The 144,179-nt window shown below is 31.2% G+C and overlaps 12 protein-coding genes, 1 long non-coding RNA gene and 1 other non-coding gene across 30 annotated transcripts in view; 5 read left to right on the forward strand and 9 right to left on the reverse strand.

The window, feature by feature from the left end:
* LOC114166574 (phospholipase D gamma 1-like) overlaps positions 1-3,684 on the forward strand; it is a 9,504-nt gene extending 5,820 nt beyond the window's left edge. Inside the window, exons 4-10 of the mRNA XM_028051322.1 lie at positions 1-17; positions 131-199; positions 323-470; positions 1,136-1,284; positions 1,868-2,047; positions 2,282-2,479; positions 3,203-3,684. The exon at positions 1-17 is cut by the window's left edge and continues 235 nt beyond it. Of these exons, the coding sequence (XP_027907123.1) occupies positions 1-17; positions 131-199; positions 323-470; positions 1,136-1,284; positions 1,868-2,047; positions 2,282-2,479; positions 3,203-3,496 (1,055 nt within the window). The 3' untranslated portion in view covers positions 3,497-3,684. The remainder of the gene's footprint in view (positions 18-130; positions 200-322; positions 471-1,135; positions 1,285-1,867; positions 2,048-2,281; positions 2,480-3,202) is intronic.
* Positions 3,685-27,358: 23,674 nt separating this feature from the next.
* Positions 27,359-28,759, reverse strand: LOC114165107 (transcription factor TCP9-like). The gene has a single exon (XM_028049762.1). The coding sequence runs from the start codon at positions 28,641-28,643 to the stop codon at positions 27,657-27,659; it is 987 nt and encodes a 328-aa protein (XP_027905563.1). The 5' UTR covers positions 28,644-28,759; the 3' UTR covers positions 27,359-27,656.
* Positions 28,760-35,690: 6,931 nt separating this feature from the next.
* Positions 35,691-38,944, reverse strand: LOC114167187 (peroxisome biogenesis protein 16). 2 transcript variants are annotated; one of them, XM_028052185.1, is made up of 8 exons: positions 38,690-38,944; positions 38,140-38,197; positions 37,550-37,766; positions 37,136-37,428; positions 36,783-37,051; positions 36,553-36,620; positions 36,365-36,426; positions 35,691-36,261 (listed from the first exon to the last, which is right to left on the reverse strand). In XM_028052185.1, exons 1-8 carry the CDS (start codon positions 38,756-38,758, stop codon positions 36,200-36,202), a joined length of 1,098 nt encoding a protein of 365 aa, XP_027907986.1. In that variant the 5' UTR covers positions 38,759-38,944; the 3' UTR covers positions 35,691-36,199. The 2 variants fall into 2 exon arrangements, with proteins under 2 accessions (XP_027907986.1, XP_027907987.1); XM_028052186.1 differs by lacking the exon at positions 38,140-38,197 and having other exon boundaries at positions 38,690-38,917.
* A 158-nt stretch (positions 38,945-39,102) lies between these two features.
* Positions 39,103-40,755, forward strand: LOC114167188 (ubiquitin-related modifier 1 homolog 2-like). The gene is made up of 4 exons (XM_028052187.1): positions 39,103-39,260; positions 39,796-39,871; positions 39,959-40,041; positions 40,401-40,755. The coding sequence occupies exons 1-4, from the start codon at positions 39,238-39,240 to the stop codon at positions 40,516-40,518; spliced, it is 300 nt and encodes a 99-aa protein (XP_027907988.1). The 5' UTR covers positions 39,103-39,237; the 3' UTR covers positions 40,519-40,755.
* Positions 40,756-41,882: 1,127 nt separating this feature from the next.
* TRNAL-AAG lies at positions 41,883-41,963 on the reverse strand. The gene has a single exon. It is a non-coding gene; the product is annotated as a tRNA-Leu (tRNA).
* Positions 41,964-44,221: 2,258 nt separating this feature from the next.
* On the reverse strand, positions 44,222-51,954 carry LOC114167166 (ATPase ARSA2). Its single transcript, XM_028052156.1, has 7 exons — positions 51,492-51,954; positions 51,259-51,383; positions 49,307-49,457; positions 47,536-47,646; positions 44,964-45,102; positions 44,750-44,865; positions 44,222-44,663 (listed from the first exon to the last, which is right to left on the reverse strand). Exons 1-7 carry the CDS (start codon positions 51,741-51,743, stop codon positions 44,493-44,495), a joined length of 1,065 nt encoding a protein of 354 aa, XP_027907957.1. The 5' UTR covers positions 51,744-51,954; the 3' UTR covers positions 44,222-44,492.
* A 4,050-nt stretch (positions 51,955-56,004) lies between these two features.
* LOC114167635 lies at positions 56,005-56,826 on the reverse strand. The gene has a single exon (XM_028052750.1). The coding sequence runs from the start codon at positions 56,461-56,463 to the stop codon at positions 56,125-56,127; it is 339 nt and encodes a 112-aa protein (XP_027908551.1). The 5' UTR covers positions 56,464-56,826; the 3' UTR covers positions 56,005-56,124.
* Positions 56,827-59,252: 2,426 nt separating this feature from the next.
* LOC114166198 (UDP-galactose/UDP-glucose transporter 2-like) lies at positions 59,253-61,740 on the reverse strand. Of its 2 annotated transcripts, none has more exons than XM_028050885.1 (7): positions 61,494-61,740; positions 61,097-61,125; positions 60,806-60,935; positions 60,444-60,686; positions 60,218-60,319; positions 60,002-60,109; positions 59,253-59,712 (listed from the first exon to the last, which is right to left on the reverse strand). In XM_028050885.1, exons 1-7 carry the CDS (start codon positions 61,617-61,619, stop codon positions 59,455-59,457), a joined length of 996 nt encoding a protein of 331 aa, XP_027906686.1. In that variant the 5' UTR covers positions 61,620-61,740; the 3' UTR covers positions 59,253-59,454. The 2 variants fall into 2 exon arrangements, with proteins under 2 accessions (XP_027906686.1, XP_027906685.1); XM_028050884.1 differs by having other exon boundaries at positions 60,806-61,007; positions 61,494-61,739.
* Positions 61,741-68,677: 6,937 nt separating this feature from the next.
* Positions 68,678-71,470, reverse strand: LOC114167160. The gene is made up of 3 exons (XM_028052147.1): positions 70,610-71,470; positions 69,897-69,999; positions 68,678-69,796 (listed from the first exon to the last, which is right to left on the reverse strand). The coding sequence occupies exons 1-3, from the start codon at positions 71,234-71,236 to the stop codon at positions 69,288-69,290; spliced, it is 1,239 nt and encodes a 412-aa protein (XP_027907948.1). The 5' UTR covers positions 71,237-71,470; the 3' UTR covers positions 68,678-69,287.
* Positions 71,471-76,722: 5,252 nt separating this feature from the next.
* LOC114165931 lies at positions 76,723-90,377 on the forward strand. Of its 6 annotated transcripts, none has more exons than XM_028050560.1 (10): positions 76,723-76,970; positions 80,007-80,173; positions 82,798-82,938; positions 83,014-84,184; positions 85,306-85,455; positions 87,235-87,401; positions 88,553-88,924; positions 89,014-89,087; positions 89,476-90,071; positions 90,161-90,377. In XM_028050560.1, coding segments are annotated over exons 6-10 (1,182 nt in total). In that variant the 5' UTR covers positions 76,723-76,970; positions 80,007-80,173; positions 82,798-82,938; positions 83,014-84,184; positions 85,306-85,455; positions 87,235-87,262; the 3' UTR covers positions 90,162-90,377. The 6 variants fall into 6 exon arrangements, with proteins under 6 accessions (XP_027906361.1, XP_027906362.1, XP_027906363.1 ...); XM_028050561.1 differs by having other exon boundaries at positions 82,809-82,938; XM_028050562.1 differs by lacking the exon at positions 83,014-84,184.
* Positions 90,378-91,402: 1,025 nt separating this feature from the next.
* On the reverse strand, positions 91,403-96,656 carry LOC114165934 (protein-ribulosamine 3-kinase, chloroplastic-like). Of its 4 annotated transcripts, none has more exons than XM_028050570.1 (9): positions 96,532-96,656; positions 96,030-96,189; positions 95,749-95,839; positions 95,573-95,647; positions 95,414-95,502; positions 95,173-95,291; positions 92,613-92,753; positions 91,997-92,063; positions 91,403-91,667 (listed from the first exon to the last, which is right to left on the reverse strand). In XM_028050570.1, the coding sequence occupies exons 1-9, from the start codon at positions 96,617-96,619 to the stop codon at positions 91,664-91,666; spliced, it is 834 nt and encodes a 277-aa protein (XP_027906371.1). In that variant the 5' UTR covers positions 96,620-96,656; the 3' UTR covers positions 91,403-91,663. The 4 variants fall into 4 exon arrangements, with proteins under 4 accessions (XP_027906371.1, XP_027906370.1, XP_027906372.1 ...); XM_028050569.1 differs by having other exon boundaries at positions 91,997-92,073; XM_028050571.1 differs by having other exon boundaries at positions 91,997-92,073; positions 96,030-96,200; positions 96,532-96,630.
* Positions 96,657-101,531: 4,875 nt separating this feature from the next.
* LOC114165935 lies at positions 101,532-105,304 on the forward strand. Its single transcript, XR_003599821.1, has 2 exons — positions 101,532-103,769; positions 103,854-105,304. It is a non-coding gene; the product is annotated as an uncharacterized LOC114165935 (long non-coding RNA).
* A 1,650-nt stretch (positions 105,305-106,954) lies between these two features.
* LOC114165929 lies at positions 106,955-127,917 on the forward strand. Of its 5 annotated transcripts, none has more exons than XM_028050559.1 (12): positions 106,955-107,057; positions 111,786-111,944; positions 113,731-113,900; positions 119,495-119,641; positions 119,739-121,172; positions 121,986-122,135; positions 124,708-124,874; positions 126,101-126,454; positions 126,544-126,617; positions 126,924-127,352; positions 127,418-127,584; positions 127,674-127,917. In XM_028050559.1, coding segments are annotated over exons 7-12 (1,164 nt in total). In that variant the 5' UTR covers positions 106,955-107,057; positions 111,786-111,944; positions 113,731-113,900; positions 119,495-119,641; positions 119,739-121,172; positions 121,986-122,135; positions 124,708-124,735; the 3' UTR covers positions 127,675-127,917. The 5 variants fall into 5 exon arrangements, with proteins under 5 accessions (XP_027906360.1, XP_027906359.1, XP_027906356.1 ...); XM_028050558.1 differs by having other exon boundaries at positions 126,924-127,322; positions 127,388-127,584; XM_028050555.1 differs by having other exon boundaries at positions 126,924-127,584.
* Positions 127,918-128,855: 938 nt separating this feature from the next.
* LOC114165933 (protein-ribulosamine 3-kinase, chloroplastic-like) lies at positions 128,856-133,920 on the reverse strand. 3 transcript variants are annotated; one of them, XM_028050566.1, is made up of 9 exons: positions 133,717-133,920; positions 133,226-133,385; positions 132,943-133,033; positions 132,767-132,841; positions 132,609-132,697; positions 132,365-132,483; positions 130,304-130,444; positions 129,684-129,760; positions 128,856-129,112 (listed from the first exon to the last, which is right to left on the reverse strand). In XM_028050566.1, exons 1-9 carry the CDS (start codon positions 133,802-133,804, stop codon positions 128,966-128,968), a joined length of 987 nt encoding a protein of 328 aa, XP_027906367.1. In that variant the 5' UTR covers positions 133,805-133,920; the 3' UTR covers positions 128,856-128,965. The 3 variants fall into 3 exon arrangements, with proteins under 3 accessions (XP_027906367.1, XP_027906368.1, XP_027906369.1); XM_028050567.1 differs by having other exon boundaries at positions 133,226-133,396; positions 133,717-133,826; XM_028050568.1 differs by having other exon boundaries at positions 133,226-133,378; positions 133,717-133,825.
* Positions 133,921-144,179: the final 10,259 nt, after the last annotated feature.

The following is a 144,179-nucleotide window of genomic DNA, read 5'->3' on the forward strand; positions in this document are numbered from 1 at the left end:
CATCATGGCATGTTCAGGTGCTCAGTTGATTAGCGCTGAATGGAGATTTAGAATTTCTAGAAGCAGTTTATTTTTTTCTTATTTTCACTAGTTAAAGGAAATCATTAATATACATGCTTTTGGAATACAGATATTCCGTTCAATTGATTCAAATTCTGTCAAGGGATTTCCGAAGGTTTCAAGAAATGCATCAAGCGCAGTAAGTGAAAGGTTTTAATGTTTCTAAAGTTTCTTTCTCATGCTAGATTTCAATTCATCAGACTTGAGTCACCTTATGTTATGTGTGATGAAAGGATAGTTAAATATTATTGTGTTCATGCAGAATCTGGTATGTGGGAAGAATGTACTGATTGACATGAGTATACATACAGCATATATAAAGGCTATTCGCGCTGCACAACATTACATTTATATTGAGAATCAATATTTCATTGGGTCTTCATATAATTGGAGTCAATATAGAGACCTTGGTATGAAACTCTTATTTTTCATGTTTGCCTTTTTTTCCAGAATTCCTTCTTTTACTGTGCTGAAAATTTTGAAGGCATAAACTGTTATATTATCTTAGTTTTTATAAGGATCAAGCATCCTATGGGAAAATTCATTATGCAGAATTTTTATTTTACTAATTAAACTGAATGATCTACAAATTATCTAAAAGAAGAAAGACCACTTCCTTTCAAATCCATGTTATTTTGCAGCATTTTATATAGATCAAAGGCTCTGGAAATTACACGAGTATATAATAGCAGACAGTCTGGTACATTTTTTATATATCATTAAATTGTTTGTAGCCAAAGCTCTCTAAAATATACAGCAAACCTTTATGGTTTCCTTTGAAGGTTAATAATTGAATATTTAACTTGTTCTAACAGTATTTTCAAGGTGTTATCAAATGTTTAGTTCCTTGTATACATTCATGACATGTCAACTTTATCTTTTAGTTGCTCTTTTCCTTTGGCTACATAGGCAAGGAGGTTTGACCCTACAACCTCTAGCAAAATACTTGAACTTCTCACCACTAGACACTCCTGGTGGATTTTCTCTATCACAGACTGGGTGAAGAGGAATAACAAGGTTGATTAGATTGTTTCAAATATGTCCTTTTGACATTAAAACTTCCGTGTTTTTGCAGGTGCTAATAATTTAATTCCAATGGAAATTGCACTGAAGATTGCTGCAAAGATAAGAGCAAATGAGAGATTTGCAGTGTACATTGTTATTCCAATGTGGCCGGAGGGTGTTCCAACAGGTGCTGCCACTCAAAGGATTCTATTTTGGCAGGTATACTTCAATTCACAAGATATTTTTGTCTTACAAGGGTTTTGATTGAACTTTCATATTGTCAACCTGGAATCCTGCTCTATGAATCGTGATTTTTAACAAACATGACAAACATTATGAAGCTGGAACAACCTTTAAGTTGATAGTAGTTATGCAATTTCTAGCCCCAGAATATACTCTAAAAGAATCCTGGCTTCGTCACTAGTCTGAATGTTTTAATAAAAAGTGTAAAAATGCTTTAAAAAAATCTAGTATTAATTATTTATAGTTTATAGTTTAATAGAAATGAAAGGGGCTATGAGAAATATTCTTTTCAGTTGCCTTCTATTCTGGCTTTCCTTTTATGAAATGTTTGAAATCAAGTCATTGAGATTTTTAATTTTTGACCCTGGCATTTAGTTGCATATAAGCTCTATTTTAATCATAGACCAGTACTACATTTTATTCTTCTATTCTTTCTGCTTTTGAGCAGGTAGCTGCTTTATCCAACTACTGAGCCTTTTCTTGTTACATTGAAGCAGCTGCTTAAAGGACTTGGTTCTTGCATTTCTTACTCTCTTCTCTTTTTCATTAATAATTTCAGCATAAAACAATGCAAATGATGTATGAAACAATTTACAAGGCTTTGGTTGAAGTTGGGCTTGAAGCAGCATTCTCTCCACAAGACTATTTGAACTTCTTCTGTCTTGGCAATAGGGAGGCAGTAGATGTGTATGAGAATGTTACTGTGTCTGGAAATCCTCCACCAGCGAATAGTCCACAAGTATGAATTCTATGTTTTCCCTTCTCAATTACATTTTTCTATTTGCACAGTGCCATGAATCTTTGAGTTTGTGTAAAGCTATATTAATCTAGTACCAATGAATAAAAGAAAAGTTTGTTCCAGATATTTTGATTTGACTATCATTATAAGCATCTTAAAGGGTCTGTTTTGTGGCATGCAATCACTTTCTAATGAATGTAACTGTAAATTTGTGTGGTGGTTCTCTTTTTCCAGGCAATTAGTAGAAACAATCGACGATTCATGATTTATGTTCATTCAAAAGGTATGATAGTTGATGATGAATATGTGATAGTGGGGTCTGCCAACATCAACCAGCGCTCTATGGAAGGAACAAGGGACACTGAGATTGCAATGGGTGCCTACCAACCTTATCATACTTGGGCAAGAAGACAGTTTTATCCACTTGGGCAGGTAAGCTTTTTTGAAGTCAGTACATTGTTAAATGTGTTTTCTGTTCCAAAGTTATTATGAAAAACTGTGTTTAGGCCCTAAACTATATTATAGAGTATTTAGTCCCTGTACTTTATGAAATTGAATGTAAACATCTTTTCCAACAAACAACATGTGGACAGTTTCTCATGTGACTCCACATGCCATTTGTTGGGAAATATGTTTTACATTGACTTTCATAAATATAGAGACTAAATACTGTATAGTTTAGTCCAGGGACTAAACACAATTTTTTATAGTAGTTTGGGACTAAAATTATATTTAACCTTTTTCTCAAGTCTTTATGGCAACCATTGAATGAAAAATCAATAGCTGAAGTTGTGATACATTATGTACTGGTATAACAATTTCTAATTCCATACACTAGCTTCTAAACTGCACATCTCACTCTTGGGGAGTTAAATCCAAGCAACCAGCCAACCTGGCCCTTGTCATCAGGCCAAAAAACCAGCATCTTTGGCTTCTTCAATTCCGCTACAAAATATGCATTTATGAATATAACTTTTGAAGGAACTCTATGTAACTTCTAATATGTTATGTTAAGCATGAAGTGAAAGAATATGGGTTGTGAATAGCTAGAATAGTAGAATAGTGTTATCACCAGAGTATGTTACTTTTACATTTATGTGACATTAACACATTTCCTGAACTGACTGTAATTCTTTGTGAAACTATACCATGAAGATCCATGGATATAGAATGTCACTTTGGGCAGAACATACAGGTACTATTGAAGACTGTTTTTCAGAACCAGAAAGCCTTGAATGTGTTAGGAGGATTAGAACAATGGGTGAACTGAACTGGAAACAATATGCATCAAATGATGCAACAGAGATGAAAGGGCATCTTCTCAAGTACCCTGTAGAAGTTGATAGAAAGGGTAAGGTAAGATCCCTTCCTGGTCAGGATGAGTTCCCTGATGTGGGTGGAAAGATTATAGGATCGTTTATTGCCATTCAGGAAAATCTAACCATTTGATCATTTTTTATGTTCACATTGTTGGTCATTAGGATGTACGATGAATGTAAATTAGAGACAATTTTGAAATGCAATGTAGTTGAAGGAACACCTGTGCAGTGTATATAGTGATAAAATCTTTTCCACTCATTTTCCTTGTATACTCACAAACCACTTGCTAAATATTATCACTCCCTCCTTTTCTATCAGTCTCGCTTACTGCTATAAACATGTTTTGCTAATTGTGACTAAGAAAACTACAGCTAAGAGGAACACTGAATCAATGATAATCTTGGCATACTTCTTTGCAAATCATCAGTAACATCTGAATCTCTTCACAATTTTTCTGAATGGTTTAGATTGTTGGCTTTGAAATTATGATTTTCTTACAACACGCATTGTCTATCTGTAGTGATTTATATGGGGAAGAAATTGTGATTTTCTTAAGCTTTCTAAGGAATTTAAGATTCCCAACAGAATATGCAGTTACTATCATACAAGTCACAAGCAACAGTTACTATCATCACCAATTAAAAACTGTCATTGAATTTTGATTCATAAATTGAAAACCCAACTGCAAATGATATTGTGTTGCAGAATTGAAATGTCATTACTAAAACAAAACAAAACAATAATTAATACACATGGTTGCAATTCTCTGGTTGTGCATGGAAAAGACTTTGTTGAAACAGACAGAACTCACTTTGCTAATTTCTTCATTTTCAGAGATTAACTTGGTCACTTTCACAAAGGGATATATCTTACTACCAAGAAAAAAAAGAAATTGCATTGTTTCACACTGGTTGCATAAACACCTTCTCTCATTAAACAATCACATTTTCTCGTAAAATATCAATTTTAAGGGACCGTTTCTTACATTGAAGAATAAGAAAGTTGCATTTTCATGAGTTTCACTGGTTGTTTATATGTTGAAACTTTATTGTCAAGGTAGGAGTTGACATTAGGCATGCCACCAAAAAAGGGTAAGACACAATAACGTGACATAAATGGATTATCTAAGTGTCATTCCTTCCATTTTGGTTAAATGCAATTAGGTTGAGAGCTTTGCATGAATTGAATAGAAAGGTGGTAAATCAAACACAATGAAAACCAAAGCATCATACAATACAACTACATTTCTAAAGGTGAAAATATGAACAAGTTGTAACTTTTACAAAAAGCACCTATTCGGTAAGAAACAATCCATTGCCCTTTCTTCAAATCTTTTTAGTTTTCCTTAAAAGTTTAAACACAGTTAAGAGTTTCCTGTTTCTGGTACGTTGTTAAAAAATGCCATTTATAACAAGCATTTAAGTAAAAGTAGAATGTTTGTCACTGTTTTTTCCACTTTGCAAATTTTCCTACATGTTGTAGACTTTAAAAGTATTGGACCCTTGGTTATAGAGATTGGTTTCTCCTTCCTGCACCCCCATAATTTCTGACCACACCTCCTTAAAATAACTTTGTAAAAGTAACTCCTGAATTATCTGTTCTGGAAATTTTCTAGAACAAGCTTTCCTTCTGGAATTTTCAGAACATGACTTCCATAACAGAACTTTTGAAACTAAATTTCTAGAACACATGAAATGCATTTTGAAACCAAAATAGAATTTCAAGAATGAACTTTCCAAAATATAAGAGATACATTCAAAAATAGGATTTTTGGAACAAAATTTCCAAAACAAACTTCTTAGATAAATATATGATACCTTTCAGAAGGAGTTTTTCAAAACATGCTTCTCTTCTTCCTCCTCTCAAAGAGTGCAGTTGGAGCTGGTGGTGACAATAGCGACAATGGCACATGGTTTGGTACAGTAAGAAGGGTATTCAAGTCTTTTTTAATTAGTAAGGGGTGTATATAGTAATTATGGGAGTACAAGAAGAAAAAATTATTGCCATGTATCTGGTGGACCCAAAGTTCATTCACCAAGTTGGGCCACACCATAAGAAAACCAAAACCATAACCAAAGTGGCACAAAGTTCATCCATCCTCAGAAAATAGGAAAGACACAAGACACCAATTAAGCTCCAACTCAAAACTTGTGTAACTTTATGATGAAGATAACTGAAGCAATCTGGTGGCAGCAATTTTTCCAGCATATTCTCTGCTATCACACATGGGCCATCCTGTCAAATTTGTGTGAAACAAAACAACCCAATTGCAAAACCAATCTTCAAAGCCAAGAGTTCTTCCTCCATGGTTTCAAGGACTGTCTGTGTCAGAAGGTGAGAGCATCTCATGCCACAAAATTTTATTTAGCTAGAATTTCCCTATTTGTTCCACTAACAAAGGATCCTTCAAGTGGCATCTTATCACTGACAGACCTACATGTACATGTCTGGTTTTGTTAAAATTATTATTAAGTATCCGAAAAAAAAATTTATTTTGTATTCCTAATCTTATATGTTTGAACTCGCTGACCATTGTTTAGTTGAAAGTATACAAATATGCCACTTGATTTGTTCCATCGACTTAAGTTTTAGATCCGTCGGTGGTATTTACTACTCAGATAACCATAATAATTCTAGAGCTAATACGTGCAACAAATCTCGACTTCTAGAAAGAATGTATTTATTAGATAAAAGGTCAACGCAGGCTTTGTCTGTTGTCTTGATGCATCTTATCACCACTTTTATTGCACCCTTGCTATGTTTGCCATTCAAAGACATCCCAGTTCAGCTTATATGCTCACTGCTAAAGTTGTGTTGAACATAAACTCTGGCTGTGAATCAAAGTATAGTATAGGATGATGTCTGCATGTGATGTGTTAGCCACTAGCCTTACAGGGTATTCTCAAAATTGTTCTTATACCTAAATATATTCAGTACTTTCAGTGTACTCTACATGTTTGAACACTTGCCAACATGATGTACATATATAGTATAATTAGCAATAATCATGTTTTTCTAAGCATGATCCTTGAATTTGTATGTATGGAATAACATGTGTTCAAAGAATTTTAGTATTTCAAAGATTATCTTCTAACTCTATATATCAGCATATACCTTGAGTTCAGTGAAAGAAAATACAGAATGATTAATTAAGTTGGTACATGTTCATTAAGTGGCTACTTTGCTACTTATGAAACAAATTTCTATTCCACTTTTTTCCACATTGAAAATATTTTTTTATTATTTATATTTTACAGTTTTCCATGTGACATCTATGTTAGAAATGGTAAATAAATATATTCTCATGAATATTATTCAAAATTATAGCATTTCTATGTTGATAGGATACAAGAATGGATATATCCAGTGTTGTATTTAATTCGGCATGAGAACGAGAATGCATATATGTATTACCTGATTAGGTAACAATAAAATTTATTTTTTCTATTATATTTGTTCATCTTTTATTTTATTTGAAGAATTTTTTTCTACACAATTTTTCATCCTATCTCAATTGTACAATTCATTCAACATAATTAAGTTCACTTAAGTGTTCAAAGTATTTTCTCTTTCGTTATAATCTCAATTACACATTTTTTTTTTCTATTTTGTGGGTATGTATGTGTATGTGTTTTTTTTTTCAATTTTGTATTGTAAAAAATGTAAATCTTAATTTTATCGAATCAAATTATTAAATGGTGTAAACCATTCATCAGTTTTATTTGTAACATAAAAAATTTATCTTTTTTTTCTAGGATTTTTGGTTTCTGTTTATTTTAAGGACTCTTCTATTTTCTCTTGTAAATCATTTCATATCTACAAAATTTACTCAAATCTATCACATATTTTTTCTCTTTAAAATTTGTGAAAATAGTAGATATTACAATTGTTATAAAATTTTGATTAAGTGTAATTATTATTTAATAATATTTTTTTATTGTGACTTTATTGTTTAAAAAAAATTCAATTAATAGTCAGAACAATGTAAGCGTAAGTATTGATATGGTAGAGATACACCTACTACTTTTACACTGAATAATGAAAATAAAGACGAATATGGATTTCAAAATTTTGAAAATAAGAATAATTATAATCAAAATTTTCTAAAAATCCACACAAGTCAATATATTAATATACCGTTTACTAAAAGAAAATACAAATATTATCTAGATTTTAATCAATAACTCTATCAATGTAAAAGATAGATATATTCATTAATTGTTTATATTTCCACTATGAAGACAAAAAAAAATAGTTAAAACTTAATTTACAGGAACAGAAAAACGAATAGGTCTTGATTGAAGATCTCATCGGAAGAATCACTTACAAATAAAAAAGAAAAATCTTGATAAAAAAGTTAGAGAACTCTAGAAAAAAATTATAGAAATATCATATAATTTAAAATAATAAAGTTTATTTATAATAATTATATTTATATTAAAACCTTTTAATATTAAAATAATTAAATTTTATTATTTTTAAATCATTATCATTTTAAAAATTCTATTTTCTAAGATATTGCGATTAATATTTAAACAATATAAAAGAGTGAGTTAACGGATACAGATACATTTCTTATTCAATTATAAGAAGACATATATTTTATACATTGAAAAACCAGAGAGATAAACATCAATTTTAAATTAAAAAATAATTATAACTATAATAAAATCCGCATTCGTTTTCCTGCGATGAAATTTTGTAGTGTAGTGTTCCAAAATTTTCTTCCAAAAAGTTTGTATTTTGTGAAGCTGTTGTAGCCAATCACAGAGTTAGGCTCCAAATTCATGTATTCTGCAAAATTCTTCGGGTAGCAGTTGCAGATCAGAGCCGTACTAAAACAAAATTTAAGTATGTTCTGTTATTCCAAACTCATCGATGTTTCTTTTCAAAACATAACAATCATAACACAACATTACGAGGATCAGAGACAACTTTCTCCCTCATAATGCTCCTTTTACTTCAATTCAAATTAGGCCAATTTTCAATATAATATCCTCTCATATTATGTGTGCTTCTAAACTAATCCGCGTATACAGAGAGGAGACAAATGCATTGAATATAATGGGTAATTTTTATTGGAAAAATGATTTCTTCACTATTAAATTTTGAATTTTTTTTTTTAATAATTTTAAGTGACATTTTTTAAATAGTTTTTCATTTTTTTATTTTTTCATTCTCAATGTTTCAAAAACCATTTAAAAAATGACATATTTACTGTAAGAGAAAATTGTCAAAATTTAGTAATCAAAATATCATTGTCTTTTTTATTAATGTAATTTTTGAAACATAAAATGTACCGAAAGCTTTTATATTTTTTAATTTTAATTTTAATTTTTTATTATTTGATTGATGTTGCTATTGTTTTATCATGTAATCTTATTTATTTATCTAAAAATGTTAAGAAATGTAAAGTTTTATAATTAATATAAAATGATATAAACGTTGATATAAAATTGACATGTTTTTTATTTTTTTATTGAAAATATGTTAGATAATGAGTTTGACAAATTCTTGGATAACTTTGATGTCATTGCTTATAGTAAAATATTATTGTAATCACAATCATTGATGTTAGTATTATACACTAGTCTTCATCCATCGTTAACAATTTTTTTTTATGTGGAAGTTAATCAAAATTCAAATACTTATTTGTGAAGTATGATGAGTTGTTCGTGAAGAGCTTAAAATTTAACTTGATGTACTCGATATTGGTTTCACGAGAGTTCTAGATTTTTATTGAATTTTCCTTACATGCTAGTTACCCGTTATATTTTAGAGATTCTCCTCATTTTTATGGGTCTATCTCAAGATTCCACGATAATGGTGTAATAATTCCACTTTTTGTAAGTACTATAAGACTTATAGTCTAAGAATAATTTTACTAAAGCCTTGAACGTCACATTCTTATTGAATATGAGAGTAATTTTTTTAAAGTGAAAAAAGTGATATTCGTGAGTAGTCAAGTTTGTACGAGAATTGATCGTCGAGTTGTTAATGAATATCAACTACAAGTAGAAAATTCGTCGAAGTTCAAGTCAATAAAAAATACAAAAATTATAGAATATATTAATTCAAAATCAAAAATAAAATTGAGTGAATAACATATGAAATCGATATGAATTTATGTATTTTTGAACTTAGTTAATGTCAGCATAGACTCATGTTTTAGGTCCATTTACATGTGACTTCTAGGATTAGTTTTGTGTATATATAAACACACTTTGTAACATTTTATTACACAACCAATACTATACAATCCTCTTTTTCATATCTTTCTTTGTTCTTTGTTTTATACATGGTGTCAACACCGACGGACCTTCTTATAGATATAGGAGAGTCATGACTCCCCCAAATTTTTTTAATTAATTTTTTATATACATTTTTTAAAATTATATATATATATATATTATTTATATTAATTTTTAATTTTTTTTTCTTAAAATCTCATCCATAATCTTTTATCTTTAACTTTTTTCTTTTGTATCTCCACCTCTTTCTCACCTCTCCTTTTTTATATCAATCTTCACCCTCAATTTCTCATATTTTTAAAATAAAAAGACATCATGGTAAAATTAAGGAGTTAAGTAATATTTTGAATCAATCAATTTTTTCTTTTGAATAAGTTCATTTTGTAGCTTTTTTTAAAACAATCTATTTTCCTTTTACATGTGATAGATTTGTCTACTGTGTACCACAAGGCGGTGATAAAATTTATTTTTTCTTAATAGGCGAGATGAGACAAATTTATATTAGAAAAATTACGATGAAGAGTAAAATAATTAATTTTTTTTCAAAAGAAATGTTTGTGATGAAGATGAAAAAAATGCATCAACATCAATTAAATTTGAGAAATTTCATGAGAACCCAAAAATTAAAGACAATGATAAAACAATTATTTAAAGTTCTTAAAGTTATATATAATGAATTTAAAAAAATCTAATTTGACATCCTTAAATATTTTGTCAAAGTTCACTACTGGATGTCAAGATCCCAAAATGAATCATGATTGATAATAAATTATTACAATAATTAATTCTTCCTAAATCCTATACTCTAAGCCGATTTCGATACATCTAAATAATATATTTGACTACTAAATATTTATTATTTAATCAATTAAAAAAATTCGAGTTATATGCACTATTCCAATTTGTTTAAATTTCATATTATTTTGTTAAATGCATCTTAGTACTAGAAGTAGAAGTGGTTAAGTTGAATCATTTATAATTATAAAATGAATCAGATTTTGAGGTAACATTATTTAATAAAAAAAATTTAATAATATAAATTTGTGATAGAAAATTTTGATTCTTATTCAATGACTAAAACTGATTTAATAAATACCTGTAACATCCCGTTTTCATAGTTTTCAAACTATTAAACAAAACATTTAAATTTTTAATAATTCAGAAGCAGATGATGATGTGGGTCAGAAAATATGCTACAGTCATCCTCAAAATAACCATACATACAGGTTTCACTACTCTTATGATCACTGAAGACCTGAAATTGTGCACCGTACAAATAGTGTCTCCAGATCTTTAGTGCAAACACCACTGCTGCTAACTCCAAGTCGTGCGTGGGGTAGTTCTTCTCATGATTCTTCAACTGCCGTGAGGCGTAGGCCACCACTCTCCGTTCTTGCATCAGAACACATCCCAATCCTTGATGAGAAGCATCACAGTAAACTTCAAAGGGTTTACCAGTATCAGGAATCACCAACACTGGAGCGCTAGTCAACTTTTGCTTTAGCTTTAAGAAGCTCTCTTCACACCGGTCGGTCCAAGCAAACGGTTGATCCTTGCGGGTCAACTGGGTTAAGGGTGCTGCTATCCTGGAGAATCCTTCAATGAATCTCCTATAGTAACCTACCAACCCCACAAAGCTCCTCACTTCAGTTACTGACCCAGGGCGTTCCCAACTTAGCACAGCTTCTACTTTAGACGGATCTACTGCTATGCCCTGAGCCGATATCATGTGCCCCAAGAACTGAACCGAGGTCATCCAAAACTCACATTTTGACCGCTTCGCATACAACTGCTTCTCCCTCAGTATGCTCAGAATTATCTTCAGGTGTTCTGCATGTTCTTTTGGAGTCTGCGAGTAGATCAAGATGTCGTCTATGAAAACCACCACGAACTTGTCTAGGAATGGCCTGAAGATTCGGTTCATGTAGTCCATGAACAAAGCGGGGGCGTTAGTGACACCAAACGGCATCACCACATACTCGTAGTGTCCGTACCTAGACTTGAAAGCGGTCTTCTGTACATCATCTGACTTGACTCGAATCTGATGGTATCCTGATCTCAGATCAATCTTAGAGAACACAGCAGCCCCGTGCAACTGATCCATCAAGTCGTCAATTCTTGGCAGAGGGTACTTGTTCTTGATGGTTAACTTATTCAGCTGCCTGTAATCCACACAGAGTCTGGAACTACCATCCTTCTTTTTAACCAGTAACACCGGCGCTCCCCAAGGCGATACACTCGGCCTGATAAACTGTTTTTCTAGTAGCTCTTCAATTTGTTTCTTCAACTCCACCAGCTCAGCAGGAGCCATTCTGTAGGGTGCGATAGACACTGGTCCTGCCCCTGGCACCAGGTCAATGGAGAACTCTATCTCCCTAGTAGGGGGTAGGCCAGGCACTTCCTCAGGAAACACATCTGAGAAATCCTCCACTACAGGCGCCTCCAAGGGTCCAGCCTCATTCTCCACGGATAGCTGAGTCAGAATCAAGAAGCATTGAGATCCTTCCTTCATGGCCTTGTCCACCTGCTGTGAGGACACCAACAGGTCTTCATCTTCTAAGCTAGGAAACAACACTTTCCTTTCGTTGCAATCAATGAGAATGTGATTGGCAGATAGCCAATCCATCCCCAAGATGACATCTAGCCCCACCAAGGTTAAGCAGATGAGGTTTACCCTGTACTTACGCCCCTCAACCTCGATCTTGCACCTAGCACACATGGTCGAGGTTCTGACCAACCCAGAAGCAGGTGTGGACACCAACAGGTCATACTGGAGCTCCTTCACCGGAAGACCCAACTCTACTACTCTCGATTCCGACACAAAAGAATGTGTCGCCCCTGAATCAAACAGAACATGCAAGCTCCTACCAGCTATCACACAAGACCCGATGATAAGGTTACCTGATCCAGCTGCCTCTGCACCCGTCACAGCATACACCCTGCCCACTGCCTGTGGTCTCGCACCTCCCCTCGACGGTTGTGACTGAGGCTGTGATGAAGGCCTCGACACTGTGCTCCTATCAACTGGGCAATCCTTGATGAAGTGGCCCACCTGACCGCATCTATGGCATGTCCTCCTATCAGGAAGTTGGGGGCAGGCACTCCTCAGATGGGGCCCCCTACAGTGGAAGCACTGTGGCCTGAAAGGCTGTGACTGCTGGGGCTGATGTGAGAACCTCCTGGGCCCCTGAAGCTGAGGCCTAGAGTATAGCTTCCTTCGATCGTCATGTCTGCTCGTGGACCCAGATGGTCCTCCCACCTTCGGCTGAGACTTCTGCTGATCTTCAACTTCAGCCTTAAGCTTCTCCATCACTCTTGCCTTTTCTACCAAGGCAGGGAATTCCTTGATAGAAAGCGGAGCCACCATGAGCTTGAGGTCACCTCTCAACCCATTCTCAAATTTTCTACACTGCCAGTCCTCTGCCATCTTCAGGGTGTGAAATCTACCCAAGTGTTTGAACTTCTCAGCGTACTCCGATACTGATATATCTCCTTGCATCAGCTGCAAGAACTCAACCTCTTTCGCATACCTCACACTATCTGGGAAGAACTCAGCATAGAACTTTTTTTTAAACAGTTCCCAGGTGATGGTCTCACGGCTGTCCTCCAACATCATCTTCATGTTGGACCACCAATGCACGGCCTCTCCAGCAAGAAGGTACTCGGTGTAAGCAAGCCTATTCTCTGCAGGACATCTCTTAGCATCAAAGATTCGTTCCATGTCCCGCATCCACTGATCAGCTCCATCTGGGCTAACCTTGCCATCAAAGCGGGATGGATGGTGTTGTAGAAAATCCTCCAAACTCCACTCTTGCACTCGAGGCAGTGAAGCTTGGGAAGAGCCAGCGGCTGAACGGTTTTCCCCTATCTGATGCAGAGCTTCCAAGTGTCTCTGCTGAGCCGCCTCTGCTGCTAGTCTTGCAGACTCCATCTGTTGCAAAGCTAGATTTTGCTGATTCACCATGTTAGCATTCTGCTGCTGCATGGCTGCTATCATCGCCTCGATTGCTCCCACCCAATGAGGATTATCTGGGTTTGGAACAGGAGGTGGAGGAGGTCTAGGTGCCATAGCTCTGATCACACAAAGAAGGAACCATCAGATTAGTCGACCGGTACAACAACTCATCACAAACACGCTACGGGGAACACACAACAGAAGCTAAGCAAGCTCACACCTACAGATCCTAGAGGAATCACTGCTCTGATACCAAAAATGTAACATCCCGTTTTCATAGTTTTCAAACTATTAAACAAAACATTTAAATTTTTAATAATTCAGAAGCAGATGATGATGTGGGTCAAAAAATATGATACAGTCATCCTCAAAATAACCATACATACAGGTTTCACTAAACAAGGGTTACAAAACACCCTAAGCATCTACTGGAGGAACATGTGACTAGCACTACTGGAAAACATCCGGGAAACCCAAATCAACGCCCGTCTGGGAAGGGTATATCTTCACCTGCACTTTTTCCTGCTCACGCCATTCAGTATAGGACGATCATTGCAAAGGTAGAGACACACGGAACACAAAAGAACTAAAAGGGTAAGCTAACTTGAACAAAGAGCAAATCATACAATTTTATACTAAAACGGAAAACAAACTTCCATTCCACAATCCACTAACTCATCCAATTAATTCTAACCATAACACCACACATCATTCTAGACTCGATATCCGGATTATGTAAGTGGCATTGGAGCTCTTGGTGACTTGCACTTGAAGTGGCTCCTAAACTCTGCAGAGTCTTAGGCACAAGGGGTATTCACCCAACCACTCTCAAGGTAAATCCCATCACCTCTATGATGGATCGGAATCATAGACCAGGACCTCCTGCTACTTCCCCCGACGTAATCCATCACACTCTATTTGAGTCTTAATGGTTACTGGAAGCGTCAGGATATCACCAATCTGAGTCCTCATGCCCTTACATTCATTAAACCACATACCTTAGGATTTCCCTTGAAATCCTAACTCTAACATACTCCATTCACATCACGTTCACACCCGATGTCTGCATACAGTTTAACATGCATAAAGATCTCATACATTATCAACCATCATCATCTTAAAGCAACCAATCAAGCATCAAGAAAGCAAAACAGTGGGAAAAACCAACCTTCTGCAGGGAATCTCGCTTAGGCTAGAGGGTCTCGCCTAAGCTAGAGAGCTTGTCTCGCTTAGGCGAGTTGATCTCGCCTGGGCGAGACCGCATACAGTGGTGAATTTCAATTCCTGGACGAACTCTCGCTTAGGCTAAACTGGCTCGCCTAGGCGAGATGTCATCTCGCTCAGGCGACTCCAGCTCGCCTAGGCGAGATTTCGCACAATGACAGGGGTGAGCTTCTGGTATTTTCGCTCAGGCGAGACTAACTCGCCTAGGCGAAACTACTAGAAAATCCTCCCTGATCTGCACATGCAAGCTCGCTCAAGGACATTCCCCACTCAAATTCATACACCAGCCGTCTCAAACATCAATTAAACAAGCAATCATGCAATTAAAACATTCACAAACACAATTCACACCAAAATGAGTTACAGAGTTAGCTTCCCTTACCTAATTGTCAAGAATCCACTTGGTAGGGTCAAGAAATTGGCAAGGCAGCAGAATGTTCAGTTTATCCTATGAGAATCTATCACCACAACAGGGAGAATGAAGAATTACAAGATCAGATTCGAAATTCAGAGGTTAATTTGCGAATTCTAGCTGGACTTGAACCCAAAGGAGATATGACTTACCTAAGAGGATGGAAGCTAAGGGAGGAATTGTGGGGAGTCCTGTTGGCTGGTCCTTCTAGATTCTGAGTAGAGAAAAACAAAATTGTGAGGTGGCAGCACAGAGAGAGAGGGAGAGAGTCTTGAGTTACAGAGAAGAGTGGAAGAAATGAGGAAGAAGAGTGTTTCTGCTTTTGAAAGGGAAACAAAAGAGGAGTATCACAATACCAATTAAAAATAGGTGTTAAATAAAGATAGATAATGTTATAAATGAGCTATAATTAGTTGATAATCTAAAAAACAAAAAATACCGTATAAACACTTAACAGCGTCACTTATAATATATTATTTTATTTTTCATTTAGTAAAAGTACTATTTAAAATACTAATTCAAAGTTGAACTATTCGAAGTTATTTGATCAGAGTCAAACAGATATTAATATTATTAAAATGTAATACCATGTGATTTTAAAATTAAAAATATATAGTTATAAACTTTAATATTATAAAATATATATTAAAATAAAATATGTCATCTTAATCAAATTAAAATTTCAATAATAAATTGGGTCCATTTATATGAACTATTCATATCTATTTATGATAATTTTCTTTTTTATTTTCTTTAGAACAGTTATTTTATCGGTTCACCTATCAAACCGAACCAACTGCTTCAATTTACAACGAAATTGAATTTTGGTGATTCGCAAAATATAGGACTGAGGGTCTAGGAAAATAGATTGGTACTAGGATGTCAATAGAGTGTATCCATCTTCATATCTATACGGGTATCTGCATTTTTTTTTTAATATATATAAATATTCACGGATATTTACAAGTATTTTAAAAAAGTTAAATTTTTAACAAGTTTTAATTATAAATTCAAATAAAAGACAATATATAGCATCCATAAATTTTAAACAAAGTTCAAATAACCACTTAAATAGTGTTGAGTGACAATTTACAGAGAAATGAAGATTTTTTTAAAATCAATTGATAAAAAATAATTCATATTCAAAATCAATGTGCTAATATTTTAATCATTTTTTAATTTAAATTAGAGTATAGCAGATACAAATACTATGATACTCGTATCCACACCATTAACAAATAAGTATACAAAATATTTGTTTCCGTTATTCGCAGATATTCATTCACAATATTTATTTACTACCCGTTGCAGATTTTATTCATGATAACGCGATACATATATTTTGGAAATTCCTATATAATAACATAAAACTGTAGTCATATTTTGACAAAAAAAATATTTTGACAAAAAGAGAAAGCCTTTCAAAACTTTAAAATATTTATCATAAAATTTGTTTCATTTATTACATAAATTAAAAAGTTTTTCATTTCACCAGAGGTTAAAAGAAGGATAAAATGTGGTTTTATCCATTATTTAGTTGAGAATTAAATTATTTGTAGTGTAATTATTTGCTTAAATTTGATAGTTACATTATTTTATAAATAGTTATTTAATAATAAATAAAAGTTAAAATTATAAACCGTAAGTAGTAAAATTATTAGTTATTGTCAAGAATCTTTATAAAAATAACAATTAAAGTTAATTTTCAAATGAGTACATTATTAATATTATTACTTATTAAATGGGTGTATTTTGTTTGAATAGATCTTAAAATATAATTTTCTAACATATCATTACATAACAAAGAAAGACTAAATATCATTATGAAACTTAAAATTAAAGTAATTTCATCATAATTTATATTTTGACATGTTAGAAAATTTTAAAAGAGTCTTATCTACTATAATACGAGGTAAGAGATAGGTAAGTTCTCTTAATTATTTTATCGTTTTTACCAGTATTTAATTAAAAAATTGGTTAAATATATTTTTGATTTTTTACTTTTAGTGAAAATGAGAATTAGTCTCTTTTTAAAATTTGATTCAATGTAGTCTCCCAACTTTTGATACGTGTAGATTTAGTAATTTTAATCAAACTTTGTTAAGTTTATTTGACATTTTAAATGTGTTTTATGATAACATTTGAGTTGTTTACACTGTTTGACAAATTTCAAAAAAAGACTAATTCCAATTTTCACTAAAAGTTAGAGGACAAAAAACATATTTAACCCCTAAAATATAAAAATAACAAGTTAACATTAAAATCACTATGTTATGTTTCATTATAAAGAATCAGTCATTAATAAAGGGCAATGATATTTTTGAAAATAAAAATGATTTTTTTAGTGTCAAATCCTTTATGGTCAAAAGTCTCATTCTTATCCGATTTTATAAGGTTCATTGAATCTCGTTACTCTAACAATAGTATAGGTCCAACATAGATAAATTTTTAAAATGTTGTATACAACTTTTCTTACTCACATTTTCTTTTCTAAAAACCTATGTGAGCGACTTCTCTTTTCTCCGGTGGCGATCCTAGGAGTGGTGGAGGCTCTATTGGTGACAAAATAGTTAATTTCTTCATCTTTTGTGGGTGATATCTTGTGTGAAGTGATTGTTCTGATTGCATTTGTGTATTGAAGTTAATTTTCTAAACTTCTACTTAGTTCACATTGAAAGTGTGCTTTGTTTTTGGAAAACTCAATCATGTCTTCCTCTATTGCTAATGGATTTTTTGAGGTGATTATGAATTTTTTGTGGTGTTGGTTCCGATTGCATTGGTGTTTCTGTGAGTCAAGTGCATTATTAAGATATGTGTTGTATATATTCACGATATGGATATATATATATATATATATATATATATATATATATATATATATATATATATATATATATATATATATTTATATATATGTAATAAATTAAGAACTGATTTATTTAAAAACTAACTCTTTATTTTTAAATATGTTTTTGGTTTTCTAACTTTCAATGAACTTTGGAATTAGTCCATTTCAAAACTGTGGACCAATTTAGTCATTTATCTGTTGAAATAATACGTGGATGTAGTTCTTTTAATCAAATTTTGATAGGTTTATTTGATATTTCGTACACATTTCAGGATTGTATTTGATGGGGAAAACAATAACAAACAATATACCAGAGAATGCAGCGGATATAATTTCCCCTAACTTGCAAGAATCTATGAGGAGCAATAATCAAAGAGCAGCAATAATAAATCACCAAAAGCACAAATAAAGGCACCAAGATTTTTAACGTGGAAAACCCCTCAAATCAAGGGTAAAAACCACGAGTCGTCCAGACCAAAGAAATAGCTTCACTATGATCAACAAGAGTACAAAAGAGTCTTAATCAATAGCACAAATTAGTGCCAACACCCAACCAAATAACAAAGCAACAAAGCTTTCAAATAGAGAAGAACAAGAGAGGAAAACCTCTACAAATCACTGCTGCAGTGCGAAATTAATATCTCCCAACTCAGACCTCGTATCAAAGATCCGACCGGTCAGAATGAAGAGCAATGAGTTCCGAACCTGCTGTAAAAATTTCAGCCCGATCCAACGGTGAACGAATCCGCAGCGCCGAATTTACTGCGACAGCTCTATGAAAAACGTGAACAGAATTTTCCCTCTACCTCTCCCTCTATGTGTTAGGGCTTTCAGTGTATTCTGACTCTATTGTTCTGCCTCTCTCTTTATTTTATAGCCTCCTCTCCACTAGGTTTAAGTGAGACATGGGCTTCTCAAATTTTGGGCCTTTTCTCCACATAGGAAGGGAGCCCAATACCCAACAAATCTCCCCCTCACAACTATGTGGAGATAACCGCCAAACCGGCGATCTCACAACAAACTTCAAACTTTCCTCTTGGCAATGCTTTAGTCATCATATCAGCACCATTATCATCTGTATGAACTTTTTCCAACTCCAACAACTTAGCATCCAAAGCATCACGTATCCAATGATACCTCACATCAATATGTTTGGATCTAGAATGAAAAGTTGGATTCTTACCAAGATGGATAGCACTTTGGCTATCAACAAACAATGAATAGTTATCTTGCCTAAAACCAAGCTCCTGCAAGAATTTCTTCAACCATAACACCTCCTTGCATGCTTCAGTAATAGCAATGAACTCTGCTTCTGTAGTAGACAACGCTACACACCTTTGTAGTCTTGATTGCCAAGCCACAGCTCCCCCTGCAAACTTTATCAAATAGCCCGAAGTGGACTTTCTGGAATCAATATCCCCAGCCATATCTGAGTCTGAGTAACCCATCAAAGTAGGTTTATCACCTCCAAAACAAAGCTTCATATCAACTGTACCATGAAGATACCTCAAAATCCATTTCACAGCATTCCAATGCTCTCTACCTGGGTTTGACAAAAATCGACTAACTGTACCAACAGCATGTGCAATATCTGGTCTTGTACACACCATCGCATACATCAAACTGCCCACTGCAGATGCATAAGGAACTCTACTCATATTGGTCTTCTCAACTTCATTTGAAGGACTCTGTTTAACACTCAGTTTAAAATGAGTAGCAAGAGGAGTACTCACAGCTTTAGCATTTTCCATCTGGAATCTCTGCAACACCTTCCTAATGTATTGCTCTTGTGATAGATAAATCTTCTTTTCTCTCCTATCACGTGAGATATGTATGCCAAGAATCCTTTTAGCAGCTCCCAAGTCTTTCATGGCAAAAGACTCGCCAAGTGTCTTCTTTAACCTGTCAATTTTGGAAATATCTTTCCCAACAATAAGCATGTCATCAACATATAATAACAGGATAATAAAGTCATCATTAGAAAACCTTTTAACAAAGACACAATGATCAGAAGTAGTCTTCTTGTAACCTTGCTCACACATAAAAGACTCAAACTTCTTATACCACTGCCTTGGAGCCTGCTTCAAACCGTATAGACTCTTCCTTAGTCTACACACATATTCTTCCTTGCCTTTAACAAGAAAACCATCAGGTTGCTTCATGTATATCTCTTCCTCCAAATTACCATGAAGGAAAGCTGTCTTCACATCCATCTGCTCAACCTCCAAATCAAGAGTAGCAGCTAAACTTAGCACAGTTCTGATGGATGACATTTTCACCACAGGTGAGAAAATCTCATTGAAATCAACACCCTTTTTCTGTCTGAAACCTTTCACCACTAATCTGGCCTTGTACCTTGGAAGTGTAGAATTTGAATCTTGTTTCACCCTGAAAATCCACCTAGTTTCCAATGCCCTTTTGCCCTTAGGCAATTTCACCAAGTCGTAAGTGTGATTATCATGCAAAGATTTCATCTCATCTTGCATTGCATCCAGCCACTGTTTCTTCTCTTCACTATCCAAAGCCTCTTCAAAACACTCAGGTTCTCCACCGTCAGTCAAGGTTATGTACTCATCACAGGAATACCTTGTAGAAGGTTGTTTTTGTCTATTAGACCTCCTGAGTTGGACTTGAGGTGATTCAGGTATATCACCAAGATCGTCATCATCATCATGTTCCTCTTGAGCATCATCAATTGGAACCTCTACTCCACTTCCAAACTGTCGATCATCAACATCACCATGTTGCTCATTGTCTTGAGCTTCCGTTTCAACATTCTCCAAATTGTGAGTGGGCAACCTCATCGGATTACCATCAGTGAGATTACTGTCTTTCTCGGGTGTGGTCTTCTTCACCTTATCAATGTCTTCAATGGTCTGATCTTCCATGAATTGTACATCACGGCTTCTAACAAGCTTCTTCTCAACAGGATCATAAAACCTGTAGCCAAATTCATCCTCACCATAGCCAATAAAGATACATTGCCTTGTCTTTTTATCTAACTTGGATCTTTCATCCTTAGGAACATGAACAAATGCCCTGCAACCAAAGACACGCAAATGATCATATCTAACATTCTTACCAAACCAAATTTTGTCTGGCACCTCAATATTCAAAGCAACTGCGGGACTGAGATTAATAACATGCACAGCTGCAAGCAATGCCTCTCCCCAAAAGTGCTTAGGCAACTTTGCTTCTGAAAGCATACATGTAACCCTTTCAACCAAGGTCCTGTTCATCCTCTCCGCTAGACCATTCAACTGAGGAGTTTTAGGAGGAGTCTTCTCGTGTCTAATACCATGCTGCCTGCAATAAACATCAAAAGGTCCACGGTACTCACCACCATTATCACTACGGATGCATTTCAGCTTCTTACCTGATTGCCTCTCAACCATAACATGAAATTCCTTGAACTTTTCAAGTACTTGACCTTTCCGCTGAAGAGCATAGACCCATAGCTTCCTGGAACAATCATCAATAAAAGTAACAAAGTAAAGTGCACCACTAAATGACTTTACCTTTAATGGGCCACAAACGTCAGAATGCACCAATTCAAGCAATTCTGACTTCCTTGAGGGAGGATGCTTCTTAAAAGATACTCTGGTTTGTTTACCAGCCATGCAATGAGAACATTTCTCCAATTCTGCATTTCTCAATCCCATAAGCACATCCTTTTTAGCTAAGCAGTTAAGCCCTTTCTCACTTATATGACCAAGCCTCCGGTGCCACAAAGATGCCTCCATATACATAGCATTCACACTGTCTTTAGCAACCAAAGCTTTAGTCCAATACAATTTAGATTGTCTCTCCCCTCTGGCCATAACCAAGTTACCTTTAGTGAGCTTCCATTTACTAGAACCAAAGTGATTGTCATAACCACAATCATCAAGCAACTGCACAGAGATTAAATTAAAACGAACATCTGGAGCATGTTTGACTCCTTTAAGCAACAACTGCACTCCCATGTTGGTTTGCAGGCAAACATCACCAACACCAATCACTTTAGACTCACCATCATTACCCATCTTCAACACTCCAAAATCACCAGAAGTGTAAGATGTGAAGAACTCCTTCCTAGGTGTAACATGCAGTGTAGCACCACTATCAATAATCCACATGCTCTCATCAGATACAAGATTAACGGACTCAAAGTCACGAAGAAGAACAAGATCACCATCTGTAGCAGTAGTGACACGATCATCATCATCATGATCATTCTCTCTCTGTTTGCCCTTCTTGTCTTTGTTCTCCTTTTTCCACTTAAAACAGTATTTCTGAATGTGTCCAGTTTTATGACAAAAATGGCACTCTAAATTCTTGTATCTTGACTTGGACTTGCTCCTACTCTTCTCTCTACCACCTTTATGTTCCTTTTTCTGACTTCTCCCCCTAGCTTCTGTAACAAGCATCTCAGACTGAGATGAAGAACCATGTGCCTTCCTTCTCATCTCTTCATTAAGAGCACCGCTCTTTGCCATCTGAAAAGAAACAACACCATTCGAGGCAGAGTTCGTAATTGAAACCCGAAATACCTCCCAAGACTCTGGTAGAGTATTAAGCAACCATAATCCCATAACTTCGTCATCAAACTTTATGCCCATTCCTGACAATTGATCTAGGAGCCCTTGAAACTCATTTAAGTGATCAGAAATAGAAGAATTCTCCCTGTACCTCAAATTCATCAAGCAATTTAACAAATACAATTTATTATTGCCCGACTTAGAAGCATACAAAGACTCAATCTTCTCCCACAAAGCTCTGGCATGTGTCTCATTAGCAATATGATTATAAACATTATCTTCAACATATTGCCGAATAAAACCACATACCTGTTGGTGCTCAAAGTCCCATTCTTCTTCAGACATAGAATCTGGCTTCTGTGTAGCAAAGACCGGAAGATGCAATTTCTTGACAAATAATAAATCTTTCATCTTGCCCTTCCACAAATGATAATTTGTACCATTCAAAGCAACCATCTTTGCATTTGCCTCCATCATTCAAGCAAGTAAATATAGCCCAACCAAGAGCTCTGATGCCACTCTGATGGGGAAAACAATAACAAACAATATACCAGAGAATGCAGCGGATATAATTTCCCCTAACTTGCAAGAATCTATGAGGAGCAATAATCAAAGAGCAGCAATAATAAATCACCAAAAGCACAAATAAAGGCACCAAGATTTTTAACGTGGAAAACCCCTCAAATCAAGGGTAAAAACCACGAGTCGTCCAGACCAAAGAAATAGCTTCACTATGATCAACAAGAGTACAAAAGAGTCTTAATCAATAGCACAAATTAGTGCCAACACCCAACCAAATAACAAAGCAACAAAGCTTTCAAATAGAGAAGAACAAGAGAGGAAAACCTCTACAAATCACTGCTGCAGTGCGAAATTAATATCTCCCAACTCAGACCTCGTATCAAAGATCCGACCGGTCAGAATGAAGAGCAATGAGTTCCGAACCTGCTGTAAAAATTTCAGCCCGATCCAACGGTGAACGAATCCGCAGCGCCGAATTTACTGCGACAGCTCTATGAAAAACGTGAACAGAATTTTCCCTCTACCTCTCCCTCTATGTGTTAGGGCTTTCAGTGTATTCTGACTCTATTGTTCTGCCTCTCTCTTTATTTTATAGCCTCCTCTCCACTAGGTTTAAGTGAGACATGGGCTTCTCAAATTTTGGGCCTTTTCTCCACATAGGAAGGGAGCCCAATACCCAACAGTATTTGAGTTGTTTATATTGTTTGACACATTTTTGTTTTAATGTTAAGTTAAATACTATTATGAAACGCGTTTGAAATATTAAATAAACTTAACAAAATTTGATTAAAATGACTAAATTCACGTATTTCGAGATATGAAAGACTAAATTAGTTCAAAGTTTTGAAATGGACAAACTTCAAAATTCACTGAGAGTGGATAAAAACATAATCAACCCTAAAAATATAAAAGAATAGATATTTTTAATGAATTATAGGATAACTCACCATGAAAATCAAATATGTGTAAGACATGTGTTAAATGAAGCAAGTTGAATAAGTTGATCCCAATATATATATATATATATATATATATATATATATATATATATATATATATATATATATATATATATATATAATTGAGAATGTGTCATGAATGAGACGTGAATCATTTCCTGAAACTTGTGTGCTAAATGCTATATTTTGAAACAGGGAGAGAGAGGTCCTGGATGGACCACGAAGGTACGCACCATTAGGTGTTAGGTCAATGGGACCCCCTCCACCACTTGTTAGTTTCTTTCCATTCCTTCTATTTCTATACATTTTCAAACTTTTTTTTCATTTGTTACAATATATTACAAATTTTATAGTGGAAATAATTTCCTTAAACTGGTAAGAATTTACAAGAGCAACAGTTATAAGAAGTGAAAACAATAACTTCAAATGAGATCATCCATATTTTTAATATTGAAAATCTTTTTAATGTGAGAAATAAAAATTTAATATACAAGTCAATCGATCAAATTTTACTAAGATTAAATATTGGTACAGATCAAATTAAAAACATAAACAAGTATCTATCACTACAACAAAACAATAATGTTCTTAAATTTAAAAAACAAAAAAACAAAATTGTTTAATTACTCTTTTAGTTTATGATTTTGTCCAAAAGTGTCAACTTGGTCTTCCAGTTTTTTTAAGTTTTAATTTGGTCATGATTTTTAAAAAATTGATGCAATTTAGTTATTTTTGTTAAATTTTTTGAAACAAATGAAGAATTTTTCATCAAAATTGAAGTTGTTAATAATAATTATTTGTTTTATTAATGTAATTAACATAATCATAGTGACAAGTTTAATAAAAAAATTTATTAATTTGTTTCAAAAAAATTAACAAAAAGAATCAAATTGCATTATTTTTTAAAAATCGAGACCAAAATTGAAACTTAAAAAAATTGGAGGACTAAGTTGATATTTCTGGACAAAAATAGGATTAAAAAAGTAATTAAACCAAATAAAATTAAAAAATCGAGCAACAATGCGAAACTCTATCTATCTATAAACATCCAATTGACAATCTTAACTGTAAAAATAAATGACCAGTACGAGACAGATCTATCTAACTATAGACATCGAATTGACAATCTTAACTGTCTTAACTATCCAAATGAAGGACCATGTGTCATAAGTCTTTTGACAAAATTTCAATCATCTGAATTAGAAATTTCAGTTTTATTTAAGTTATCAAGATAATATATTAACAATTTTTCTTTCACTTATCTTTTTCAAAGAAGATAACATTTTTATGCTCTCTGACCTAAAAGTTTCTTTTTCACTTAGATTAAAAGAGATAAAGTAAATTTGACTAATTTAAACTTTTTAGTCAAATAAGTGAAAGTTCAACCCAATAAATTTAGTTCAAGAAATTATTTAACAATATATATATATATATATATATATATATATATATATATATTAATATGTAAGTACATATAATCCTTAAAAGTTTTGTACATAATAAGTGATATACGGTTTAATAATATTTTATATTGAGGAAATATTAGTGTGTTAGTGTATCAAATGATTAATATGAATTCATAATATTTAAAATAATAATTTAGCTTTGTTAGATAAAGCTATATTAGTTAGTAGAAGTCAATTCAATACTAAATAATTAATAAATGAAAATTCATTTTGTAATGTTTCCTACAGTTAGAGAGAAAACAATAGGGACAAGACATGACTGATGAAAAAGAAGATAGCAAATATTGGCTATTTTGTTTAGCTAAGAGAAGAAAGTAAAATATGGTCTCCTTTTTTAATTTAAGAATAAAAAAACAATATTTAATGTTACGTAAAAAAATAATTTAGTCATATGTATTAAGTATAAAGTAATATCTTTTCCAAATCCCACATACTCTTAACCTTATATTACATAAAAGAAGTAAATTTATCTTACAAATTTTATCTGAGAAATCATAAATAATTACATAGTATTGAATTGAAGGTGGGATTAAATTAAATAATTGAGTGCACTAAAAAAATGAACATTTGAATTTACTGCATTATGATCCACAATGAGTGGTGTATATTCATGCTTATCATTAACTGATTATTATGCTATTTCCTGTGTCACTGATCTTGAAAAAAAAAAACTTGATAGTAAAGAAATCTACTTTTTGAACTTTCTTCTTAAAGTACTGTAAAAGACACTCCCTTTCTGCTGGTCTCAGAAAAGAAAAAGGGTGGATTAAGAAGTGTTTAATGCACAATTGATCTTCAAATAGAGTTTAATTAATTTCAGGGTAAGAATGTAACAGATTTGTGATATCAAATTAAAATTCTACTATATCTACTTATATCCACGTAAAAAAAATTACAATCTTATTATTGTTTTTTTTATACATGTTGCGTAGTGCACAAACCCTCTTTCCCACTCAATCTGAAAAAAAATAAATGGCACCAAAATCTCAAATTATGTTTATTTTATTAACAAAAAACAAAAGTAACACTCATGAAATTTCATAGAAATTGATGCATGTGTTTATATGTTATCATTGAAGTTAGATGTAGGCTTAGTTTAATTTATTTTGAATAAAAAATTTCATTTGACACGTGAAAAAAGAAAAGAGTTCATAATCCAAAATTCTTAACATGATTTTGGAGCAAGTTTCCATTATAAGGGAGGACATTATATGTCAAGTAGTGAATTGAAGATGAAGAAGAAGAAGACATTGAAAGTTGAAGATTCGAGTACAACACAACAACAATGGTAACATTGGGAAAACCATAACTAGAGCAACACATCGCATTCTATTAAACTCTAATACGACAAAAGATTTTCAGAAATAATTAAAATATAGATTTAATTAAATTCTGTCTTAATGATTTTTCTTTTGTTTGTGTTAATCTTGTTTCACGTTTTGTTGAGACGAAGCAAAGCAATAGCAATAAAGTGGTTGGTGTCCAGCGAAGTGGGACAGAGAAAACCCCACGTGTCGAATGGTAAAAGTGGTGCCCCACCTGTCGACTAAGCAGAATGCGACACGTAGCCTTCTGGACTTTCCCGCAACAGAGGGACCACTTTGAAAAGGCCGGCTCGAGAACGGTGCGTAAACGGTCCCGTAGGGTCCACCCATTACCCTCACAATCCTACCTTTTGGGTCCCGCCTCTACCCTCACATGACCACCCATTAGGTGGACCCATCCACCCCCACCAACAAACAAATCAAAATTTTCACGTAATTCTAACCCTATAATATTTATATTTCTAACAATTTTCTAAAAGAACAGTGTAAAATTTTGCAGTAAAAACACAGAAATTAAAATGTAAATTTTATTCTGACTATTATTTATTATTAACATTATTTTGGGAAATAAGAAAAAATTGAGTACTAGTAGTTCTGAACTTGTGGTACTAGTTACGTATTACCCCACCGGGTCCCCCACCATACCCTCCACTTTTGGTGGTGTCCCACATCAATGCACGTGGTCCCACCATTTTTAATCCGGCATCACGTGCGCACGTGCTCTTCCTCTCGCTCCCAACGACGTCGTCGCGGGGAAACCAGATTCAACGCCTTCTCTGCCTTCTCCTTCTGGTTCTGGTTCTCCTCTCAATGCTTGGAAGACGCGCGCGACATGAACTGCAGCTCTTGTTTGTCGTAAATCTCCAACGAGAAATCTCTCAGCATGTGAGTTGTGGTGGTGGTGGTTGGAGCCATGACGGTGGCTCTGGCCGGGGACTTCGACGACGGCGCGGTGGAGGAAGAGTTAGCGTTTGAAGAAGAGGATGTGGAGGTTGGTTGGAGTTGAACAGGGGTGACCATGGAGGAGACAAACGCGGAGATAGGTCGTGCTATGGTGAAAAACTGCGGATGGTGCTGAAAAGACGCGGCTTGGGGGACGACGAAGAACGCGCCTGCAGCCGGAACGACAGCGTTTGAAGGCACGGCCCACACAGGGACCACGCCCTGCGGGAGCGGAATCGCGGTGTGCTGCGGAATTGCGGGCGTCGTTGAGGCGGTCGTCGTGATCGTCCTCGCGCTTTGCTTGTTGGAGCTCGCGAGGCCGGCGGGGACCGAAACGGCGCCGTCGTTTACGTCCACGTAGGCGCTGTTGGCGGGTCGCTTGCGCTTTTTTTTCTCGGGCGGGTCTCCGAGTTCCGGGTCGGAGGGGGAGGTGGTCGGAATCTTGAGCGTGCCGTTGACGGACATGGCGATGGCGGGGACGGTGCCGGTGCCGGTAGCGGCGATGATGGCTGGCTCGGCGTGTTCGAGGAGCCAGCGGATGGTTTCGCCGTCTGACTTGTGGCCTAGTTCTCGGGTGAGCTGGAAGATCCGCGCCGCACACGTGGCGGGCATTCGGATCCTCCTGCCTCGGCCCTCGACTTTGGTGTGGCGGTCCTTGGTGGAGGCCCGCTTCTGCGGTTGGGCCTGGGCTTGGGCCAGGGCCTTGGACACAGACATGGACATCCCTGACGGCACGTGCACAGCCACCGGCATGACACGTATCGCGGAGCCCTCCTCCGTCTCGGGCTCCACTTTCGGCCCCTTGGGTTCTCCCAACCTTAGATCAACGTCTCCAGAAGATTGATCAGCCATATCTTCAGAAAAAGAAGAAGAAGAAGAACGTACGTAACAGAAAAAAACAAGTGTTTAAGGATGTAGGAATGAGGTAGAAGGTGGTGTTTGAGTTGGGTTAGAATGAGAGTGGTAGTGAGAATAAAAGTATATATAGTGAAGGTACGTGAAGAAGGAGTTGAGAAAGGAGAATGAGAAGGTGGGGGCCCTGGGTGGTGGGCCCTGAGGCCTGAGGTTGTGTTTACCGTGGATGGAAAAAAAATGAAGGGTGATGGAGGCGTGGAGGGTAAAAGTATTGCACGTGATGGGCCCCATGGTGGGCATTGGGGTAGGGGAGTTTTGGTCAATTGATTCACTTATTTGGCAACTGCAAAAAACGTTAAAAGATGGAGGGCATGGAAAAGGAGAAAAAGGAGAAAAGGAAAGAAAGGGCAAAAGAAATTTGGAATGGAAGAATGGAAGTGAAGTTGATAAGATTCTGGCATCATGAATCCATGATGCCCTCAACTATTTGAGGATAAGGTAAATGATTCTTTTTTTGGCTAAAATGTTTTACTTATCGTTAAGAAAAGTAGTCATGACTTCATATTTTTGTGTTGTGAGGGAAAAGGGAGTTAAAATGGTAAAGTTGGATCAGAGAAAAATGATCCCTCCCAACTTGGAATTCTTCAGAATAAACAATATTTGCATGCAAACCGTGGTTTTGTTTGTAGGAGGGTCACTCACAATACCATTTTAAAAATGAGTTGGAATAAGACACCTTACACGTACGTACCCAACATCTTAAAACAATCCACATTGCCCATACCCACTAGTTTAAAGGCATGAATGCATTAATTAATCATGCACTTCAACACACTAAACATGACATGAACATGAAAATTGTCGATCAAACAACAAAGGAGGGGGAAAAACGATGTTACCTTTGGCCTAGGGTGGATATGGGTGCACTTTTGGACTCACAAAGTTTGTGTCAAACAGTTATATTCACTCGAAGAAAATAATAATAATAATAATGAAAGACAGCGTGCGATGACGAAGACTTGAAATGGAAAGTCAATAGCATGGAGCGTGTGCGTCGTGCATGTTTGTTTTGAACAACAGTGGAAGAGGATAGAAACACACAAACATATACATCATAGGACGTGTGAAATAGTGAATGGTTCAGGGTGTGTGGGTCTAGCACCCACCCAATGTTTCAAGGACTTTTTTTATTTTTTAATATTTTTTTTAATGTTTTATGATTTTACTTCAAATACTTTTACAGTTATTTCACACTTTGGAGGATAATATAAAAAGTCCAATACTAATAAATTACGGCACTATTATTTAATTCTATATTTTGGTATAAAAACCCATGAGGGGAATGCCACTCGTATTTGGAAAAATAAAATAATAAAATCCATGGTATTTAATGATAGTTATTGGATGAAATAAATTGATAAGGACTACTCACTCACTTACGAATCAATGAGCATGCCACCATATTATGATCAAAAGCCACACGAATAAATTCTAACTCTCTTCTTCATTTATAGGAAACCCACCCTCATCACTGTTTTTTTTTTCTTCTTTATTTTTTCCTTTTTAATCCAATTTTTATTCCATTTTCTAATGCTATTGGTCGTAATAGCTCTCAATATTGTTGAAAATATATTCACACAGGAAACAAATTTGTCTCTTTTTTCTTCACTTAAAGGGTAGCTAGTTTAACGACATAATTATTACGTAGTGCCATTTTCAACTCTAAATATTATAGTAACACTGATAATTAATTGGATACTAAAATCCAGCAGCATGAACAATGCCCTATTGAATGAATAAAAAAAACACTAAATTTTGGAGGAAATAAAAAAGAGGTGAATTTCCAAAATTGACAAGAGTGATATAAATACAGCGTTCAGCTCTCATTCTCATAGCTATTATGTCACACGGTTGCTGGTAATTAAGAAGCCTAAAACAACTCACACTATGGCTGCTAGATAGGAGTACCATCCTAATTAAATTCAATGCCAAAAATAAACCAAAGTATATAATGTTACAAAACTATGTCATCAATTCATTCTTATTATTTAACTTTGGTTAAATATGTTTTTTTTATCACTCAACTTTCATTGAAAATTATAATTAGTCCTTCTTGAAAATTTTGGTCCAATTTAGTCTTTTTAGCTTTAGAAATGCATAAATCTAATCCTTTTAACCAAAATTTATTAAGTTTATTTAACGTTTCAAACTTGTTTTATGATGATATTTGAGTTTATTTACAATGTTCGACACATTTTCATTAAATTCACGTATTTCTAAAAGTGAGAAATTAAATTGGTTTAAAATTTTAAAAACTAATTTTAAATTTTACTAAAATTTAAAAGAGAATAAATATATTTAACTATTTAATTTTTTATTATCGGTAAAAAGAACTCAAACAAAGATAATATCCTGATTTATAAAAAATATTTATATTACGGAAGTAGAAGTAGAGAGAAGGAGATGCATCGGTAGTGGACCTACGAATAGAAAAAATTAAACATATTTATATTTGGACATGGGGCCCGGGAGAAGGTTTTTGGGCCCGGCGGAAGGAGTGTGTGGTGGTGGCGGCGGCAACAGGAAGCGGTGCGCACGCTGAGATGCGAACCATCAGAGGATGGGCCCACAGCCCACACACTTTATCTTCCAAATCACTCTCTCTGCGTTGCCCACTGCTTCTGCCCCCGGTGGGACCCACCGACCCCCAATCCAACGGTCCCTCTTCCCCACGTGGGGCCCACCACCCCCAAGCAAATAGGGCCATGGCCCTTCCTGGTTTGGTTGCCCCTGCCCCCTCTCACTTTGAAAGTGGACCACAATGGAGAAAAATTAGTGGTGGCCCCTCTGTGGGACCCACCATTCTCACACCTCCCTCACCCTTATCATGGGACCCTCTCTCTCTAGTGCCAATTTGGGTATTCACCAACACCCATGCTTCTTCTTTTTCCTTTTCTACCTTTTTAATATAATAAATAATTTTCAGGTTGAATATATTTTCATCTCTTAAATTTTATTAAAATTAGAATGAGTTTTTTTTTTAATTTTAGACTAATTTAATTCTCATATTTCAAAATTTGTTAAATTTGGTGAATTTAGTCTTTTTAACAAATTTTATTAAATTTGTTTGATATTTTAAATATGTTTTTTTAGTAAAGATCGAAGAAAAATGAGTTACACAACTCAAATTATTATGAAATTCGTTTAAAATATTAAATAAATTTTAAAAATTTGATTAAAAAGACTAAATATACATATTTTTAAAATTATAAAACTAAATTAGTCAAAAATTTTAAAGAAAAATTAGTTGGAATTTTCAGTTAGAAAATCAAAATTATATTTAACTCAAAAATTTAACTCACCAATTTATTCACGTTTACACATATATCAAATTACAAACATCTCCAAATCAATCTTTCTTTTATAATGTTACTTTACATCACTTTAATTCCTCCTCCGTTCGAATTAATGTGTTTAGCTTCCTTATTTTAATTTTGATTAGATAGAGATTAATTAATAATATATAAGTAAAGACAATTTTATATTTTAAAGTTTTTTTTAGTATAGTATTAAAGTTTTTCTAATGTTATTTGCCTGTTATCAAATTACTTACAAAAAGAATAATCTTATTTTAGTGATAAAATTTGTGGAAATGAATTAAATTTAAATCTATTTTCTATTAAAGTTATTGAAATAGTTTTTACAATTGAAGTTGTTTATATAATTAAAAGAATTAAATAAGAATGAGGAAATAATTAAAGTTTTAGTTAGCATGATTGAGTGCCAACTCTTCTCTTGGCTTCTGGATGGGGGGACCTAAGGAGGTGGGTCCTACGGTGTAGGGCACTCTCTCTCTCTCTCACTTCTCACTTTCTCATATCTCACAAGTGTTTTTATAATTTTGGTGATGGTTTGTTTATTCTTTATTATCTACCAACTTTTGGGTACTCCTAATGACGTAATTGTTTTATTTATTTATTTAAATTTTTGAATGTAGATGATGTTTATTTATTGTGAATGGTGGAAAGAAGTATTGGATTGGATGAGAATGGGGTATTGTGGTTTGTTTGAGATTGGGGACCCTTCTTAGCTTCATCCATCATGCTTCTTGGAGAGTGGTGAGAGGTGAATGCTCATTGCTCACTCATCAATGCCCATCACACCAACTACTAAGCAATTTTACCATCAATACAATCTCAAAAAAACTATTTCATATAATATTATTTATAAAATACAAGATTAAATGTGTTTTTATTATTGTTTTAAACATGGATACAACTTGTTCTTAAACTTAAAAAATTAATAGATTTAATCATTTTTAATTCGATTGTTTTAAATTTTTTGATGTGTCAGATATACTAGATAAATATTTGAATTGTTTACGTTATTTGACACATTTAAATATAAATATCAGATAGATTTTTTAACTTAAAAAGAAAAAAGAAAAAAGAAAAAAAAAATTCTTTAATACCATTTGACAACTCATATAAGAGATAAATAGTCATTAATAAAGTAAATTTAATTTTTTTATTTGTAGAGCAAAAAGAGAAAGTGAAAATTAATAAAAATAAGTATAAAAAAATTGGATGTCAAAATATTATTGTCCAAGAAAATTAACATCGTTGAATTAACAAGACTATATTCATTTTTAAAGTTTTGAGACCATTATGTATCAAACTTCGAGATAAGAAAAATTCTAATTTTACGTCAAATTAATTTAAGGTTAACAAAAATATTTAACTTTTAACTCTAAAATAATTTACTCTTATAATATTTAAATTTAAAATGATTGATTACCATCTCAATCTATTAAATTAAAGAAACCATTTATTTATATAGAGCATACGATTTTGGGATATACTAGCAAGAAATCTTATTACACTTACTTTAATATTAATTTAAAAATTTAATTGATTATGGCTTATATATTTCTTTTTCGGGTATAAAGAACACTAATATTGAGATTAGGTAGGAAAAAAAGATGTTGGCTCCTTCTTATCCTCATCAAACTACTTTTTGGCAAGTTGAATTCTGTTTTGTCTGCTTTTATTTAATCTTAAACATTGATACATTGTTTTAAACCCAGATGAAAGCTAAATCAATTATTATTAAATTCCATGCCTTCATATCGTAACTGTAGATTTGACTCATTAAACTGATAATGGTGAAAAAATAAATAAATTTATAGCTGTTAATTGAGTAATCTATGCCTTGTAGGTGTGTGTGGGCATGTCTGAAGTTATTAAAATCTCTTAAATTTCAATCAATAACTATGAGTATGTATTTTCCTACTTAAGTGTGGACCCTAGTTTAGAAAGAAAAGAAAATGGTGATACAGATACATTAATATCTTATATTTAAAGATATCTTAAATGCATAATTAAAAATGTATGCTATATTTGACATTTTATGTTTGGTATAGTGATTGAATATGGATGATAATAAGTAAGAATTTCACCCATTCAACGAGTACGGGTGTGAATTTGATATTACACATTTATTTTATTTTATTGTTTTAGGATATGAAGCATTTTTTAATATGTTTAAATGAAATGGATTTTTAAAATATCTTTCTATAAGAAATTAATTAACAATCAAAGCTTTCTATTAATAGTTTTGTATGATTGATTATTTTGGTAAACAGTGTTTTTTCCATTACAATATAGTGAATTCAATTTTAAAGCAAGGTTTCATATTGGGCTAAGTCGAGCTCATTGGGCTAACCCACTGATAAAAACCTTTGTCTCGCACCTCCATACTTTTTAAAATGATCATTTTACCATTTATGAAGTAATTTCTAGTTTACTTGTTTCGAAAATATTCCAAAACTAGTTTTCTGAAAATTTCAAAATATGATTTTTGAAATAAATTTTTAGAACAAACTTTCTAAAATATATGAAATGTTATGAGAGGGAATGCAATACAATTGTGAACAATTTCATGACACTGTAACGCCATAGACATTTTGTTCATTCAAATATGAAAGTATTAAACAGTATAACCGATTTATTTTGCGAACCAAACAACTATAACATTACAAAGATGTTGAATAGTTTACATTAACTTCGAACCATAACAAACTAGAGTTAGAGTTGTGAAAGTGGGTCAAAAGCTTTCGGTTAATTCGACCCATCATGGGTTCGGACAAGATTGTGTTGAAATATTTTTTACAAATTTCAGTGCGGGTCAATTTTTAACACGACTCACCAACTCACTCATAGATAAATGATAACACAATTTTTTTGCATTTGAATTGGGTGGAGTTGTATTTTTTAGCCAACATATTGGGTTGACAAATGTAAACCTTTCGGACTAGGTTACGTTGATTTTTTTTTTTTATAAATCAGTACGAATCAATTTGGATCAATTTTTAACACGGCTCACCAACCTACTCGTAGATAAATGATCACACAATTTTTTTGTATTTAAATTGGATTGAGTTGTATTTTTTAGCCAACATATTGGGTTGACAAATGTAAACCTTTCGGACTAGGTTATGTTGATTTTTTTTTTTTATAAATCAGTACGAATCAATTTGGATCAATTTTTAACACGGCTCACCAACCTACTCGTAGATAAATGATCACACAATTTTTTTGTATTTAAATTGGGTTGAATTGTATTTTTTAACCAATATATTGGGTTGACAAATGTAAACCTAATATTTTTGTGATTTTAATTTGTATTTGAAGTTGAACATTATTTTAAATTATATTGAAGTTTATTTAAATTTTAATCACATCTATAATTTTTTTTTTGGGGACTGAAAATAAAAAATTGTATTTTCTTTTTTAATGAAGTGAACTAGTGAACCAACCCCTTTAACCCACTAACTCATGGTGAGCCAAACCGGATTTAAATTTTTTGACTCGTTAATAAATGAGCCGGGTTGGGTTGACTCACTCAGACCAATCCGTGGTAAGTCAGGCCGAATGGTCCATTTTGACAACTCTATAAGAAGCATACTTTTGGTGGACAAGAATTGATAGAAGCTAAAATGTATTAAAGAAAAGAATGTTACAAGATGAAGCTGATAAGGAAAAATACATAACTTGGCCAGCATTGCTGCTTCAGATGGTTATTCATTTACCTTCAGTGATAAAAAAGCAAAATTTAACATACATTTGTCTACACATGGATGCTGATGGAAGATTAGCTTAAAACATAACAATTTAACATAATACAGTTTTCCGAGTTGAAGAATCAGATTAACTTCACTATTGATGTTCAGAACTACAAGTATAATCTGTCTCAACCTATATTGTGTATAGGAGTAGAACAAAATCTCCCAAGGAAGCATATTTATACAGAGTTATTGATAGTGAAACCATCCTTGCAAACAACTTGTCCCACAAAAGGGTTGCGGGATTGTCTTGCAAAAGAAATGTTCAAGCCTGCATGGTTTGTTATTTTTCAATCATCATAGCACTAGCTGGTTTGATATCTCTTCATCATTTGAAAGATCTGTAACAGGATATGGCATGGAAGAAGAGTAAGAATATCTATCTTTCCAAAATCTTGGAGGGTGATTAGGTGTTTTTTCCGGACTTATATCACGATCCTGACATGTAAGTGTATCGAGTTTGAGCTCCAATCATAAGCTCAACAAGTTTTGCTGTAACAATCATCAGAAAAACAGATCAAATACTCAGAGATGAAGATGACAAGCAAGACAATAAAAGGTAAACTAGGGAAACAAAAAAAAGTATGAAGCAGACCTGTAAGAAAACCTATGACAGGAATTGGTTCCAAAGCTTTCTCCGTGTTCTCAAGTCTTTGCCTAAGACATTATAAAAATTTTAGTATCATTTTTTCTCCAACTTAGAAGTAGCACGTTACAAGACCTAAGGTGTTAGAAATGTGAAAGAAAGAGGAAAAATGAGAACTAAATGTAAATCATTGCTACCTAGTATACTTGCTGAAAAATGGATCTCTCATTAGGTAAAGAACAAACAGCAGCTTTCGTCGTTTAACCTGAAGCAAAACTATTTAAGCATTAAATCTTTAGAGGGTGGAACAATACAAGGATCCAAGAGTTCGGAATGCAGAATTAAAAGCCAAAGATTCAATGCAGAAGATTATTTAAGCTCAGTGCATCTTATTTGGTATGGTTTTGCAGTCTAGAGAAACACAAACCTCATCCTTTTCTGGAGCAGACAGGTGAAACACTTGCTCTTTCCCACCAACCACTGATGATGTAACAAGTGAAAGAAAACTGTTTCCTATGCAATCAATAGCCAGTGAAAGGAACCAAGGGGTCCATGACCGAATACCATATTTTCGAATAAATAAAACATAAACAAGCGGTCTGCTTATAAAGAGAACTTCTCCAATAAAAAGCAGAGTCCCACGCAGACCCCTTTCTGACAGTATGGTGAAAAGTGTAGGTCTATCTACTCTTGAAGCTGAAAGAAACAAATATAAGTTGAATATCTGATGCATTACAATCAATTACACTAGTGCTAGGGATGTTTTAAAAAACAAGTTACTTGTAAGCTCCATAGTTTGTTGTTGGGGTTGAACCCGGTGTAATCTTGCTGGATCCGATACCTTAGCATTTTCTCCAAATCTAACTAGAGCAGATAGTGCTCTTCCTTCAAGATTCATTGGGTTTGCACCAAGATTATTTTTCATATAACCAGGTCTATGATGACCATCGGGGTTTAAGCCTATATGTTGTGAAGTAAAACTATCTGAATGCTCCTCATCATTGGGTGTTTCACCTCCTTGTAGCAGCATCTTATATCCACTCTTACGAAATAAAGATAATCGAAACAGTACCCTGATTTATAGTGACACAAGATGATAAGAAAGATGGATCATGGGCAACATATATAAGAAATATAACAATAGACAGAGGATATTAGGAAGGGCCATACACTAAATTACATTATTCTGCTTACTTGGTTGCTTCAGTAACAGCAAGGAAATTCCATTTCCTATCATCACCATAGTAATGTTGTGCCACAACTTCAACTAATGTTTCCAAATCCTTTAATGCAGATAACCATAATGGATAAGGAAATGAATAAGGCTCAACAGAGCCTGAAATATTTGGCTTAGGAGCAGTATCAATTATGTGTTCATTGAGAGCTGTGAGGATACCCAGAACGGTTGTTACTGCATGAAATCATATATCTTCTCAATAAGGTACCAATCTCTATATCATAGCCAAATATAGCAAGAGAAAAATAATTAGAAAAAATAAATAAGGTAATTAGAAGTCGTTTAATTTAAAGAAAATATAGCTAGACTAGAAGAAAGTAACATGACCCTTGAAATCGCAACAGGAATTTAGTTAGTTAATAGCAGCAATTTGCAATAGGGATATGCAACAGGTAAACTAAGTTTAGGGATGCACATGGCTTTGCAAAGTAAATTTATTTTTTTAACTGGTTATCATCTTCGAAATCAACATGAACAAATAACTGAACATCTAAGCTTCTAATGGAGCTCAAAAGAAGTAGCAAAAAGTTATAAAAATTCACAAAACCTGCTTCAGGTCCAATCTCTGATTCAGAAAACCGTTCCGGAAGAAGCCATGTCACTCCCTGTCCACATTTTCAACTCCTCAATAAAGTATTCACAAACTATGCTTCAACATAATGCCTTCATAGACTTGAACAAACAGAAAACAACAATCACAGCAAAACAGGCCGCTTCATTTATTTTCTAAAACCACTGCACTAAATATATTTTCATTCATAATTACAAAATCCCAAAATTTTCAGTTTTACTAACGAAACAACCAAATCATGATCATCGGTGAAAAAAGCACAACAAAATAGCACCATATGCAACAGCAATAGCCAAATTATAAATAAACCCACGAAATTCATATCAGAATCACCATTTTCCCCAAAATTTCGTGTGCAGTTACAATTGCCAATCCACAATTAGTGAGAAGTATCAAACAACACAGAAGTATAACCTAACTTAAAATTCACTTTGGCTCGTGAAATTGTAACAACGGAATGATTACGTTTAATCTAACCTAACGAAAAACGATATTGTCAAAATGTTAATCCAAAAGGTAACCTTACATTGGCCAAAGACTCCAAGGAGTGCACAAACTCTTTGTTCTGCCTCACCCATCTCTTGTAAGCCTCCATAGCTTCAAAAACTCAACGAAAATATACAAAAGCACGAAATCCAAACCTCGCTTGCAAAATCAGAAGGAATTGGAAGAGACCCAGTTGGCCAAGATTTAATATTTCGACACAAGTTGCTTGTAATGAATATGGGTTTCAAACATTTCAATCGGAGATGAGAAAACGAGGAGCACATGGGGATATGATCACGTGTCATGTTGTGGGGAATGGAACGATTTAGTCTTGACCGTTGATTTGTACAGTCTTCTATCTCTTGAACCGTTGGATTAGACTATTTACTCTTAAAAAAAATGGACGGTCAAGATTCGGTGATGAGGTTTTAATTGTACAGTGAAGAGTTTGTGCTACTTGTGTTGATGTCGCGTAGGAATAAATTTTAGGGCTTTTGAAGTTTGATTTGAAGAGTTCCCTCTTTCTCTCTCCTCTTTCGATTGTTTCTCTCTCTAGGGTTTTGGGGTTCTGCGGAATCGTTGTTGAACATGCAGCTGACGCTTGAATTCGGGTAAAGATAAGATTAATGGGTACCAATTTCTTCTTTCAAAGGTTTTGGGTGGTTTGTTTATGAAAAAATACAGGAACTGGAGCAAGTATTCAAAATTTTAAATCTAATATTGTTGATGGTATTCTGTTTATATTAATTAAGGTATAGGATACATAATGTTATTTTAGAAATTGTATGCTTTATCTTTTTCTATTTGTTTGGTAAACAGTAACATGGATTTTTTCAGCATCATCGGATGAATTTTGATGTTGTTCTGAACATCATCTATTCAACTTGGGTGATGGGATTGATGTTCTTAGGTCAGAGATGTGATATTTGCAAAGTATGGAACTGGAGTGCAGTATAAATGAATCTTAAAATTGTAAATCATGGTGCTGGATGTGTATCCTATTAGAATCCATTGTAATATAGAATTATATATATATATATATATATATATATATATATATATATATATATATATATATATATATATATATCTGAGATTAGAACCTTGAGTCTTTGTGTGATCTGATGAAATTACTGAAACATACAGTGGAGGATTGGAACTCCTTTGTGACTCTAAGAAGATTCATAATGTCAATATTGAGCAACAAAATGGAGAGGGCAAGGTACTGTATACAACCATAAATATTTTTTAACTATGATACATTGGAACATTCTTTCATTCTTCTAACATTTTCTTAATACTTTCTCAGTTGATCATGAAAGATTTGCTTTCTTGGGTACGAACAAACTTGATTAAGGAGAGGCCTGAGATGTTCATGAAAGGAGACACTGTGTAAGTTTTATGATCCAAATACATTTGATTTAAGAATAGGAACAAGTTAGCTTGTTTATGTTTACCATCAATTTAATCTGAAGGGTATATAATCTTAACACACTGAATGATTTACTGTATATGCTCAATTGCAAACATCAGAGATAGCTTACTTTAATGTAATTAAGCCTGAGTTTTTCTCATTAGTTTATGCTTAAACTAATTAAGAATACTTGTACTGAATATTTGGGATACATATATATGTATCAACATCCAATTTCGTCTGGTGAATAGAAATCATCATAATTTCAGTTGTGACAGTGTGACAATGTGTAAATATTATAGAGCTAAACAATGTTATTGTGTGGTTTGTTGTGCAGGAGACCTGGAGTTCTTGTTCTGGTGAATGACTGTGATTGGGAGCTAAGTGGTCAGCTGGACACATCACTGGAAGAGAAAGATGTGGTGGTTTTTATATCAACCCTGCATGGTGGTTAGAACTCAGATTTTCAAATGGTTATTATCACTTAATGATAAACATAGTTGTTGAAGTCATTTGGAACCTTGATAACTAAAAAGTTTGTGGATGAACAAACTTACATAGTGTAGTATGCATAATGCTATTTATAGTCCTTAATTTCACTGAAATCAAATTTGTATTGCACTGCAGATTTTAGCAGGAATGATGATATTTGTCTGACACTAACAAAGTAAAATCTTATATTTGTTCTGAGAGATTATGTGTATCTTTCATCAATTGTTGCAAATGTGTTTCCTTTCATTGAAATGGTGATTAATAGCAATACCTGTGGAAGAAAAAATGTTTCTTTAAGCCAAATTGTTGTTATTATCATGTACCAACCAGTTCATGATTTGACATTTTTAATGAATTATTGTTTAGAAGTTTAAGGTGTTTTACTAAAAGTTTTCTTTCACCCAACTTACTCTAATTATTGATTAAATGTAATCGATTAAACAGTCTTCAATATTTTAAAAGCTGTATCGTTATATACATATATTTATTTATGTTTGATTGAGTTGAGTGTAGATTCTTGTAAATTGGAAAAGATTAAGTTGTCAATATTATTTATAAATTGATATTAATGATTAAATTATGTTTTTAAAGATAAAAGTAAAACTTGGTCTGATCGGTAAGGATTGAATCTATATTAAATGACTGAAAGCTTTGTGGATAGATAATTTGTTGGTAGGTTAATTTCACTGGAGACCAAAATTCTAGTAAAAATTTCACGCAGAAGAAAAAAATTAATTATTGATAACAAAATTGTATACTCTCTTTTGATCTTAAATATAAATTAATATAATACTTCACGGCAATAAAAGAAAGTACTAAATACTCTAATCTAACTGATCTAAAAAATTAAACCGTTTTATTTATCAAATTGTCTTTTGTTTGAAACTTGATATAAAAATAATAAATAGTCGTTGAGAATGAAATTTAAATTAAATGAACTGTATTTTGAGAGCAATTCCATTAAATATGATGAAATTAGCTAAGATTTACTTATACTTAAACTACATTCATTTTTCTTTTATCTTTCTTCTCTAAATATATATTAAATCAAAAAATTAAAAACATAGAAAAATACCCATTCAAGCTCATTTCCTTCTCCAATTTTTATAATTCTCTTAATGTTTTTTTTCTTATTTTGATTATTTTAAGAAAAGAAAAATACTATGGCAATATTTAATTATTTTGTAATTTTTTAAAATAAGGGTTGCTTTTTATATATACAAGACACTAATTGATTTATATTTAGAGGAAAAAGAAAATATAAAGTAATATTTTTGATGATTGTGGGAAAAAAAAAAACAGGCAAAAAAATTAAAATGTTATATTTTGTTGAGAGTGGGATTTGAACCCACGCCCTTTCGGACCAGAACCTTAATCTGACGCCTTAGACCAACTCGGCCATCTCAACTTTGTGATTAATAAAACTGCAGAAAGTATTTTAATGTGAAGTGAAATAAAAATCAGTTAAAACTTTTTTTCCAGTGTTGAGTAATGTTGCAGTGATATTATTTTTTTCCCTACTCCAACATTCACTGAGATTTTCCAATTATTTGTTCTTTATCCATTACTGAAACCTTGCTTGATCATGTTCACAAAGCTGTTAAATTGTTTGCATGTTTGTTGCTTGATCAGTGCATGGATGAATGGTTTCTTTCTTACAATTGCATTCATTCATTAAAAGTATAATCAGTTAACTATTGCATAACCAATCAATTATGTATGTTTAAACCAAATCACATAATAACCATAAATCATTGTGTGTTTTTTTTTCTAAACATAATCAATTATACTAAAATAATAATTGATTATGATCTTTTATTTGCTTCATATAATTAATTATTATTTTTCATCATATACAGTAAATAACAGATTAAATATGTCTTATTATATTATATAACATAAACATAATAAACAACAATAAAATATGGATGTATATAATATAAACTTTAAACCTAATTCAACTTATAAATCATTAATGATTTATAAGATGATATTTATACTTATTTATATTTTTAAAATTAATTTTATGTCTAATGGAGGGATGTGATACTTTTAAGAATAATTAATAATTATAAAATAATAAGAAAATAAAATTATAACTTAATACTTCCATCAAAATTAATATATTATATAAAGTAATTTGATTATTTTGTAAATATATTATTTGTAATTTTTTTAAAAATTTATATTAACTAAACTATCCAAAACAATTTACAATTTTTTTATCTTTCAATCCTAAGTCCAAGCTATTGGGATGTTGTATACCAAACTTGATTAGAGATGAAACTTAATTAGAGATGATATGAATATGTTTTCATGAATATTTGTAAAATTCTCCGTATTGACTAAGGACATGTTGATAATATTTTATTTTTTAAATTAGGATAGAAACGTGATAAGTAAATACATATTCACTTTATCTAATTTTCGTACTTGTCCTTGTCTTTATGTTTATTCTTACTTTAAATTAGTAAAACATATTTAATTTATTGAATAACCTAGAGGTAACTTATTATATTAATTTTATTTGATTATTAGTTTTGTAGTTTATTGATATTTATTTAATTATTTTTATTATATTTATTTAATTTATCCAATTGACATTTATATTAACTTTGATTTGATATTTGTTCGATTATAATTTTTTTATTAATATTTGATATTGAAAAATTATGCCTTCTATTTTAATATTTAAATATTTGATAATTAATATTTAAATATTTAATAATATTATATTTTATTTGTTGTAATTTTTATTTTTTATAAAATATTTAATTAATGTTTGAAATGGTAAAAATCTATGTCCATTTAATGATAAAACAAAATAGAGATGAAGACAGTCAAACTTATTCCATTCCATTATCATCTCTATCACGTTAATAAATTATTAACAACTCCTTTTTTACATATGACTGATAATAAGAAAATTATTTTTATTTATATATGTGAAAACAAATGTACAAAACGAAAAAAAAAAAAAAAAAAAAAACCTCACATTTTGTGGACAGAAATATGAAAATTATGCAAAAATGAATGTTAACAATAACTATAAAATATTTTATTGGTTTTCTGTTTTCAGATTATAAATAATCACATAATTAATATAAAAATTAAATAATGAATTATAGAAATCACATAAGCAATTATAAATTCTTAAATTTTTATTTCAAATATATTTTAAGTATAATAAAATATACTAATATGAGTATTAAATTTTAAAGTTCAATTAATGATAGAGATTTAATTAAAAGAATGAGAATTTTCAATATTTAATAAATTTAAAATTTAAACCTTTATTCTTTTTCATCATATACAAAATGACATCCAAACTAATTACTTCTTCGATCGTGTTAATTAACACTAAAATTGGGTAGCAAAAACTCAATTAAAAAATATAAAATTTCAAATACTTCAGAAAATGAAACTTTTAATATGAACTTTAAAACATCTAAATTTATCATAACTTGAAAGTCTTCCTTTAATTAAATTTCATTTCCACCAATTTCTTGTTTTCTCTTCTTTTCTTTTCCTTTTTACGTCTCACTTTTCATGGTATCATCGTCATATTATCCAACTAAAGCAGAAAGGTTTTTCATCATGGACAATTTATTGGACATCTTAACAAGCACATCAATACTTGGAAAGTTTAAACAAAACAAAGAAGAATATTGATAAGAAATTATCCATCTCAGAATATAAATTATAAAAATACAAGACAAGTTAAAGAATATTCATGAAACAAATTAGACTAACCTCAGTAATAATTTTTTGGAGTTACATAACAAAGCTCACTGTGACCTTAAAATGAAAGCATATAGAGAATGACTTGTGTTGGCGAGCCAACAAAGAAAAAGATGCTTTATCAAATGTAAGCTAAAAAATAATGTGAACAAAAAAGGCGTACAATGACATTATTCATGGATGGAGACCCTCAAGCCTAGATGCCCCTTCTGATTCTCTCCAATTCTTCCTCAGTCTCATGTATCTGTCGTTGTAGTGATGCTAATTTGCGCTGTAACCGTTCTACATGGTCTCCTCCACTAGCTAAGGATTGATATGGTGATGTAAAATGTCTAGAAAATGCTTTCAGAGCTTCAACCCCAGTAACCTATTAATTTGTCATCGTTCATTTAAGTCTAATCATACAATCGAGCAGGAAATAAATTGCTGAGTATCAAGAATGCAACAACTAACCTCTTCTGGGAGCAATGGAAGCTTGGTAATGTTGAAGTCATCATACAACATGTAAAACTGGTCCAGATATTTCTGCTGCATTTTCATTCTTGCCTTGAGTAACTTGGATTCAACATCTACAATACAAGGGTGAAAGGATTAGAAGAAAATAATATGATTTTGAAAAGAAATTAAAAAAAAATGTAAGTTATAAAAGACATGACAGGAATGTTACCTTCGTCATCAAAGATTACTTGATTAATGATGATATTGTGGGTGTCAATTTCAAACTTTGTAAGTTCCTGAACCAGTCTTTCTGTCTCATATAGAGAAAGGAATTCGGGAATGCACACACAGACGAAGGTTGTCATGTCCTGTAAATAAAGAAATACAACAATTCAGTGATTGGAAAGGGATTGGAAGCTGGGTTTGGGTACAATAGAAAATAAGATCAAGCACACAATATTTTATTCAAAGACAAAACCAATACATCTTAATTGATCGTATAAAACTCGAAATAAAGGGAACATAAAAATAACAACAAATGGCTAGGACCTATCAAACAATTCCAAGTTACAAATTCAAAAAACATGGATGTCTTATTATAAGAAAACTGAATGAAAGTAAGCTCATTCTTTTTATCAAAATTATACAGATCCAAACACAAGTCAAAGATGCTTGTACTCACCTTAATTTTTTCATGTGTCACGTAACATTATTTTTTAAAGGTTATCTAAGACCAGAAAAAGAAAATTGTCGGAAATGTGACTAAATTATTCTTAAAAAGTAAATATTAAACCTAACTTAACCTTACAAAACCAACTTGTTAGGTGAGATTTGCACTAACTTATATATTATAAATCTATCTAATCTCTAGTCGATGTGAGATCTCCAACACACTCCTTACACTGATGCATATACATCTCAAGCGCAAGATTAGACATTAATGGGTGGTCAAACAACAAATCTCACTGAGATAGGCATTAGATATAAGCATTAGATGACTTTGATACCACCTTAAGAAAGGAAATTTAAACCTAATTCAACCTTACAAAATTGGCTAATAAGGTGGGATTTGCACCCACTAATATCCTATAAATTTGTCTTATCTCTAATCGATTTGGGATCTCCAACAATTATCAATAATTAGAACATCAACATGTTAGTTTATAGGATTTGTGTTATGTTTAAAACTTTTAAGATAGTTAGATAAAGATAAGGATCTTATTCTTATCATTTTTTATTTATAATGCTATGAGTTTGATTTTAAAATTACGATAATGTTCGTATTTGGAATTTATATAGACTTCAACTCTATATACATTGTCCACGAATAAAGCCATATATATAGAGCCAAAGTCTAATACAAAATACAAATACTAGCATAATCCTAATTTTAAAATCAAACTCAACATTCTCCTTTCAATAAATAAGCATAAAGAATATGGTTCATGAATAGAAGTTTAATAAGCTCCTCAACAGAGCATCTCCTTTAAGAAAATATAGTTTCTGCAAAATAAAAACCAGCAGTCTTAGTGTGAATAGTAAATGTAATATTCCATTAAAAGTAAAATATTCATGTTATTTTTTACATTAACATGTCAAGACATGATTTGCACTACCAGCAATGTGCTACTTCAACTTTCTCCCATTATTAGCTCCTAACTAACCATGGTTTCTAAGAATTACAAGGTTAAATTCTCTCATGAATATACAAACTACACTAAAAGTTATAGAAAATTGAGACCTCCAATTAAGAGTGTCAACATTAGGAGAAATAGGAGGAACAGGAATAATTGTGACAGAAATCCAAAGTAAACATGCAAACTCGCTCAATCCCACAACTATAGAGGAGGCCATGAGTTGACAATGATGCTAGATCAAGGATGTGGGATTGCAGTGAGATCATGACGATGTTCACCAAATCGAGAGATCCTGCACCGCTTGGATCCTTCCCATCTTAAGAAGTTAGGGTTTGACAACGGCACACACTAATTTGAAGGGTCAGACAATGGCAGAGACATCCAATGCCAGCGGCAAGGGCTCCAAATGTGTCGGTGTTGCCGTCAGTGGGTTTGGTTGGATGGGGGAGGTGCTGTGGTGAGACCCTTGGTGTGGGTTGAGGGTCGCTTAGAAGAAGTTGAAGGAGGGAAAGGAAAAAGAGAAAAAAAACTGTAAAAGAAAAGAATAACAAGACCAAAAAAGATCAGAAATTTTATTTTTATAAAATTACACGTGTCAGCCATGTGGCAGCCACGTCTGAAAACTTTTTAATCCCCTCATCATCACCGTTACACACCTAAGAAAAAACTTAACATCATTCAATGAGGATGTATTTCATGCATTACTAAAGTATAAGGTTGCATTTTATATAAACTTTTCGAGAAGGACGAATTCCAATTTTGCATGTAAGTTCAAAGACTAAAAACATACTTAACCTTTTATTTTATTAACTGACAGTGTTAAATATCTATAAATTAGTCATGTATTAGACAATATCCTTGCACATCTATAGGCAAGGTTTCCTTGTGTAGTGTTCAGGATTCTTATTAATTGAGATTCTCTAGATGATGAAAGATATCCAATCCAATCCGATAAGGAAGGGGCATTGATGATTGTTGTGGAGAGAGCAGGCCTTATTAACCAGTAATTTAGTTTATATGCAAGCAATAAAGAATCTGTTTTCATTCATTTTCTGATCCAGCTCCTACAACTAAGGTTCATTCAGCAGCAACAGTACAAGACAAATAAACAAGAAATTCACATTTTTAAAACAATACCATACATAAATTTAATGTAATTCTTACCGGATCTTTGAATTGCTTATTAACTTGTTCAATTACATCCTTCATGCCTTCAAGCCTCCCAAGAATTGCATCATCTCCAAAATCCTCACCCATGCCAAACATACGAGTCATCTGTGGTAAAAGTTCAAAATGGATTCCAATTACACAATAGATTATAAAACAAAACAGTCTCATGGGTATATCAGAGAAGTTTCTTCCAAGTTGGATACAAACATATCTATGCTACAGGAATATTATAAAGTAGTATTAAATAGCCTGCTTCCTCAGAATATATATTGATTTTTTAAAATTAAAATTCATAATATGTATTTTTTAATATAAAATTTGTTCAAAATATTTTAGAAAGTTTCAAATTTAAGCCCTATTGGTTCTAATTCTGTATATTAGTTGTACCTTGGTTTTATTACTAGCATATCAATCCTACAATATCAGGGATTTGTTTCCTAGAACATACCATGCTTGTTTCCTAAATTATCCAATCAATGTACGTACATATATGATATATCATATGTATATACTGAGACTGGATAAAGGATATAAATCATATTATATACAAATTTTATGATAAATATCTTTATATTTACATTTAAATAACCTATTTAAATTGAAAGTGGTTGTTAAGAGAGAGTATACAAATAAAGATGAAAAAGATGGTTATTATGGTTGATTGAAATTACATTACTAACTGTAAAAGTGTGTGAAATATACATCCAAACGAGATAAATCATATTATATAAAAAAATTTATGATAAATATCTTTACATTTAGATTTAAATAACCTATTTAAATTGAAAGTGGTGGTTAAAAGAGAGTATACAAATAAAGATAAAAAAGATGGTCATTATGGTTGATTGAAATTACACTACTAGCTGTAAAAGTGTGTGAAATATACATCCAAACGAGAGAAGAGAGAAAACATTGAAAGTGTCTAATTGAGAGAATGGGGAGAATGTCTCACTCTCACTCTGCAAGTGCACTACAATTTATGATTAGGGGTAGAAGCTATCCGAAAATCATCAAAAAGAAAAAGATGATGGTGTCCATCCACAAGTAACATAAACAATTGGTTTTGCATTCATAAACTATCTGGACTATTAAATGCGTAAATTAGTAATGATAATTCCATAGACTGCAACGAGTGTTTGTATGCGGAACTTTTGGCCTTCAACATTGATACCACTGTTCTGAAGGCATCAAATGATAACTGTTTAATTGAATATGGTGAAAGTAACAATGGCAAGGACTGATCAGTAGTTTTTTAGAACGTCAAAGAGGTCTCCTGTGATTCAGTTCTAAAACAATGGACAACAGACATCCACATTTTCCATCCTGAATTGTAGTGCAAAGAAAGACAAAACAGTTAGAATGGGATCGCTGCACAGGACCAGAAAACATCCTTTTGCTATGGAATGATACATCTGGGAGGAAAAAAATACATCAAGGAATGAAATGAGGCGATTGAAGTTGAACACTAAACGGTAAGATTTCCATTTCCAAATTAAATGAGGGTCTGTTTAATACTAACCATCTAATTAAGAGGGAACTGGTGTGGACGGATGGGTTATCAAGATCTTGTATTAAATAAGTCTTCTATGTAAGTTAAAAAAAAATGTTATATTGCACTGATCCCAGATCTACTATGAGGAAATACGGTAGGTTAATTAAATTTGAATATTACAGTCTATCTAAATACTGAAACTGAGATTAGTAAAAAATTAAAGTAGAAAGAAAATATGAAGTGATGCAAAAGACTTTATTCTTAAGTTCATACCTGATTAAACAAACCACCGAATTTATTTTTCAAAGACATTACTTTTGCAAGACCCTTTTCTAAAACCGTTGGGAATTGCAACAGTCTAAGTGTATGACCAGTGGGAGCAGTATCAAATACAATAACAGAATAATCCATGGTCTGGACCAATCTGCAAAATAATTATAGAACAAAACACACAATGAATAACATAAAAGTATTAAGTTGAAAAGTGACATTTCAAAGAAAGATAAAGAAATAAGAAGACCACATGCCTGATTAACAGGTTTCTTGATTAAGCAAGCACCGTTAATGATGATTTCAAATCAACAAATAAATAAAAATTCACATAGCTTATTGTGGATAAATATTATGCATACAACTTTAGATTTTGATATTACAACGTATTGATTCATTTGTAACTAAAATTAACATAGATATGGGTTGTTTGAAAAGCAAAAAGGTTCAGTCTTTTCTTGTAAGTCCTTTTTGCTACAAGAATACCTGTGATGGGAGTGGCACCCTCTCATTAATCATATACCTACACAATACTGTAGTTTTAATATTTTACACGAGTAAGTAAAAACTCAGCACTTGCTACAACAAGACAGGATTTTCAGGAACCTACAATAGGAATTTTCGTAGCTACACTATTTCATGTGTGTAAGATTTAAATTAGGATCCCCAGCCTTCTAATTTTCAATTCAAGTAATTTTTTAGGATGTGAGGAACTATTGTCATCCCCACACTTCATACCTATACTATTATTGCCACTAATACCCTCATTCCATCCACCCAGTTCCTTGGGTGTGAAAATATACAAAATTGACACTTACCAAAACTGTTAAGAATATGATTTGATTACATTTAACAGGGAGATATGATATGATTTGACAGGGACATATGTTACCAAATATTTCCCACTAAAGGATAATTTTGTTCCCTATTCCTATATATCTTCTTCATTATAAATAATAATACTGTGTGTACACAATACACAAAATTCACTATACTCCTTTCCAGTTTCTCTCTACTCAATACGGAACCAGAGCATTACCATCCTCCATGACCAGTTTTGTCCCCAGTCCTTCCAACAAAACCCTATGACCTTTACTTATAAAATACCAAGTAAAATCTCGATGATGGTCCAAAGGCTCCTCGTAATGGGCTGTGGGGTAACAAAAAGAATCTTCTGCTCCCTGAACTAATCTCCAAAAATTTACATAATCAAAAAATTGAAAATTCAATATCTGAAATTTTTTACATGTTTCCGTTGGCGTGTCACTTTTAAAGATCCTGAGGAAACAGATAAAGAACTACGATCTCAATCAGGAAATTTATTATGTCACGGGCAGTGGCAACAACCAAAGAGGCCACTGCAATGGCAGGTATCAAACTTATACAAGATTCTTGTAAGAAATTATGAGCACACATGAATTGTGTCAATCACGTAAAAGTAGATAACAAAACCTAGAGATCTATTTCCCTTTTACAAGAGCACCTATGTTCAGGATTAAAATCTCAATAACTGTTTCCCTAAGGTTTTCCGAAAGAGTAATAATCTGTGTCGACCTTCATATCATACACTACATCAACACTTAAAACTTTTCTCTATTCATCTCTTTCTATCACAACATCATATCTCTATCACATCCACACTTCTCTCTAATTCTTTCTCTAGCGACTCCTAGACATTAATTAGGGTAGTGGTGTCTGTTGATAGTTTTTCTTTCCGAAATTTTCCTAACAAGCAAGTTCTTAAAGACTAAATACAACCAGGGAGCCACCAATCCAAAATCAACTATCACTCCTCTTCCTCTCAAACAAACTTAAATCAATCCACTAATCATTTCCCAAACATTACACACGCACACACGCCTCAAACCTAAATCACTCTACTTATCCTGTCACAAACAGTACACATACGCATCAAAACCAAGTTCAGCAAGACTGAAGTGCCACAGTATTCTTACTTCAACATCTCAGCAAAGCTCATGGCCTCATCAATTCCGGGAATCGCGCCGGCAAGTTCAGAGAATAAACTGTCCATCCCATCAGCGCCACCAATATCCTCATGATCAACGGTAGGATCCACCTCCTACACCACAATCCCAACATACATACACAAATAAGATAAACCAATTGAACAAGAAAAAAAAAAAAAAAAAAAAAAAAAACATCCCTAGGTAAAAGGGGGATTAATCACCATGGCGTATAGATTAGAGAAGCCATTGACGAGAGTGGGGATTTTGGTGAAACGCTGCTGAAATGCGTCGCTGAGATTATGAGCAGGGTCGGTGGAGATGATGAGAACGGAAGAGCGAACGGAGGCAAGGAGAATGGAGAGAATCGAACTGCATGTCGTTTTGCCAACGCCGCCTTTGCCACCGACGAAGACCCACTTCAGAGAATCCTGATCCAGAACGTTCTGAACCGTTCCCTCAGCCTGATCCCCCATTTCCCTATCTCTTCTCTCTCCGATCAATCAATCGATCACAAACCTAATTCACCCCTTTATTCACACAACTCTTTTTCTTCTTCTTCTTCTTCCTGTGTTTCTTTATTCTTCAATTTCAACAGCATGTGAATTTGATTTCAGAGTTTTTTTGACTCATTTTTCCAGAGTACGAAACGAATCCAAATCTTGATCTCATGAATCACACAAATACTGATTTTTATTTTTATTTGATTTTCAAATCACTTTCTTTTCTTTATTTCATTAAATAAATTAAAAAACATATAGAACATACTACTTATGACCAAAAAGTCTAGGTCAAATACTATTCTAATTATTTATTTATTTATTTACTGTAAGATAAATGTTACATTACAAATTATTTTCAGAATATTCATGTTTTATGTCATGACAACTTATATTTATAATTCGATTTAATTCGAATACATTAATTATGTAAAAATAATGTAACGTTATTACTAAATTGGATTAACTTTCTTAATTCTATAAATATTATTCTAAATCATGTCAATTTATTTTAATAAATATGTGTATCAATTACTAAATCTCTATTTAATTACTTCAATCATTAATAAAATATAATTAGTGAAATTGAAGTTTGTATAGTAAAATTGTATAGTAAATCTCTTTTCAACTATTAATAAAAAAAATTATGTAGAACATTTTTTCTATTTTAAGGAGCATCATATAACCCATTTTATGTGACTTGCACATATGACTTTGTTTTCTAAAATCATATTTGGAAATTTAAAATAATTAATCTCATTTTGTTCTAGATAATATAAGGTTAAATTATGTTTTTTAGTTTTCATTTTCGTAGGCAAATATTGATTTGGTCTTTCTATTTGTTTTTATCTCAATTTAGTCTCTATTTTGAGCAATTTGATGCAATTACGGGTGAGGAAAAATACTCAAACCACCCGAACCCGTGAAACCCGTCAGAGAATGGATGGATTCAGTTTAATGTATTTCAATTCAGATTAAGTGGATAAAAATATTTGGATAAATACGAATATAAACGGTTGGGTACGGGTACCAAATAAAAAATCCATGGATACCCAACTCGACCCATAATCAATAATTTTTTTTTCTCAAATCCTAATTTGTTGCTGCTGATCTCCTCCAATACATTTGAAAACCAAATCAACAAAATTTCAAAACCCTCTCGTCCCGTGGAATACCAGATAACAAAAACGTACTCCTCTTCTTTATTCTTTGTTTCCTGTGAGAAATAATTTTGCAGCAATTATTCTTCCTTTGAAGGACGGGTGCCATAAAACGCAATCAAATTACAAACCAAGCTTGCGGCATCTCAGGCGAGTGCACGTTGTGGACCAATTTGAATATATTTTTAAAATGTGTATAGTTCAATAATTTCTATACAAATGTTTGAGTTTGTGTAAAAATAACAATTATATAAATTTTAAAAATAATTTTAACTAGTTTATGTAACAATATTGAAAACAAATGAATTTAAAATTTAAAACAATTTTTAGTAAAGTTGAATGTGAAACACAAATTTAAATAAACTTAGTTTTGTTAAAAATATATAATAAAAATATCAATTTCAATAAAAATATCAAATTTAATAAAAATATTTGTATAACATTTATATAAAATTTAATTTTTGTTTCAATTTGGTGATGGATAAAATTGCGCAATTTTTACAAAAATGATAACTAAATTGAGACAAATAAAAATATAGAGACCAAATTGAGAATGAAGAAATGACACATAACATAATAGTGACATGTGGCACTGTGACTGCCACATCACATTATCATTGTCACGTGAGACGGCATCAGCTTGACACGTGGCAAATTTTTAATTTTTTAAAAAATTCAAAAATAAAAATAAAAATTCAAAATTCAAAAAGTCTAGGAATTGTCACGTGACACTCCTTTAACATTGTTATTGTACCACTAACGGAAAAGGCTTGATTGCATCAAATTATCCAAAATAAAAACCAAATTGAGATAAAAAAATAATAGAGGAACCAAATCAATATTTTTCTACGAAAATGGAGACCAAAGGCATAATTTAACATTATAATTACATGTGATAATGATGGAGAGTTGAATACCTTTTTTTTTTCTTAAATTGTCTTGGTATTTGATAACTTTTGGACAAGTGTACCAAGTTGTACAAGTAATAAAAAAGTGAAAAGTTCAAATATTATTTTTTCAAGGGATTTGCGATGGTTTACATAATTATGTATATTTATTAATTTAAACTATGAATATAAACATGGATTGATTCAAATTAAGCGAGATGAAATTAGATTAAAAGCATATAAAACTACTAAATTAAAGTTATATGAAGCGAACAATACAAAGATTCATTGGGGTTGGATTTCACAAACTAAACTCAAAACAAAAATCTACACAATATATTTCTAACATAATTCAAACTTTCACACCATGAGTTCACAAGTCCTAATTCCTTATACACAAGTTCTAAACTTCTATGTGTAAATATTAGTTCTTGAGTCATTGTAACACAAGGTTTGCATTAAGAGAAGGTCTTTAGAATGACTAAGATGTTATAGTCTATGTTTAAAATCAAACCTCTAAGTTGTTCAATCTTGAACTAGTTTCTAAGTCACTTTTCAATGTTTATATACTACAAAAAGCATAAATAATGAATCATGCACATGAAGAACAAGAAAATAACACAAAAGTCATAAAACACCCACACCCACCCACCCACCACCCACAAAACGCCCAAGAAAATCACACTTTTTTTACAATCGGGACGAAAAATAGTGGTGGCGTGATAAAATAATGTAGCAGTGTGGTTGTTGTGGCACCAACATAGGGAGGAAAGTTCACACTTTTTCGATGACTAGGGCAGTAAATGATGGTGGCGTGACCAAATAATGTAACAACGATGGTTGTAACATAAACCTGGGAAGGAAAACTCATACTTTTCCAATGATCAGGGCAACGAACAATGTTGGTATAACCAAATAATCCAACAACGGTGGCACAGGTTTCCACAAAAGAAGAAAACTTTGTGAAGTAGAAGGAGAAACATAAGAGTGAGTGCGAAAAATGAAAGATGACTTAAATCATGATTTCCTTAACATTCCATTTTTGACAACAGTATTTTGAATCCATCATGGTTTTGCTTTTTGAAAAAAGAAGACGATTTTATATCTAACCGTCGTTAAAAAATATGCAAAAATTACAAAATTGTCACCACATGTTTTATGTTTTATGATGACAATGACTTTTAAAAGGATTGTTATCGTGAAATCCTATTTTTGTATTGGTGAAATCTTCACCAAAAATAATAAAATCAATATAAGTATCTTCTTTTCATGAAATGAAATTGCGTATAGAATAATCTTGTTGTGATTTCTATTAACTAATAGGTGAATGTGTTTGTTCTTTATTTAAGTTTTAAATAATCAATAAATAGAAAACTTCTAAAACCATCATTGTACCAAGATACCTTAACCAATTTAACAGCATTCTCTCTCGTTCGTTTTTCGTAGTTACAAAAGTAATAGCACCATAGTTAATACATGTTTATGAATTATTAAATGAATTCATAATAAATTAATAAATGGGTGTAAGTTCCACTTTTAAACTAATAAATGCCTCTCATTATAAAAAAAAAAACTGTATTAAAACATATTAAAGAATATATCATTAACATTCGTTTAGTGATTATCTCAAGGAATTTTAACCATTCTTAGACAAAGTATATAGACTCAACAAGATTTATAGCTTGTGACAATTTTACCCTCATCCATAAAACATACAAGCTCAATCGATTGCGTATAAAACAAAGTAAAGACAAGCAAAGCAAGAGAAAAATAGAAAATTTACAAGTATTTTCAAAACTTCCATGGACATATATATAGCTATGAGAATATTTCCTCAACCACGACAATGAAAGCTTTGGAAGTTTGTTCTTCACCGTTTTCATCATACCACCGACAATTCCATTAACGAAATAGTAACATCAATAAAAGAATCGATCTATTGAAAACTTCATAATATACAACACTAATTTCACTTAAAAAAATAGAATTAACAGAACATTAAGTATATTCCAATTACTTATAGGCCAATGATATAAAAACTGAATTTACACTCTATTTTTTGTTAAGTATAACCTACACAAAGGCTATTCTATTCTAGATAAGACTATAAACTATGAAGTTTTCCTTACTATTTATTCATATATACAAATGAAAAAAAAAAAAAAAAAAGCTTTTCAACTTCATGTTGATTCTGAGAAGTTATATACAAGGATCAAGAAAGGAATAAAGTGAAAAAAGAAAGAACAAGATGATGACAATATATTCCTCTAACAGAATCGATTCTTCCTTCAATATAAAACCTTAACTATTCTAGGCATGATGTGAGGGTGTAATCTTGATAACGAGGCCAGGGAAGACATCATCAGGGTCATGGATGTGAGGGTTGTTCTCAACTATGAAAGGGTCACCACACTTGTCACTTATCGTGTGAAGTGTCTCACCTTCTCCAACAACATAGATTTCCTCGCATGGCCGTGACATGAGTTGGTTGTTGTTGTTGTTGTCTACATGGCTCGGAAGCGTGGAGCTGTCTCTGAACATGGTTAGGAGCAAAAGGGCCACAAGAACAAAGGCACAGTACCATGAAGCTGCATCAGCCATGGCCTTTGAGCTTAATACCAGTCTCTTTCTGGTGGGGTCTGAAGCCATCACTTAGAGAGAAAGAGAAGAAAGAAAAGAAAGAAATGGGGTGTGTGTGAGAGAGATGAGAGTTTGAAAACTGTGAAGTAAAAAACGAGATAGGGTTATTAGCAGTTATTTAGAATAAGAACGAGGTTGAGGAAAATAAGGAAAGTGGTGTTACGTGATTCAATCACCTTTTTTTGGAGCCAAACTACCTTCCTAAGTCTGTTTTTTGTTTTTTTTATGACTTTCTTTTCGTGTGGTTTTTTGAACATTGGAGTTTGCAAAACCAACGGAATTGTCCTAGGTGTCGCCAAATTTGGTGATGATATAGGGCAATCTTGTATCTGAGGAAAAGTCTATAAAATGACCTAGGAATCATGCCCTGTGACCACACGAGATTCATGTACATTTATTTCCATAAATTAGTTTGGTTATATATTTGACGAATGATAGGTTGTAGTACTTTATCGTTAAAACAATGGGTTGTATAATATTTAGATATTAATTAATATTTACACGTAGAAAGTAATATATTTGATGAAATTTTTTTCATATATAACTTTTGTTTAAGCGGAAGGTTTCGCATAACTGTAGTCGTTGTGAATAATGTTGGTTTATCATCCCGTAAACGGAGCGTGTTTGGATAAAAGTAATGCATCATTTGATAAATTAAGTTATATATATTATTAAAATATATTTAAAACAGGAAAATCGTGTTGGATGAGTGTACATGCTCGCTGATCGAGAGAAAGGAAAATCTTTGTGTAATGACAAAGAATTGTTTTTGTGAGATGAAAATTCATGAGATGTTTGGCTAACAGAGTCCAATGAGGTTTTGTCAAGTGTGCATGTGGTTCAATAGAGTCTGGAGTTTTGCCATAAATCTTTGGTCTAGGAGAGTTTGGGGTTATGCCAAAAATATACTTAGGAATGTTATTTTATATGTAATTGATATGAATCTAGTTATTTTTAAAGAGGAAATATTATATTGAGTGAATTTTAGGATGTAATTGAATGAGAATTCTTATAATGAACTCTGTTAATATTGGACTCACATATAAAAAAGATATTGGACGATAAGATTTAATGGAAGTTTCTACGTTCTAGAGGGGTGATGAAAAAATGATTGTGTCTCACAGTTGGTATAAGATTTTATCCTATCATATGAAGAAGACTTCGTTCTTGATATGTGACTCTACATAATGGGAGGACATATGACATGTGTATAACTTCTGAGTTTAATTCAATACAAAAAATTTCTAAATTTCTAATGTAAAGTCAAATGTCTATTTTATTTAGATTGTTTATGGATTTTTATCATGAGAATGAATCGAGTGGGTTGATAGAGTTAAATGTTTGACTTTGATGATTAACATGTACGTTATTGGTATATATACACGGTAAGAAAATCCTCTATTAGAAACAAAAAAACAACTAGTCAAATCAATTTAGATATCAATTTACAAAATTAAAAATTATTGATCACTAATTAATTAGAAACTAATTTATAAATTAATTCATTTTGATGTCTAAAACCTAAGTAGCTATAGTGACCAATTTTCTTTGATAACTAAAATCATAGTAACTAATTTTAAACATCAATTTAATGACTAATTATAATTTTGTATTCATAATATTGACTATTTTAATAATCAATAATATTTAATTTTGTAAATTGGTATCTAAATTAATCACTATAATTACTAATAATTAATAGTCATTAAAATTTATCATATCTATTATGATTGGATGGTACAATGAGCAGGGGATAGTACTGGTTGGAGTGCATAACGGTTAAATATGTTGAGAAAGAGTGTAATTCATGCAACTATTTGCTATATATTTATATTTGTATCATTGGAGTGTACAAGAGTTAAATTAACAAAATTATTTGTATGTAATGAATTTGTCGGTGACATCGGTCATTAAATTAGAATTTCGACAGATATTTATGTCGATAATGTATCTGTTAGTAATTTTTGTTAGTAATTTATAATTTTTATTATCGATAAATTTGTTTATTGGTAAATTTTATCAATAAAAGAGCAACAAATTTCTTATTTTGATTTTAAAATTTTTAATTTTATAATTTATGATTTTATGATTTTATATTTGTATTATTTTAATTCAAAATTATATAATTATAAAATTATGATTTTATTATTTCAATAAAAGTTGAAAATATATCATAATTTTATATTTTATAAAATCATAGGTGATAATAGAGTGACATGATAAAATAATAATCATATCAACCTCTTAACAGTCACATCCTCTTATTAACAGGAAAGGTTAACACTGCGAAAATTCAATTGAAAAAACAAGATTGATTGAATACTTAATAGATCATAAAGATTTATAAAGATTCAATTGAAAGTTTTTAAATTTATCAAGAACTTAAAATATAAATAAACCTTATTTTACTTATTATTTCTAATAATTATTATTAAATTAATTTTTATTATTATTGTAATAATAGTAATAATTTCACATTGACATACTCATATATGAGAAAATCATAATATCGCAGAGGAATGCAAAACTATTATTATTCTCAATATTCAAAATATAATTTTAATATATTATTATTACATATGTAACATATAATATATAACTTTATATATACCCATCTTACAACGCATACTTATCATTTTACTGACATATACTCGGTTTGACATATTTAAATCTCACAACAACAACAAAATCTGTGAAATACTTTTAAGAATTAAAAGAGAACAACCATATTTCACCTTACAAGAATAAATTTGAAGTCACTAAATCATATTCTTCTTGAATGATTTTAGAACAAACTATATATGGATAGACTTATATATTATGATTATTAAAAAATGTAACTTTTGTTCCAATAATTAGCAATGAGGCATGTAATGACTTCATACAACTACACAAGCCTCTCACTGGCCATTCCTTGTTGAATTCTCGTACCTTATTATTGTAAAAACTGTTCAAATATATATAAAACATTCTAACTTATATATTTATGCACTGAAAGTGTTAGACAAATGGTCTTCTTTCTTCATCTTCTCCTGCATAATCTAACTGTGCCTGAAGTTCTTTGTGCTCAGAAGGTTTTGGAATATTGACAATGGGAGAAGAATTTGAGGTCTTTTTGTTAGATTTGTCATCAAGAAATATCTTCAAGCAAATCCCCATAGCTATCAGTAGAAGTCCAGTCGCATGTTGTTCTGTCATTGGTTTGGTAAAAATGAGGTATGACAGTAGCAATGTCACAGCCTTTCTTGCAGTTGTTATCTGTGACAAATTTCAAGGGAGAAACAAGCTCTGTTAGGACCACATAAAAGGGTGTAATATTTAGTTAAAACACTATGGTCCTTTCCTTATCTTGCTCCAAATCAAATTTCAGTGTTCCAATTCAGAATTTCTTGTTACAAGATGTTTTAAGCATTGATCATTTTACACTATGGTGCTTTTCTTATCTGTTTGATCAGGTTATGGTGACATAAAAGAGTAATTAATGTTAGAGTCATATAATGGTCCCAAGTTGAAACAAACAAGGAAAACTTGTGAGACTGATATATACCATGGCTGTAGTGGCAGCTCCAAAAAGAGCAATGAGTGACAACACAGAAACCTGGCCAATAAATGTTGCCATTGCTTCAAACACTAACACTCCATACACATACAAATGCTGCAAGAAAAAGATAAGGTGTTTGAAGTGTTATTCCAATTTTGTGACAAAAAACAGCAAAAGTCAAGTATGGAAAAAGTAGAAAGTTATTCCAATTTTGAAATGCACCTGTGAACATGAAGTCCATGCTTGGAATAACTCTCCTGTAAAAAGCATGGGAGGGATTAACAAAGGCAAACCCACCAGAGTAGAGCAGAAAAGCATCTCCATCTGAGTGTTAACACAGAACAAGACAATCATCTATTATGCTAATGTTATGCAAAATGATCATCACAAATTTTACAAATGAATGGCATAAATATTTGGAATATGAATATCACAGAAATTAAATCACCTGTGTGGTTTGAGGATTCAATGTGAAGATAGCTTCTTGCAGATTTCCCAAGAAGGAGTCCATGATCAAAGCACCAGATATCATGAGAACTCCAATGAGACTGAAATTGGGTGATGTTTGTGCATCTGCTAGAGTGAACATGATCAAGCCAATGACCAGAAGAACAGCAGATACATATTCATGAACTGGATATTTTCTTCTTAGACCTGGTATGAAGGAACCCATCATCATCACTGGAAGAACCTAAAGCAACAAAGTTGATTCTCATTAAACATTCTAAATTAACACAGTTTAAGGTACTAAACTAAACCATAAAACACAACTCTGAAATTTTTTTTCCCTTGTGCCTTTTTGTCACTTGCCTTTGTGGATTTGAACATGATTTGTGCAGGGTAGTTCAGAAAAGCCAAAGATCCCTTTGTTAGGCCATGGGATCCCATAAGCACAGCTGAAAGCTTCACATAAGTTTTCCATGGATTCACCATTTGCTTGCTTGTGAAACCGTAGAGATAAATCAGAAACAAGTAAACAAATCCTTGAATAAAAGTGAAGTACCAACCATAGCTGAAACAAACCAAGTCAACTATCAACTATTTCATCATGAAAAAATACTACTCAATTAAAAAAAACACTACAAAGGTAATGAAATTTACCTAAAATGAAGCCTGTTATACACATATTCCTGAATGTCAGACATAAGAGGGAGAATAATCAATAGCAAATACTAAGTTATTTCAAGGACAACTTGTACATACCAAAAATTGCAATTATTCAGAGGCATCAAACAGAAAAGGAAAAAAAACTGCATATTTATCTGGATGATTGACTGGTGTTACCAACAGAAAATACCCAAATTTCCAATGAAATTTCCAGAAGCAATTAAAACAAAAGACAGAAATTTTTTGGAGCAAAACCATAACTAATCTTCTAGTCAGTTTACCTTGTTATGAATAAACAAAGGAACAACAAGAAAATATGAAAAACCATTGCTTATTGTGGTTTTGCAGAAAACAGGAGCTAAGTGTTTCTATGCATATATATATATTGTACCTCACAGATGCCATTAACAAGGTACCCAAAGAAGAAACCAGAAGAGCAAATGAAAAATTGCTGCCATTTGGGTCTCTGAGAGAGAGAAATTCCAAATAAAGTTCGAGCTTTCTCTGCGTTTGACATCAATGCTTCTTCTGCTACGCTCAAACACAAAGCCAATGTTCAGGGAAAGAAAGTTTGCATGTGTGAACTTTGTTTTCAACATCAGACACAGACAAAGATATATGGAAGGTTATGAATGTAACTATAATTCGAATGTTTTCTCTGTACAAATGACATAATACACAAAAATAAATATTTGTTTTTAAATTTTAAAGTTAAAAATAATATCTTAATTGTGTATTTTAAAATTATCATTACAAATTTACAACGTTTAAAGTTTGTCATTAAAAAAATTAATTGGATGAAAAATTTCAATGAAAACGACTTCAGGATGAGATGGAAACCCGCCTTATACATCACGTTTTATTAATTGTCGTGTCATATATTCTTCTGCATTTATTTATATAGTAAAGTATATATATATATATATATATATATATATTATAATATTTAATTGCGAATTTTAAATATTAACAATAATTGAATTATATATATATATATATATATATATATATATATATATATATATATATATATATATATAAGATTACCAGAAAGTTTTTTAGAAGATGACAAAATGAAGTAATACTTAATAAAGATTTAAAAAGATTGAAAAGATCTATTTCACATTAAAAATCATGCATATTTGAATGTTAGAATTTTTCATAAATTTGACTGATTTTGTATTTCATGAAACACTTTTCCTGATGTGGGACTTTTTCTATTTACATTAAAATGATAAATGAAATAAGAAAATAGTTATGCCCCAGAATTCATGATTCATAAATGATTTGATTTATATATTATTATTTTATAATAACAAGTTCCTTACTAAAATGAGAAATTTACAACAAAATATAAATAACAAAATTGTTTATTGTTTTCTGGCTTATTATCTAATGTTTTATTTATTTATTTATAACTTATAATCAACACTAATTGTTAATAAAACGCATTTTGATTTACGTAATTTTGTAAAACTGGATAATAGATAAAAATGATGAAGTCATCAAAGGATTTATAAAAATGATCCACGAGACTCTCGAGATAATATGCGTCAAGATCAGTATAATAAAAGAATTTTGATCCAGTTTTTGTTTATTATAATATTTAGGGATGGCAAAGTGTACTCACAGATATTTATATGAAAATCTTTGACAGGAAAAATATATGACGAATGCTAATGAATATCTTAATAGATACATGTAATGAAAATTTAATTACTCGTAATAAATATGGATATTATGATATTTGACTCATATATATTTATTATCAGTTAATAATTATTATTGAATTTTATTTTGAAGTATATTTGTTTTAAATTAAAGTAATCAAAATAAAATGATTAGAAAAAGAAATATTAATTATGAAATAATAATTTAAAAGTTAACTTTATATATTTCTATTTTTAACCTAGATCTATGAAATTGAAGTTATTTTATAGAAGATTGATGTTTTAAAATTCGTATTTTAGAGCAATTCATTTATATTTATTTTTTAAAAAACAAATTTAATTACATTAGTATTCTTTTTAGTAATTTGATTAGAATTGTATTTAATTTTTTTTTTGTTATTGAGTTTATATTTTAAAGATTAGTTTTTAAATAATTTTATTTAAAATTTTAAAAAAATATATCAAAATATTTGTAGATATCTATGGTACCTATGTTTTTTTTTATATCTACAGATTTTTCTGTTTTTATCATTCTTAATAATATTGTTAGTTATAACAATGTATTTGTGGAAAAAGGATGTACTTAAAAGCTCAAAAATGGTAGAATTTGAGTAAACAAATTGGGGGTTCAGGGAACACAATCTTATTAAATGAAGAAGAAAATAAAAAGTTAAAAAGAATGTTGAAAGTGTTGAAAAAGAGATATTTTTCACTCAAAAACACAGATCAAATAATACACATGAACTAAAAAATTATTTAAATAGCGTAATATATATATATATATATATATATAATTATTTTCAAATAGTTTGTTTTTCAATTTTTTTTCTCTTTTTTTAAATGAAAAACATAAAAATTAAGAATAAGTCTAACTTATTTAAAAATGAAATATGTAATTTTTTTTTCTCCAAGAAGAAGAAAACAAATTGAAACCTCTCTCGAACGTTTCTTTCCCTCATTAAAACTCCTCTCCATTATTTCTCTTTATTAAAGAATATTTAACAAACTAACTTTTAATTAAAATACTGAAAATGATTGAACGATTAAAATGTTTAATTTTTGTAATTTAACTATTAGATACTTTTTCAATAATTCACTTAGCTAAAATATTTTATTCATTTATTTTAAAGTAAGTGTTTTGTATAAATTTTATCAAATAACGATAGGATCATCCACTTGCATTACCCAACAAATGGAAATCTTGTATATTTGGTAAACGTCATAATCACATTATTAAAGAAAATGTAGAATTTTCAAACACGGTTGCATTTTTTGTTTTGAATAATGGCTTCACCCAACAAATAGAATTAAAAAAAAAATCATATTAAATAAAATTAATTATGTCTTCAGTTTTAGGTAAAGAATTAGAGTAAGTCAATAAAAGTTGGAGCATTTGTTATAAAATAAAACGGCTTTTTGGCAACCCTATGTATCAATCACACCGTTTATTCTTCAATAGAAAGTTAAAATCATAGCTTATGGCTTGATTTAATTCTTGATAGTAGATGGTAATAATTTTTTTTTTGGTAGTAAGTGATTCTAAAAAAATATAAACGATGTAATTATATTCAATATAAGCATTAAATCAAAAAGAAAAAATTGTTAGCATCCATCGAACTTTATTTATTATTCAACATAAAATCAAGAATCATATTTTTTTTTCTTGGCACATTCTTCTTCTTTTATATAAAAATTCTAGTTTGATTTTAAGGAATTGTCTTTTATAATTCATATATTTTCTTAACTAAGACTCTATAAAAATATTTATTATTGAGTTAAATATATTTTTGATCCTTAAGTTCTAGGGAAAATTGAAATTAGTTTTCCTTCGAAACTTTAATCCAATTTAGTTTTTCAATTTTAGAAATACGTGTATTTAGTTCTTTTAATCAAATTTTGTTAAGTTTGCTTGATGTTTCAAATGTGTTTCATGATAGCATTTAGGTTGTTTACACCGTTTAACATATTTTCACTTTACACTTTAATGTTAGATAAGAAATATGTTTGAAACATCAAATAAATTTAACAAAATTTAGTTAAAATGATTAAATCCATACATTTTTAAGGATGTGAAACTAAATGGGTCTAAAATTTTGAAGAGTGACTAACTCTAATTTTTACAAAAGTTAAGGAACAAAAAATATAGTTAACTATTTATAATTTAATCTTATTAAATGTAAATACCTAAAAACAAATAAAAATATATTAATCACATACAAGAACCAATATTTACCAATTTAAAAGTAACTTTATAATGACAGATGTTGCAATTATGAGTTGTGTAATGTAATTTTTATGTTAGCTTATAAAGGATCGTTTTCCTCTCGTCTTTGAAAAGTAAATGTGATTGTTAATTAGTTATTAAAAAATTAAAGTTAATTGAGACTTTTAGAAATACAAGTTTGAATGTAAGACTGATATTTTATCATATTAGTTATATGTTTGGTTGTGATTAATGATTTTCTTAATATGATTTAAGAATATTAATTACACAATCTTAATTAGACATTGAAAAGCTTATTAAGTATTAATTTTATTGGGTTTGATGAGATCCTTACTTTTAGAGTAAGAATATGAGTATGGTAAGGAAGGGTAGAAAAGAATGACTTTTGATTCAAATAAACAAAAACTGAGTATTTTTTTTTTCTAACAAATTGAATTATATTGCATTATGATATGAATTTAATTGAATTGTTATGAACTTAACTATTTCCAAACTACACTATTTTTGAATTGAATTAAATTAATTTTAATTATAACTATGACTTGTACTCTCATAAGGATTTATTCTTAATTATGATCAAGTATCATTATAATTTTTTACCTAATTCCTATTACATATTAGATAAAATATATTAAGTATACTAAAAATATTTTTTTAATAATAAAAACTTGAATATCAAATACCTATACTTTAAGATATTAAAACTTTTATCTTCCAAGAATTTAACTTTGATTTCCAATATCAAATCCTAGAATAGATAATATTAAAATTTAAAGATTAAAAATATATTTAATCTAACTAAATTTATGTAACATATTTAATTAAATATGAATTTATACTATTCCAAATTTAATGGGAGATTATAACAACACAAAATACAATACCCAATTTGTCAAAATTTTACTAATGAAAAAATAAGAAAAAAGAAACAAGACAAGACATGCTCCAATAAACTAAACTGAAGCACTCCCTTCCTTTACCTTTTGTTCTCTCTCTCACACACTTATTCTTCTTTTCTTCTGTTCTTCTCTTTGTTCTCATTTTTCTTTCTCTCTCTTTAGTGCAACTATGAAGAGTAACATGAATGGAACTTTTGGATCTTTGTTTTGGTGCTTGAAAAATAAATGGGGTTAGCAGAGATGAAAAATAAAAGAGAGCTCAAGCAGTTAATTGAACTCCAAATATAAAAGGTTCAATTCTCTTTAATTGGACGACAAAACGGTCCCATTCAGCTTTTGTTAAAATTACTTCAATCTTTTAAGATTCAATTGTAATTTTTGGCAAATATTATAAATGATTATAGAGACTAGATTTAGACTTACTATATAAGGCAATTTTTATTTTTATTTCTCTTAATTTCTCTTGTGTTTGATATTGCTTCTTTTTTTTTTAATACACACACATTTTTACATGTACCATGGTATATGCATGTTTTATGTTAGTATTATATATATATATTTCAACAAGTACATTAGTATTAAATCACACATTACAACTCCCCTCTTCATCTTCTTCAACTTTGAAATATTTAAGTTCATCTACCTTAGACTTTGAAGCTTTTGAAGCTCTTATCCTAATTGAGGTTTGAACTTTCTTCAGAGTAAGAGTTTTCATAATCTTGGGTAAAAAAGTATTCTTGAAATTCTGAAACATATTGTACAAAGCATTTAAAAGTATTAAAGTCTTATTTTAATCATGAATTTTCACTTTAATATTCACAATACCATTCAAAAATCTTTTTAAAATATGTCGGTTGCCTCACCATTGTTCTTGATTTTATCTTCTTGAACAAAAGTAATTGTTACTTAAAAAAAAAATGTATGTGTCAAAGATTTCGTCATACACAATTACTCAAGCTTATCCACACGTTGTTACAATTCTCTTCTTTATGACTTTTCTTAGTACCTTATCTCTAAGACACATAATTATGAAACTTTTAGCTTTGTTGATCATGTTAGTCTTCTCTTTTTGTAACAGAGAAGGTGATATGTTTGTGTATACCTTTATGACATTAACACAATCTTTTTGTCTCAAAATAGTTTCATCTTGATCCTCCATAACCCCAAGTCATTATCACTAGAGAACTTCTTAGAATTAAATTTGGTGGCCATGTCTCAATTCTTGATTTCCTTTACTTTGTTTTTAATTCTCACATACAATGTCAATTGTTGAGTACACAACAATGGAAGAAAGAAGAAATTAACACTATGTCGATGAGATCAAACAAATTGAGATCACATATCGAACAAGTTTATAAAGATGTAATAGAAAATTGTTTAGGACATCAAACATTATCCATAGTTTAAGAATTTACAAAGTGAATTCTCAGATGATATACACACTAAATATGTATATTAGACACATGTTTTCATGAGATGCATTCATGCTCATGAGACACACTTAACTACTAAAATATAGTCTAATTATAAGGCTAGTTGATGACCATATAGTCTTAACATTACTAGACACACAATCCAATGACCGTTCTCTTGTTGAGAAAATATAATTTAGAGTTAAATCTCACATAAATTATTGACATAAATAAGAATGCTTAGTTGAATTTTTGTTGATCTTTATAAGTAAACAAGAAGTAATCATAATTGTTCCATGTTGTCAACTTGGTAAACCAACATCAAGGTGTCCAATGAACATGATTATACCTTTCTTGACATTAAGAAAATAAAATTAATTAGGTGAAAATTTTGTATATATTTCTTCGTCCAATTACCTTAAGTAGGAAGGTATATATCCATTTGATGTAGTTCATAATTATGTGCGACTCCAACAACATATTTGTTGAGCCTTTTTTCTTGACTAAGTTGTTCCTTTAATACAAGCTCTTTTATATTGTTATATTTGTCTTTTACTAAGTTGTTCCTCCCGATATTCATTGCATGTTCCACACTTAATGTTAAAGTTTGTTGTCCATTCAATTTTTTATTTATACATGATTTGTGATCATTACAAAGTATTTATAATCTCATTCTTGGTACTTAATTTTATTTTTCATATTATTAGAACATGGAAAATCTATTTCAATCCTCGTCTTAGGCTAACTAAACTCAATCTTAGATATAAGTTAACTTGAATCGACTGCCTTAATTCGTCTTGGACACACTTTAATTTTAAATTTTTAAAATTAAAAAAGGGTTCAATATAAATTCAATTCAAATCCAAGTGAATTGAACTTAAAATCCAAAATATAAATTTAAATTTGAGACGAATCTATTTAAATGGACTTTAAATAATATAAATTGGATTCACAATTTGGATTATTTTTCATCCTTAAAAAATATGTTTTAGTTTTAATTTTTCTCCACAACCCACGTTTCCTTTTGTGACAGTTTTTAACTTGCATCATTTTACATCCTAACCAAACATGATACAGTATCACTCAAATGACTCAAGTTTGTACGTGTCGGTGTCGGTTATGTCATGTAAAACCCCTGAATCAATAATCTACTGACAAAAACTTTTATTTGTCTTTCAACATTTTACTGTAGAAGTCTTTCGGAACTATACAAATAGTAATAAGATTCTTAGAAAATAAAATTCTAAACTTACTAAAAGTGCATATTTAGTGAGATAACATTTACAAATAAATAATAATAGACCAACATCTTTTATCAAAACTTATGCTTTTTTTGCGTTTGAAAAGTAAATAAGAAAAGAAATCATGCATACAATCTTTAATATATCTGCAACAATTGTCATAAAATAATACTAAATATAAGTTTGACAGATTATACAGAGAGATAGAGGGAGAAGAGAAGCCTTGTATGAACTCTTCTAAAATATACATATGTAAAACAATAAACCATCAATAAATAAACTTCCTAGTTACCTGTACCTTAACAAAAGTAGGCATGAGTTATGCCTTGAAATTCTCTATAATTACTATGCTACACTCCATTGTCCAAAATCTAAACCAGTAACTATTACCTCTTCATCAGAGTTTCCAATACAAACTAAACTCTCAACTTTTTCTTTTCGTTACCACAAATTCCTGCATTTGGTAACTATGATTCCTTTTCAGGCATGCCTGCTAGGTCCATATTTTAGGCTTCAAGATCAGAAGAACAAGTAGGCCAGTGTAGCAGCTTAAGGTTCAGAGTTCTTACAAAACTTGGCTTAGGATCCAACTTTTTGCTCCTCATAAATATCTTGGTCCACACCTTTTTATTCTGAAATGTAAAATTTACATTGTAAACTACTCTTTTGGAAGTGAAAAAGATATTTTATAGGCTGCTTGAAGAAGGATCATAGGGTTTAACTCTGAAAGGAGAAGCTATTAACCTTCTGAGTCAACAAGATCAGCAACCAAACTGTGAAATATAGCTTTCTCAATTTCAAAAGCTAGTTTTTCTTGTTCTTCCTGAAACCTACTCCACTGATCTCTCTTTTCCATGTCCTTGATGTAAGCTTGTTTATCAGCAAGCCCTTCATCAAAAGCAAATGATCCATTGATCCAATCCTCAGCTACTCTCAAAGTTTTCAACTCCTCTTCATTCTTATACTGCTTTCTACTTCCACTCAGTTCTTCACTGAAAAAATCCAACAGAAGTGTATCCAAATGGTCTTTACAACCATCTGCTGAACATCTTGCTTTCACACAATGTAGCAGTTGCTGTGCCTTTTCCTCACTCCAATCTTCTTCTCCAATGTCATCATCATCATCTTCATATTCTTCATCATAGAGAGAGTTTTCATCCAATGAGAGGCATTGATCTAAGTCTGCAAGGTCAAGTTTTGCAAGACTCTCCAATTTCTGAACTGTTTCTATGAACTTCTGCTTCCTCCCTGCACTCAAAAGTGAAAAGATTATTAGCACCATTTTCTTATGCAGAGAGGAACCATGCAGGACTTAAAAGAGACAATTGAAGTGAAAGAAGAAACTTACTTTGAATGTTGGCAAGGCTTTGATCAAAAGGTGAGAATTCATCTTCTCCAACCTGAAGAACAGAAACTGGACTGTTTTGTTCTTCTTCACAAGTTGCAGCTTCCTGTCAAGATTACATATTTATATCAGTAAAAAAAAATGTAATCCCAATAAACAATTTGCATGAAAATTAGCACTATTAACTGTGATTAGCCCCTTAGCTAGTAACACCATTTAACAAAAGAAAATATTAAATAGTCTGTTATCACTACCTGTATCCATGGTTTTCACATGCAGTAGAGTTTCTAACACTCAACAACATGTTATTATATGTGTAGAGATTCAGTAATTTAGATTATGATGATATATTTTCCATTTATTATGCATATATAACTAGCATTTGAAAAATAAAGAAGAAAATTTACAATTACGTAATTATAAAAACCATATATGCTTAATCACTATTAAAATATGAGAGAAGTAAACTGAAAAATATTATCTTAACCAGAAATTTATAAAAACCTCAGTGAACTTCTGTCCACCGACAGACAAAAGTAAAATAAAATAAGATACTGTCGAGGAACAATGTTCTTCAACTTTACTTCCTACAAGCTTCATTTTTTTTGTCCTTATTTGTAAGATTAAAAAGGGAAAGCTCCAAAATGAAAAGTAACAAAAGAAAAGACAACCAAACTTTGATGATCGAATATTTGTGACAGTAAATTATTGCTCACCGTGGCTATGGGGTCCTTGCCGACAACAAGGGGTGAAAACGAAAACCTTTTACCAGCTTCAACGCTGTCGTTTTGCGGATCTTCCCACGAAGAGGTTAAAAAGTCACTCTCACTCCAACTAGAGCCAGTGCTGATACTCCAACTGGCGGTGGTGGTGGTTGCGCCGGTGGGGTCCACCGTGAAATCCAAAGGTGGTGGGGGAGGTTCAACGATGTCCCTGAACGATTTCCACCGCATGATGTCCTTGATCTTCACCGTCGTGATGCTGATATCGTTGCATCCTTGGCTTCTGCTTCTTCTTGTGGTTGTTCTTCTCCTTGACGATGAGAGTTTGCGAGAGAGGCTTCTGGGAAGGGAAAGCACGGAGGGTGATTTTCTCATTGAGGTGAAGAAAGAGATGCTTCTTATGGTCTTCATGAGGGTCTGGAAGGGTGAGTTTGACGGTGGTGATGAAGATGATTTGAGTTCCATTTCTATGAGGGTGTGCATGCTTGTTGGTTTTCTTGGAAGTGATTTGAAACCGCTTGAGGAACACGAGTTTAGGTTGTCGCTGAGGAAGTCCTTCAGCATCCTCGGCCTGCGTTCCATTGAGTTGAACCTTCTTAGTTGCTGCACCTGCGTGCTCATTTTCCAGAGTGAATGAACGCAATAATCTGTAACAGTGATAATGAAACAATGAAGAAACTGAGAAAGTGAGAATGAAGAAATGAAAATAATGGGGTTGTTGGAGAATTGAAGAGTGGAATAAGAATAGTTTATATAAAAGGGAGAGAGAGTGAGAGAAGAAGAAGAAGGAGAGAGGTAGGTTCTAGGTCGAGATCTCCATAATCATATCATACATATATATCTTATCCTATTGTCATAATAATATGGATTTACATATATATATATATATATATATATATATTACTTGAAGCAAGTGAATTCTGGAAGTGACTGTGAAGTAGCAGTGATGAGGAACTAACTATAGTGGTTGGTTGTTGTGCAATATTGAAATGAAAGCATTATTTGCATTTATGTGTGTACGATTATTGGTTGAACTTCATATGAATGCATGAATTATAAATTGTACATTTGAAAACTATATGCATAAGTGAGACAAAAGAAAAAGGAAAAGAATATAAAATATATAAGCATGAAAGACAAAGAAAAAGGGTAATATATTATGAATATAATATAATATAATGTGTGGGTTGTGAAGGGGAAAGAGACAAAAGAGTGGATGAGGGATGGTTCAGTGAAGAATTGGTGGGCAATATTTTATGTTAGGAGTGAGATAGTGACAACGAGGATAAGGTTGGAAGATTAGTCTTTGGAGCTTGAAGCATGTCTTTCAGTAATTTTAGAGAACTTTTATAATCTTCTTCTTTTAGTATATTATAGGTACCTTTGTCAATGGTCAGAATATGATGGATTACTTATAGTAAGATTTTCTGTCAAGTCAATTTTTCTTTTACTTACATTTTGTTAGGATATTACGAGAATAGAAAAAAGTAAAAAATATAATTAGTTACGAGGTAAGTGTCGTGTTTAATGGCATGCTTATAAAAAGTTATTGAATTTAAATTTAAAGTTTGTAAATGATTTGATTGATATGATAGATTAAAAATTAAGTTTAATTGAAAAAATATTATTAAATTGACTTTGATGTAGGAAGTGATTTAAAATTATATTTAGAAGAGTTAGATTTATTTTATAAAAAATATTTAAATGAATAAATTGAAAAAAATAATTATTATTTTAATAAAATTTAATAAAAACACAATAAATTTACATATCAATTATTTTTTGGGGAGGAGAGATGAAAAAATTAAAGAATTTCTCAATATCTTCATTTCTCTCCTTCTCAAATATCCGTAAGTGAACACGTTTGTCATCTCAAATCATTTCTAATTTCTCTAAACAAATAAATCTCTACAAATGAACACAATATAAAAGATAAATTGTGAGGACTTTACACAACTTTTCTGTAAATGTCTAAAATAGTAAAGTCGTAAGAAGTCATGATAACTTCAGTATTAATATTTTGTATTGAAGATGCCATAACTCCTAATAAGTTCATTTCTTCATAAATCAATATAAACACTTAAGTCATCACAATCTTTTATTGGACTTCACTCTTTTATAAATTCAGGAAAAAATCATGTGAATCTTCACAACTTTATTTTTAAAATCGTCGTGAGTTCATACGGCTTATCCCCGTAACTAGTAATATTTTTTAACTCGTCTATTTTATAATATTTTGTTGTTCTTATGTAACAAAACACTTTTTTTTAATCTTTGCAAAATTCAACTTTAAAGAGTCTAATCAAACACCATTTAGGTCATTTACATTTGAAAGACCAAAACCCCAATAAGGGTAACTATAAAAAAAAAAAGGTTATTTGTTATTAATGATGTTGGGGTAGACAAAACTAGTTGACTCCAATGGAGGGCCCGGGTTTGTTTGATAGTAAGTGGAGCACATGCAGCAATTTGGACAAACACCTACAAATCACTGCATCTACTATACCCTTGTCTAGACGATGTATATTAAATAGGGATACTCATATTTTGTACTTTTTGTCCACATATAGGATTTGCTTTGCAACAGGACCATGCAAAGGATCTTACTTTAATAATATACCTAGCACTTCATCACATTTCTCATATGCTTCTAACCTTACTATAACACTGTACCAGAAGTTATACGTATTCATATACGTACATACATGTGTGTATATATATATGTATGCCTTTTGATATGATTATTTATTCATTCACACTTTTCACCAACAATATAGCTTGTCTTTGTATAGTCTGAATTATTTTAACAAAAATTAACTTCAGTAAAACGTGACTTACTTTCTTTTTATTATTCTTGAGTTTTGGTTTAATGTTTAGGTTGAAGTGGTTGATAACCATCTTTTGTTTTTGTTTTTTTTTTCATTATTAGGGAATTGTTATGCTCCTCCTCTTGGTGTAAGTTACTCTCATCATTTAACGAATTATTTTATCAAAATATTCTTGTTGGAAATACATTTTTGTCTTATAGTGCCAAAACGTGATTTTTGATAACATAGTGAAAATAAGATCTTGACGAGATATACTAATTGAGTGCTTTGAGGAGAAATACAATAAATAGATTCGGTAGTAATGAGTCAGGAATAAATTTGTATAAGAGTTTATATGTTTTTGAAGGAAATAACAACAACACAACCAAAATATCAGATAATGCAGCGGATTAATTTCCTAACTTACAAGAATCTATGAGGATCAATAACAATAAAATAACAACAATAATCACAATTAAATAACACACCAATTTTAGCGTGGAAAACCTCAATTTAAGGGTAAAAATTACGGTCGTCCAGATCAAATAAATCGTTCCACTATAATCAAAGGAGTGTACAAATGAGTCTTAACAAACTGTACAAACAAGTGCTAACATGCAACCAAACAACAAAGCATCACATCTTGCTAATTAAAGAACCAAGTGAGAAAAATCCCTAAAACAAAGTTACTATGCAGGACCAATATCTCAAACCTGAGACATCTGATTGACAATCCGAACGGTCATAATGAAGAATCATATGGTGCGAACCTTGTGTCAAAGTTTCAGCCTGATCCAATGATTAATGAACCCACAGTCGTCTATTTATCGAGACTGCACAGTATGAAAATCTGAAGAATTTTCTCCCCTTTCTCTCTTCTTCTTGAATGCGTTTTTTGTCATTCAATACTCTCACACTCTACTGACTTGGAAGCTCTCTCACTTACCCTAAATGAGTCAAATAGGTTTGACAAAGTATATAGACCTTATTGAGAGTTCAAAGTTTGGGAGCCCAAACCCAACAGTTTTTTCAATTTAAAATTTTAAAATAAAGGATTTATGAGTTTTTTTTGTGTGTATATTATTCAATTTCTCATTTTTATATCTAATATGCAACTCAAACTCGGTTAATCCGAATTGAAATCGGAACTTTAATCTAAATATGTAGATGAAAAAGTACAAATGTATGTACAAATGTTAGAAAAAACGGAAAAAAAGTAAAAATTGTTAGTGATCTAAAAAATTGTATTAAAAAATATTTTAGGAGATATTAAGTTGACTAATTAAGGAAACTTTTAAAAAATTGACACCTAAGACAAAACTTTTTTAAATGATAATAATAATAATATTAGATTGACAGGAGAGTAACAGTTTTCATTATCATATTTATTTATGGGCCAAAAGACCACAAAATAAAACCCAATAAAATTAATTTCATTTCTTTCTAAAGGCCCACTTTTGCTTTTGATGTCCTCAAATTTTCCGTTAATTTTTTTTCTCATATTTAGTGCCTTCATGCATCATTATGCAAAAATTTAGTTTCGGAAGTAATTTTTTAGTTAGATTACTGTTGCTGACTTTGTTGTTATAAATTAGAGTAGTGCAAAAAACAAAAAGTAGAAAATTAAACTACTGGATAAAAGATAAAATAAAGGTATAAATACACATTTGGTACCCAAACTTTTTCGGAAAGTTCAATTTGGTACCCTAATTTTCTAAAGAGGTTCAATTTGGTCCTCTCCGTTAAGTTGGAGTTAACACCGTGTCCGTACAGGACACGTGTCAAGCCATGAAATTTTTATTATTTTTTAATTTTTTTTCAAAAAATTAATTTTTTTTTCAAAAAATTTAAAAAACTGCCACGTGTCAGTTTATCATCGTGCCATGTGGCAGCTTACAAGCATGACACGTGGCAGTGTAATAGTTGTTTTCAATTTAGTACCCCAATTTAAATTTTTGGTTCAATTTAGTACCCAAATTTTTTAAAATGATCCAATTTCGTCCTTTCCTATTTGAGACCAAATTAGTAAATAAGCTTAATTATAATTTATATAAACATGTTAAAATAATTGTTTTGAATTTATACATCAAATCACTATACCTAAATATTCAAATTATTTTATTTTTTACAAGTGTAAAAAATTTCATGTATAAAAAATTACAAAGGTTAAAATGAAAAAAATAAAATAATTTAAGTATTTAGGTGAAATGATTTGATGTATATATATTATAAAAAGTTATTGTAACATATATATATATATATATATATATATAGGTTGTAATTAAGCTTATTTACTAATTTGGTCTCAAATGAAAGATGACGAAATTGAATGATTTTAAAAAATTGGGGTACTAAATTAAACCAAAAATTTAAATTGGGGTACTAAATTGAAAACAACTATTATACTGCCACGTGTCATGCTTGTAAGCTGCCATGTGGCACGATGATAAACTGACGTGTGAGAGTTTTTTTAATTTTTTGAAAAAAAAAATTAATTTTTTGAAAAAAAATTAAAAAAAAAATAAAATTTCATGGCTTGACACGTGTCCTGTACAAACACGGTGTTAACTCCAACGGAGAGGACCAAATTGAACCTCTTTAGAAAATTGGGGTACCAAATTGAACATTCTTAAAGTTCGGGTACCATATTGAACTTTTCGAAAAAGTTTGGGTACCAAATATGTATTTATACCTAAAATAAAAGAGACAAATAGTAGATGTTTGGTAGAAAAATAAGTCAAACACCGTTAGATTAATGTTTCCTTCTTCTTCTTCTTTTTTTTCTTTTTTTTTTCTCATTTTGGAGCTTCTCCCTTTTTTATTTTGCAAATTACCATACAAGGACAAATCGAAATAAAGTTGAAGAACATTGTTCCTCGAAAGTATTTTATTTTATTTTGTCTGTCGGTGGATAGTAGTGCACTGCTTTTTTTTTTTTTTTTAATTTTTGGTTAAGAGAATATATTTTAGTTTTATAGTGAATACAAAAGCCTTAAAACATTAATTTATATATATATATATATATATATATATATATATATATTTATATTTAGTTGACATGATATTTTCAACGACTGATATGTATCATTGTGAAGGAAAATTATTTTTTTGATAATTGTTTTTAGTGAATTTAACAAAGTTTTCATAAATAAAATAAAAATAAAATAATATTTTATTACCTAAATAAGTAATTCGTTAAAATTTGTAATAAAAATCTTTCTTAACTTACCATTTTTCCAGTGTGAAAAGGCTAGGAATATGCTCTCTCTATATTTATATCATTTATTATTTATTTATTATCTATATTTGAGTGAAATTTCATACCTGCGGTTGCGAATTTAAAATTTGTTTGCATTGTGTGAGTTAAATTCAACTGCGCATTTATTTTTTATCAAATTACAAATGTTTAGGTAATGAATGTAAGTGCAAAGCTACAAACCCTAAGCCCTCTTTATAAGATCCGCCGCATCTGAGCACAAGATCTGAGTACATAGCAAGAATTATGAAGTTCAGCAGAGTTTAGTAGCAATTTGTTGCAACTAATTGAGGTACATTCCCTAATTTCTTTATTTTTCTTTTGAAGATTGTTCAGAAACCTTTAGAAAATATTTACTTCAAGCATTTTCTGTGTTCACTTCCAAAGAAGGTGAAAATATGTATGATTAAAGATTACAAAACATTTTCTTTAAAAATGTCTTAAAAAGCATGCCAAAATTTGGATTTATTTTTCATTATCTATTTTCTTTGTGTGTTCCTATCAATTGAAACCATTACAGCCCCTTATCACTACTACTAAATCCCCAACCAACCATCACTCCCTCCAGAGTCGTTAATGGTTCTGTCACCAGTTTTCAAGCCATTGGTGACCATGTTTATTACTATGACATCATCCAGACAACCATAAACTCTTTTCTAGAGGCTAGTTGGTGTCAAATCACAGTTTTTTGCAATGGGGAGGTATCTGATGAGGATGGTGGTTTGAAGTAAGGAATGACACTAGGCATGCTTGACAGTGGTGAGCGACGCAAGTTAGAAAAGAGTGGTGAGACAAACAAATATCGAAATGAAAACTATTTTTAGAACATCAAAACAAGAATATTAGATATTTCCCCAGAAAAGAGTGGCGAGACAAATAAATATCGGAATGAAAACTATTTTTAGAACATCAAAAACAAGAATATTAGATATTTCCCCAACCAAATGCTCAGTTAGAGTTATTTAGTTCTTTGATTGGAAGTGTTCCTTTGTTTTTACATACATGGGTTTAGTTTGGTCTCCTCATTTTTTGTATTTATTTTCTTTTTTTAATAATATTTTTCATGTGATGACAAATGATTGGTATATGCTGGGTGTCAATTTATCTTAGCGGTCAAGGTACACAGTATTGCCTAACATGAATTTATAAAAAAAAAATGCCCACATAGTCTTTAAGTATCAATATTAAAATAGTTTCCTTGATAGTATAAGTAATCTGAGTTGATTTGTATGAAATGAAATATAGGTGAAACGTTAGTTTCTTGATTCTTTTGGTGTTCACTTTGAAAATTGTTGTTAACAAAATTTTAAGTTATGATTCTTTTGGTGTTCACTTTGAAAATTGTTATTAGCAAGATTTTAAGTTATGCTTGTGGTCGCAACTATGTTGTGTTGTGGTTATTGTGGGACACATAAAGTGATATGATGTGGTAGAGAATCACTTCAAAACAGTGTCAAGTGATGTTAAACCTTGTCTTGTTTGTAAGTTGGCTTGGATAAATTTGGAGAAGAAAAACAACTAGGTTCACTTCCATATTTTTCTTATTTTTCATTGTATCAATCAATCAAATCAATTATGATTCAACTCAATGTAGTCCTAAGTGGTTTCAATTAAATAAATTCTATTTTAACTATTAATTTTATGTATTTTTTATGAAGTTTTTTTAATATAAGACACTATGTAACTATAAATAAACTATACAATAATCCAAAATTGGATTTTAAAGAGCGAGCTATAGTGGAGTGGAATGACCCTTGCATGCTATTCCATAGCGAAGTGGTTTAATGTAGAGGTCTGAGCAGACAGGATAGCGACACCATGGGTTGATTCTGTAAAAAACCCTTTTAATAGTGACATTTTGGGCTTTTTTTTTTTTAGGATTTCAATTTCGGAACATGAAGATAATAAACGTATAAACACATTAAAAATAGTAGTCTGTACTTTAGAGAATAAGATAAAGAAAAAAAAGGAAAAATAATATAGTAATTTCATAAATATATAAATTTATATGGAATCCCATTATTTCCCCATCAAAATCAGCAATCTTATTGAGATTAATTCATATCGATATTCCTACTTATGAGAATTTAAGGGAAAGAGAGATCGACATTGTTTCTGTTTGCTGTCATTGTTGTCAGCATAATGGAACATCACAACATCTATTTTTTCAGTGTTCTTTGGCAGTCAAACTTTGGAATTGGCTTAGCGGTTTGATTCAGATTAATATTGGAATGGAATTGAGAGTAATAGTTCCAATGCAATTTACTACCTTTACTATTGTTCGTTGGAGGCTTTTGAATTGGTGGTTAAATTGTATGGGCCTGCTTAAGGAGAGGGGGTTGGAGGTTTACATATATATATAGAGAGGGTAATAGATTTGCTGACTTACTTGCCTTCTTTTCTTAGTATTTATTTTTCTAGGGACACATACCATTTACTATTTTATTGGTTTTTGGTTTTTGTTGATGGGTTTGGTTTCCCCCATCCATAATCTTGTATATGTTTTTTTTTTCCTTCTAATAATCTAATATGTTGCAGATAATTGATGTTATCTGGGGTACTATCCTAGTTAGGATAGTACATAGCATAGTGCTATTGCATACTTGCTTTTAATAAAAAAGGGGTTTGGATGTATGCTAATTTCATGAATAAAGTTAGCTATATGTATAGAAGTTTCGTTTGGTTTCAAAATTGGATCCACAAGTGAATTAAAATTTTGTTCTTTTCTAATTCACGGTATTTTGGTATGATTTTTTTGTCGTTTCCATATGACTGGCCTGCTTATACTTTACTTCAAAAGATTTCAAGTGCTATGACAACTTGAAAGGCAATGTGCAGTAAGGGAGATTATACTTATTTTTAGTTCATTATATTACTTCATAATGTAATTGAAAATTCAAGATCAAGGGTTGTAATTTAGGTAGACCAATCAAATATGTTTGAAGTTATCCTCAACGGTATAGTTTTGTCCTTACACAATCTCTGGATCCCTCTTATTCTGATGTGTATTCAATTCATTCATGTGTCATTTTGGAAGTCTTCTAGTAATCACCTGTTATTCCTGCCTCATTTTAATTTTTTTGCATCAACAAACACTCCATACTCACACAGGGGTTTTTACATTTTCTGTCTCCCCCTTAGTTTTTCTTAGAGTGTTCAGAATGTTGTGATGGATTTTTTTTTGCCAGGAGGAGAAAACAGCTTGATTAATGTTATAAACTTAAGAGCTTATTGCTGAAAATGCTTTATAAACAATATAGTTGATTAATGTGGTGTGTATAAATGTAAAATTTCCTTTCTTGCTCTCACTCAACATTTTTTGACCCAGATATACTTCCTGTGTTATATTCTCTAAAATGGACACAAACATGTTCCAATCAGATGATTCAAGGAAATACTATTGTCCAATACTGGGTTTGAAAGTTTTTGTTCTAGATATCAACTTGAGATGCCTTACAGCTGTGCCAAACATGCTTCAAACCCTTGGATATGAAGGTAAGTGGCAGTGAACGCATATTTCTAAAAGCTAAAAGTTACTTTTCTTTTATATATACATGGCTTATATACAGTTTAATTGCATTGAAATATCTTTGCAACTTCAACTTCAGATGTTCCTCAATGTCATATATTAACTTTGAAAGTCAGTATGATTATTTGTAGTGAATCAAATTATCATAACTTAATCTTTGAAGCTCAATATGATTATTTGTTGTGAAAAGTGATGATAAAACTAATCACATTCATAATCTCTGTGGTGTTAGTCAACAATGTACTTTGTTTGGTGAAATACACTCACAGCCATTGTGCTGTTAGTCAATGTTGGATTAGTTATGTATAGTTTGATCCAAATTGCTAAACTTCATGATCATCATACATAGATACCAATGAAAGTTATCGGTAGGACTAAACTTTGTTACACTTAAATCCCACTATTTATTTGGCCCTTACCCAGTATTATGGGTTAAGTTTTTCATTGAACAAACTTCTGATGGTTAAATGTACTAAGTCAATAACAACATGAAATTTAAAGCTTAAGTTCTCAGATTTTGTGTCAGGTCTACCATTACTCGTAGAAAACACTAGAATCTACAATTTATTAAAATCAATGTCAATGCTAGTAACTCAGTTGATGTTTCATGATTAGTTGGAAAATTAAAAAATAACGTAGCAACCATGCAAAGTATCAATATCAAAACTAATACTTTGGTACAAATCGTAGCAGAACTAAAATTAAAAGCAATAATTTGACAACAGTATCTTATCATTACTGTATGTTGTTTACACTGCGCAAATTCTTCTTAGTACAATCCCCCGGTTCTGGATTTACAAAAGACATACAGTATAATCTGGATATAAGTTTTAGATGGACAAGATCAAGAACTTGAAGACTAAGAATAACCGCTATTTCAAAACAGAAAACTATATCCAAAGTTGACTAAAAAAATAAAGAGAAACTAACAAAATAATTGGATCTGGCCTCTGAAACTCATCTAGAGCAAGGCAATGAAACTTGGTATTTGATTACATGTATTCACTAGCCTGAGATTTACTATAACATAATTATAAGATTTTTTTACTCTCACTTGTTAATGTTTTGCCTAAACTCCTAATGGTACTAGAAAATCCAAAGCCCAACATGAGTTAGATAAAAGGAAACATTTCACACATTTTGAAAGGTTAGTGCTTGAGACTTTCCTTGTTTGTCATATCTTTTTGAGGCCCACTACCTTCATTGTCAAAGTTCTCGGATAATTCTTTTTTTTTTTTTTACACTGACCTTAGTAATTTTGTCATGTTTATCTGGTTACTTCTAAAGTTGGTAATGCAGATTTTTCATTTTCTTGGGAAGCATTCTTGAACTCTTGCTTGTTTCCAAAAGTCCTCCCTGTCCAGCAAATTTAAAGGACCAATAAATACTCTTAGACTCAAACTTGCAACAACATAATGAATACAAAAAAAAAAATACAAGTAACTTTAATGTAGACAAACCTTTGACTTAGTAGTAGAATAAATCTTAACCATCTTACCTTCTCTGTTTTTCTCTTCTTTTTCCTTCCATTATTTTCCCTTCAATATCATTTTACTAATTGCATCTCCAGAAAAACGTGAGTACCATAGTTAACAGAATATATCTCACGTGAGTGCCAGCAAAAGCCCTAACTTACTACAAGTTGTTGTATCTTGTTGCAGCCACCCAACAAGTCCCTTGGCATTAAGAGATCACCTTCAAGTTTGTTTGGGATCCTTATTGTTAATCACTTGCATGAACGCACTGTTGTCACAAAAAAATCAAGTTGATCCATTAAACTAAGTTTTCCTCCCTAGAATTTTCACAATTAAAGAAAGAAAGGCATATAAAAAGAAGGCTAAATAGAAAAGACTAAACTAAATACTTGTTCATGGCAAAAATAGAGACTTTACGGTGGAACACAAGCACCCACAAGAGATACTTTGCGGTGGAAGGGGTCTATTCAATGGCCCTTGTCTTGTTGTTTACATTTTCTCTTGCCACTCATTAGTATGAATGTTGGTGGCATCCATGATTTTACATAGCTAGGAAAAGCTTCTAAGATTGCACGCAAATGCAATAGCATCAGCCACATTTTTCACAATGTCAAGGATAAAAGATAGCTATATACAACAACCTATGGCAGTAACCCTTTGATCAATCTGATTCCAATGTTTGTGCCTTCTAAATTTGGATTATGTTCTTCCACAGGGTGATAAAAAATGAAATTAAAAAAAGAAAAAAAAAACTCTTGGAGTTTTTAGGGTATAATATATATTTCAGAATGATTAGAAAGAAAAAATCTATCACATTTATAGAATATGAGAATGAAAGTTGAGGGATATTTTTAGATGAATACAAAGAGAAGAACATTTGATGTAAGGGGCAAAAGTGGAATAATTTAGTAATATTAATCTCAGACTATTAATAGGTGTAGGATTAGGAAAGAGTAATACGCATGTTTCAATCATATTTTGATCTTAGGGGTTTAAGACTTAATTTTGTTTTAATTTATAAATTTATCACGAATTATTTGTAATTTCTTTGACTTTATATATATAGCTATCTTTGATCCTTGACATTGTGAAAAATGTGGCTGATACTATTGCAGTTTGTGTGCAGTATTAGAAGCTTTTACCTTGCTATGTAAAACCATGGATGCCACTGGCTTTGATACTGAGAAGTGGCAAGGGAAGATGTGAACAAGTTGAGGGCCATTGAATGGATCTGGATCTTTTGTTCCACTGCAAAGGTTTGTCTACATTAAAGTTACTTGATTTTTCCTTGTTCTTTGTCCTTTAAATTTGTCTATCCTTTAAATTTGCAGGATAGGGAGGGCTTTTGGAAACAAGCAAAAGTTCAAGTATACTTCCCAAGAAAATGAAAAATCTTCATTACCAACTAAAGAAGTAAATAGATAAACATAACAAAATTCTACCCAAGTCAGTGAAGAAAAAGAGAATTATACAAGAACTTTGACAATTTGGGTGAAGATTAGAAGTGATGACTCCATACAGAAGTGTTTGATATTTGGTTTCTCCTTTAGGTGTATTAAACTCCATTTTACTTTGTAGTGAAATATCATCCACATAATAGATGGATGTATCCTCACTGAAAATTTTTCCATCAATAGCATTTTCAGCCCTTTGGTCCCCACTAACATTGTTCATAAATTCACCAGAGTCAGATGTGTAGCGTGAAACACCATATGGTTCATTCTGTAGACAGAATTGATTTTTCCCAAAAGTCGATGTCTGATCACTTGAATTTAGGAAATCATGTAAAGAGTTACGTTGAGAATGCTTATGCATGCAATCATAGATAAGAACATAACGGTTTTGCAATTGATGCCTTTTTCCGGCCATCATTGACAGTCTGGGACAGATGCTGCGACTTCATATTCAAATCAGATGAATTTATATTGCTGTGTTGTTGAATTGGGTTGGCTTGTCCCAAATATTGCAGAAACAGATAAATATAAAAATACATATACATCATGATTCAAGTACAACATCATAATGCTCAATCAAGTGGAGACAAACTAACAGTGTATTGAAACATAAGTTGCAAATCTAGAAATAGAGTATGACAATTTGAGAGAGAAAAAAAGAGAGTATGCTTATGTAAATAAGCACAACTAACTTTCAAGTATTGGCTGCATATTTTGAAACACCTTGATGTAGGCTGCAGCAGTAAGGTTTCAGTCATATGACTTGGTGATCATGGATTCGATAACAGAAATAAAGTCTTCACTCTCAGGCCATAATATAAGGCTCAACATACGTAAAAGGAAATTTATTAAAAAGAACAAACCTGGAAATGGCTTTCAATGTTCTGTATTTCAAATCTTGGCACAGCCCTAAGCTGATTTGTTTGACTTGGAGAAGTGTTACTCTTATAGCTAATAGCTACAGCAAAAATGACAAATAAATAAATAAACTCAAGTCCAAACTTACCACTGGTTCCAGCCAATTCAGCACCTCCGAAGAACTTCATAGGTGAATCATAAGTCCGACTAAGCCTTTTTCCTATCTAGCATTAATGATTCACTTTCTTTCCCCCCTCTTGTATGATTATGTTCTCTTATTATGACACTTTGGAGAGTCTGCCCTCCAGTGTTCATGAATGACTGACATTCTCTATTGTTATTTGCAATAATTTCCTCTGACTCAAGCCTCCCAAAGCCCTCTACATCTGCAGTTATCACCATTTTGTCTTCCATCCTCCACAATGCATATTTCCACAAACTGCTTAGATCAGAAATCTTAACTGGCTTTTGTAAATGCATTGTTAAGAAGTGAACTTTAAGCTTAATTCAATACTACAAGACTGGCTTGTAAGGTATAGTTTACACTCACTTATATATTATGAAATTGTCTTATCTCTAATTGTTGTGGGATCTTTTTACTTTTGTGTCACCATTTTTTATTAAGAAGCTAAAATGTTAGATAAGTTTAAGGTTAACTTGGTGGTAAAAGTGGAAGGGAGGGAGGGGGAAATTTTTCCCTTCCTAATATGGTAAGTTGTGGATCCCCCGCATCCCCCTTCCCATGAAAACTAAATTTTGTCGATAAACAAAATATGTTTAATGAAAAAGAATTGAATGCCCCCTACTTTAAACAAGGATTTCACATTGTCAGTCTTTTTATGCATTGATTCTGTTTCACCATATTTAGTCTTGTACCCAAACTATAGTATAGGGTCGTAAGATAAACTTAGCAAACCTATCAAGATAGTCTATGATACAATCTTGGAAAATGAATCTAAGTTTAATTCAACCCTACAAAACCAACTTGTATGGTGAGTTTGCACTCTTTTATATAATATGATTTGTCTATATCTCTAGTTGATATGAGATTCCCAACAAGTGATATGCATCATTGTGAAAGGCTAGGAACACGCTTTCTCTCTCTATATTTATATCATTTATTATTTATATTTATTGTTTTTTGAATTGATGTGATATCATTTATGATTCATATTCAAAAATTAGCTAAAAATTCTTGATTTGAATGGAAATTTGATAACTTCGGTTACGAATTAAAAGTTTGTTTGTATTTTTGAGTTAAAGTCAACTGCGCATTTATTTACTCCACTTCATCAAACTACAAATTTTTAGGTATTAAATGCAAGTGCAAAGCTACAAACCCTAAGCCTTCTTTATAAGATCCGCCGCATCGGCTCTTTTGCTTGAGCACAAGATCTGAGTACCTAGAAAGAATTATCAAGTTCAGCAGAGTTTAGTAGCAATTTGTTGCAACAAATTGAGGTATGTTCCCTAATTTCTTTATTTTTCTTTTTCAGGCTGTTCAGACACCTTTAGAAAATATTTACTTCAAGCATTTTCTGTGTTCACTTCCAAAGAAGGTGAAAATATGTATGATTAAAGATTAGAAAACATTTTCTTTAAAAATGTCTTAAAAAGCATGCCAAAATTTGGATTTATTTTTCATTATCTATTTTCTTTGTGTGTTCCGATCAATTGAAACCATTATAGCCCCTTATCACTACTACTGAATCCCTAACCAACCATCACCTCCACCAAAGTCATTGATGGTTCCTTCACTAGCTTTGAAGCCATTGGTGACAATGTTTATGATTATGACATCATCCAGACACCCATAAACTCAATTCTAGAGGCTAGTTGGTGTCAAGTCACATTTTTTGCAATGGGGAGGTATTTGATGAGAATGATGGTTTTAAGTAAGGAAAGACACTAGACGTTCTTGATAGTGGTGGGGGGGCGCAAGGAAGAAAAGAGTGGTGTGCCAAACAAATATTGAAATGAAAACCATTTTTAGTACATCAAAACAAGAATGAGATGTTTTGCTAACCAAATGCTCCGTTAGAGTTATTTAGTTCTTTGATTGGAAGTTTTCCTTTGTTTTTAACTACATGGCTATAGTTTGGTCTCCTCAAATTTTTTGTAGTCCTAAGTGGTTTGGATTAAGTAAATACCATTTTAACTATGTATTTTATGTATTTTTCATGAAGTTTTTTTAATATAAGACACAATGTAATTATAAAATAAACTATACATTAATCCAAAATTGGATTTTAAAGAGCGTGCTATAGTGGAGTGGAATGACCCCTGCATGCTATTCCATAGTGAAGTGGTTTAATGTTGAGGTCTGAGCAGACAGGATAGCAACACCATGGGTTGATTCTGTAAAAAAAACCCTTTTAATAGTGACATTTTGGGCTTCTTTGGGAAAGCGTGTAATTTTTGGAGAAATTTGGTATAAATGTAATTTAATGTAATTTGGGAAAGCGTGACATTTTGAACATATAATCTGAGAAATTTGGTACAAATGTAATTTAATGCATTCTGAGAATGCTGTTGATCTTGTGAAGAAGCAAGAATGTGATCTATCCTTATGTTAATATAGCGGGTAACAATAATAGTGGATGTATGAATTCTTCGATTAGGAATTTTAGTATTATGAAAGCATTTCAGTTGATTGTCATCCGGAGAAGGCAGCTCATGTAATACTAGTTAACTGGGATCCTCCTGAGTGTGGATGCGTTAAGTGTAGTACAGATGTAGCAGCTGTGAATGATGGCTTCTTGGAGATGATTGATGTTATCTGGGGTACTAACCTTGTTAGGATAGTACATTGCATAGTGATGCTATTGCATACTTGCTTTTAATAAAAAAGGGGTTTGGATGTATGCTAATTTCATGAATAAAGTTATCTATATGCATACAAGTGTCATTTGGTTTCAAAATTGGATCCACGAGCAAATTAAAATTTTCTTCTTTTTTCATTCAAAATTGGATCCTGCCTCGTTTTTTTTGCATCAACAAACACTCCATGCTCACACAGAGGGGTTTCGACTATTTTCTGTCTCCCCCTTAGTTTTTATTAGAGAGTTCAGGATGTTGTGATGGAGTTTTTGTTGTTGGGAGGAGAAAACAGCTAGATTAATGTTATAAAATTAAGAGCTTATTGCTGAAAATGCTTTATAAACAATATAGTTGATTAATGTCGTGTGTATAAATGTAAAATCTCCTTTCTTGTTCTCACTCAACATTTTTTTGACCCAGATATACTTCCTGTGTTATATTCTCTAAAATGGACACAAACATGTTCCAATCAGATGATTCAAGGAAATACTATTGTCCAGTACTGGGTTTGAAAGTTTTTGTTCAAGATAGCAACTTGAGATGCCTTACAGCTGTGTCAAACATTCTTCAAGCCCTTGGATATGAAGGTAAGTGGCAGTGAACGCATATTTCTAAAAGCTAAAAGTTATTTTTCTATCATATATACGTGACTTATATACTGTTTAATTGCACTGAAATATCTTTGGAACCTCATCTTCAGATGTTCCCCAATGTCATATATTAACTTTGAAAGACAGTATGATTATTTGTAGTGAATGAAATGACTTAATCTTTGAAAGTCAATATGATTATTTTTTGTGAATCAAGTGATGATAAACTAATCACATTCATAATCTGAGGTGTCAGTCAACAATGTTCATTGTTTGGTGAATACACTCACACACATTGTGCTGTCAGTCAATGTGATGCTTTGTTTTAAATGTTAGCAATATGATATAATACTAAGTTGTCATAACTAAAGTTGCATGATAATGCGTTGGACGCAAGTTTAAAAGCAGTTCTTGGATCCTTTTAGTTTTTCCTATAGGATGCATGTTCCTGTCTTATGAAAGCATTGTACTTTGGACACAGATTTTTCGGAGCCTCGTTGGAGACCAAATAACTTAAATGATACTTGATAAGATAACATATATAGATATGCTTGCTTAAGTCAGAATATCTTGTTCGTCAATCATCTCCTCCTGTTTTGTTATCAAAGGTTATAATGTTTGAGGGATTACAGATCCTCCAATATGGCTTGGTTCTAACATCCATAATTACAATTGTAGTCACACACTTAGTAAAGAAGATTAGCTAAAAACTAATGGTTATAAAAATTCAAACAAAATGAAGTAAAAAATTCCCAGAAAACTTAACTCTGGCCCTGACTATGCATATAAATTGTTTTTAATTTTATTTGTTGAGGCCAAAACTATGAGGGTATTATGACCTTCACATTATATAATTATTTTTTTGGATTGGTTTATTTTTTCAAAATTTCCTAATTTCTTGTACTACTAGTTGTGACTGCATCACTTGCTTCTGAGGCATTATCCATTGTCAAGGAGAAGTGGAATGAACTTAATTTGGCACTTGTTGAGGTTCACTTACCTGACATGGGGATAATTTTGCTGTCTTAGAAGATAAGAGAATTAACAAACATGCCATATTTCCTTTAAGTTCTCAAATTATTTTTGGCTTGTTTTACTTGTAACCACAAATGTCATTCTTGAACTGACACGGTTTATTGTTTCTGTAGTTATGACTGCTAATAATTCCATAGAGCTGTTTGAATCTGAATTGCATTTACAAAAGCCAGTTAAGATTTCTAATCTAAGCAGTTTGTGGAAATATGCATTGTGGAGGATGGAAGACAAAATGGTGATAACTGCAGATGTAGAGGGCTTTGGGAGGCTTGAGTCAGAGGAAATTATTGCAAATAACAATAGAGAATGTCAGTCATTCATGAACACTGGAGGGCAGACTCTCCAAAGTGTCATAATAAGAGAACATAATCATACAAGAGGGGGGAAAGAAAGTGAATCATTAATCCTAGATAGGAAAAGGCTTAGTCGGACTTATGATTCACCTATGAAGTTCTTCGGAGGTGCTGAATTGGCTGGAACCAGTGGTAAGTTTGGACTTGAGTTTATTTATTTATTTGTCATTTTTGCTGTAGCTATTAGCTATAAGAGTAACACTTGTTTTTCTTATGTAAAGCTTCTCCAAGTCAAACAAATCAGCTTAGGGCTGTGCCAAGATTTGAAATACAGAACATTGAAAGCCATTTTCAGGTTTGTTCTTTTTATTAAATTTCCGAGCCTTATATTATGGCCTGAGAGCCTTATATTATGGCCTGAGAGTGAAGACTTTATTTCTGTTATCGAATCCATGATCACTGTCATATGACTGAAACCTTACTACTGCATCAAGGTGTTTCAAAATTTGCAGACAATACTTGAAAGTTAGTTGTGCTTATTAATAGAAGCATACTCTCTTTCTTTCTCTCTCAAATCGTCATACTCTATTTCTAGATTTGCAACTTATGTTTCAACACATTGTTAGTTTGTCTCCTTGATTAAGCATTATGATGTTGTAGTTGAATCATGAACTATATGTTAAGCATTATGATGTTGTAGTTGAATCATGATCTATATGTATTTTTATATTTATCTGTTTCAGCAATATTTGGGACAAGCCAATCCAATTCAACAACACAACAATATAAATTCATCTGATTTGAATATGAAATCGCAACATTTGTCTCAGACTATGAATGATAGCAGGAAAATGCATCAATTGCAAAACCATCATGTTGATATCTGTGATTGCATGCATAAACATTCTCAAAGTAATCCTTTACATGATTTCCTAAATTCAAGTGATCAGACATCGAATTTTGGGAAAAATAAATTTTGTCTACATAATGAACCATACGGTGTTTCACGCTACACATCTGACTCCGGTGAATCTATGAACAATGTTAGTGGGGGCCAAAGGCCTGAAAATGCTATTGATGGAAAAGTTATCAGTGAGGATACATGCATCTATTGTGTGGATGATATTTCAGTACAAAGTGAAATGGAGTTTAATACACTTTCATCCAATGACATGTGCCACCAATTTTCACCATCACTTCCTGATCCTCTTCTACCATCAGAAGGAAAACATGGCATTTATGATGCCAAAGCAGATGAAATTCTTTATCCTCCAAATGGAACTCAGGAGTTTAGTGATGAGGATGTAAATACCTGCTTATCAATGTATAATAATCCCTGGTATGAATATGCATTACATTTTGTCTGGTTCCTATTATCATTTAGGCTATTCTCCATTCATAACCTCTTTATTTTGCTGGCTTATGTAGAAAATTGCTGAATGGTGCTGTTGCTTTAAGTTGTGGAGGGCTTTGTGGAGAGCTTCAAGAAAATAGAGTTCATATAATGATTTGTGGTGTTTTTTTGTCCTTTTATATTTGTACTTTTGTCTTGTCTGATTCTCATTTGAGTATGGTTGACAGTGTTTCTGGGCTTGACTAATAGACTGATTATTTTTAATAACAAACATGTTTTTATTATCTTGAATCATTTGTGTGAAATGCTATTTCAATTGAGGATTTGGGTTTCTGACCAGTATTTTTTTTAAATGTTTACTAAAAATATTTTACTTTGTTTTACACAGATAGGATTTTATTATTCCATTCTGTCTTTCATTACTTCGTTTAGATATTAGTTTTATAGTACAGTATTTATTTTGAATGTTGATGTTTATATTATTTATTTGATTATTTTAACTTTATTATGATTTTTATTATTATGTAGTGGTGGTTACCATATTAATTAGGCTGATGAAAATATGGTTTAATTTAGTTGAAAAATATTTTAAGATGTAAATATACTAACTACTTTAAGAGACAATTTCATCAAACACTCGCAATTTTACAATTTAACATAACAGTTTTTAACTAAGAATTTTAAGACCTTCGTATGTTATTATTCTGTTCTGCCATTTATTTGGAATTTGTTGTTTCTGAAAGCCTCTACCTTTTGTCTTAGATAATGATAATTTACTGACTAATCCAAAATAACCTTTTCGGAACTGTGTTTCATATCAGACAATATATAACATTTTTTTTTATTAACTAGAAGGTGTATGACAAGAACACTTTGATTATTTTTTAATATAGCTAGATACTTCCAAATTGTGTTAGTGTTAGAAAAAAGTATATGGGTACCGGATGGAGTTGCCTATTTACTTCATATTTTAATTAATAAAGATTAAATATTTTTTTATATCTAAATTATTATAAAACAAAACAAAACTATTTCGTGTATGTACTTTACGAAAATCATGTAAAACATCATTTCCGGAAACATGTAGAGGTTATATTATAATGTATAATGAAACTTTGTTTGTTATATGGAAAACACTTCATATGTTTATTGATGCTTTATATGATTTTCATAAAATAAAATATAAGGATTAAGTATTTTATAATTTAATTTAAGGATGAAACAAAATTTTTTATAAGTGATAAAAAACAAATAAGCCTCTTGCACAGCATTATATAAAAGTGCATAATACAAAATCAAGGACTAAGGACACAAAAGAACGACATGGAATATACAATACATGAATATCTCCATTTCATTAATGTGGTAATTGGGGAAATGTAATGTAGACAAATGTACAAACTCGGTCATACACAACTTTGAGGATAATGCATTTGATCCTAAGCACTTAAAAATGCTAGATAATCATCAATTATAGACATGGCAGATGATCGATATCCAGAACCAAAGAGATTATAATGATTTAAATAATGATACAGCATATAAAGGTCTCTCCTCAAAGCCTGGTTGTTTAGGTATCACCTGCAGAGATCATGCGAAATTGTTATCAGAAAATTTTGGTTTTTTAAAGTAGAAAATTATGAAACCAACATTTCACATGCCAACCCAAAAGCAAGAGGGTGTTTCTTTGATGTCAGAATATCAAGACAAAGCATGGCTATTGTATTCATATAGAAACTAGTTTGACTGAGAAGCAACTTTCAGATAACCATAATTATATGATTATGGCTGCCTATTTATAAAGAACCAGACACTAATTAGATACTTTCCAATAGAAACGAACAACAAAAACAGAAAGAAATCAACAATGTGAGAAAATGTGGTGCAATATTATTATGAATCTTTTATACCTTAAAATAAGAATCATAGAATGAGCCTCCAAAGCCAGCACACCAAGACATACCGAATTCTGCTTCACTGTGTCCATATGCAGAATAAAACAATAGCCACAACTGTCAGCCCTTTTTTTCTCAAAGCTGATATGATTATTGTAGTCTTACATTGCATGTTTGCATTAGCCACACTATCCCCAAATTTAAAACACCTTGCTGGCACCTAATAGTTCTGGGGATGCAACTTAGTTGACCTTGCATCCAATTTCCCATCCTTAACTCAATTAGGCGAAAATGTGTTTGATAAAATATTAAATTAGGCTAAAAATTTTCACCTAGAGACATGACATTACAACTGATTTAGAAGTCTACTCTTCACCAAGTTTCACCAATTTATAATTTATTTTACTATTTTGACTGCCAATTATATTGTGAGCCACATATATCAAGTTACGATTTTCTGAATTCAAACAATACCCTCTTAGGTTTCCTTTGTGCTTTTGTGTTCCTACGGTACAAGGCTTTTGTTGTTGTATTTTTGTGAGTTAAATTATCCCTGACACGAATTTCAACTGCTAATCTGGTTCCAAACTTTAGCTGCCATACAACACCTCTTTGAAAATGCTTGACTTACAATAACATGCAGGGTCCAATATGACAGGTTCTCCATTTTTGTTAGAGCTAATGTTTCCACTCCAGAGGTCTCCATGTAGTAAGCACGGTTCTATCTCCACGTTGGCAAACAGGCGTCCAATGCTTTTCACTAGTCTCTGTCCTGTAGAACAAGTCAAGCAACATGTATATTGTCATTTTGAGAGTTTCAATACAAACAGAACATTATATGTCAACAATACTAGTAAAGAATCAAAATTGTAATGAACAGAGATCATGAACAGATGGCAGCTTGATTTTACATAGTTTCTTATGTAATATTTCTGCCATAAATACATTTCTTACTCGAGATTTAGATTATAGATTAAATTAATTATTAAATGTTTAGAATGAACAGAGATCATGGTATGACAGCCCACTTCTAACAACAACAATACTAGTAAAGAATCAAAACTGTAATTAACAGAGATCATCAACAAATGGCAAGTTTGAGTTACATCGCTAATAGTGCTTGATTGTACTTAGTTTCCTATGTAATATTTCTGCCATAAATAGATTTCTTACTCGAGATTTAGATTATAGATTAAATTAATTATTAAATGTTTAGAATGAACAGATATCATGATATGTCAACAATACTAGTAAGGAATTAAAGCTGTAATGAACAGAGATCATGAACAAATGGCAAGTTTGAGTGACATAGCTAATAGTGCTTGATTGTACTTAGTTTGTTTTGTAATATTTCGATCATAAATGCATTTCTTACTCGAGATTTAGACTATATATTAAATTAATTATTAAATGTTTGGAATGCCTTAATAATTTCTTCCCTCAAGGTACTACATTCTTACTTCCAGTTAGACTCTCAAGTACGACATTTGACATCGGTTACTCCAAGAAGAATGGGCAAAAACAGGAATTGGTCATTACAGGAAAGGTCTCAATATATATTACTATCCACAGGAAAATAAGAGCTTCATATTCTCCCTTTGTCAATGAACTTAGTGTACCTTTCATTGTATCCAATCTGTCTAAGTTCCAGTTCCATTGACTTGCTTGATTTTATGAAACTCTTTGGATAAGTTTATATATAAGCTCTTTTTAGGAGAAAAATTGAAAATTAGCATCTCCATTAGCTTATGCAGGGGCTAATATGTATAAGTTCTCTAAAAAAGAAGATATAACAAGATTTGATATTGTAACTATAAGAAGAAATAGGTGGAAATATAACTATAAGAAGAATAGGTGGCTTTAAGAAGAATATTTTCTACCAACACATCACCTCTTGTTGTGACATCAGGAATGAAATGCATCCTAACATCAATATGATTTGTCCTCTCATGATACATTTGGTTTTATGCTAAGTGAATTGCGTTTTGACTATCACAAAACATCGTAACATCCTTTTGACTTATACCAAGATCACCAACAAAACCTTTAAACCATAAAGCTTCCTTCACTGCTTTTGTAGCTGCCATATATTTTTCCTCTGCAGTTGACAAGGCAATAGTGAATTGTAAAGTTGCACGTCAACTAATAGCACTACCTCAAGTGTGAAAATATACCATGTCAAGGACCTTCTATAATCAAGATAACCTGCATAATCTAAATCACAAAATCCATTAACATGTCTATTGTTTGTTCCTCTTTCATACACTAAACATCTGTTTGCTAAACCATTCAAGTATCGGAGAATCCACTTCATAGCTTGCCAACGAGCCTTTCCTGAATTAGACATATAACGACTAAACTGAGTGTAATATTTAGTCTAGTACACACCACAACATATATCAAACTCCCAACTGCATTTGAGTAAGGCACTGGAGACATGAACTCCTCATCCACTGTTACCTTGTCAACAACAAAGGCAGAATATATGGCAACTACATAAGCGGTAAGTCAAAAGGATGTTACGATGTTTTGTCAAAGCACAATCCACTTAACAAAGAACCAAATGTATCACGAGAGGACAAAGCATATTGATGTTAGGATGCATTTCATTTGTGATGTTGCAACAAGAGGTGATGTGTTGGTAGAAAAGATTTATACTTTTGATAGTCCAGCATATGTGATGAAAAAACTTCTTCCATCGTTAAAGTTCAAACATTGTTTGGACTTAGTTGGAGTTACAAATGTAACTTGACATTAGAAGTGGGTGGAGCAACATAGAGGAAATATAGAAGCTATTTGACATATGGAATTCAAGCCAAGGTGGAGATTTGTAATGTATGGATTAAATCCATTTATATATATAGTCAATAGTTATAAACAATTCACTATTAATGGTTTGGTTGATATGAACCGTTCATAACTAGTGGCTTATGTTACTTGAATTCTAATATAAATAGACGCATAGGATTGTAACAAATCGATTCAAGTAGAGAAGAGAAAAACAATCCTTAGAGAGCATTGTGAGAGATTCTTCTTAAAGCCACCTATTCTTCTTATAGTTATATTTCTACGTCAAATATGGATTTTAGCATAACAATTTATAATCTCTGCACAAACTAAACAGACTCACAAGGACAACATGTTATGTACAATTAATTAATGGGAAGATAGTAGTATCAGAACATATTGACCTTTTTCGTAAATGGTTCTGTCGCCAAACCGGTCCAATAATAACTTCAACTGGTAACCCAATCTATGCTCTCCATAAAATTGAACCCAGTCGGATGACCAGGTGTTTATTTGTGGAGTACTACAGCATAACATACATTACATTCTCAACAATCAATTAGAAGAAACAAAAGATGATAACTGATAAATGATAACAGTAACATTTACAACAAAATTGACAATTTTCATGAAGGTGCATTAAACCTGCCAATGGTGTTATCTACATCGAAACCATAGCCTTTACTGGACTTTCCAGCTTTATGCATTTCGGCAAGCTTCCTCCCTAGTTCAGACTGAGAAGCACCAAATTCCAATTAAGAAGCTTACACTTTCCTACTCAGAAGAAATTTCTAGGTTTCTCACCTGATAGCCTCTAGATGCACCAAATTGTATGAATTCCATGATGATGAAAGAACCACCAGTAGGTAGCGGTCCAAACTAGAACTCCTAGCAGCAAGTCAATTCAAGCGCGTTCCAGCATGAAATAGATAGTATATACTAAATTGTAGCTGTCACAGACAAATGTTAAGTATTCTCACCTTATACGGCTTAGGTACACAGATAGTCCCGGTTTCATACATAGCACCTAAACCAAGAGCCTCAGCTTCAAACATGGATGGTCCAATACTCCTGATATAGAGTTTCAACTTTCAACCACATAGAACTTGTCATATATAAGAAGCAAAGGAATGAAGCTTTTGCTCCAATCCAAGATGATTGAAACAACACAACACATTCAAAACCAAAATTAAATCATAAGGCAAAACTCATCAACTTAAGCACTAACCAAACAGAAGGTCCAATCCCTAATCTGCTATACCTGTTTGTTTTAACAAAGAAGGAACCAGCATCAGTATCATAGCGACTAGCGAGATTGATACAGCCACCACCAACAGGGCTAATTTTGGTTATCTTTGTAGCTTTCCCTTCTGAAAGAATCCACTCACGAACCGGATCCTCACTCATGCTCATGCTGAACTCTAGCAAATAACTATGAATTTAGAAACCACAGTTATCTTTCATCAAATTGTATACATCTCAATTAAATTAAATTAAATAACTCAACCAAAATACATTTTTTTGCCAAAAAAAAAAAAATCAAAGAGATATACAACTTTCTTCAGTTTTCATACATACACTTCTCACACTTACAATAAGAACTGTAAAAAAGACAAATTCAAAAGGGAAATCACGTGTAATAGATAAAACTGTGATTTGCCACAAATGCATAGACATTCCATAAAATTGTTTTAGGCAGTGATTGAGAATGTGTTGTAGAATAAATGAAGTTAGAATGTGTTGAAGTAACAGAGAGGACGTACTTGGTGATGATTTAGTGGTTTTGGTGAGAGAAGATGGAAAACATGGAGGAAGTGAAGTGAAGCATGTTGAAGAGAACATCACTCTCATCTCTATTCTCCTATCTACTTCCTCGTTCTCTCTTTTCTTCTTTATACCACCAATCACTCGTTCTAGCCCACCCAACAAAAATAAAAATAAAATTTAAATCCTCTATGAATTTTATTATTTTCTCTAGAATCAATAAAAGTAACATAAATAACCAATTTAGATCTTAAAATGTGTAATTTATTTTTTAAATAAAAAAATATTGATGAGTCTGAATATGTAAAAAACAAAATTCTAGAATTACATCACAAATTCTGTGAGATTATTTTATTAATAATACCTCACATGGTAAAAATTCTTAAACAAAAAGTCTAACACAAGGAACAACTTCTTAGAAAAAATAAATAATTTTTTTTCATCAAATATCTTATATAGGTTAAAATACATGTTCTTCTCGTTTCTATACCAAAATCTCAAATAGGTCTTTAGAATTTTATTAGTTTCAAATATATTCATAATTTTGAGAATATGTAACAATTAAGTTCATTCCCTTAATATGATAGTAACACGGTCAAGTATGTATCACTACTATCTTCTCGTTGTCTAGATCTTTTTAATTTTTAAATATTTTTTTTTCATTTTAAAAGAAAATGTTAACACGTGTCAAAGTCACTATGGTTACATGTGTGAAATCATTGTCTCGATCTCAATTTGATTCTTATATTCGTTATTTTAATTTCATTTTAGTTCCAATTTTTTTTTAAATATTTCAATTTGATCTCCTCTAAATTAAGACCAAATTTAACTTTTATACAATTTTTATTATGATGTTTTTATTAACAATGACAAATAGCTACTAGTTCCAACTACTAGCTAGTAACTACTAACCCTAGCTACTAGTTACTAGATACTAGCTCTAGCTACTACCTACTAGCTACTCCCTCAAGCTAGTAACTACTCACTACTAGCTACTAGCTAGTAACTACTAACCCTAGCTACTAGCTACTAGATACTAGCTCTAGCTACTACCTACTAGCTCTAGCTACTATCTACTAGCTACTCCCTCAAGCTAGTAGCTACTCACTACTAACTACTAGTTCTAGCTACTAGCTCTCGCTACTAGATCTAGCTGCTAGTTCTAGCGTCTAGCTACTAGTTATTAACTAATAGATACTAGCTACTAGCTCTAGCTACCAGATATTAACTACCAACTACTAGCTATCAGCTACCAACTACTAGATATTTGCTACTAGTTACTAACTACTAGCTACTAGCTACTATCTACTGATTATTATTTACTAATTATTAGCTCTAGTTCTAGCTACTAACTCTAATTACTTATTACTAGTTACTACTACTAGTAATTATTTATTAACTACTAACTATTAGGGGTAGAGAAATAAACTTACAAACTTGGAGTATTCAATATTCCATAAATATTTTAAGTTTTTAGAATTATATTACTTTTATCGATGCTAATAAATAAAGCAATTTTAATGGTTTAGCTAAAATTTAAGACAAAATAATTAAAATATGGTTTATTATTTTTTCTTTTACAAATTACTTTTTTATTTTATTTTTTATCTTTATCTTTTTGTAATTATTTTATTTTTTCTTTTACTTTGTTATGATTTTATCTTTTCTCTATACCTATTATTTTATTTATATCTTTAACTCTGGTTTAGTTAAAATCAAAGAATAATTAAAATATAGTTTATTATTATCTTTTTTCTTTTACAAATTATCTTTTTATTTTATTTTTTATCTTTATCTTTCTGTAATTATTTTATTTTATCTTTTATTTTGTTACGATTTTATCTTTTTTCTGTATCTTTTATTTTAGTTATATCTTTAACTCTTTATCTTATTTTACTATTTAAATCAAACATATTCAAACACATATCCCATTATTTCCTTAAACCTTCGTTTCCATCCTCAGTATCTCTGATAATACCTTCTACAACGGCTTTCTTGCCAGTCCAAGTGTAAGCTTTATTACAATTAATTTTAACATATCTTTTTAGAGGTGGTATCCAACAAACTAATCTTGTAAAATTTGAATTGCTCTCTCTGAAAAAATAATGTTTGTTTATTAGTTTATTAATAAATTACAAAATATAAAAATGTAAAAAATAGAGTGAACATCTAATTAAACGTAAAAATAAAATAATAATAACATAATAATAATTATAATTATAATAGAAGATGGTTTTTATATTAAGAAAATAACGAGATAAACATTCTCCAAAGACATAAAACACTCCAAATTGAGCAATAACCGTACTGGAAAAACATATACCACCGTATTGAAGGCACAATCAAGAATCACATTACAAAATTTACTCTACTACATATTAAGTTACACTTCTAAAACAATCGAAAACTTTTTCAACCTTATTTCTTTGTTATACTCTGAAACTATTATTATTGATTAAAAAAAATAACATCAATCGCCATAATATGTGAATAATATGTGAAGAAGATAATTTTCTTTTTAGTTCTACTAACATTACATTCATTTAGAATAAAAGAACAAAGTAAGAAATGTTATCATTATTAACATTTTAATGCCAAAGGCTAAAAGAAATTCACCTTATTGTTTGTATCAATCCACCAATGTAAATTTGGACATTCTTCACCCTTTGGGCAATTACCATTTATCCAATATTCACATGTTGTTGGTGATGATCTTTGAAAAGTCTTCCTTTCTACCTCCATACTTTATAATTGTGTTTAATTCTTTCAAAGGAGGTGTTATCAGAGATTCTGAAGGTGAATTTCTTTTTGCCTTCTCTAGTGTGTTAAGAGTTGATTCAGCCACATAGGTTGAATTATTTGCAATCAAGCTTGGAATGGAAATAGGCATATCAATGGGATATAACAACTTGATTGTTGAAAGTGATTCGTTAACATCTATACAACTTATTAATCAGCGAGTCATCCAACAAAGACATTCATTTTATGCTCTTGTCTCTTCAATAATACAAATGGGCACCTAAGTTGATTACATTTCTTGGAATCATGTATTTAGAGAAACCAATTCGGTAGCAGATGGTCTTGCCAAATATGGACTATCATTATCTTTAAGCTCACCTGTTATTCTTTTTAAATTTGCTCCGAATTTCATTCTCTTTTCTTTATGTGCGGATAAAATTGGAACAATGTATTATTGTTAAATATATTTTCTTCTCATATATGTTAAATGAGATTATTTCTTAATAAAAAAACATTTCTTTGAATTTTTGTTTCAAGCCCCAAGTGAATAAATTTGTCCTAAGTCCATGTCAAACACTAACACTTTAAATGCATGACTACCCTAATAACCTCTGAACTAAACACTACCAGGCATTATCAACATTTTACAACCGAACTCAACAAATGCATAAAAAGTAGAGTTGCACAATCTGAAGTGGGTGACCATGATGCACATGACCCAAAAACAACCATAACAAAACTTATAGGTTTTAGCAACCTATATGAATTACTCAAAAGGCAGATGCAACCACAACAATTCATTCGTAAACAGCCAAATAACCATCACACAACAAACACAAGCTAAGAACGGTTAATCTCAGAATTTTTGAAGAAAACACAAATTTCGCAGTGGGTTCATTCTCAGACATTGCCACTTACCTTCCTCGACGATGCAACCACAAAATCAGCAGCCTCCCTCGCAGCCCCGGTCATGCGAACATCCCAACCTCCCTTGACGGTGATTCGCAATTCTAATGTGCAGGACCTACAAAACACTTCAGGATTCATACGTGATGGATTGGATGGTGAAAAGAAGAAAAAAAAACACTCACTGTGTTCGTCAACGATGTGCCAGCGTGAGGCTTGCAGCGGCGACAACGATTACCGAGAGGATACAGCGCGAGCAGCGTTATGGGCATTGGCATCGGCGACACCGTCGTTCTAATCGAATCTTCGCGGCCGACGAGCTTCTTCCAAGCATGGCAAGATGGCAGGGCGAGAGATTGGAGAGAATTGGGATATGGGATGTTGTAGAATAACCTGATTTGGGAAAGGGAGTCTGAAATGTTGAAGTTTTTTCTCGATTGACATATCGAAGGATTTACCGACAAAAATGATCGTCGGTAAAGGTTAGTTGCCTTACTGACAACATTACCGACGAATCAGTGGTCCCCTACATAATTTCACCAAATTACTGACACATGTTTTTGTCGGTAAATTTTCTATATAAATCTGTCAGTAAAGAAAAATTTTCGAAGGAAATAGTTTCGTCGGTAAATATCCGACAGTAATAATACATTTTTTTTTGTAGTGACTTTATCATAAAAGCGTTATGTATAGTTTATTTACATTTAAGAAAACAATTAGGTACACTAATAGATAACATATAAGTAAAGAAGCGTTCTTTATTATTTATTATTATTTTAAAAGTTAAGAGAATTTTTCACCTCTTATTCATTACAAAAAATTTCTCATGTAATGATAAACATACAATTTAATACGTAAACAACAAGTAACTCAATATCTTGTTCTACTTTTTTTCTTCAAATATCAAACAATTCTCCAAGTTGCTTTAGAATTTTCATCCTTACAATGTTGCATGAATTGAGTAAGTATATACACACACAATAAGATAGTTCAGGGAGTAGTAATCAAGTAAATTAACCTTCCTAGTTTATGTTGTAAACAAACAAAACATTGTTGTGATAATGGAGCTAGACTCCCCAAAATATTTGGAACTTTTTTATATATATTTATATATTTTTTAAAATTATATTTATAAATTATTATATTATTTAAGGTTAATTATGTTTTTTGTCCTCCAACTATTGCTAATTGTTGGTTTTAGTCCCCCATCTAACGTTTGCACTATTTTAATCCTTGACGTTTTGAATTGGATGGAATTAGTCCTCAATTTTAAACTCCGTTAGTTTCAATTGACACTTGTCAAATAGAGGGCCACGTCAGGATCCCGTTTTCAGTAGTTAAAAATTGTTTTGCACGTTTTAGTTAAACATTAGTAAGGCACGTGCACAATTAGATGTTAACATTAGTTAAAAATCTGAGTTGAGGGTTATGTTAGAATTAGAAAGGTTTCTTACCATTAGTAAAACATGTGAGCTGAGGGTTATGTTAGGATTAGAAAGGGTTCTTAGCATTCATAAAAATCTAAGCCGAGGGGTTAGAATTAGAAAAGGGTCTTTGGTAAGAACCCTAGGGACTAAACGTGGTTTGGTGAACCAAGAGAGAATCCGTAATCCAAAGGTATTAACTGTAATCACAGAACGACGAAGAAGTTGGTGGTAAGTGCTTTCATTTGGTCGACGAAGAAGTGAGGTTAGTCATTTATTGTTTTTAAATTTCTTTCATTGAATGTTCGCTTTGCTCTTCCTTGGCTCTTTCGTTGAATGTTCAATTTGTTTAGTTTGTGAATATATTTGAAATGTAGGGCTGGAAATGGGGTTCGCGGTTGTGTTCCATCACATGGGTAGGTTTGAAAGGAATATGAGATTGAAATATGTTAGGGGTGAAATCCATGTGGTTAAGGGTATCGATCCAGATTTTTGTTCATTCTTTGAAGCATTAGGCATTCTCAAGGAGTTTAAATACGTTGGAGATGTTAAACTTTGGTGGAAGGGCCCAAAACAAAAGTTGTTAAACAATCTAAGGTTGTTGAGTGATGATAAGGAGGCATTAGCGTTGGCTAAGTATGCAGAGGATAGGAACGATGAGGTTGATATATATGTTCAGCACGTTTTTTGTCAGCCTGAAGTAGTTCATTTTATTGCTGGTCCTGGAATGGATGAAGAAGTGGGTCAGGCATAAGTGGGGTTAAGGCACAATTGGGGGTTGAGGCAGAAGTAAGAGGTGAGGGTGATGTGGTTGGTGAGTCAAAAGTAAGAGTTGAGGGTGATCTGGTTGGTGAGGCAGAACAGGGGTGTGAGGCACAAATGGGCAGAGAGGCACAATTGGGGGTTGAGGCAGAAGTAGGAGTTCAGGGTGATTTGGTTGGTGAGGTAGAATTGGGGAGTGAGGCACAAGTGGGAGGTGATGAGGATGGGGCTCGTCAGCCAGAAGTCATAGTTAAGGATGTGTCTGATAAGGATGAAGGTTTTTTTGTAGATAAACTAGATGATAGTGAAGAAAAAGGGTGGCAGATGATGATGATGATGGATTTGGGATGGACATTGAGCCACCTGTTAGAAATATTGGGTCTATTTTGGATAGGTGGAAAGCAATGAAACGAAATTCAAGCACTGTGAGGAGTAAAAAAGATGTTGGAGCTAGTTCATTTGTAAGTAATGTTGAAGTTGGACAACATGACATAAGTGATGAATAAGATACTGATGAGCTGGATTCAGATGTTAATAGTGATGAGGGTGTTGGTCATGATGGGCCCAAAATTTCCAGATATAGAGCTGAAGATATGACAAAGGACTTCAAGTTCAAATTAGGAATGTGATTTTCTTCTTTGAAGGATTTTAAACAAGCATTAATGGAGCATAGTGTTTTAAATGGTAAAGAAGTTCAATTTGTTAAAAATGATCAGAAGAGAGTTAGGGCTGTCTGTAAAAAAAGGTGGTTTCTTAATGATGGCGAGCAAGGTTGGTGGTAGGGAAACCTTTCAGATTAAGACATTGGTTGGCGTCATAGGTGTGACAAGGTTTTTGGGAATAAAAATGCTAATAAGGATTGGATAGCACAAGTGTTAGTAGACAGATTTATGAATGTGGGTGTAATGACAGTAAGTCAAATTATTGACGAGATCAAGAAGACATACAATGTTGGCATAACCCCTTGGAGGGCTGGGAAAGCAAAGCAAATAGTAATGGACTGTTTGGTAGGGGATGGATAAAGACAATACAATCGCTTACATGATTATGTAGTTGGATTGGTGAGAGTAAAGGCTGGAACATTTAAAATTAAGATAAATCGGCCTCAAGCAAGTTTTCCACCAAGGTTTGGCTGTTACTACATGTGCTTAGAAGGTTGTAAGGCTGGTTTTTTGGTTGGGTGTAGGCCCTTTATAGGGGTTGATGGATGCCACTTGAAAACAGCTTATGGTGGTCAATTTTTGGTTGCAGTGGACATGGACCCCAATGACCAATATTATCCACTCGTATTTGCTGCTGTAGAGAATGAATGTAAGGAGACGTGGAGGTGGTTTCTTTCACTATTGCTAGAAGATGTTGGGGACGTTGAAAATCATCGTTGGGTTTTTATCTCAGATCAACAAAAGGTGAACTACTTACATGCACTGGAATTTTATACTATGATAATTAATTGATACTATATTCTTATATACAATTATTCATTTTTGTAGGGACTTATGACAGTATTTGATGAAATCTTGAATGGGGTGGATCATCGTTTCTGTTTGATGCATCTGTATAGCAATTTCAAGAAGAAATTTGGTGGTGGGGTAGTTATCAGAGACCTTATGATGGGGGCAACAAAGGCAACTTTCTACGTAGGTTGAAAAAAAAGATGGTGAGTTAAGAAACATTAACCCTAAAGCATATAATTGGTTAATTGGCATTCCTAGAAGTTCATGGTGTAAGCATGCATTCAACATTTATCCTATATGCGATGTTTTAAAGAATAACCTGTCTAAGTCATTCAATAGTACTATCTTATTGGCTAGGGATAAACCAATCATTATTATGATGGAATGGATTAGGTCATACACAATGAGTAGATTTGCAACACTTAGAGAAAAATTAAATGCATATTCTGGTACTGTTATGCCTAAGCCACAAGAAAGGCTTGATAGGGAAGTGGAAAAAAGTGGGAATTGGCTTCCAGTGTGGGCAGGGGGTGCTAAGTTTGAAGTAACTCAAGAGTTCACCATGGAGAAGTTTGTGGTAGATCTAAGTAAGCATAGTTGCACTTGTTATTTTTGGGATTTGGTGGGCATTCCTTGTAGACATGTTGTGGCAACAATTAACTACAAAGTAGAAAACCTTGAAGCTTATGCCATGCGTATTATAAAAGGGCTACTTATAAGGCTTGCTATAGTCCAAAAATAACCCTAATCAAAGGACAATAACTTTGGCCTAAAAGCAACCAACCTGAACTACTCCCACCCATATACAAAACACTACCTGGCAGGCCGAAAAAACTAAGAAGAAGGGAAGCTGATGAACATGTCAGTCATTCTAAACTTTCAAAGAAAAATCTTATCATGAAGTGCAACAAGTGTAAGCAGTTGGGACACAACATTAGGAGTTGTAGAAAGGGAATCAGACATAGAAAGGGAAGAACACACTCTACCTCTTATTCAACTTGTTTTCGTTTAAACAATACAAATCTTAATCTGTAATACATACCCAATTCACAAGGACAAACATAAAGAACTCCAACTGTTAGTGGAGCTAGCAGTGCTGCAGGACCATCTAACTAAAGCTCCACTAGTAGAAGAAGATCCACACCCAGGGTTGCTACAAACGTGAACCAAGGAGAAAGACCACCAACAACACAAACCAGAAGCATGGCGGCACAAGTCATAGGGTCTCAAGCAAGTACTGGAACTTCTGCACAACCCACGTGAAATTGAAGTAGGAATCAAACTTTTTTTGTTGGTTTTAATGGTGGACTACTTTTTTGTACCAGTGGGCATAATGATAGTGGACAACTTTTTGGATTAAAGCAATAGTATAACTTATTGTATTCAGATTTATGGACCACTTGTTTGGTGTGGAATACTTTATTCAGTGTAATCCTAGGGACCACTTTGACGTTGCATTCAAACTTTTGTTTTGTGATAATTGATTACTTTTTTGTTTTGATAATTGATGACAGAAGTGTATTTTTTTACATGACTATAGTCAAAGGAAAACTTACATGTATATTATAGTAAGAGGGAGATAAAGATGGTAGGTATATAATTGATAATGTACTAAGAAAAGGGAAAATGGAAACAACAGCTGGTGAGCAAAAGAAGAATAAAAAATCACCTCACAGGATAGCGCTTTTGTCACTAGGTCAAAAATGCTGGATTTTGTTCAGTAAAAATGAATTCATAAATTACAACACAACTGTTTGTATTTTAAAATGAATTCAATTGTAATCACATGACTCTTTTTGGTAACCACCATAGACCTCAAATCTGAAATAAGTACCATCAGCTCTCCACTTTGCAAAGCACCATTAATAACACGCACAAATCAGAAAATTCAATGCCAAAATCACACAGCTATCACCACCAGTAACACGATGCAATTAACAACACATTTGAACTTCTCATCTCATTCATTAATAACATATTACAAATACAGAACACTTCCCCACCAAAAGTTAGCTTAAACATACTTAACCATTAAAGTTTCAGACATAAGTAATCATTGCTAAAGAGTACTAAGTAAAAAACTAATTACAATTGAACTTAAACAACAACATAAACACCAAGACAATTGTTAATGTCCACGATAAAAGAAAAAAAATTGCAGGAATCTCTCAAACTTTTTCTCTTCTTGCAATTTACTCTTCAACTTCTCACTTTTCTTTATCAACTCTAATATAACTTTCTCCTTTTCCAAACACACTTAATCTTCTTCAACTCTTGTTCTACCGTTGTCTTAAAATTCAGGTTTGTTCCCTTGAAATTTAGATTCCTCTTCATTAACCCATTCAAAGAATTTACAATCAGCATTCGACTGCAAAAAAAAAAACACAAAACCATTAGCATAAGAAACGAAATCAAGTTCGCCCAATAAATATGAAATTTGTCACTTACAAGCCCAATTTCTACATCTCCAAAATAATCTCCCCTTGTTTTTCACAGTTGTTGCCTTTAGGAGCAGTAATCTTTCCCCACACCCACACACTTTGGATGACATATCCGACAACGACGCACAACTTTGTGACATTTTCGAACCATTATTCCTCTACATATAATGAATTCCTTTGCTCCCACTTTTCATCACCCTACAACGATGTTCATACATGAATTTTGACTGGCAATGTTTCCCTCGCACCAACACGAACAACCCAATATACTCACCAAGCCTCCACAGGTTTTAGGGTTTCAGAAACAACCTAAATCTCTCTTTTAAAACGGTAATAAAATTTCAAAACCACGTGTTGGGTAAAAAAATCCTCTCAGCTAAAAACGAGATCCTGACATGGCCATCCGTTAGCCAGATGTCAATTAAAACTAACAGCGTTTAAACGTGAAGACTAATTCCATCTAATTCAAAATGTAGAGGACTAAAATAGAACAAACGTTAGGTGAGGGACAAAAACCAAAAATCACCAATACTTTAGGAACGAAAAACATAATTAACCCTATTATTTATATTAAGTTTATTTTATGAAAATTTATAATAAAAAATAAAATAAAGACAAAATAAAAAATTAATGGAGACATTAGTTTATAAAAGAGTTTAGGGTTCTTCTTGTGACTAAGATTTTTTCACCATGTAGGTTATCACGAAAGTGGTGAGGGGAAAGAAATACAAAGCGATAGATTGGAAAACACATAGATTGAGATTGAAATATACATTCTCGCAATCTCTCACAGATCAAGGTTAGTATGTTATATTTATGATTTCTCTTATGATGTTTCTCCCAAATTAAGTTTATCCCAAATTAATGTAAACCTACTTACGATTTTATATATTCTTTTATGAAATTAATATAACCCTTACTTATGAAATTTAGGGATTTTGTGTTTTCCGCTGCGTATGGTAAATTTTTTAAAGTTATGAATTTATACAATGTTGTTTATTTAATTAAAGTGGTATGAGTTTTGTTTGTTATGTTTTGCAGTGTGATAATTGTGATTTGTGAAGATAAATAATTTTCTAGATAGGTGAGAGGTGATAAATTTATATTATAGAAAGATTAAAGATTATGATAAAGAGTTAAAGAATTAATTTTTTTTAAAGAGGAAGGTGATAAGTGCCAAAATTCAGTAAAGATTCATAACAAACTCTGGCACTTATACTTTAAATTTGTGTTCATTTCATATTGATTCTCCCTAAATCTAAGTTTTAGTCACATGCTTCCAAGTTTTGAATTAAAGAAATCATTTGATCCTATTTTGTGTGTTTTTCAGGAGAGATTAAAGAGAACTCAAGAAGAGTGAAGGAGAAAGCAAGAAATAGAGAAGAAAAGGAGGAAAATCTGCTACAGGTCGCTCAGAACTAAGGTGTTTCGCTCAAGCTAGGACAAGCTCGCCCAAAAGTTAAAGTCTTCTCGCCTAAGCGAGACACTTGCCGCCTTTCTCGCTCAAGCGAGCTTGATCTCGCTTAAGCGAGATTTCGTGAAGAAGCCATGCCAGTTTTTCAATTCTCGCCTAAGCAAGAACATGGTCGCCCAAGCGAGACATTCCTTCAACGTGAAGAAATCTATCTCGCCTAAGCGAGAATGAGTGGCCCAAGCGAGACCCTTCCTTCATGCTGAAGTACTCTATCTCGCCCAAGCGAGATTCAGTAGCCCAAGCGAGAGTTCGGGCTGTATATATATTTTGGAGGTTCAGAATTGCAAATGAGCTTGGAATTTTGGGAGAGAAGAGGTCCGTGCTGCAGAGCTGCCACCAGGAGGAGCATCACAGTTTCTCATTTTCTTCTTCTTCTTAGCTCATAGGATTTTGTTGGCTACCATGAGTGGCTAATCTTCTCCTTTGGGATTGAATGTAATCTACTCGAACTTGGATGTAATCTGGTGATATTTATATATAGCATTTCTGTTTTACTCAGTATTGGTATTATTGTTTTGCTCTTAATGCTTACTTCTATCTGATCAATAGATGTTTTGATTTTGATTTTTAGATCTGACTGGAAAGTATTTCTGAAAATCTGATTTGAACAATGATACTTGATATACTGTGATGCTAGGAATAGATCTCAATATATCAATTGCTTTTAACACTCGACCGTAATGCTGGATAGTTTGTTGAATATGTGAGGAATCAATATTCAGGAACTTAATCTTATGAATTTTATACGCGAGGGATCGGTATAAATGATTTTTGAGTGTGCATCAATATTGGTATTTTCAGATGTTATATATTATATTCATCCAGATTACAAACAAGGGAGATAGATGAAATTCAATCCCAGTTTCTTTTACTGTATTTTTCTAAACTTTTCTGCTTTTACTATATTAATTTCATGCAATAGTAATGTCAAATCAAATTAAAATCTTTGTATATATATGCTGATCGAGATAATTAGTTATTTTAACTGAATCCGTTCCTCGTGGGTTCGACACTCCTACTTTAAATCATTATACTACAGTTGACTTTTGGTACGCTTGCCAAGAGGAACCAACAGAAGGTTTGTGATAAAGATGAAAAAAAAAATGCATCTACGTTAACTAAACTTGAGAAATTTCATGAGAACCAAACATTCAAGACAATGAAAAACAAATATCTAAATGTCCTAGAGTTACATATAATTAGTTTAAAAGTTCATTACAACACGATATGGGAAAAACGTCATCAAATTTGACAATAACCACCAAATCAAATTGATGAGGTACAAAATACTTATCTAGAATGGTACTCTATTGGATAATCTGTATAAAACATAAATTAGAAGGATTTCTGAGGCATGAAAGATCATTGTCCTTAAGGATTTATTCGCTGTATATGCGCAAATCCTCCAGGATACAACAAGAACATCTCAAATATCCCGAGGATCTCATAATCTAGCAAGATAAACAACTCTTTACAGAGTATCAATAAATCCAGAATCTCAAACAAAGAGTACATAAAATAATAATAGAGAATAGAAAGAAGAAAGGAGAAAAAAGCCTCAAGGTGTGTCTTAGGAGGAAGCATAAAACACTTATTTATAGGTGGAGAAAGGGGTTGAGAGGACAACAACAGTCAAAACATTGATGTTGATATAAATACCAAATCAAAACAGTAGCAACAACGGTCATATTTGTTATAAGGCCCAAATTGAAATTGTTTTATCAATAATGACCAAAACAAAACTACTCTAACTATAATGGCCAAAATGCAACAAAATATTTTACAATAAACTAGATTTTACAACATATTCGTGATTTGATATCATGATATAATAATGAATGATAGTCATATTTATTTGGATTTTGATACGTGTGTTTGTTTTTAGTAGAGGAAATGAAGAGAGAAAATAAAGAGTTTTTCTTACCTAAAAAAAATTTTATATATAAAAAATTTAATTTGAAATCCTTAAATATTTTGTTACTGGCTATAAAGGAACATGTTAGATATAAAGTTAACCCGATCCATCATGGGTTTGGATTGGGTTGGATTGAAATTTTTTTACAAATTTCGATAGGGTTAATTTTTGATCCAACCTACTTAGAACCCGCTCACTCGGATTAAACCCCGTGGTGAGCTGAGTTGACTCACCAACCCACAAATAAAGGGTTTCACAAATATTTTTTATTATATTAGACTTTGTATTTGGGTCATGTTAGGTTATTTTTCTAGCTAACACATTGATAATTTGTATTTTTGTAATTTTTGTTTGTATATGGAGTTTAACATTCTTTTGGGTTGTATTTGAATTATATTGAAGTATAGTTAGATTTTAATCATAATTATAATTTTGTTTTTTTGAGACCGAAAAAAATTGTATTCTTTTTAATTGAGTTAGTGAACCAACTTGTTTAATCCATCAACTCGTGGTGGACCGGGTCATGTTCAAAATTTGTTAACTCGTTAATAAGTGAGTCGGGTTGGGTTGACTCATTAAGTAGTCAACCGTAGTGCGTCGGGCAAAATATTCGTTTTGACATCCCTATGACTTATTAAAAAGATAAACTTTAAGAGAAAAAAGGTGAAATGTTACCTAAGAGTAATCTTACAAATAAATAAAAGGTTAAAATATCTTTTTGGTCCCAATTTTCGTCAAGTTTTTTCAAATAAGTCCTAATTTTGGTTTTGTGTTCAAATAGGTCATAATTTTCGTCAATTTTGTTCAATTGGGTCCTTTTATGCTAACATCGTTTAAATCATTAACGGTCATGAACAGTGACTGCCCGTGTCACTTTGTGGTTTTTTTGAATTTTTTTATTTTTATTGAATATTTTTGAATATTTTTTTAATTTTTTAAAAATTTTTGAATTTTTTTTGAATTTTTTTTAAATGTATACGTGTCAACACAGTAGCGTGCCACGTGTCACTTCGTGGTTTTTTTGAATTTTTTTTTTGATTTTTTTTGAATTTTTTTTAAAATTTTTATAAATGTTCACGTGTTAAAGTCAATGTTTTATATCCAATTTGGTCCCTATATTTATTATTTATGTTCAATTTAGTCTCAATTTTTGTTTAAAATTGACCAATTTTGTCCCTGTCAAAGATGTGACCAAATTTAATTTTTATATCAAATTTATAATGATGTGAATTTTAATATATTATATAAAAATATTTAATAAAAAATGTGAATTTTAATATAAAAATTAAATTTGGTTAATGTTAACAAAAATTGGACCTAATTGAACAAAAATAACAAATATTGAGACCAAATTGAATATAGAACATTGACTTTGACACGTGACATAATATTGGGTTGACACGTGAACATTTAAAAAAATTTTAAAAAAAATTCAAAAAAACCACGAATTGACACGTGGCACACTACTGTGTTGACACGTGTACATTTAAAAAAAATTAAAAAAATAAAAAAATATAAAAAAAATCACAAAGTGACACGTGGCAGTCACTGTTCATGACCGTTAATGATTTAAACAGAGTTAGCAAAAAATGAGCCAATTGAACAAAATTGACAAAAATTAGGACCTATTTGAACACAAAACCAAAATTAGGACTTATTTAAAAAAACTTGACAAAATTTAGGAAAAAAAAGTATTTTAACCTAAATAAAATAATCTAAAAATTTGAAAGTCAGAAAATAACATATATATTTTAACTAAATTACTCGGATAATCCCACTCTAATAAAAATATATCGTCTTTACATTTAAAAACTTTTTAATTAAATTTTAATTTTTAAAAAATGTCTCAATTAACTCTTTTAAAAAAAATAAATTACCACGCTGCCGATATGCATTATTGTGAAAGGCTAGGAACACACTTTCCTTCTCTCATCTCTATATTTATATATCATTTATTATTTATATTTATTGGTTTTTAATTGACAACGTGATATCATTTATGATTCATAATAAAAATTAGCTAAAAATTCTGGATTTGAATGGAAATTTCATACCTTTGGTTACGAATTAAAAGTTTGTTTGTATTTTTGAGTTAAAGTCAACTCCCCATTTATTTACTCCACCTTATCAAATTACAGATGTTTAGGTACTAAATGTAAGTGTAAAGCTACAAACCCTAAGCCCTCTTTTTATAAGATCCGCCGCATCGGCTCTTTTGCTTGAGCACAAGATCTGAGTATTAGCAAGAATCATCAAGCTCAGCAGAGTTTAGTAGCAATTTGTTGGAACTAATTGAGGTATGTTCCCTAATTTCTTTATTTTTCTTTTGAAGGTTGTTCAGACACCTTTAGAAGATATTTACATTAAGCATTCTCTGTGTTCAATTCCAAAGAAGCTGAAGATATGTTTGATTAAAGATTAGAAAACATTTTCTTTAAAAATGTCTTAAAAAGCATGTCAAAATTTGGATTTATTTTTCATTATCTATTTTCTTTGTGTGTTCCGATCAATTGAAACCATTAGATCCCCTTATCACTACTACTACTAAATCTCCAACCAACAATCACTCCCTCCAAAGTCGTTAATGGTTCCGTCACCAGTTTTGAAGCCATTGGTGACAATGTAATTTAATGCATTTTGAGAATGTGGTAGATCTTGTGAAGAATCAAGAATGTGATCTATCCTTATGTTAATATAGCGGGTAACAATAACAGTGGAAGTATGAATTCTTCCCTTAGGAATTTTAGTATTATGAAAGCTTTTTCAGCTGATTGTCATATGAAGAAGGCAGCTCATGTAATACAAGTTAATTGGGAACCTCCTGAGTGTGGATGGGTTAAGTGTAGTACAGATGTAGCAGCTGTGAATGATGGCTTCTTGAGAGCAGCATGTAGTAGGACTTTTTGAGATTATTGTGCTGCTATAATGGGTTGTTTTTGTATTTCTCTTGGTTGGTCCATGAGTTTTGAGACCAAACTTTTTGCCATTATGAATGCTATTGAGAGTAATAGTTCTAATGCAATTTACTACCTTTACTATTGTTCCTTGGAGGCTTTTGAATAGGTGTTAAATTGTAGGGGCCTGCTTAAGGAGAGCGGGTTGAAGGTTTACATATATATAGAGAGGGTAATAGATTTGCTGACTTATTTGCCTTCTTTTCTTAGTATTGATTTTTCTAGGGACACATACCGTTTACTATTTTATAGGTTTTTGGTTTTTGTTGATGGGTTTGGTTTCCCCCATCCATAATCTTGTATATATATTTTTTTTCTTCTAATAATCTAATTTGTTGCAGATTATTGATGTTATCTGGGGTACTATCCTAGTTAGGATAGTACATAGCATAGTGCTATTGCATACTTGCTTTTAATAAAAAATGGGTTTGGATGTATGTTAATTTCATGAATAAAGTTAGCTATATGCATAGAAGTTTCGTTTGGTTTCAAAATTGGATGCACAAGTGAATTAAAATTTTGTTCTTTTTTAATTCACGGTATTTTGGTATGATTTTTTTGTCGTTTCCATAGGATTGGTATGCTTATACTTTAGTTCAAAAGATTTCAAGTGCTATGACAACTTGAAAGGCAATGTGCAGTAAGGGAGATTATACTTATTTTTAGTTCATTATATTACTTCATAATGTAATTGAAAATTCAAGATCAAGGGTTGTAATTTAGGTAGACTAATCAAATATGTTTGAAGTTATCCTCAACAGTATAGTTTTATCCTTACACAATCTCTGGATCCCTCTTATTCTGATGTGTATTCAATTCTTTCATGTGTCATTTTGGAAGTCTTCTAGTAATCACCTATTATTCCCGCCTCATTTTTTTTTTGCATCAACAAACACTCCATACTCACACAGGGGTTTTTACTATTTTCTGTCTCCCCCCTTAGGTTATATTAGAGTGTTCAGAATGTTGTGATGGATTTTTTTTGCTAGGAGGAGAAAACAGCTTGATTAATGTTATAAACTTAAGAGCTTATTGCTGGAAATGCTTTATAAACAATATAGTTGATTAATGTAGTGTGTATAAATGTAAAATTTCCTTTCTTGCTCTCACTCAACATTTTTTGACCCAGATATACTTCCTGTGTTATATTCTCTAAAATGGACACAAACATGTTCCAATCAGATGATTCAAGGAAATACTATTGTCCAATACTGGGTTTGAAAGTTTTTGTTATAGATAGCAACTTGAGATGCCTTACAGCTGTGTCAAAAAACAGGCTTCAAACCCTTGGATATGAAGGTAAGTGGCAGTGAACGCATATTTCTAAAAGCTAAAAGTTATTTCTCTTTTATATATACGTAGCTTATATACAGTTTAATTGCATTGAAATATCTTTGCAACCTCAACTTCAGATGTTTCTCAATGTCATATATTAACTTTGAAAGTAAGTATGATTATTTGTGGTGAATCAAATTATGATAACTTAATCTTTGAAGGTCAATATGATTATTTGTTGTGAATAAAGTGATGATAAACTAATCACATTCATAATCTCTGGTGTCAAATGTTCGTTGTTTGGTGAAATACACTCAAACCTATTGTGCTGTCAGTCAATGTGATGATTTGTTTTAAATGTTAGCAATATGATATAATCATATAATACTAAGTTGTCATAACTTAAGTTGCATATGATTCTAAGTTGTCATAACTTAAGTTGCATGATAACGTGTTGGACACAAGTTTAAAAACAGTTATTGGATCCTTTTAGTTTTTCCTATAGGATGCATGGTCTTGTCTTATGGAAGCATTGTACTTTGGACACAGTTTTTTTGGAGCCTCTTTGGAGACCAAATAGCTTATATAGATATGCTTGCTTAAGTCAGTATATCTTGTTCATTAATCATTTCCTCCTGTTTTGTTATCAAAGCTTATAATGTTTGAGGGATTAGAGATCCTCCAATATGACTTGGTTCTAACATCCACAACTACGATTGTAGTCACACAATTAATAAAGAAGATTAGCTAAAAACTAACGGTTATAAAAATACAAACACAATGAAGTAAGTAAAAGATTTCCTGAAAACTTAACTCTGGCCCTGAGTATGCATATAAATTTTTTTAAATTTTATTTTATTAGTTGAGGCCAAAACTATGAGGGTATTATTTCCTCTTCTCACTACTACTATTAGTGAAGTTGATGACCTTCACATTATATAATTATTGTTTTTGATTGGTTTGTTTTTCAAAATTTCCTACTTGCACTACTACTTGTGACTGCTTCACTTGCTTTTGAGACATTATCCATTGTCAAGGAGAAGTGGAATGAACTTAACCTTCTTGTTGAGGTTCACTTACGTGACATGGGGATATTTTGTTGTCTTAGAAGATAAGAGTATTAAAAACCAGGCCATATTTTCGTTAAGTTCTCAAATTAACTTTGGCTTGTTTTACTTGTAACAACAAATGTCATTCATGATTTGTTGACAGGGTGCAAGTTCTCTTTGATCTGTTGGATTAGTTATGTATAGTTTGATCCAAATTGCTAAACTCTATGATCATCATACATAGATACCATTGAAAGTTATCTGTAGGACTAAACTTATTTACACTTAAATCCCACTATTTATTTGGCCCTTACCCAATGTTATGGGTAAGTTTTTCATTGAACAAATGGTTAAAAGTACTCAGTCAATAACAACATGAAATTTAAAGCTAAGTTCTGAGATTTTGTGTCAGGTCTAGCATTAGTCATAGAAAACACTAAAATCTACAATTTTATAAAATCAATGTCAATGCAAGTAACGCATTAGTCAAGGATGTTTCATGATTAGTTGGAAAATTAAAAAACAACCTAGCAACCATGCAAAGTATCAATATCAAAACTAATACTTTGGTACAAATCGTAGTAGAACTAACAATAAAAGCAATAATTTGATGACAGTATATTATCATTACTGTATGCTGTTGTTTACACTGTACAAATTCTTCTTAATGCAATCCCCTGGTTCTGGCTTTATAAAATACATACAGTCTAATCTGGATATAAGTTTTAGATGGACAAGATCAAGAACTTGCAGACTAAGAATAACCACTATTTCTAAACAGAAAACTATTTCCAAACTTGACTAAAAAAATAAAGAGAGAAACTGACAAAATAATTGGATCTTGCCTCTGAAACTCATCTAGAGCAAGGCAATTAAACTTGGTATTTGATTACATGTATTCCCTAGCCTGAGATTTACTATAACATAATTATAAGATTTTTTTACTCTTGTTAATGTTTCGCCTAAACTCCTAATGGTACTAGAAAATCCAAAGCACAACATGAGTTAGATAAAAGGAAACATTTCACACATTTTGAAAGGTTAGAGCTTGAGACTTTCCTTGTTTGTCATATCTTTTTGAGGCCCGCTGCCTTCATTGTCAAAGTTCTTGGATAGTTCTTTTTTTTTCATTGACTTGGGTAGAATTTTGTCATGTTTATCTGGTTACTTCTAAAGTTGGTAATGCAGGTTTTTCATTTTCTTAGGAAGCATTCTTGAAGTCTTGCTTGTTTTCAAAAGTCCTCCCTGTCCTTCAAATGTAAAGAACCAATAAATACTCTTAGACTCAAACTTGCAACAACATAAAGAATATCAAAGAAAAATACAAGTAACTTTAATGTAGACAAACCTTTGACTTAGTAGTAGAATAAATCTTAACCATCTTTCCTTCTGTGTTTTTCTCTTCTTTTTCCTTCCATTATTTTCCCTTCAATATCATTTTACTAATTGCATCTCCAGAAAAACGTGAGTACCATAGTTAACCAGATATAGCTCATAGTCCAAGAGAGACACATGTGATTCAAATTTTGTTGTTCACAAATCTATAATGCAACTCTTGTTCCCTTGAAATTTGTTGACAAAAAGAAGATGAACATCTTCTTCAATAAGGAGTTTTGATGATCAAGGTTGTCAAACTCGAGAGTTTACGTAAACTCGTGAGAGCCCAGTAAACTCGAATCGTAAACTCGTAAGAGTTTACTTCACAAAGAAAAAAAAATAATTTATATAAATAATATCCTAATTCAAACAAGTCCATAAAATTATATAACTTAAAAGTATTTGAAATAAATAAGTGCATACAAATACTGTAAAACATAAATTCAAATATCAAATGTCTATGTTTAATCCTCTAATCCTCTAATGATATCATCATCTCCATCATCATCTTCATCTTCATCCAGCTCCTCCCCTGATGAAACATGTGCATCCTCATTGGCATTTTTACTTCTACTCTTGATAGATGAGGATGCACTTGGATTAGTATCCACTGAATTTGATGCATTTCCAGACATAGTGATCTAACTTTTAAAAAATCTGTATTGTAAAATAATTCTGTATTTAAAAAAAAATATACTAATCGTAAAATAAACGTGATGCTGACGAGAAAGAGAAAAAACCAGTACAATTAGGCGAGGCGTTGACAACGGCCAGGCGAGACAGAGGCGACACGAACGTGACGGCGATGCGGCAGGAACACAACGGTGACGCGAAACGAGCTCGACGGTGAGGCGACCTGGACGCGATGGCGAGGTGAGGCAGAAACAGAAAAATGATGGCGAACTGTAGTGGATGGAAACGCGATGGTGAGCGCGAGGAAGAACAACTCCAGAAGCCCCACTGAACGACAACCCTAAATCGCGAAAAATTAGATTAGTTTAAATCCCCCCAAAACGACCTCGTTTTCCTTTAAATTTTTCAGCCATTCGAACTCGCTCACACGCTACAAAATCGCGATTTTACACGAGTTTAACGATCCCACTTCCGATTCCACCGATTTTACTCCAAAAACGAGTTAGCTTCCGAGTTAACTCGGAAACCAGGTGTAGGAACGCAAACTCGTTCGAGTTAGCGAGTTAACTCGCGAGTTTGATAACAATGTTGATGATGATGATGATGATTCATGAAGAAGTATGGAAGACTTATGATGATAATCGATTATCTATGACAGTTGTGACTTAACTTTTCATATTCTTAACCTAATTTCTAAATAGGTTTCTATAAATAAAGTGGTAGACTTCATTTGGAGATATAGAAGTTAGAGAAGTCTAAGTACTTGAGAACTCTCTGTGGGAGGCTTTGGAAACCTAGTTTGAGTCGAGCAATAACTTTCATCAAGTGGGATCTTGAGTGATTGAGTGTTGCAGTTGTTACTAGGTGAAACTGTTCATCCTTTGTGTGATTTAGAGGAGGTGTTCACTCCTTGTGTGATTCAAGGAAGGTGTTTCTTCATTTTTTGTGTCATTCAAGAGAGGTGTTTTCTAAACCCTAAACTTTCTTATATGTGATTGTAAGTTTGGGTTAATTTAGTGATTTGAATCAATCTCTGTATGAGAGATTAACAATTGGACGTAGGGTCTTTTGATTTGAACCAGTATAAATATCTTGTGCAATTTTCTCTTCTTTACTCTCTTTACTTTATTGTGATTATTAAAATAAAGGAAATAATTTTAATTGAATTTTGATATTAAAAGGAAAAGAATTTTAAAAGCACAATTTTTATGAATAACCCTATTCATCCTCCCTCTCGGTTTTTGTCCATTCACTAAAAATTGTATTGTGCGATTTTAACAAACTCAATTACTCGACCCAAAACATAATTATTGAAGCAAAATACTTACAAATGATCCAAATAAATTTTCCAATTTATGACAAAAACAATTAACCAACACTCCTACAACATGGAAGACTAGACTAGCTAAATGATTAAATTAGTGTCCCAAAACTATAAATACTTTTACAACCAATCCCACTATACATTTTTTTTCCAGCAATCATAACCCTTTTACCACCAATTCAAGATCTATTTTCTTATTTAGTAAAAGTGGTAGAACAGACACCCTAAATACTCTATCTGTGTCAACGACATGCTCATAGTGCCAGCAAAAGCCCTAACTAACTACAAGTTGTCGTATCATGTTGCAGCCACCCAACAAGTCTCTTGGCATCAAGAGATCACCTTCAAGTTTGTTTGGGATCCTTATCATTAATCACTTGCATGAACGCACTGTTGTCGCCAACAAATCAAGTTGATCCATTAAACTAAGTATTCCTCACTAGAATTTTCACAATTAAAGAAAGAAAGGCATATAAAAAGAAGGCTAAATAGAAAAGACTAAACTAAATACTTGTTCATGGCAAAGACAAAGACTTTGCGCTGGAACACAAGCACCCACAAGAGATACTTTGTGATTGAACAGAAGATCCCAAAAGGGGTCCATTCAATGGCCCTCGTCTTGTTGTTCACATTTTCTGTTGCCACTTATTAGAATGAATGTCGGTGGCATCCCTGGTTTTACATACAAGGGAAAAACATCTAAGATTGCACGCCAATGCAATAGCATCAGCCACATTTTTCACAATGTCAATGATCAAAAATAGCTATATACAACAACCTATGGAAGTAACCCTTTGATCAATCTGAATCCATGTTTGTTCCTTCTATATTTGGATTATGTTCTTCCACAAGGTGATAAAAAATGAAATTAAAAAAAAAGAAAAAAAAAACTTAGAGTTTTTAAGGTATAATATATATTTTAGAATGATTAGAAAGAAAAATCTATCACATTTATAGAATATGAGAATGAAAGAGGAGGGATATTTTGAGATGAATACAAAGAGAAGAGCATTTGATGTAAGGGGCAAAAGTGGAAGAATTGAGTAATATTAATCTCAGACTATTAATAGGTGTAGGATTAGGAAAGAGTAATATGCATGTTTCAATCATATTTTGATTTTAGGGGTTTAATAATTTATAAATTTATCATGGATTATTTGTAAGTTCTTTGACTTTATATATATTGCTATCTTTGATCCTTGACATTGTGAAAAATGTGGCTGATACTATTGCAGTTTATGTGCAACCTTAGAAGCTTTTACTTTGCTATGTAAAACCATGGATGCCACCGTTAATACTGAAAAGTGGCAAGAGAAGATGTGAACAACAAGTTGAGGGCCATTGAATGGACCACTGTTGGGATCTTTTGTTCCACCACAAAGGTTTGTCTACATTAAAGTTACTTGATTTTACTTTGTTATTTTTTATGTTGTTGCAAGTTTGAGTCTAAGAGTATTTATTTGTCCTTTAAATTTGCAGGACTGAGAGGACTTTTGGAAACAAGCAAGAGTTTAAGTATGGTTCCCAAGAAAATGAAAAATTTGCATTACGAACTAAAGAAGTAACCAGATAAATATGACAAAACTCTATCCAAGTCAGTGAAGAAAAAGAGAACTATCCAAGAACTTTAACAATTTGGGTTAAGATTAGAAGTGATGAGTCCATACATAAGTATTTGATATTTGGTTTCTCCTTTAGGTGTATTAACCTCCAATTTATTTTGTAGTGAAATATCATCCATACAATAGATGGATGTATCCTCACCGAAAACTTTTCCATCAATAGCATTTTCAGCCCTTTGGCCCCCACTAACATTGTTCATAAATTCACCAGAGTCAGATGTGTAGCGTGAAACACCATATGGTTCATTATGTAGACAGAATTGATTTTTCCCAAAAGTCGATGTCTGATCACTTGAATTTAGGAAATCATGTAAAGAGTTACGTTGAGAATGCTTATGCATGCAATCACAGATATGAACATGACGGTTTTGCAATTGATGCCTTTTCCTGCTATCATTAACAGTTTGAGACAGATGCTGCGATTTCATATTCAAATCAGATGAATTTATATTGTTGTGTTGTTGAATTGGATTGACTTGTCCCAAATATTGCTGAAACAGATAAATATAAAAATATGCATAGATCATGATTCAAGTACAACATCATAATGCTCAATCTAGTGGAGACAAACTAGCAGTGTATTGAAGCATAAGTTGCAAATCAAGAAATAAAGTATAATGATTTGAGAGAGAAAGAAAGAGAGTCTACTTCTCTTAATAAGACCAACTAACTTTTAAGTATAGTCTGCATATTTTGAAACACCTTGCCGCACCAATAAGGTTTCAATCATATGACTTGGTGATTATGGATTCGATAATAGAAATAAACTTTTCTCTCTCAGACCATGGTATAAGGTAAGGCTCATCATATGTAAAAGGGAATTTGTTGAAAAGAACAAATCTGGAAATGACTTTCAATGTTCTGTGTTGCAAGTCCTGCAAATTCCCAAGCTGGTTTGTTTGATTTGGAGAAGCTTTACACAAGAAAAACAACAAGTGTTACTCTTATAGCTGACAACTACAACAAAAATGACAAATAAGTAAATAAACTCAAGTCTGAGCTTACCACTAGTTGCAGCCAATTCAACACCTCCGAAGAACTTAATATGGGAATCATAAGTCCGGCTAAGCCTTTTCCTACCTAGCATTAATGTTTCACTTTTTTCCCCCTATTGTATGATTATCTTCTCTTATTATGAGACTTTGGAGAGTCTGCAGTCCAGTGCTCATAAATGACTGACATTCTCTAACAAATAATAAATCTCGTTAGGACAGGCTGGAATTCATGGTTCTGATACCTTGTTAAGAAGTGGACTTTAGCCTAATTTAGCCCTACAAGACTCGCTTCTAAGGTATGGTTTACATTCACTTATATACTATAAAATTGTCTTATCTCTTGTCGATGTGAGATCTTTTTACTCTTGTTTCACCATTTTTATCAAGAAGCCAAAATGTTAGATAAGTTTCAGGTTAACTTGGTGGTAAAAGTGGAAGGGACGGAGGCGAAAATATTTCCCTTCCTAATGGGTCAATTGTGGATCCCCCACATACCCCTTGCCATGAAAACGACATTTTTTGTGGATTCTCCACATCCCCCTTGCCATGAAAACTAAATTTTGTCGATAAACAAAAATTGTTCGACGAAAAAGAATTGAATGCCCCTACTTTAAACAAGAATTTGACATTGTCACTCTTTTTATGCATTGATACTGTTTCACCATATTTAGTCTTGTCCACAAATTATGGTAGGGGGTGGTAAGATAAGCCTAGCACACCCACCAAGATAGTCTATGATACCATCTTGGAAAGTGGATCTAAGCCTACTTCAACCCTACAAAACCAACTTGTATGGTGCGTTTGCAATCTTTTATATAATACGATTTGTCTATATCTCTAGTTGATGTGAGATCTCCGACAAGTGATATGTATCATTCTGAGAGGCTAGGGACACGCTTTCTCTCTATTTATATCATTTATTATTTACATTTATTGTTTTTGAATTGACGTGATATCATTTATGATTCGTATTCAAAAATTAGCTAAAAATTCATTATTTGAATGGAAATTTCATAACTGCGGTTACGAATTAAAAGTTTGTTTGTATTTTTGAGTTAAAGTCAATTGCACATTTATTTACTCCACTTCATCAAATTACAAATTTTTAGGTATTAAATGCAAGTGCAAAGCTTCAAACCCTAAGTCTTCTTTATAAGATCCGCCGCATCGGCTCTTTTGCTTGAGCACAAGATCTGAGTACCTAGAAAGAATTATCAAGTTCAGCAGAGTTTAGTAGCAATTTGTTGCAACAAATTGAGGTATGTTCCCTAATTTCTTTATTTTTCTTTTGAAGGTTGTTCAGAAACCTTTAGAAAATATTTACTTTAAGCATTTTCTGTGTTAACTTCCAAAGAAGCTGAAAATATGTTTGATTAAAGATTAGAAAACATTTTCTTTAAAAATGTCTCAAACATGCCAAAATTTGGATTTATTTTTCATTATCTATTTTCTTTGTGTGTTCCCATCAATTGCAACCATTGGAGCCCCTTATCACTACTACTAAATCCCTAACCAACCATCACCCCCTCCAAAGTCATTGATGGTTCCGTCACTAGCTTTGAAGCCATTGGTGACAATGTTTATGACTATGACATCATCCAGACACCCATAAACTCTTTTCTAGAGGCTAGTTGTCAAGTCACATTTTTTGCAATGGAGAGGTAAATGATGAGGATGGTGGTTTAAAGTAAGGAATGACACTAGACATACTTGATGATGGTTGGGGGTGCAAGGGAGAAAACAGTGGTGTGCCAAACAAATATTGAATGAAAACTATTTTTAGAACATCAAAATAAGAATGAGATGTTTTGCTAACCGAATGCTCCGTTAGAGTTATTTAGTTCTTTGATTAGAAGTTTTCCTTTGTTTTTACATACATGGCTTTAGTTTGGTCTCCTCAAATTTTTTGTAGTCCTAAGTGGTTTTGATTAAATAAATTCTATTTTAACTATCAATTTTATGTATTTTTCATGAAGTTTTTTTAATATAAGACACATTGTAATTATAAAATAAGCTATACATTAAACCAGAATTGGATTTTAAAGAGCGAGCAATAGTGGAGTGAAATGCCCATTATTTCCTCATCAAAATCAGCAATCTTTATGGAGATGAATTCATGCCGATATTCCTGCTTACGAGATTTTAAGGAAAAGAGTTCAACATTGTTTGTGTTTGCTGTCATTGTTGTCAGCAGAATGAAACATCACAACATCTATTTTTTCAGTGTTCTTTAGTAGTCAAACTTTGGAATTGGCTGGGTGGTTTGATTCAGATTCATATTGATTGCTCTTGCATTGATTCAATCCTATTTATTTTTCAAGATAATTGGAGTGGTCAAGCTAGAGTTGTCTTGACTGCAGCTTTTAAAGACATAATCTGAGAAATTCGGTATAAATGTAATTTAATGCATTTTGAGAATGTGGTTGATCTTGTGAAGAATCATGAATGTGATCTATCCTTATGTTAATACAGCGGGTAACAATAACAGTGGAAGTATGAATTCTTCCATTAGGAATTTTAGTATTATGAAAGCTTTTCACCTGATTGTCATCCGGAGAAGGCAGCTCATGTAATACTAGTTAATTGGGATCGTCCTCAGTGTGGATGCGTTAAATGTAGTACAGATGTAGCAGCTGTGAATGATGGCTTCTTGAGAGGAGCATGTAGTGGGACCTTTTGAGATTATAGTGGCTGCTATAATAGGTTGTTTTTGTTTTTCTCTTTGTTGGTCCATAGTTTTGAGGCAAAACTTTTTGCCTTTATGAATGCTAATTTACCACTTGTACTATTGCTCCTTGGATGCTTTTGAATAGGTTGTTAAATGGGCCTGCTTAAGGGGACGGGTTGAAGGTTTACATGTATAGAGAGAGGGTAATAGATGTGCTGAATTACTTACCTTCTCTTCTTATTATTGATTTTTCTAGGGACACTTACCATTTACTATTTTATAGGTTTTTGGTCTTTGTTGATGGTTTTGGTTTCCCCTACCCATAATCATGTATATGTTTCTTTGTCTTCTAATAATATAATATGATGGAGATGATTGATGTTATCTGAGGTACTAACCTTGTTAGGATAGTACATAGCATAGTGATGCTATTGCATACTTGCTTTTAATAAAAAAGGGGTTTGGATGTATGCTAATTTCATGAATAAAGTTATCTATATGCATACAAGTGTCATTTGTTTTAAAATTGGATCCACGAGCAAATTAATTTTTTTTTCTTTTTTCATTCACGGTATTTTTTAAATGACTTTTTTGTTGTTTCCATAGGATTGGCCTGTTTATACTTTAGTTCAAAAAATTACAAGTGCTATGACAACTTGAGAGTCAATGTGCAGTAAGGGAGGTCATACATATTTTTAATTCATTATATTACTTCATAATGTAATTGTAAATTCAAGATCAAGGGTTGTAATTTAGGTTGACCAATCAAATATATTTGAAGTTATCCTCAACAGTATAGTTGTGGCCTTACAGAGTCTCGTGATACCTCTTATTCTGATGTGTTTTCAATTCATTCATGTGTCATTTTTGGAAGTCTTCTAGTAATCACCTGTTATTCCCGCCTCATTTTTTTTTTGCATCAACAAACACTCCAAGCTCACACAGGGGTTTCAACTATTTTCTGTCTCCCCCTCAGTTTTTATTAGAGAGTTCAGAATGTTGTGATGGATTTTTGTTGTTAGGAGGAGAAAACAGCTTGATTAATGTTATAAAATTATGAGCTTATTACTGAAAATGCTTTATAAACAATATAGTTGATTAATGTGGTGTGTATAAATGTAAAATTTCCTTTCTTGCTCTCACTCAACATTTTTTTGACCCAGATATACTTCGTTTGTTATATTCTCTAAAATGGACACAAACATGTTCCAGTCAGATGATTCAAGGAAATACTATTGTCCGGTACTGGGTTCGAAAGTTTTTGTTCAAGGTAGCAACTTGAGATGCCTTACAGCTGTGTCAAACATTCTTCAAGCCCTTGGATATGAAGGTAACTGGCAGTGAACGCATATTTCTAAATGCTAAAAGTTATTTTTCTTTTATATATACGTAGCTTATATATTGTTTAATTGCATTGAAATATCTTTGGAAACTCAACTTCAGATGTTCCCCAATGTCATATATTAACTTTGAAAGATGTTCCCCAATGTCATATATTAACTTTGAAAGCCAATATGATTATGTGTAGTGAATGAAATGATGATAACTTAATCTTTGAAAGTCAATATGATTATTTGTAAATCAAGTGATGGTAAACTAATCACATTCATAATCTCTGTGGTGACAATTATCATTGTTTGGTGAACTACACTCACACCCATTGTGCTGTCAGTCAATGTGATGCTTTGTTTTAAATGTTAGCAATATGATATAATACCAAGTTGTCATAACTTAAGTTGCATGATAACGCGTTGGATGCAAGTTTAAAACCAGTTCTTGGATCCTTTTAGTTTTTCCTATAGGATGCATGTTCCTGTCTTATGAAAGCATTGTACTTTGGACACAATTTTTTTTTAGCCTCGTGTGAGACCAAATAGCTTAAATGATACTTGATAAGATAACGTAGATGCTTGCTTAAGTCAGAATATCTTTTTCGTTAATCATTTCCTCCTGTTTTGTTATCAAAGCTTATAATGTTTGAGGGATTAGAGATCCTCCAATATGGCTTGGATCTAACATCCATAACTACGATTGTAGTCACACAATTAATAAAGAAGATTAGCAAAAAAGCTAATAGTTATAAAAATACAAACAAAATGAAGTAAGTAAAAAAATTCTGGAAAACTTAACTCTGGCCCTGACTATGCATATAAATTGTTTATAATTTTATTAGTTGAGGCCAAAACTATGAGGGTATTATTTCCTCTTCTCACTACTGTTAATGAACTTAATGACCTTCACATTATATAATTATTGTTTTGGATTGGTTTCTTTTTTCAAAATTTCCTACTTTCTTGTACTACTAGTTGTGACTGCATCACTTGCTTCTGAGGCATTATTCATTGTCAAGGAGAAGTGGAATGAACTTAACTTGGCACTTGTTGAGGTTTACTTACCTGACATGGGGATAATTTTGCTGTCTTAGAAGATAAGAGAATTGACAAACATGCCATATTTCCTTTAAGTTCTCAAATTATTTTTGGCTTGTTTTACTTCTAACCACAAAAGTTATTCATGATTTCAATCTTGAGCTGACACTGTTTATTGCTTCTGTAGTTATGACTGCTAATAATTCCATAGAGCTGTTTGGATCTGAACTGCATTTACAAAAGCCACTTAAGATTTCTGATCTAAGCAGTCTATGGAAATACACATTATGGAGGATGGAAGACAGAATGGTGATAACTGCAGATGTAGAGGGCTTTGGGATGTTTGAGTCAGAGGAAATTATTGTAAACAACAATAGAGAATGTCGGTCATTCATGAACACCGGAGGGCAGACTCTCCAAGGTGTCATAATAAGAGAACATAATCATACAAGAGAGGGGAATAAAAGTGAATCATTAATGCTGGGTAGGAAAAGGCTCAGTAGGACTTATGATTCACATGCTGAATTGGCCGGAACCAGTGGTAAGTTTGGACTTGAGTTTCTTTATTTATTTGTCATTTTTGCTGTAGCTATCAGCTATAAGAGTAACACTTGTTTTTCTGATGTAAAGCTTCTCCAAATCAAAGAAATCAGCTTAGGAATGTGCCAGGATTTGAAATACAGAACATTGAAAGCCATTTTCAGGTTTGTTCTTTTCAATAAATCTCCTTTTACGTATGTTGAGCCTTATACTATGGCTTGAGAGTGAAGAGTTTATTTTTGTTAGTTGTGCTTACCATTGCATCAAGGTGTTTCAAAATATGCAGCTTGAAAGTTAGTTGTGCTTATTAACAGAAGCATAATCTCTTTCTTTCTCTTTCAAATTGTCATACTCTTTTTCTAGATTTGCAACTTATGTTTCAACACTACTAGTTTGTCTGCACTGATTGAGGATTATGAGGTTGTATTTGAATCATGATCTATATGTATTTTTATATTTGTCCGTTTCAGCAATATTTGGAACAAGCCAATCCAATTCAACAACACAACAATATAAATTCTTCTGAATTGAATATGAAATCGCAGAATCTGTCTCAGACTGTCAATGATAGCAAGAAAATGCATCAATTGCAAAACCGTCATGTTCATATATGTGATTGCATGCATAAGCATTCTCAACGTAACCCTTTACATGATTTCCTAAATTCAAGTGATCAGACATCGACTTTTGGGAAAAATCAATTCTGTCTACAGAATGAACCATATAGTGTTTCACGCTACACATCTGACTCTGATGAATTTATGAACAATGTTAGTGGGGACCAAAGGGCAGAAAATACTATTGATGGAAAAGTTTTCAGTGAGGATACATGCATCTATTGTGTGGATGATATTTCAGTACAAAGTGAAATGGAGTTTAATACACTTTCATCTAATGACATGTGCCACCGGATGATATTTCAGTACAAAGTGAAATGGAGTTTAATACACTTTCATCTAATGACATGTGCCACCGATTTTCGCCACCACTTCCTGTTCCTCTTCTACCATCAGAAGGAAAACATGGCATTTATGAGGTCAAAGCAGATGAAATTCTTTATCCTTCAAATGGAACTCGGGAGTTTAGTGATGAGGATGTAAATACATGCTTATCAATGTATAATAATCCCTGGTATGAATATGCATTACATTTTGTCTGGTTCCTATTATCATTTAGGCTATTCTCCATTCTTATCCTTTTCTTTTTGCTGACTTATGCAGAAAATTGCTGAGTGGTGCTGTTGCTTTAAGTTGTGGAGGGCTTTGTGGAGAGCTTCAAGAAAATTGAGTTCATATAATGATTTGTGGTCTTTTTTGTACTTTTATAGTTGTACTTTTGTCTTATCTGATTCTCATTTGAGTATGGTTGACAGTGTTTCTGGGCTTGACTAATGATTGATTGAAAAGTTTGCTTGACCATGTTAATTATCTTTAATAACAACCATGTTTTTATTATCTTGAAGCATTTGTGTGAAATGCTATTTCAATCGAGGATTTGGGTTTATGACCAGTATTTTTTATAAATGTTTACTAAAAATATTTTACTTTGTTTTACACTGATAGGATTTTATTATTCCATTCTGTCTTTCATTACTTCGTTTAGATATTAGTTTTATATTACAGTATTTATTTTGAATATTGATGTTTATATACTAAGATGTAAATATACTAACAACTTTAAGAGACAATTTCATCAAACACTCAATTTTACAATTTAACATAACAGTTTTTAACTAAGAATTTTGAGACCTTCGTATATTATTATTTTTTTCTGCCATTTAGATTTGGAATTTGTTGTTTCTGAAAACTTGTACTTTTTGTCTTAGGTAATGATAATTTTCTGATTAATCCAAAATAACCTTTTCAGAACTGTATTTCATATTAGACAATATATAACATTTTTTTTATTAACTAGGTGTATGACAAGAACACTTTGATTATTTTTTTAATATAGCAAGATACTTCTAGATTATGTGAAAGTTAGAAAAAAGTATATGGGTACCGGAAGGAGTTGCCTATTTACTTCATATTCTTATCAATAAGGATTAAATATTTTTTTATATTTAAATTATTATAAGAAAAGTTATGTTTTTTCTTAAATTAAATTATAAACTATTTCGTGTATGCATTTTATGAAATCATTTCCAGAACATCTAAAGGTGATATTATAATATATAATGAAACTTTGTTTGTTATATGGAAAACACTTCTATTGTTTATTGCAAATGATGTTTTACATGATTTTCATAAAATATAAGAATTAAGTATTTTATAATTTAATTTAAGGATGAAACAAAAATATTTATAAGCAATGAAAAACAGATAAGTCTCTCTTGCACAGCATTATATAAAAGTGCATAATACAAAATCAAGGACCAAGGGACACAAAAGAAAGACATGGTATATACAATACATGAATATCTCCATTTCATTAATGAGGTAATTGGGGAAATGTAATGTAGACAAATGTACAAACTCGGTCTTACACAACTTTGAGGATAATGCATTTGATCCTAAGCACTTAAAAATGCAAGATAATCATCAATTATAGACATGGCAGATGATCGATATCCAGAACCAAAGAGATTATAATGATTTAAATAATGATACAGCATATAAAGGTCTCTCCTCTCCTCAAAGCCTGGTTGTTTAGGCATCACCTGCAGAGATCATGCGAAACTGTTATCAGAAAAAAATTGCTTTTTTAAAGTAGAAAATTATGAAACCAACATTTCACATGCCAACCCAAAAGCAAGATGGTGTTTCTTTGAAACATGGCTATTGTATCCGGATAGAAAATAATACATATTCACTTTATTCAGGGAAAGTTCACAAAAAAACCATATAATATAACTAACTTTGATAGATGTTTGTGGACAAAACGCGATTTGGTTGGCCTGAGAAACATTGTTGGAAGCTTTTGTTTAATATAATTTGTTCTTACATCAACAAATACATATAAAAAAAGCCTCATATTGTGGTTGGTTTAATTTAAGAAGTTTACCACAGAATAAAGTTTTGATTGAACTTATAAGTGATATACACAATTAAGGTAATAAGAGACAACTTTCAGATAACCATAATTATAAGATTATGGCTGCCTATTATCAGACACTAATTACATATTTTCCAATACAAACGAACAAAAACAGAAAGAAATCTACAATGTGAGAAAATGTGGTGCAATATTATTATGAATCTTTTATACCATATGTCGGCAAACAGTATCACCTTAAAATAAGAATCATAGAATGAGCCTCCAAAGCCAGCACACCAAGACATACCGAATTCTGCTTCACTGTGTCCATCTGCAGAATAAAACAACAATAGCCACAACTGTCAGCCCTTTTTTTCTCAAAGCTAATATGATTATTATAGTCTTACATTGCACGTTTGCATTAGCCACACTATGGCCAAATTTAAAACACCTTGCTGACACCTAATAGTTCTGTGGATGCAACTTAGTTGACCTTGCTTCCAATTTCCCATCCTTAACTCAATTAGGCCAAAATGTGTTTGATAAAATATTAAATTAGGCTAAATTTTTTCACCTAGAGACATGACATTACAACTGATTTAGAAGTCTACTCTTCACCAAGTTTCACCAATTTATAATTTATTTTACTATTTTGACTGCCAATTATATTGTGAGCCACATATATCAAGTTACAATTTTTTGAATTCAAACAATACCCTCTTACTTTTCCTTTGTGCTTTTGTGTTCCTACGGTACAAGGCTTTTTGTTGTTGTATTTTTGTGAGTTAAATTATCCCTGACACGAATTTCAACTGCTAATCTGGTTCCAAACTTTAGCTGCCATACAACACCTCTTTGAAAATGCTTGACTTACAATAACATGCAGGGTCCAATATGACAGGTTCACCATTTTTGTTAGAGCTAATGTTTCCACTCCAGAGGTCTCCATGTAGTAAGCACGGTTCTATCTCCACGTTGGCAAACAGGCGTCCAATGCTTTTCACTAGTCTCTGTCCTGTAGAACAAGTCAAGCAACATGTATATTGTCATTTTGAGAGTTCCAATACAAACAGAACATTATGTCAACAATACTAGTAAAGAATCAAAATTGTAATGAACAGAGATCATGAATGAACAAATGGCAAGTTTGAGTAACATGGCTAACAGTGCTTGATTTTACTTAGTTTCTTATGTAATATTTCTGCCATAAATACATTTCTTACTCGAGATTTAGATTATAGATTAAATTAATTATTAAATGTTTGGAATGCCTTAATTTCTTCCCTCAAGGTACTACATTCTTACTTCCAGTTAGACTCTCAAGTACGACATTTGATCATCGGTTACTACAAGAAGAATGGGCGAAAACAGGAAACGGTCACTAAAGGAAAGGTCTCAATATATACTACCATCCACAGGAAAATAAGAGCTTCCTATTCTCCCTTTGTCAATGAACTTATGTATCCAGTCTGTCTGAGTTCCAGTTGTATTGACCTGCTTGATTTTATGAAACTCTTTGGATAAGTTTACATATAAGCTCTTTTTAGGAGAAAAATTGAAAATTAGCATCTCCATTAGCTTATGCAGGGGCAAATATGTATAAGTTGTCTAAAAAAGAAGATATAACAAGGTTTGATATCGTAAATATAAGAAGAAATAGGTGGAAATATAACTATAAGAAGAATAGGTGGCTTTAAGAATAATCTCTATTAGTATGAAAAGAACAAAAAATACAAAGAAGAATTCTCAATGAATTTTTTATCCCTCACAATGCTCTCTACGGATTGTTTTCTTTTCTCTTCTCTTTAAACCATAAAGCTTCCTTCACCGCTTTTGTAGCTACCATATATTCTGCTTCTGTAGTTCACAAGACAATAGGGGAATGTAAAGTTGCATGTCAACTAATAGCACTACCTTTAAGTGTGAAAATATAATATGTCAAGAACCTTCTACAATCAAGATAACTTGCATAATCTGAATCACAAAATCCAGTAACATGTCTACCGTTTGTTCCTCTTCCATACACTAAACCCCTGTCTGTTGAACCATTCAAGTATCAAAGAATCCACTTCACAGCTTGCCAATGAGCCTTTCCTGGATTATCCATATAACAACTAAACACTCACAACATGTGCAATATCTAGTCTAGTACACAAACATATAGCAAACTCCCAACTGCATTTGAGTAAGGCACTGGAGACATGAACTCCTCATCCACTGTTACCTTGTCAACAACAAAGGCAGAATATATGGCAACTACATAAGCGGTAAGTCAAAAGGATGTTACGATGCTTTGTCAAAGCACAATCCACTTAACAAAGAACCAAATTTATCATGAGAGGACAAAGCATATTGATGTTAGGATGCATTTCATTCGTGATGTTTTGGTAGAAAATATTTCTACTTTTGATAATCCAACATATGTGATTACAAAAGTTCTTCCATCGTTAAAGTTCAAACGTTGTTTGGACTTAGTTGGAGTTACAAATGTAACTTGACATTAGAAGTCGGTGGAGCAACATAGAGGAACTATGGAAGCTATTTGACATATGGAATTCAAGCCAAGGTGGAGATTTGTAATGTATGGATTAAATCCATTTATATATATATAGTCAATAGTTATAAACAATTCACTAAATTAATGGTTTGGTTGATATGAACCGTTCATAACTAGTGGCTTATGTTACTTAAATTCTAATATAAATAGACGCATAGGATTGTAACAAATCGATTCAAGTAGAGAAGAGAAAAACAATCCTTAGAGAGCATTGTGAGAGATTCTTCTTAAAGCCACCTATTCTTCTTATAGTTATATTTCTACGTCAAATATGGATTTTACCATAAAAATTTATAATCTCTGCACAAACTAAACAGACTCACAAGGACAACATGTTATGTACAATTAATTAATGGGAAGATATCAGAACATATTGACCTTTTTCGTAAATGGTTCTGTCGCCGAACTGGTCCAATAATAACTTCAACTGGTAACCCAATCTATGCTCTCCATAAAATTGAACCCAGTCTGATGACCAGGTGTTTATTTGTGGAGTACTACAGCATAATATACATTACATTCTCAGCAATCAATTAGAAGAAACAAAAGATGATAACTGATAAATGATAACAGTAACATTTACAACAACGATGACAATTTTCATGAAGAAGGTGCATCAAACCTGCCAATGGTGTTATCTACATCAAAACCATAGCCTTTACTGGACTTTCCAGCTTTATGCATTTCGGCAAGCTTCCTCCCTAGTTCAGACTGAGAAGCACCAAATTCCAATTAAGAAGCTTACACTTTCCTAATCAGAAGCAATTTCTAGTTTCTCACCTGATAGCCTCTAGATGCACCAAATTGTATGAATTCCATGATGATGAAAGAACCACCAGTAGGTAGCGGTCCAAACTACAACTCCTAGCAGCAAGTCAATTCAAGCGCGCTCCAGCATGAAATAGATAGTATATACTAAATTGTAGCTGTCACAGACAAATGTTAAGTATTCTCACCTTATACGGCTTAGGTACACAGATAGTCCCGGTTTCATACATGGCACCTAAACCAAGAGCCTCAGCTTCAAACATGGATGGTCCAATACTCCTGATATAGAGTTTCAACTTTCAACCACATAGAACTTGTCATATATAAGAAGCAAATGAATGAAGCTTTTGCTCCAATCCAAGATGATTGAAACAACACAACACATTCAAAACCAAAATTAAATCATAAGGCAAAACTCATCAACTTAAGCACTAACCAAAAACAGAAGGTCCAATCCCTAATCTGCTATACCTGTTTGTTTTAACAAAGAAGGAACCAGCATCAGTATCATAGCGACTAGCGAGATTGATACAGCCACCACCAACAGGGCTAATTTTGGTTATCTTTGTAGCTTTCCCTTCTGAAAGAATCCACTCACTAACCGGATCCTCACTCATGCTCATGCTGAACTCTAGCAAATAACTATGAATTTAGAAATAACTCTAGCAAATTAATACATCTCAATTAAATTAAATTAAATAACTCAACCAAAATACAATTTTTTGCCAAAAAAAAAAAATCAAAGAGAAATACAACTTTCTTCAGTTTTCATACATACACTTCCCACACTTACAATAAGAACTGTAAAAAAGACAAATTCAAAAGGGAAATCGCGTGTAATAGATAAAACTGTGATTTGCGACAAATGTATAGACATTCCATAAAATTATTTTAGGCGTGATTGAGAATGTGTTGTAGAATAAATGAAGTTAGAATGTGTTGAAGTAACAGAGAGGACGTACTTGGTGATGATTTAGTGGTTTTGGTGAGAGAAGATGGAAAAAATGGAGGAAGTGAAGTGAAGCATGTTGAAGAGAACATCACTCTCATCTCTCTTCTCCTATCTACTTCCTCGTTCTCTCTTTTCTTCTTTATACCACCAATCACACGTTCTGCCCCACCCAACAAAAATAAAAATACAAATCTGGCCCAGTTTATGCCAGGAATAAAATTTAAATCCTCTACTAATTTTATTATTTTCTCTAGAATCAATAAAAGTAACATAAATAATCAATTTATATCTTAAAATGTTTAGTTTATTTTTTATTTATTTTTTAAAAAATTAAAAATTTGTCACATGTCAAATTGACATCGTGCCACGTGGTCGTGACAGTGTTACATGTCACGATTATGTCAGGTGTCATTTTCTCATTTTCAATTTGGTCCTTGTATTTTAATTTTTGTCTCAATTTAGTCCTAATTTTTGTAAAAATTGTACAATTTTGTCTTCCTCCTCCAAATTAAAACAAAAATTAACTTTTATATAAATGTTTTACGAATATTTTTATTAAATTTGATTTTTTTTTATTCAAATTGATATTTTTATTATATATTTTCAACAAAACTAAGTTTATTTAAATTTGTTCCACATTCAATTTTACTTAAAATTGTTTTCAAATTTCAAATTTATTTGTTTTTTATTGTTACATAAACTAGTTAATTTTTCTTAAATTTATATAATTATTCTTTTTACACCAACTAAAACATTTGTACAGAAATTATTAAATTTTACACATTTTAAAAATATGCAATTATTTAAAATATAAATTCAAATAAAAAATAATATTAAAGTATGATGTAATAAAATATAAATATAGTTTATGATTTTTTTTTGTTATTAGCATTATTCTCTATTAACAACTTTAAAACAATTTTAAATAAAGTTTAATGTAAAATATAAATTAAAATAAACTTAATCTTGTTAAAAATATTTACTTGAAATATCAATTTTTATAGAAATATTTATGCACATTTATACAGAAATTATATTTGGTTTAAATTTGGAGAGGGACAAAATTGCACAATTTTTATAAAAATTGAGACTAAATTGAGACAAAAATTAAAATACTGAGACCAAATTGAGAATAGGGAAATGACACCCAGTCTAATAGTGACACATGGCACTATCACTGCTATGTGGCACGATGTCAGCTTGACACATGACAATTTTTAAATTTTTTTTAAAAATAAATAAAAATCCAAAAAATAAATAAAAAAATTCAAAAAATCCAGAAACTGACACGTGACACCTAGGGGTGGCAATGCGGGCCGGCCCGGCTCGTTTAGGCCCGGCCCGCATAAGGCCCGCACAACGCGGGCTGGCCCGCCCCGTCCCGCATACTTTATGCGGGCTAAAAACACTGGCCCGCCCCGCATACTCCTTGGCCCGCGGGCCGGCTCGCTTTTTTTAAAAAAAAAATAATTTTTTTTAATTTTTATGATAAAACTTTCAATGTTTAAAAATTGGGAAACTTTAAGAAGTTCACAAAATTAAGTAAAGACTTTGGGGAATTAGATGATAAATTCATAATTCAACATTTTCATCATATTCATACTATGACATACACAATGTATTTTTTAAATTTTAGCACATTAAAAATTACATAATACTTGTCTTTTCCAGTTATACAAGAATTTGAAACGTTAATGCAAAAGTCCATAAAAGAAGTAATTAATATACACAAGTGCAAGTTTTTTTTTTTAAATTTTATGCGGGCTTGCGGGCCAGCCCGCGTGGGCCTGCGGGCTCACTATCCTGACCTGCCCCGCATTTCTTCTGTGGGCCTGCGGTCCGGGCCCGCGGGCCAGACCCTAATTGCCATCCCTAGTGACACCCCATTTAACACCGTTACTACACTGCTGACGGAAATGACTTGATTGCATCAAATTTTCCAAAACAGGGACTAAATTAAGATAAAAAAAATTGAGGGACCAAATTGATATTTTGCTACGAAAATGGAGACCAAAGGAAAATTTTAACCTTTTATTAATAACACCTCACATGGTAAAAATTCTTAAAAAGTCTAGCACAAGACCAACTTCTTAGAAAAAATATAAATATATTTTGTTTTATTATAAGTTAAAATACTCGTTTGATCATCGCTTCTATACCAAAATCTCAAATAGGTTGTCAGATTTTTATTAGTCTCAAATATGTTCATATTTTTAAAATGTGTAACAATTAATTTTATTCGGTTAGTATGGTAATAACACTGTTAAGTATGTGTCACTATCAGCTTATCGTTTTTTTTTTACTTTTAAATTTTTAAATACTTTTTAAAATTTTTAAAATTCTAATTTTTTTTAATTTTTAAAGAAAAAAAAATGTTATCACATGTCAAGTCAATATGGTGACACGTGTGAAATCATTGTCTCAACCTCAATTTGATCCATATATTTGTTATTTTAATTTCATTTCAGTCCTATTTATTTTTAAAATATTTCAATTTCATCCCCTCCAAATTAACACCAAATGTAACTTTTATATAAGTGTTATAATAATGTTTTTATTAACATTGATATTTTTATTAAATATTTTAATAATGTTAAGTTTATTTAAATTCATATTTTACATTAAAATTTATTCATATTTTGTTTTAAAATTTTAAACATATTTATTTTAAGTTGTTTTAAAATTTTAGATTTGAATTTATAAAATTGTTATTTTTAAACCAACTCTAACATTTATATAGAAATTATTGATATATAATATTATACAAATACTTGAAATACAAATTTATCGGTCTATAAATTTAAAAGTTTAATATAAAGTTTAAGGTAAAATATAAATTTAAATAAATTTAATATTGTTAAAAATATGTAATATAAATATCATTTTTTATATCATTATAACATTTGTATAAAAGTTAAATTTAGTATTAGAGGGGATGAAATAAAAAAATAAAATTGGGATTACATTGGAATCAAAATAACAAAAATATGCATCAAATGATTAGGACAACGACTTGACACGTGTCACATACTGAATTGACACATGGTAGGATACTGATCTAACACGTAGCAAAAGAATTTTTAAAAAATATTAAAATAAAAAAAATGGACACATAGCACATACTTAAGGTTGTTAATAGTTAGAGGTATAGCTAGTAGCTAGTAGTTAGAGTTAGAGCTAAAGTTATAAGCTAGTAACTAGAGTTAGAGATAGTAGCTAATAGCTATAGTTAAAACTAGAAGTTGGTAGTCAGAGCTAGAGCTAGTAGCTAGTAACTTGAGCTAATAGTTAGTAGCCATTAGTTTGTAGCTAATAGCCAGTGACTAGTAGGTACTAGCTTGCAGCTAGTAGCTAGTGACTAGCTCTAGCTACTAGCTACCAACTACTAGCTTCTAGCTCTATAGCTACTAACTACTAGCTTGTAGTTATTAGCTCTAGCTAAAAACATTAATAAATAATGATTTGTATTACAGTGGTAAAAAAATGGACTTTTAGTACTATTTTATAGTATAAAAGATTTAAAACTATATACAAGGAATATATACCAAAAGTTTTAAAATCGCAAGTAATTACCAAGGATTTTATAGTTTATGATTTTCTCTATATCTTTTATTTTATTTATATCTTTATATCTTTATTTTATTTTACACTTTTTTTAAATATTTGAAGTTTTGATATTTCACAAATATTTTAATTTTTTAGAATTATATTAGTTAATCAATGTTAATAAATAAAGTCATTTTAATAGTTTAGTTAAAATAAAAAATAACATAATTAAAATATGGTATATTATTATTTTTTTCTTTTACAAATTAGATTTTTATTTTATTTTTGATCTTTATCTTTTTGTAATTATTTTATTTTATCTTTTATTTTGTTATGATTTTATTTTTTTTCTATATCTTTTATTTTATTTATATCTTTAACTCTTTAATGATTTATTAAAATTAAAGACAAAATATTTAAATTATGGTTATTTATTATATTTTTTTCTTTTACGAATAATCTTTTATTTTATTTTTATCATTATCTTTTTGTAATTATTTTATTTTATACGGTTTTATTTTTTTATATCTTTTATTTTATTTATATATTTAACTCTTTATCTTATTTTACAATTTTTTCTATAGATATGGAGTATTTGATATTTCATAAATATTTTAAAAATATTTTAGAATAATATTATTTTTATCGATATTTATAAATAAATCAATTAATATAGTTTACTTAAAATCAAACATAAAATAATTAAAATATGGTTTATTATGATTATTATTATTTTCTTTTGAAAATTACCTTTTTATTTTATTTTTTACTTATTTTTTGTCAATATTTTATTTTATCTTTTATTTTGTTATGATTTTATCTTTTCTCTATATCTTTTATTTTATTTATATCTTTAATAGTTTTGTGAAAATTGAAGACTGAATAATTGAAGACTGAATATGGTTTATTTTTATTCTTTGTTTTTTCTTTTACAAATTACCTTCTTATTTTCTTTTTATCTTATTTTTTTTTTGTAATTATTTTATTTTATTTTTCATTTTGTTACGATTTTATCTTTTTTTCAATATCTTTTATTTTATTTATATTTAACTTTTTAATGGTTTAGTTAAAATTAAAGACAAAATAATTAAAATATAAAATAATTAAAATATGATTTATTATTATATTTTTTTATTTTACAAATTATTTTTTATTTTATCTTTATTTTTTGTAATTATTTTATTTTACCTTTTTATTTTATTTTGTACAATTTTATCTTTTTCGTATATCTTTTATTTTATTTATATCTTGTAAATTTTATCTTATTTTACAATTTTCTCTATAGGTTTGGAGTACTTGATATTTCATAAATATTTTAAAATTTTTTTAGAATAATATTATTTTTATCGATCTTAATAAATAAAGTAATTTTAATAGTTTAGTTAAAATCAAATATAACATAATTAAAATATGGTTTATTATGATTATTTTTTCTTTTACAAATTTTATTTTTATTTTGTTTTTTATCTTTATCTTTTTGTAATTATTTTATTTTATCTTTTATTTTGTTATGATCTTATCTTTTCTCTGTATCTTTTATTTTATTTATATCTTTAACTCTTTAATGGTTTATTTAAAATTAAAGACAGAATAATTAAAATATAGTTTATTCTTTTTTTTCTTTTGCAAATTATCTTTTATTTTATTTTTTATCTTTATCTTTTTGTAATTATTTTATTTCACCTCTTTATTTTGTACGATTTTATCTTTGTATATCTTTTATTTTATTTATATCTTTAACTATTTATCTTATTTTACAATAAAAGATTTGATATTCCATAAATATTTTAAAAATATTTTAGAATAATATTATTCTTATCGATATTAATAAATAAAAAAATTATATAATTTAGTTAAAATCAAATATAAAATAATTAAAATATGATTTATCATTATTATTATTCTCTTTTGCAAATTACTTTTTTATTTTATTTTTTGTCATTACTTTATTTTATCTTTTATTTTGTTATGATTTTATCTTTTCTCTATATCTTTTATTTTATTTATATCTTTAACTCTTTAATGGTTTAGTTAAAATAATCACTTAATAATTAAAATATTGTTTATTTATATCCTTTGTTTTTTCTTTTACAAATTACTTTCTTGTTTTCTTTTTTATCTTAATTGTTTTGTAATTATTTTATTTTATTTTTTATTTTGTTACGATTTTATTTTTTTTAATGTCTTTTATTTTATTTATATTTAACTCTTTAATGATTTAGTGAATATTAAAGACAGAATAATTAAAATATGATTTAGTATTATATATTTTTTTCTTTTGCTAATTATCTTTTATTTTATTTTTTAACTTTATCTTTTTGTACTTATTTTATTTTAATTTTTTATTTTGTACATTTTTATCGTTTTTGTATGTCTTTTATTTTATTTATATCTTTAACTCTTTATCTTATTTTACATTTTAGTATTTGATATTCCATAAATATTTAAAAATAAAATTTAGAATAATATTATTTTTATCGATCTTAATAAGTAAACCAATTTAAATAGTTTAGTTAAAATCAAAGATAAAATAATTAAAATATGGTTTAATATTATTATTATTTATTTTGCAAATATTCTTTATATTTTATTTTTTACTTATTTTTTTGTCATTATTTTATTTTATCTTGTATTTTGTTATGATTTTATCTTTTCTCTATATCTTTTATTTTATTTATATCTTTAATAGTTTTGTGAAAATTTAAGACTGAATAATTAAAATATGGTTTATTTTTATTCTTTGTTTTTTCTTTTACAAACTACCTCCTTATTTTCTTTTTTATCTTAATCTTTTTGTAATTATTTTATTTTATGTTTCATTTTGTTACGATTTTATCTTTTAATTTTTATTTTAATTTTTATATTTATTTTTTTGTAATTATTTTATTTTATCTTTTATTTTGTTACGATGTTATCTTTTCTCTATATCTTTTATTTTATTTATATGTTTAACTCTTTAAAGTTTAGTTAAAATTAAAGACAAAATAATTAAAATATGGTTTATTATTATATTTTCTTTTTCTTTTTCAAATGGTCTTTTATTTTATTTTTTATCTTTATCTTTTTGTAATTATTTTATTTTGTCTTATATTATTTTTATGATTTTATCTCTTCTCTATATCTTTTATTGTATTTATATCTTTAACTCTTTAATGCTTTAGTTAAAATTAAAGAAAAAATAAATAAAATATGGTTTATTATTGTGATTTTTTTTTTCTTTTACAAATTACCTTCTTATTTTATTTTTTATTTTTATCTTCTTGTAATTATTGTATTTTATCTTTTATTTTCTTTCGATTTTATCTATTTTTTATATCTTTTATTTTATTTTTATCTTTATCTTTTTGTAATTATTTTATTTTACCTTTGTATTTTGTAGGATTTTATGTTTTTTTCTATATCTTTTATTTTGTTTATATCTTTAACTCTTTATCTTATTTTACAATTTTTTTTTCTATAGATTTGGAGTATGTGATATTCCATAAATATTTTAAATTTTTTTAGAATAATATTATTTTTATCGATGTTAATAAATAAACCAATTTATATAGTTTAGTTAAAATCAAACATAAAATAATTAAATTATTGTTTACTATTATTTTTTTCTTTTGCAAATCACCTTTTTATTTTATTTTTTAATTTTTTTGTCATTATTTATTTTATATTTTATTTTGTTATGATTTTATATTTTCTCTATTTCTTTTATTTGATTTATATCTTTAACTCTTTAATGGTTTAGTTAAAATTAAAAACAGAATAATTAAAATATGGTTTATTATTATCCGTTGTTTTTCTTTTGCAAATTACCATTTTATTTTATTTTTTATCTTAACTTTTTTTAATTACTTTATTTTATCTTTTATTTTTAATTTTTTTTTTCAATATCTTTTATTTTATTTATACCTTTAACTCTTTAATGATTTAGTTAAAATTAAAGGCATAATAATTAAAATATGGTTTATTGTTATTTTTTTTTCTTTTACAAATTATCTTTTTATTTTATTTTTAACTTTATATTTTTGTAATTATTTTATTTTATCTTATATATTTTTATGCTTTTATCTTTACTCTATATCTTTTATTTTATTTATATCTTTAACTCGTTTAGTTAAAATTAAATACAAAATAATTAAAATATGGTTTATTATTATTATTTTTTTCTTTTACAAATTACCTTTTTATTTTATTTTTTGTTTTTATCTTCTTGTAATTATGGTATTTTATCTTTTATATTGTTTCAATTTTATCTATTTTTCTATATCTGTTATTTTATTTTATATCTTTATTTTTTTGAAATTTTTTTATTTTACCTTTTTATTTTGTACATTCTATGTTTTGTCTATATCTTTTATTTTATTTATATATTTAACTCTTTATCTTATTTTATAATTTTTTTCTATAGATTTGGAGTATTTGGTATTCCATAAATATTTTAATTTTTTTTAGAATAATATTATTTTTATCGATGTTAATAAATAAACCAATTTATATAGTTTAGTTAAAATCGAACATAAAATAATTAAAATATTTTTTACTATTATCTTTTTTTTCTTTTGCAAATTACCTTTTTATTTTATTTTTTACTTTTTTTGTCATTTTTTATTTTATCTTTTATTTTGTTTTGATTTTATATTTATTTATATCTTTTATTTTATTTATATTTTTAACTCTTTAATGGTTTAGTTAAAATTAAAGATAAAATAATTAAAATATGGTTTATTATTATCCTTTGTTTTTCTTTTACAAATTAACTTTTTATTTTATTTTATCTTAACTTTTTTGTAATTACTTTATTTTATCTTTTTTTTCTATCTTTTATTTTATTTTGTACCTTTAACCCTTGGTTTAGTTAAAGTTAAATACATAATCATTAAAATATGGTTTATTGTTATTATTATTTTTCTTTTACAAATTATCTTTTTATTTTATTTTTAACTTTATATTTTTGTAATTATTTTATTTTATCTTATATTTTTTTATGATTTTATCTTTTCTCTATATCTTTTGTTTTATTTATATCTTTAACTCTTTAATGGTTTAGTTAAAATTGAAGACAAAATAATTAAAATATGGTTTATTATTATGATTTTTTTTTCTTTTACAAATCACCTTTTATTTTATTTTTATTTTTATCTTCTTGTAATTATTGTATTTTATCTTTTATTTTGTTTCAATTTTATCTCTTTTTCTATATCTTTTATTTTATTTATATCTTTAACTCCTTAATTTATTTTACTACTTTTACTAAAGATGGGGAGTATTTGATATTTCATAAATATTTTTATTTTTTAGAATTATTTTTGTGAGACCCCTTTTTATTTTTAATATCTATCCTAAAAGAGGGGTTGGATTTGGCCTTTTCAAGGGCTCAAGACCAACCCACTATGGACCCCCAAGACTCCCTCACAAATCCTCACTCTTCATTTTGTCTCTCTTGGTAGAAAAACAGTTTTCTCCCTTCCAGCAAAGAGCTCTGCTAGGGCACAGAGATCCTTCATTCTCTAAGCTAGCTAAGAGCATTCTACCTCCAAGTAAGTCAAACTTTGAAGCTCCTTGGTTCTTTCTTCACGTTTTTATTGTTTGGGTATGTTATTCTGGTTAGGGTTTAACTTTTTATGTTGTTTTGTCCTGTTGTTCACATTTCCAAGAAAGTAAAGGAAGCTAGGGTTTCACGTTATTTCTATTTTATGCGATTAATGTTTTGTGAAATATGAGAAAAGATCGGGGAAAACGTTAGTTTTTGGTATATTTCTGAGTTAGGGGTTCAAATATTCATGAAATCGTGATATTTTACGTTATTTCTCGTATTCTGGATGCGTCGCACAGTCGCTGGACGAGTGCCTTGGTCGTTGGGCGACTTTGTATTTTTCTGATATGCGTAGTTTTAGTAAAATTGACTTTTCTGACTCATTAACCATTGGATTGAGCTCAAATTTTGACATTTGGTTCATAACATGCTATCTTATGGTTTGACCGGTTGGATCGTTGATTAGATGTTTGTAGCTTGAGAAATGTGTCACGCATTACTGCAGTGATTTTGGTTTTGTGATAATAAATTTTCTTAGGAATTTTGGTGTAAGAATTATGATTGTGTGTTGTGCTTGATTGTATGAAATTACAAGTACTTAAATGTTGGCACTCATTTATTTGGGATAAATACTATTTTGTGATATATGTATGTCTTGGTATGCATTTATAAAGTATGAAATTAAATGAAATCTTGCTAAGTATGAAATGGAAAACATGACTTGTTTGATTGGTGGTGGATTGGCATGAGACTTGAATGATTGAGATGGCATGTGAAAATTGTTGGTAAAAGAGTTTCAAGGGAAACTCTTGGTCATGGTGGTTAGTGTATATCTTGATATAGGAAATGTCTAGATAAAGGAAGGTATCTTGAACTCTAAAAATTATTCACGCTCACATAGAGTAGAATAATTTATGTGGTGATAGTGGCAGGAGATCCTAGTCTTGGGACATATTGGGCCCAAGACATTAGAGGATTAACCTTGTGCGTGATTGGGTGATAACCCCTTGCATCTAGACTCTGCAGAGTTTAGAAGCCAGCATAGGCGTATACTTCCTTTAGAATTCTATATGAAGAGTATGATCCGAATATTGAGTCATAGAGTCTTGAAATTGTTTGCTTTCACATGATTTTGGTGCCTACTGCTTTGTCTGTGCATAATATGATCTGACTATTTATTTGCTCTATAACATGATTAAAACAATTTTTGCCCTAGCTTACCCTTTCTTTGGTGTATGTTTCTTTGCTTGGTTTCTTCTTTTTGCAATGATCACCAATTTATTGGTGTGAGAAGATGTGGAAACCCCTGGAGGTACTCAGGGTGGTGGAGATGTTGTTATGTAGAGTGGTCCCTATGGTCTAGGTTGTGGCTCACAATTGAGCCCTTTTGAAGAACTCTT

This window comes from Vigna unguiculata, chromosome 10 (genome assembly GCF_004118075.2).
Source record: "Vigna unguiculata cultivar IT97K-499-35 chromosome 10, ASM411807v1, whole genome shotgun sequence".
Taxonomy (NCBI): Eukaryota; Viridiplantae; Streptophyta; class Magnoliopsida; order Fabales; family Fabaceae; genus Vigna; species Vigna unguiculata.

Excerpts from the sequence above, each read along its gene's own strand:
- LOC114167160 (XM_028052147.1), bottom strand. The coding sequence starts at position 71,236 with ATGAGCACGCAGGTGCAGCAACTAAGAAGGTTCAACTCAATGGAACGC. Across the intron at positions 70,000-70,609 it reads GCAAGGACCCCATAGCCACG|GAAGCTGCAACTTGTGAAGA; the intron begins GTGAGCAATAAT and ends TAATCTTGACAG. Across the intron at positions 69,797-69,896 it reads AAGCCTTGCCAACATTCAAA|GGAGGAAGCAGAAGTTCATA; the intron begins GTAAGTTTCTTC and ends TTTTGAGTGCAG.
- LOC114165934 (XM_028050569.1), bottom strand. The coding sequence starts at position 96,619 with ATGAGAGTGATGTTCTCTTCAACATGCTTCACTTCACTTCCTCCATGT. Across the intron at positions 95,648-95,748 it reads GTGTACCTAAGCCGTATAAG|TTTGGACCGCTACCTACTGG; the intron begins GTGAGAATACTT and ends TAGGAGTTCTAG. Across the intron at positions 92,074-92,612 it reads ATTGGACCCTGCATGTTATT|ATGGACACAGTGAAGCAGAA; the intron begins GTAAGTCAAGCA and ends TTTATTCTGCAT.
- LOC114167635 (XM_028052750.1), bottom strand. The coding sequence starts at position 56,463 with ATGGCTTCAGACCCCACCAGAAAGAGACTGGTATTAAGCTCAAAGGCC.
- LOC114167187 (XM_028052185.1), bottom strand. The coding sequence starts at position 38,758 with ATGGAGGCTTACAAGAGATGGGTGAGGCAGAACAAAGAGTTTGTGCAC. Across the intron at positions 38,198-38,689 it reads CCTTGGAGTCTTTGGCCAAT|GGAGTGACATGGCTTCTTCC; the intron begins GTAAGGTTACCT and ends AAATGTGGACAG. Across the intron at positions 36,427-36,552 it reads TTTTTCAGCAAGTATACTAG|GCAAAGACTTGAGAACACGG; the intron begins GTAGCAATGATT and ends ATAATGTCTTAG.
- LOC114167166 (XM_028052156.1), bottom strand. The coding sequence starts at position 51,743 with ATGGGGGATCAGGCTGAGGGAACGGTTCAGAACGTTCTGGATCAGGAT. Across the intron at positions 51,384-51,491 it reads TCTCTAATCTATACGCCATG|GAGGTGGATCCTACCGTTGA; the intron begins GTGATTAATCCC and ends ATTGTGGTGTAG. Across the intron at positions 44,664-44,749 it reads TTCCATTGCTCCCAGAAGAG|GTTACTGGGGTTGAAGCTCT; the intron begins GTTAGTTGTTGC and ends ACAAATTAATAG.
- LOC114165933 (XM_028050566.1), bottom strand. The coding sequence starts at position 133,804 with ATGAGAGTGATGTTCTCTTCAACATGCTTCACTTCACTTCCTCCATTT. Across the intron at positions 133,386-133,716 it reads AACCACTAAATCATCACCAA|AGTTCAGCATGAGCATGAGT; the intron begins GTACGTCCTCTC and ends GTTATTTGCTAG. Across the intron at positions 132,698-132,766 it reads GTGCATCTAGAGGCTATCAG|TCTGAACTAGGGAGGAAGCT; the intron begins GTGAGAAACTAG and ends GGTGCTTCTCAG.
- LOC114165107 (XM_028049762.1), bottom strand. The coding sequence starts at position 28,643 with ATGGCTGATCAATCTTCTGGAGACGTTGATCTAAGGTTGGGAGAACCC.
- LOC114167188 (XM_028052187.1), top strand. The coding sequence starts at position 39,238 with ATGCAGCTGACGCTTGAATTCGG. Across the intron at positions 39,872-39,958 it reads AACAAAATGGAGAGGGCAAG|TTGATCATGAAAGATTTGCT; the intron begins GTACTGTATACA and ends ATACTTTCTCAG. Across the intron at positions 40,042-40,400 it reads TTCATGAAAGGAGACACTGT|GAGACCTGGAGTTCTTGTTC; the intron begins GTAAGTTTTATG and ends TTTGTTGTGCAG.
- LOC114166198 (XM_028050884.1), bottom strand. The coding sequence starts at position 61,619 with ATGTCAAACGCAGAGAAAGCTCGAACTTTATTTGGAATTTCTCTCTCT. Across the intron at positions 61,126-61,493 it reads TTGTTAATGGCATCTGTGAG|GAATATGTGTATAACAGGCT; the intron begins GTACAATATATA and ends TCTGACATTCAG. Across the intron at positions 61,008-61,096 it reads TATAACAGGCTTCATTTTAG|CTATGGTTGGTACTTCACTT; the intron begins GTAAATTTCATT and ends GGTTTGTTTCAG.
- LOC114165931 (XM_028050560.1), top strand. The coding sequence starts at position 87,263 with ATGGACACAAACATGTTCCAATCAGATGATTCAAGGAAATACTATTGT. Across the intron at positions 87,402-88,552 it reads TCAAGCCCTTGGATATGAAG|TTATGACTGCTAATAATTCC; the intron begins GTAAGTGGCAGT and ends TTGTTTCTGTAG. Across the intron at positions 89,088-89,475 it reads ACATTGAAAGCCATTTTCAG|CAATATTTGGGACAAGCCAA; the intron begins GTTTGTTCTTTT and ends TATCTGTTTCAG.
- LOC114165929 (XM_028050555.1), top strand. The coding sequence starts at position 124,736 with ATGGACACAAACATGTTCCAGTCAGATGATTCAAGGAAATACTATTGT. Across the intron at positions 126,455-126,543 it reads TGAATTGGCCGGAACCAGTG|CTTCTCCAAATCAAAGAAAT; the intron begins GTAAGTTTGGAC and ends TCTGATGTAAAG. Across the intron at positions 126,618-126,923 it reads ACATTGAAAGCCATTTTCAG|CAATATTTGGAACAAGCCAA; the intron begins GTTTGTTCTTTT and ends TGTCCGTTTCAG.